This window comes from Myxocyprinus asiaticus, chromosome 27 (genome assembly GCF_019703515.2).
Source record: "Myxocyprinus asiaticus isolate MX2 ecotype Aquarium Trade chromosome 27, UBuf_Myxa_2, whole genome shotgun sequence".
NCBI lineage: Eukaryota > Metazoa > Chordata > Actinopteri > Cypriniformes > Catostomidae > Myxocyprinus > Myxocyprinus asiaticus.
In genome coordinates this window covers 36,041,580-36,168,004 of record NC_059370.1, presented here as the reverse complement: position 1 = coordinate 36,168,004, position 126,425 = coordinate 36,041,580, and the positions used below count along the sequence as shown (strand labels likewise).

Below are 126,425 nucleotides of genomic sequence, written 5' to 3'. Positions count from 1 at the left end.
GTCTTTGAAGTAACTAATCCATCCAATAAAAGTATTCCCAAACCCATACATTTCCAAAATCTTAAAAAGATAATCCCATTCTACCATATCAAACGCATTTTCGGCGTCAAGTGAGATGGTAATGACCAGAGTTTGATCATTCGCCACTGACCACATGATATTGATGAAACACCTAATATTATCAGAAGAGCTATGGCCCCGAATAAACCCCACCTGATCTATATGTATAAGAGATTTCCTAACTTTACTTAATCAGTTAGCCAAAATTTTTGACAATATATTAATGTCTAGCTCAGGGGTGTCAAACTCGGTTCCTGGAGGGCCACAGTCCAGCAGAGTTTAGCTCCAACCCTAATTAAACACACCTGAAGCAGCTAATCAAGATCTTCAGGAGTGCTTGAAGATTACAAGGAGGCATTTTGGAGCAGGGCTGGAACTAAACTCTGCAGGGCCGCGGCCCTCCAGAAACTTAGTTTGACACCCCTGCTCTAGCTGGATCAGGGAAATTGGATGGTAACTCTTACACTTGCTTGGATCTTTGTCCTTTTTAAGAATCAGACTGATCCGGGCTTGTGTCATGGTTGGAGAAAGCTTTCCATTCTTTAATGATTCTGGATAAATTCTAGCAAAAGTGGAGCCAGTTCTGTAGCATAAGATCTGTAAAATTCAGCAGCATAGCCATCTGGCCCCGGAGACTTGCCTGTAGGCAAGGCCTTAATTACCTCGCCAAGCTCCTCCAAGATTATCTCAGAATCAAGAGAATTTTTTTGCACAGCTGACAGTTTAGGAAGTTCTAATGGTTCTACAAAGTTTCTACTATCTTCTTCAATAGACAAAGATGTGGAACTATAAATATCAAGATAGAATTATTTAAAAGCATTATTAATATCAGTGGCCGAGGTAAATATTTCACTACCAGTAGATTTCACTGAGGAAATAGTAGAAAAAGACTCTCTCTGTTTTATATATCTAGCCAGAAGCTTCCCTGCTTTGTCCCACAACTCAAAGTATGACTGTCTTGCCCTGAATAGCCAAAACTCCACCTTCCGTGACAAAATAGTATTATATCTGCATTTCAATCAGGTCAATTCTCTGAGGCCGTTAGATGACATTCAGTGCTTCAGCTCTGCCTTGGCACTTTTAATATTCCCTTCCAATTCCACGAGTTCTTGTGCTTTGTATTTTTTGGTGAATGTGTCATACTGTATGATCCAGTCCCTAAGAACCGCCTTATGTGCCTCCCAAGCCACGCCCACAGAGGATACTGAGGACCAGTTGGTCTCCATATAGACATTGATTTCAGCCTTTAGCATTTGTTGGAATTCAGGATTTTGCAAAAGGGATACATTAAAGTGCCAACTATATGATTTCCTTATCTTCAAATGTGGCAATACCTCTAAACACACCATGGCGTGATCTAAAATCGTAAGACTAAAATGTTTCCAATTGAGCAATCAATGACAGATGAAATGAGGGACTTAGATATAAAAAAATATATATTTGTGGCAGGGGGGGCGTGGTCGAGCGTCCGTTGAGAGAGAGTGCGGTAAGGGTGCATACACCTGAGCCAAATTATGACTAACACCTGTCTCTAATTGTAGTGAGATTGGGGAGAGAGGCATAAAAGGACCATGTCAGCGCCAGATCAAGAGCCAGAGATCTAGAGTCCTGCTGGGTAGTTGATGTGTTAATGTGAAGCTAATGAGTTATTGTGAAGCTCTTGAGTTATTGTGAAGCTGTAAGCTCAGAAAGTTGACAATTAAAAAGCCTTACCTGAGACTGAAGAAACCCGGTTCCCTGTGTCCTCCTTCCCTCCCTGTGTGAAGTTTTGCTACACTGGTGCCGAAACCCAGGAACATGGAACCGAAGGAAGTACGCCCCATGGAGTCCTCGCCACTGGCTGAAGTCCTCAAGTCCCTCGCTGGCCTGCACCACTCCCACCAACAGGCCCTGCTTGAGCTCCGTCAGGACCAGGATCAGGACCAGCTTCTATGAGATCCTCAGGGCTCAAACAGAGGACCGGCAGGCGATCCTAAGCTTTTGCACCTGCCCTCATTCGTGAAGATGGACGTGGAAGATGACCCTGAAGACTTCCTCGACCTGTTCGAGCAGACCACCAAGATCTGGCATTGGTCGCGTGCTCAGTGGGCAGCCCGGCTTATCCCTTTGTTGTCCGGGGAGGCCCAGCTCACAGCTCAACAACTGCCAGCGGCTAGTCTCCTGTCTTACAATGGCCGGAGCCCAGAACAACACAGCCAGCTCTTCCGGTTGATGAAGTTGGAGAGGACAAGCCGCCTGTTTGCCTTCTCTCAACGTCTCTGTGACGCCTGCCAGAAATGGCTACTAGCGGTGGTCTGCGACGTGTAAGGAATAATCGACCAAGTGGTGCTGGAACAGCTGATCCGCCGGCTTCCAGAAGGGGTGGCGGAATGGGTCCAGTGCCATCGCCCAGTGTAGCTGGAGGAAGCGGTCCAGCTGGCGGAGGACCATGTGGCGGCGTGCTCAAGGGTGGAAGAGCCCTCTCTCTCTCTTCCCCCTCCCCCTGTACTTCCTCCCATCTCTTCCCACTCCCCCCTCCCCCTCACTCTGTCCTCTCTCCAGGCCCTGTTCCTGCACCCCGGGGGCATAGAAACTCGCTGCCGAAGCCGGTTCCTTGCTTGCGCCAGTTTATCACTTTCCCAGCAACTTCAGTGCCTTCCCGTTCTCCCCCTCAGGTGGATGCACCCGCCCCCTCAAGTGCGGGCGAAGCGCCTGGGCTGGCCTGCTGGCGTTGCGGGGATCTGGAACACTTCCAGGATCAGTATCTTGTGATGGAGCTGGGAACTGTAGTCCGGATCCCCGACGCTCCACAGGCTTCCCCCGATTGGGCTGGAAGGTACAGGATACCGGTAAGAGTCAAGGGGAGTACACACCAAGCCTTGGTGGACACGGGTTGTAATCAGACCACTAGCCTCCAATGCTTGGTTCAACCCGAGGCTTTGGGCACAACCAAAAGGGTGAGGGTGAAGTGTGTGCATGGGGATATTCAAAATTACCCGGGGAACAAAACAGAGTGGAGGCCGCGGTTTGTTCCCGCCTCACCCATCCGCTGATTTTGGGGACTAACTGGCCTGAATTTAGAAATGTATTAAAGAGAATATGCGTGGATGGGTCCTGCACAATAGCGACGAGATGTGAAATGTGCGATGCTCTGGCAGGGGAGGCGGAGCCGGGGCCGTCTTCATCAGCTCCACTTCAGGATGACGTGAGGGGGGACAGGCTGCGGCCCCTCCCATCCTCAGGGGATTTCCCGAAGGGGATTTCCCTTTGGAGCAGTCGCGAGACGAAACCCTCAAGCACGCCTTCGACCAAGTGAGAGTGTTCGATGGTCAACAACTCCAGCCGAATGTCGCACTTTCATATCCCTATTTCGCAATTATAAATGAGCTGTTGTATAGAGTGATGCAGGACGCTCAAACAAAGGAAGATACGACCCAGCTCTTAATACTGCGGAGCCGCCGGGAAATGGTGTTCCAGGCGGCTTATTATAATCCGATGGCGGGTCACTTAGGGGAAAGGAAAACACTGAACTGACTAATAGCCCCTTTTTATTGGTCTGGCACTGGCAGCAGTGTTCGCAGGTGGTGTGCCACGAATGTTAGTTGATGAATTCCCTGTCCACCCCAAAGGGCCATTGCGCCGCTTCCACTGATCGAGGTCCCCTTCGAGAGAATTGGCATGGACCTTGTCGGGCCATTAGAGAGGTCAGCACATGGACATCGCTTTGTATTAGTCCTAGTGGACTATGCAACGTAATATCCGGAAGCAGTGCCCCTGTGCAACATCTCAGCATGCAGTGTTGCGGAGGCACTCTTCAAAATAGTCTCCTGGGTTTGGATTCTGAAAGAAATCCTCACCGATCAGGGCACAACCTTTATGTCACGGACACTACACAAGCTTTATGAATTATTGGGCATTAAGTAAATTTGCACCAGTGTTTACCATCCAAAAACAGATGGCCTAGTGGAGCAATTTAATAAAACCCTTAAAAAACGTGATTCGTAAGTTTGTGCACGGGGATGCTAGAAATCGGGACAAATGGCTCAATCCCCTGTTATTCGCGGTATGAGAGGTCCCGCAAGCCTCCACTGGGTGTTCCCCATTCGAGCTGCTTTATGGGCGGCGCCCGTGTGGCGTGCTTGATGTCATACACGAAGCTTGGGAGCAGAGACCTTCAAACAGTAAGAATGAAATTCAATACATTCTTGATCTTAGAGCAAAACTCCACACCTTGGGGCAACTAACACAGGAGAATTTGCTCCAAGCTCAAGAACGACAGTGCCGACTGTATAACTGGGGAACTCGGCTGCGGGAATTTGCACCGGGAGATAAGGTATTCGTATTACTCCCCACATCGAGCTCCAAATTACTCGCCAAGTGGCAAGGACCCTTGCGGAGACCATCTCTCACCGTATCAACTCGCAGAGGTTGCCAAGTTGCAACAGGAGTTTGCAGACATGTTTTCCCCTCTACTGGGTCATCAACCTCATCCAGCACCACATCGATACCAAGCCAGATGTGGTAGTATGTAGCCGTCCCTACCAATTGCCTGAGCACAAAAAGAAAATTGTCCAGGAAGAATTGGATGCAATGCTTAATATGGGGGTAATAGAGGAATCCCACAGCGATTGGTCCAGCCCGGTTGTTGTAGTTCCTAAGAGCGACGGGTCTGTTCAGTTCTATGTGGATTATAGAAAAGTCAATGCGGTGTCTAAATTTGACGCGTACCCAATGCCTCGCGTTGATGAGTTGCTCGATCGGTTGGGCACTGCTCGATTTTATTCGACATTGGATTTGACAAAGGGTTATTGGCAGATCCCCTTGACACCAATTTCCCGTGAGAAAACAGCCTTCTCCACGCTGTTTGGATTACACCAATTTGTGACACTTCCATTTGGTTTGTTTGGGGCCCCGGCTACGTTTCAGCATATCATGGACCAAATCCTCAGACCGCATATGGCTTAGATGAGATCATAATTTACAGCAATGATTGGCAGTGGCATATGCAGCATCTGAGGGCAGTTCTGAGATTGCTGCGACGAGAGGGACTCACAGCAAACCCCAAGAAGTGCACGATTGGATGGGTGGAGGTATGGTATCTGGGGTTCCACTTGGGCCATGGGCAGGTGTGTCCCCAAATGCGACCTGCCCGAGGCTCAAGACCAAAAAGGGGGTGAGACAGTTCCTGGGGCTTGCTGGCTATTGTAGGAGATTTGTACCTAATTATTCGAACGTCACCAGCCCGCTGACTGATCTCACTAAAAAGGGAGCTCCAGACCCGGTCCAGTGGACGGAGCAGTGTCAACAGGCGTTTACGCAAGTGAAAGTCGCACTTTGTGGGGGGTCGCTTTTACATTCACCTGATTTCAATCTCCCTTTTGTCTTACAGACGGATGCTTTAGACGGGGGCTGGGGGCCGTACTCTCGCAGGTGGTGGAGGGAGAGGAGCGCCCGGTGCTGTACATTCTGAGGGAGACTAAGTACAGCACCGTTGAAAAGGAGTGACTTGCCATCAAATGGGCGGTCCTCACTCTCCGATACTACCTGCTGGGGTGGGCCTTCACTCTCTGCTCAGATCATGCCCCGCTCCAATGGCTCCACTGCATGAAGGATACCAACGCACGGATCACCCGGTGGTATCTGGCACTCCAGCCCTTTAAATTCAAGGTGGTCCACAGACCGGGAGCGCACATGGCTGTCGCCGACTTCCTGTCCAGAAATGGGGGATTGGGAGTGGTAGGCAGTCCGGATGTCTCCCCGGCCTGAGTCGGGCGGTGGGGATATGTGGCAGCAGGGGCGTGGTCAAGCATCCGTCGAGAGAGAGAGAGCGGTAAGGGTGCATACACCTAAGCCAAATTATGACTAACACCTGTCTCTAATTGTAGTGAGACTGGGGAGAGCGGCATAAAAGGACCATGATAGTACCAGATCGAGAGAGAGAGAGCCAGAGATCTAGAGTCCTGCTGGGTAGTTGATGTGTTAATGTGAAGCTAATGAGTTATTGTGAAGCTCTTGAGTTTTTGTGAAGCTGTAAGTTCAGAAAGTTGACAATTAAAAAGCCTTACCTGAGACTGAAGAAACTCGGTTCCCTGTGTCCTCCTTCCCTCCCTGTGTGAAGTTTTGCTACACTATTCTAGAGTAAATCTTATGGACTGATGAAAAAAATTTATAGTCCTGGCCAGATGTGTTCAAAAGTCTCCAAATATTTGTAAGACCAAGATTTGTACACATACTGTGATGGGTCAATGTTGCTCTAGGGGGCTTGCACACTTTTGCTTCACTATGATCAAGGACTGAGTCCATCAAAAGATTAAAGTCTCCTCCCAATATTATATCATGGGGGTGCCAGCGGCTTGCAACATCCCTTCATGATCTATAAAAAAGCCCTGATCATCAATGTTAGGTGCATAAATATTAGCCAAAATAAGACTTTTTCTCTGAATTTCAGCTAAAACAATAATGACTGTTTGAGACATTTGAATTGTAGATTTTTTCTTATCAGTGTAGTCACTCCCCTGCTCTTACTTAAGCCAGCACTATAAAAAAAATGCCCACCCCATATCTTTTCAAATTGTTCAGCTATCTGCGGAGAAAGATGTGTTTCTTGAAGAAACACTATATCATATTTTTTACACTTGAGAAAAGAAATAACCTTCCTTCTTTTTATGGGGTGCCCCAAACCATTTACATTCCACGTGGAGAGAGACAATCCACTCATATTAACATTTGACATTTTGACATATAAGAAAAAATAGATTGTGTGTCAAAAAAAGATTATAAAGACCATATTCCAACATTAGTGTGACAATCAAACCCTGGACTTCCCCCAGAACAAAACAAACCGAAAAAAGAAAAACGTGCGCATTAACCCCACGCACGAAAGCGCCAACTGGCGTCCATCCCTCCAAACTCAAACAGTACATGTACACCTATGAGAACCCCCGTGACAACTTTGCTATCGGATTGCTCAAGTCCGGTGTTTCTATAAAAATTTTGTGAGACAAAATTACACAGCAAAAGATAATCTATAAAACAAACTCCAGCCAATAGACGAAATAAGCACAAAGAGCGTGTAGCTTCATTCATAAAACTGTCCTTAAGGTGTGACACTCTAGAAAAGAAACTCCAACCGCTAGGTGGAACCAGCACAAAAAGAATGCACAGATTCCTCAAACAGTCAAACGAATGTTCATTGAGCCAGTCCACTCAGCTGCAACATGAGTACAAACAAATGACTTCATCAATCCAATGCCTTTGCAAGAAATACTCCACAAAAAAACCCCAGCCAATAGGAGAAATAAGCACAAAGAGTGTGTAGATTCATCCACAAAACTGTCCCGAAGGTGTGCAACTCTACAAAATAAACTCCAGCTGCTAGGTGGAACCAGCACAAAAAAAGTGCGTAGAACCTTCAAACAGTCAAGCGAATGTTCAGTGAGCCGAAGCACTTGGCTGCAACGTGAGTACAACGAGATGACTTGCTTACTCCATTGACTTTATGAAGGACATTGCTTGCCGTGGGCATGCGAATGCTTTATGGCCATACTCAGCATCTATTCTCAGTTTGGCCGGGACTATCAGTGCAAAAGTGACCTTCTGTTGGTGTAAAATTTTCTTGCATTCCTTGAATCAATCACGCCTCTCTCCTGTCGAATTCGCAAAGTCTGAGAACAAGAAAATGCTGTGGCTCTTCCAAGAAAGACTTCTTTTACTCCTCGCCTCGTGTAACACAAGATCTTTATCAGATGATCTCAGAAATTTGGCCAGAATTGATTGGGGCCTGTCTCCCTCTGCGGATCGAAGAGCAGGAACCCTGTGAGCTCACTTGATTTCCAACTTATGGCCTGCTATGTCGAGAAGATTCAGAAAGAGCCCAACCAGGAATTTCACCGTATCCTGTCCCTCTGCTCCCTCAGGGATTCCAACGATACGGACATTATTCCACCAGCTACGGTTCTCCATGTCCTACAACTTCTCCAGACACGCTCCAAATCCACCTTGGTCACTAACAGATTAGCAGATAATTACCTCTCCGATGACACCAGATAATCGATCCGTTTCTTGACATCCCCCACTCTTGTAACCACCTCAGTGAACTTCGCCTCCATGGCAGTGATCGATCAGCATATCACAGCAAGATCCTGCAAGTCAGCAACAACCTTCGTCAGCATTGCCGAAATGTTCAGCATCTCTCGCCGCATTTCCCGCACTTCCCTGACTAAATCGACTCCTAAGCTCGCAGCCTGCTCAGGGTGAGAACGTAGGAGTCTTTTAATGTCACCAGAGCCAGAGGATTTTGAATTCTTTGACATATTGTCCTCCTAGAACAGTTATGGAACAGAGTGTATTAAATCTCACCGGTTTATGTCATTAAAAGTGTTAAAACTAGCAAAGTGCGCAGAGCTCGCCGTTCACACGTCCGATCCTCACGTGGCGTCACGTGACTCTCCAGATTGGCTGTTTTTAACTTTAAGGTGAGCCTTCCAGCCCTACAGTGCCATATTGAGTGTTGGGATTTATTGTATTCATTTTATTACAAGCCGTCCATCTTATCACCTCATATTGTCTCGGCTGCCCATATTTTTAAGTGACTTCATGAGAAAAAAAAACAAAAAACAAAGTTGCTTATAATAAGTAGACATGGCAACACTTCGCTCTCTCTGTCTCAGTTTCATCTTCAAGAAACTTCATCCCTGAAAGAGCACAAGCTTGTCTGACACTATTTGACAAGCATTTGATCCTGTTTCTTCTCTATTTTATCACCTATATATATTTTCCACTCCATTTGCCTTTATATTCACAGCCGTGGGCCACCGTTATTCTCTATTACTTATCCTGGTATGTTGCAAACCCTGCTCTGGTTCTACTCTAGTTCTACTCAGTGTGTGTGTGTGTGTGTGTGTGTGTGTGTGTGTGTGTGTGTGTCACACTAAGGAGTTGATGACATAATCTGCTGCTCTATCTGGTGATGCAACATTGAACCAATGCTTTCAGTGGCCTGCCCTCTACAGAGACACGACACACACTGCACTAGATCAAAAGCTGAGGGTTTATACTGACAGCTTCAAAGAATTCACATTTAAAATAGGAAGAAAAGTGTATCCACAGAACCCAACTTTTACTAATACCATTTCTAGGTCATCCACATGCATACATTTTTAGATACATATGGTGCTTTTTTCGTGATGTGGTGGCAGTGGGGGTGGAATGTTTAATATGTATTCACGACTCTTGGTTTATTTGATGTTCTCTGATGTTTCTCCATGTTTCTGTGTACATAGTTCTTAGTTCTCAGCTCTACTGGGAAAAGATGTAACTAACTAATGAAAGACAGAGGAAGTGTTAAGGAAACCTTTTTGAAAACAACCTTTGGTTATGTTCGGAATTGCACACCATTATGCTATTATTACTATTTCTGCAGTGTATATACTGAATAATAAACAAAATAGTAATAGTAGTATGGTTGTATGCTATTCTGTACATAGCCATTATTTCCGCAATACCATTTGGTGATTACACCGTCATTTGTAATTATACTTGCATTATAAATTAGCAAAATGCAAATATGCATCAGTGTTGCCTAATCAGGATTTTTTTTTTTTTTTTTTTTTTGTCTTTATGTAATGTCAAAATCCTATAAAATCCCCCAAACCCAAACCGAATGTCATGCTTTAAAGACACCATAAAATCAAAATTTGCGTTTTTTTAACCTTTAGTCAATGTCTTTTTTAAGGCTATCTATATGCTAGTGTACTCTTAAAAGTTGAAGATATTATCTTTTAGCAAACATACACATTTCAAATGTACAGTCATTCTCTTCTGGGAAGACAAACAAAAAACATTGATGACTCATCTTGCACAGGGGGACATATCTAATTTTTTTGTCCAATAAAATGTTCTCTAGGATGAAAATGACCCTCCCCCTAATACCACCTGTCTCTGACTAGCAATAGCAAATCATGGTCCATGGAAATTTAAAAACAGAGGAGCCTTTCAACTTTCTGTTACAGGAAATGTCAACACAGGAAAGAAAACTCTTCATGTCAAGTGATTTCATGGAGTCTTTAACTGTAATACCTTGAATATGTTTCCCTCTGTCTCTCACAACAAAATATTGAGAAATAACTCGTGCCTGTTCTTTGCTTTTTAGATCCTTAATCCAAAACCAATATGCTAATAACTATGCAATCAACAATGATTTTAACTTTTGTTTATTAATGCTTGTTATCCTTTAAAGTCATTTTAAGTACTGTATAATTACGAAACCTTCTGGACACTTCACTAACCTGTCCAGTTGAATGCAGACTCATCCAGGAGTATAAATGCTGCATAAAGATCACCTGATGCCTCCTTTTCTCGACTTGGTTTATTCAGTCGTCCCTTTAATTTTTCCCCCGCAATGGAAACAGCTCATCCAGCATCATCAGGAGCTGCTCTTTGATCTCGAGCTGGTGTGTGCGCATGCGCAGCTCATTGCCTTCACTGCGCTGGCACCAGTAAGTTGGATGTGCGCTGTGTCTTCATCGTAAGATCCAAAACCTCAGAACTGTTGCGATGGAGAGTATCGGAAAACCGCCGCACATCCTCTTATTATGTCCGTTAATCGTGGCTGTGGCGTGCGCGCAAAGGTATGGTGGCATTTAGATTTTTTCTTACAAGAAAATGTGTGTGTGATTTTTAATGTAAGAAGATTCTAAGAACATCTTATGATATTTTTGCAGTATCAGAGACCCGAGCAATATGTCAGTGGTCAAAGACACCGTGGACAGACTCATGAAAGGATACGACATTCGGCTGAGGCCAGATTTTGGAGGTAATGCATGGGTAAAATTCACATAATTGTTGCATTTTGGCTGTCACGCGCACTAACATGCCCAATTACTCATGCAAACCTTGTTCATTTACCCCAGTCTCTAACCAGGCGTGCATGTCAGTGCATGAGAGAAATGAACGCATGTTTATTTGACATTTTATCCAAGCTGAGCATTTCCGAGAGAGGGAGTCTAACTTGGGGATCAATTCAATTTGCAGTGCTACTTTTGTTGCATCTTGACAGTAATTGAAACGTCATGATTTAAAACCATGCACACATTTGATGCATACGCAGACATGTGAATCAAGCTGTTATTGATACAAGGACACGTCTAAATGTTCGTTTGTCAGTCATGCAGTTGCATTTGTGTGCTCACCTCCAGTGGTTGTAACAAATCAACAATTTCATGCGCAATGCCACGTGAATGTGGGGTGTTGGTGATTTATATGTTAATAAAGCCTATAATAATAATAATAATAATAATAATAATAATAATAATAATAAAGAGGTGTAGTGTAATAGAGCACAGTTTAAAGGTAAAAGTGCATGTTGTGCACGCAGTCATTTTTAATCATATTTCGTTTTTCTCCATCAGGAGCTCCGGTGGCGGTGGGAATGAATATAGACATAGCCAGCATAGACATGGTCTCCGAAGTAAACATGGTATGTTGCATTTAACAGTTTTCCATTGATGTTATGTGTTCTGATCTATACGAAACATTATTTTAAAAAGCAATATCGTGCAAAATCGATGCACAAACGTGAGACGCACCAGATGATGCTTTTAACACATGATGATTTACATGATGTGAAACTGCAGAAGTTCACGGGCATGATGCGGTATCTGCTCTGCATTTCGCTGCTACATTTGAATTCAAAACACACGCGCACTGGCGCACTCGCACGCGCACCCGCACGCGCTCCGCATGTCTCACGCTGTGTTCTTGAGGCCAGTGGTTTTGATACGGCACAGAGCTACACACATCCATGCAAACACCTTTAATCTTAATGACTAGTGTTTTTTCGCAAATCTAGTTCAAGGTGATCGTTGCCCTTTCAAGGAGAAAGATGACAAATGCTATGTATCTTCGCACAATCAAGCATTTCTTTTTAAATTTGGAGGACATAGTGAGGTGTACACCTAAAGACTGTCTTTTAAACATTCTTGCGAGTGCATCTTTCTTTTATTTTTCTCCACCATTATATTGCGATTCAACGCAACATACTGTTGATAAGGGCAAGAGAAAAGTTTATCTTGAGCAACAGCAACCTCTTTTGGTGGCAGTGGGCAGTGCATCTGTAATAGCAGGGAAATACTGTATGTGTGGCTGTGAAATTAAAGATTTATTGGTCGTACTCATTGCAGCTTTATCATTTCAGTGGGGCTGATAGAGTTTGTTTTTCAATTCATTTCCCAGTTGCTCCTTTTAACTCGATGAAGGTGAAATGGTATGTGCCAAGGGGTCTACATTTTATTTGATCCGAATTGGATAAAAACATAAAGAAAAAAAAGCAAAGTGAGTTTACGCTTATATTTATAGCACAGTAAATGATGCATTCACACAAGTGGTCAAATAAATGACGAAAGAATCTTGATAATGTTGGAAATCTTGCTTTGATTTAGGCTCATTTGTGGGAGTACAGCATATGTGTGTTGTATCGGTTTTATCTGTCTACCCTTGATATGGTGGTTCAGGTAACAGGCGATTTTAAAATTGTTATGTTTAGGCTTGGAAATTATGTGATAATAGTGAATATTTTTCTTGTTATTCTCAGCTCTGCTAGAATTGGCGCTATAAAATGACTGTTAAAAATCCCTATGCTGTAATCAGAGGAGCATGTAGCTTTAAAGGGATTGTTCACCCAAAAATGAAAATTCTTTCATCATTTACTCACCTTCATGCCATCCCAAATATGTATGACTTACATTCTTCTGCAGAACACAAATGAAGATTTTAAGAATATTTCAGCTCTGTAGGTCCATACAATGCAAGTGAATGGTGGCCAGAACTTTGAAGCTCCAAAAAGCACATAAAGGCAGCACAAAAATAATTAATATGACTCCTTTAGTTAAATCCATGTCTTCAGAAGAGATATGATAGATGTGGGTGAGAAATAGATCAATATTTAAGTCCTTTTTTACTATAAATCTCCACCTTTGACCAGCCCCGACCAGTAGGTGGTGATAGGCACGAAGAATGTGAATCGCCAAAATACAAAAGAAGAAGAATGTAAAAGTGAAAGTGAAGATTTGTAGTAAAAAAAGGAGTTAAATATTGATCTGTCTCTCACCCACATATTATATTGCTTCTGAAGGTATTGATTTAACCACTGGAGTCATATAGATTACTTTTATGCTGCTTTTATGTGCTTTTTGGAGCTTCAAAGTTCAGGACACCATTCACTAGCATTGTATGGACATACAGTGCTGAGATATTCTTCAAAAACATTTTTTTGTGTTCTGCAGAAGAAAGAAAGTCATTCACATCTGGGATGGCATGAGGGTTAGTAAATGATGAGAGAATTTTCATTTTTGGGTGAACTATTCTTTTAACTGTTAGCAAAGTAATAGCAATGCCATGACCATGGGTTTGAGTCACAAGAAAAGTCACAAACTGATAAAATGTATACCTTCAGTGTACTGTACAATGCTTTAGATAAAAGCATCTGTCAAATGCATGCATGTAAAATGTAAATGTAATCACAAATGCCTAGAAAAGTCATGTATATTCATTGGTCAAAAGGTGTGGGAACCCTGCAAGGTGTTTTAAGGTGCACCTCTGGACATAGATGCTTCATACTGTGTAGTGATGTGCTTACAATTACAAATTACCTTTATAGCTCTGTCATGTTTGTTGCTTCTCACGGCTGAGCCCTGGAATCCCGAATCGTTAGAACGAAAAGATGAAAATCTTTGTTTTCTGCAGATCCAGCAAAATTGGATTTTCACTGAGCTGGCAGCTGACAGCATCCTAGACTATCTGAAGGGTTGACAAGGTTGATCCTTTAGATTTGTGATCATTAGTATCTGACATTTCCATTCAAAGCCAACACCCGATGCACCATGGCTCATTCACTCTTATGCCTGCCTCGTATCAGTTTACTATCTCATTAGTCTGGTGCGATGCCTCAGTCTTAGACAGATGTATGATCTCTCAATTAGGAGCTGTACAGATGCCCCAAGTGACTATGATAGGCGTAACTGCCTTCTCTAGCATTTTGTTTAAAATGACCTCCCCCCCCCACCCCCTTCTATCTCTCTCACTTTATCACTCCTGCCAACCATTTCGCACTGATGTAAACAAGAGTCACTATGGTGTAATTGTGGCCAAGGTAGCCCCGACCAAAGGTCATCTATGTTGTTTGGCAATGCAAATCTTTAAGCCAGTCTATGTAAGTTGCATCCTCATTGCTTGACATTCAGGCTATTTTTGGAGACAGGCCATAAGAAAAGGCAAACATAGTCTGTGCTTTCGGGCTGAGGCCATTTCTGATGACTCATTTGAGTTTGAGGAAACATAATACAAATGGAATAATCTGATATTATAATTGATCTGTTTTTCACACTTCTTGCCTTGCCTTCCTGTTTTGCAACAGACGAGGGCTAATATGTTCACACGTCAGTGTTTAGGATTGACAACCATTACTAAAAGGTGTGACACTTGAATTGTGCTGGTCATACAACAGCCCAAAGGAGCGGATTGAATGCTGGCTGGATGAATGAATAACGAACTGAATGCCCTTTTCTATTGCCCTTTTTTTGCCGTAGCCATCAATAATGCCTCTAACCATAAGGACAGTATCGAAAGAAAGTATTAAAAAAACATCAAAAAGTCATATCCCAACTGACGTGATAATTGTCCTGTCGAGCCCAGTCAAGTCGTGTCCAATTGAGTCGCAAACTCTTAATTAACCAACAGCAGCTTTGAATGCTGTGAAGAGACACCACTGTTATTTTGTGGTACCATTTTGAAAACCATGGTTTATACCAAAATAAACATGGATACTTCATTCATGGTTCCTGAAGTTTTATTTTAGTAAAACTATGGTTAATTTCCATAACGGTCTGTTTTTTGGGTAGTTTAAAAACAATGGTGTTACTATAGTAAAACTGATGTACTGTAACCATGCTTTTTGGAAGAATGATTATGATTTTTATTACCATATATATATATATATATATATATATATATATATATATATATATATATATATATATATATATATATTTTATTGTTAGGGAATGCAAAACTATTGCGAGTGAATGCAAACTTATTGTGAGGGAATGCAAAACTTATTACGAAGGAATGCAAAACCTTTGCGAGGAACGCAAAACGTATTGTGAGGGAACGTAAAACTATTGCGCGTGAATGCGAAACTTATTGTGCGGGAACACAAAACTTAATGTGAGGGAACACAAAACTTATGAGGGAGTGCAAAAATTATTGTGAATGAATGCAAAACTTATTGTGAGGGAATGCAAAATTTATTGTGACGGAATGCAAAATTTATTATGAGGGAACACAAAACTATTTTGAGTGAATGCAAAGCATATTATGAGAGAATGCAAAGTTTATTGCGAAGTAATGAGAAACGTATTGTGAGGAAACGCAAACTATTGCGAGTGAATGCAAAACTTGTGAGGAAACGCAAAACTTATTGTGAGGGAACGGAAAACTATTGCGAGGGAACTCGAAACTTGTGAGGAAACGCAAAACTTATCGTAAAGTAATGCAAAACTTATTGCGAGAGAATGCAAAACGTGTTATAAGAGAATGTAAAATTGTGAGGGAACGCAAACTATTGCAAGGGAACGCAAAACTTATTTATTTCAGAAAATAAATTCCCTCTTTGTCCTCTAAGGTGTTCCATATGTTTATTACTAAACTATGTGTGAACAGAACCGTATTGAGCATTCTAAAAAGGACTGACAACCATATTATGCTGCTGTGTGAATGTTGCTGTAGAGAGTCCCTTTCCTTCAGTTTGCATGGATAAATTATAGAGGAAATACCCACTGTTCGGAAGAAAAACCCTTTGTTTGTTGCTTGGTCAGAGGATGTGTTTAAGGGGATCCGCTGAAAACATAATAGTCACTTCAAAGGCAAAGATTCAAACAGACTTGTGCAAGCTCACGGGCTAAATAATTACCGGGGCGGAAACAATGTATCATTATCCTGACAAGCATTAATTGCTTACATGAATAAGAGGCAGGGCTGCGCAATGATAGAAATAAGAAATGGATGAAAAGACAAATTTAGACCAAATTAGATTGGTCGACTTAATTAGTACTAGTGTGCGTAATTGTTGATAATTTTTGAATAGTCTATTAGTTTCTTTTACTTAATTGGTAGCTGAAAAAAATAGTTATTTTGTGTTATTTGTACTTTTAGTTGCTATGACAACACCTCCCTTCTCAAAAAATGCAAGGTTAGTAGGCTCCTCTCTGTTTTGATAGATTGTTTTAAGTCAAGCTTGCTGATTCTTTTTTTTTTTTTTATCCTTTCAAAGTCAGCATTGCTCGACGTAGGTAAATGTACGATTTAGCTACAGCCATAAATAGAGTACCAACTGTGTGGTCACATGGTGTTCTCCAAAACAGGAGCAACTTGTATTATAATTTCATACACTGATGGGTTCTGCTCCACATTTCACTCTACAGAGAAGCTTATTAGAGTGATTGCCAGGATTTTTTTTTCTTCGTCTGTTTTTTCTCCACTATTTTTTGCAGTTAATTTACAGACTCCATTCAAACTTTGTTTTCTGGATAATTGCAGCCTTAGATGTGTCAATTTTGTATTCTTTTTTCTCTCTCCCCTTTTCTCCCCAATTTGGAATGCCCAATTCCCAATTTGCTCTAAGTCCTCGTGGTGGCGTAGTGACTCGCCTCAATCTGGGAGGCGGTTGCCTCTGCATCTGAGACCGTCAATCTGGGCACCTTATCACGTGGCTTGTTGAGCGCTTTACCGCGGAGACATAGCGTGTGTGGAGGCTTCACGCTATTCTCCGCGGCATCCACACACAACTCACCATGCGCCCCACCGAGAGTGAGAACCACATTATAGCGACCACGAGGAGGTTAATCCAATGTGACTCTACCCACCCTAGCAACCGGGCCAATTTGGTTGCTTAGGAGACCTGGCTGGAGTCACTCAGCACACCCTGGATTCGAACTCACGACTCCAGGGGTGGTAGTCAGCGTCAATTTTGTATTCTTTATACTTTTTAGGAAACTTTAGAGTAGAGTTTGAAAATTTCCCACTGACTCACATTGATAGACGGTTAGGTTAGATTTAGGGTTGGGGTTTGGGTTAATAAAATACACATTCCTGTTGACTGTATTGCATTACTTACAAACTAAAAATACAACTCACTTTTGGCACCACCCTGTGGACATTTCACCTCAACAACACTTCCAGGATCGGCCACTGGGGACAGTGGTTCGAATTTCGGCAAACATAGACCAATTTCAGTAGCAGAACTTTTGACTTCCTGATGCAGAATTCGCAGCGCGATCAGTCTGCAAAGACGGTGTCGCATTATGTGTTGATTTTCATGCCTAGTCGTCAGAAAACGATACTTTTTTGGGATAATAACTGCTGTTTAATTGAACGTTTTGCAAGCAACCAAATTCCTTCATAGCTGTGCTAATTTTATGTCTTTTATCACTCTGTAGTGTTTTTATGGTATGGTATGGTATGGTGGCTCAGTGGGTAGCATTGTTGCTTCATAGCAAGAAGGTCCTGGGTTCAAGTCTTGGCTAAATGGGTCCTTCTGTGTGGAGTTTGCATGTTCTTCCTGTGTTTGTGTGGGTTTCCTCCAGGTGTTCTGCTCCAAAAGGTATGCAGGTTAAGTTAATTGGAGACCTTAAAATTACCCATAGGTGTGATTGTATGTGTGTATTGCCCTGTGATGGACCGGCCACCTGTTCAGGGTGTTTCCCTGCTTTTGGCCTACCTGCAACCCTACATAGGACAAGCGGCTATAGAAGATGGATTGTTTCATGCAATATTTCATGTCAATTTCTATATTTGTTTGGTAGGTAGCTGTGTAATAAGCAGTTACAATTTTTTTGGAAATTAAACCTTAACATGGTGATCAGGCCTTGTATCACCCTAAAGGGGTTTATTATGTCTACTGAAAATATCTCACAAGAAATCCGATGTTTTCAGAAAGAAGTTTAATCATATAACAACATTAAACTAATTTTTCATGCTAATTTTTCAAAGGGGCGCTCGGTTGTAGATTAATTTGAAACACCTGGCGTTTGAAGTCTGTCTGACATTGCAATAAAATTTGCCACTTAATCATCTCTTCGACATCAGATGTTTATCTCCAAACATGTCATCAACACCATCATCACGACACTCACAGTTATATTCTTAGATTAAGTGAAGTTAATGTAACACATTTCACTTGTGTAATCTGTTAATATATTATCTTGTGATAGGGGTGTTAGACTGTTCTATCAAATGTGCTTAAGTAGCTGTAAAAAAAAAAACAAAAAAAACAAAAACAAAAAGGGAATAAAGGCTAATGGTGGCAGTGATGCCATTAGCACCCCCCAGGTATGACCACTGGACCATCTTAAGACCATCTCCCTCACAACCTCCAATATTTAGAGGCATGTACTTAACCAGTCATTCGGATGGTTTCCCTGTCATGACAAATTAATGAAGGCTTCCAAGTCCGCTGTGGCCGTGTTGGGGATTCTTTCATGTGGAGAGACAGTGAAGCTATGGCACTGGTGACACTAAGTGTCCTGTTGTCAAGATTTTCCATCACAAACTCTAGTGTTGGGGAGTAACTAACTGAAAGAAATAATTAAAAAAGAGACTGACAGCCTCAGTCACCATTCACTTTCATTGGAAGATAACATAAAAAAAAAAAAAACATTGGTACAAAGTCTTTGTCAAGTAGGATTGGGAAGTCCAGTTAATTTTAGAGGATCGTTTTTTTACGATGGTACATGTAAATAAACAATTCCAACCTGGTCTCATAGAATCACGTTGCTATACCTAAATGTTTGCGAAATGATTTTTACGGATCTCGTTGTTTGTATCGCGGCAGTTTACTGCTGAAATAAACACTAGAGGCGCAACAACAACAATTACTTTTATTCACTTTCACACACATCACGAGTAAAACAGTTTATGAACACAATTATCAGTAAAACATAAACACTTTTTGGCTTTGTTCCTTACACAATGCTATTTTGTGACATCAAACAGACTGATAGTTTTTTTTTTATTCCTCATCAATAAACCTCATCTGGTTAAATATAGATGTAAAAACTATATATACAAAACTATAGATATAAAAAAAAACTATACAAAACTCTTCATCTGGTGAAGATAAAAGCTATTCTTACATATATACATATATACTGTAGAGCATTGAAATGGAGCCAAGTCTCTTTTCATTTCAAAATAAGAGTCCCGGGTGTATTTCAGGCTTGTTTATGGTTAAAAGTTCTGTGTTATGCACCAAATCTGTATTATTGGGATTTTGGATGCACAATAAACTGCTTTTGGGATTTTATTCCTTTTTGAGCCTCAGTGTCTGTGCCCTTTATTGTACGTAAAGACTAAGACATTTTTTATAATTCTATAGGCAAAATCTTAAAAAAAACAAAACTACAACTCTCGGTCGATTAATTGGTTATCGTCCTTTTCCCCCACCTTAGTTATTGGTATCGTCAAAATCCTCGATTGATCGACCTATAGTTTTTATAACATAACCGACAACAATTATAAGCTTATTTGAGTTATAAGACTTAAGATACTTGGGGAGAAAGTGTCATAGAAGCACCACAAAATGACAAGGTTGTTTCAGCAATTGCGTTTTTCATAAAACATTTGCTTTTATGACATTACTGCATTGGTTTAGGTGTACAGTTTAGGCTGTGGAGGTAGGTTTTGTTCATTTAAAACTTAATAGTGCATTAACCGTAAAAACCAAATCTGTTTGGAAGAACATTTAACTTGCTTTTATTGCCACACATTGGACATTTCACCTTAGAACTGCCATTTTACAATTTAATTTAGCAAAACTGCTGCCACAGTCACATCATTTTATTGAGATCAGTCTGAACGATTCACTGATTCATTTATAAAAAATAGTTAATTGTTCATCACAGTTTTGGTGTGTTTTCAGTTTTAGTTAATTGCATCCATTCAAGTTCAGTGCTGTCACCCTAATTGAGATTCTTGTTGTTTTTGTCCCAGATAAATACTTTCATTGCACATTAAGGGGCCGTTTACACAACAAAGTTTTCAACTAAAAATGGAAAACTTTTTTATGCATTTTGGCTGTTCGTTTACACGACAATGATGTTTTGGGGTCTGAAAACGCAAACTTTTGACAACGAGTTTCAAAGTGCAAGTTTTTGAAAATGATGCCGTTATCGTCTCGGCGTAAACATCCAAAAAGCAAATTTGTGAAAACGATGACTTCATGCGCACACGTATTACGTGTTCAGTCTTTAGGCATGTGCGCGAGTACTTCAAAACAACACGCGAGACATTCAAAACTACAATGACGGACTACAGGACTGTGTTTGTGCTGCTCAAGATTTTGAGTTTATTGATGCTTCTCCAGCAAAGTAATTGTAGTAATAAAGCAAACTCATCGTCCGTCCAGACAAAATTGCACGATGCTTTCGCCATCTTCATTGTTTGAATTCACCGCTCTGTGGAAGAATGCTTATGTGCGCAGGCGTGTAGTGTTTCTTTACAAAGTGACATTGCCAACTACTGGCCTGGCATGCATAATACAGCGTTTTTAGTCATTTTCGTGGATTCGTGTGAACGGGGATCATTTTGACAACATTGTCGTCTGTACGCGAAACTTTTCAAAAACGCAAAGGAAAAACGTTTAGGTTTTTAGTACATTGTTGTCGTGTAAACGTACCCTAAATGTATTTTTAAAGACGTTGTCCCCTTAAACAGCTTCAGTGTAGTGAGCTACTTTTTGTTTTTAACTTGTGGAGTAGTTAGCTACATTTTTTTTTATAGGTTAGCTTGACTGTACTTTAACCATTTTATGAGTAGCTTGGCAAAATAGAGTTCAAAGTGGCTCCCCCAACACTGATAATCTCCTGACGCCCTCATTTATTTAACTGGCTGAAGTCAGGGGTTGGAAAAAGTAAATAATGACATTTTTTATTTTGGTTTTGAGGGTCAGATTTTAAGTGGGTTTTGTGCAGTGGAGACGGATGTCTGATGAATATGATGATTTGTGTGGATTTGGGCTGTGGCAGGCTTAATGGAGAGCTCCCAGCAGCCTTTGCGTCAATGTCAGCTCGCTGTGGGAGAAACCTGACAAACGATGGTGTGTCATTCTGTCACTATCTCAATATGATCTATCGATCTGGATATCCATCTTAAGAGCTGCGTACATCACTTTATCTTACATGAGGTATGCTGTAGATAATGTTATGGTAAATGTCAACTAATGCTAGCTAGGGATGTAACAGTTTCAAGGTTTCACAATATACCTTGGTTTTAAAACGGATGGTTATCTTACCGTTGAAATCTTCTCACTGACGGTATTGCATGAAGATAAAGACAGACTAAAATCCAAATCAGTTTAAGACAGAATCTGCGACATTTACACAGCATCATATAAACTTGGCTAGATCAAATAAATCTTTAAATTGCACCTTCCTCATGTTGCATTTGACTGTCACTCAGTTTTAAAGGTGACATGCAGGTGTCGAGAGCGCTGCGCATCACAAGCACATCAGAAGTCCAGCACGAGCGGAGCGCCGCATACAGACATGTCTGAGCCTGAACCTTTATTACCGCCTCCACAGAAGTTGAAGTCCGCTGTCTGGGATTACTTGGCTATGTAAAAGACCCACAAGGCACCATCAATGTTGATGGTTTCCCAGTCTGTAAAGTTTGCCGCAAAAAAGTATCGACTCAGGCGGGAAACACTTCAAACCTTAAGCACCATCTCCGTGAGCACCATCCCACGGAATTTGCGGAGATGAATGTAAGTGGAAATACAGTACACAGGATAATAAATTATAGCCCGTTTCATAAAAACACCAGATTCAGTGTAGTTTTACATGATTTGTAATGACTAGTTAGGCTAAAGTTATGTTTATGCTTTCTGTCACATTCACAAACGCAGCAAACGGATTTAAGACCTCGTTCAACTTTACGATGTGCCAACTGTTTGTTCATTTGCCTAAGTGCAGCGCAACAGTAGGCCGATGTGTTTGATAATACCAATAATATGTTTTATTTGTAAAACATAGTACTAAATAGTGTTTACACAATGCATGGCTTTTGGTGTTCAGGAAATTGACACTGACAGTATGCATGCAAGAAACTGACAGTGAAACTGTGGCAGAAATTGTCAGTATTGGACAGAATGCCAATAAATAAACTGCACATGAATAATACATTTTCAGTAGGTATTATAGAATTGAACTGTTAACCTGGGCAATAACCATTACAAATGATTACAATTCAACTTCATAAATCATAAAATAACAATAACAAAATATTTTTAGTTATAATCACCTGACTACTGTACATGTTGCCAAATGTTTTTTTATTAATGTTGACCTGTTTGTGATTTTTTTCTTTTAATTTTTTTACCTTGTCAGATTAAGAGAGTGTCCAAATCCAAAACAAAGTTCAAGAATTGGTTATTACTGAAATATTTATCTGTGTGTTTATCAGAAATAGCCTATTTCATAACCAAATATTGAACTGCTTTTAATGTTATCAATGCACCTAAATACCATGAAACTGTAATACCGTGGTCATTTTTGTGACGGTTATCATACCGTGAAAATGTCATACTGTTACACCCCTAGTGCAAGCCAAAGGAAGTAAGTCGGTCAGTTGCATTAAGAGTAAATCTACTGAAGGAGTGTAGACAGATCCTGTTTTAATGACTTTGGTACACTGAATACCAAGGGTGCTATTTCTTGTGTGGAAGACTTCTTTTTGTTGATGTTATTTCTCGTCACATAAAGAATTCATAGCTAATGCGCTCTTAATCAGTGCATTTATGCTGCACATTTAGAAACGTCCTTGATTAATTTAATTTGCACTGGCAATTTTAGCTCCGTTAACGATGATTAAACAGCACAACCTAACAGAGGCTTTTTGCTCTAGTAGAACATCTCTGCATCTACTCGCAAAATGCTTTAATTAAAGAAACAGTTCACCTAAAAATGAAAATACTTTTTAAAAAAAAAATTTATTATGTTTTTATTTATTCACCCTCATGGGTGGGTTAACTATTCTAGATTCTAGCAATCCATTATGGATTAGTGGATTCTAAAATCCACTATGTATCACTGTACAATTGGACTTCATAACTGTCTTCATGCATAATTCTATTAGTAGTTAAAAGTTGTGAAAAATCCACTCCATTGCATGTGAGCTCACAGAAAGCCGTGTGTTTACGTCTTGGTTTGAGATCTACTGATGTCAAAGAAGAGTAAACAGAGCCCAAAAAGGCATCTGCTACCATCTGTGACCATAGTAATTATGCTCACATTTGGCACTGAAGCCAGGAGGACAGTTCCAAGCCCAGGTGTTCCACATTCTGTACCATGGGATCAGCGTACCATTTGGAAAAATGTGTTTAACCTCATTTTTCCCAAAATGTTAATGTTTTTATTTTACTCTAGGTTTTTTCTTAATGAATAATAATCATAGTCGTGGTAAACATAGATGAAAATGAAAATAGTTGACATTGTCATTATTAATAGGTATAGTTGGGTCTATGTTATTATATTGTAAAATATATATTTTAAGCCTTTTTTGTACTCAATTTTTAGTGTAGATTTACATTGTTTGGTTGTGTTTAATAACATGCTTTTCAAAACAGTTCTGGAAATAAAATTTGACTTCTTTATCTGATTATATTCAGTGAATGGAACAAATAATTGACAGACTAATTGATGATCAAAATACAATGTAAAAATAAATTTCAGTGATGTCAAAATCTTCTTCATTTGGCATGATCTAAATTAATAGGTTTTATTATATTTAAGAGCCATAGAAGTGCCTCTTCACACATTTGAAAAAAATATTACAGGGTTCCCACTGTCATGAAAAACAGGGAAATGTCAGGAAATGTTTAAATAGTAAATTCCAGGCCTGTAAAGTCATGCAAATGACTTATTAAAAGTCATAGGGAACTCATGGAAATTTCAGTAGTGAATATATTTCTTTCTAGTCATGAGCTCTAAAATTGCTAGAAATTGCTTTTGTGAGTACAGTCTTTGTAGAATTATGTTTTGTTTTAAATCCTTACACGAATATCTGGAAAACTCATGGAAATTAATTGACCAAAATGTGTGTGAATCCTAATATTAGTTAATACGACTTAATCAACCTGGCTACATTGGGTTACACCAACAAAAGTAATTCTTAAATTACTTAAATTAGGCTAACAACAGCACAATTTGTCTTTTTACGGTGAAGTTGTTTTTAGCAGCACTAAATAATACTGTAAGACTTAATCATATGGTATATGCACTTCTGTTTCATTGTACTTGATTGCTCCATGTGGAACATGGGGTTGTAAAAGCTGAGAATGGAGGAGTAACATTAGTATCATCTAAACATGTTTAATGTGTAGCATGAATCTTCATTCTTTCTTCATTAAATCCATCCAGTTTGACTCAACAGCTTATTACGGAATGTTAACTCAAATTAACAAATTCTCTCAAATTCTCTGACAGCCCCTAGACTGTATCAAATTCAGCTTGGTATCATCAACTCTTAGTCAGAAGAGCCCACCTCCAAGTTTCTATAATGTTCTTGTTGATATGGCTCAGGTCCCTCCTTTATTGTAAGTCTGTGGGAGTTTTTCGACCATTTTATCAACCGCCTGGTGAAAATCACAATGTCTGATTGCTCAGAAAAGTTATAGCACACCTCTCCCCAACAAACCACATGATTTGAGGTATCACTCATGTCTAAGGTACTGAAGTCCGTACATACTGGAACTTTTTCCCATAATGTCTCAGTAAGCAGACATTGTGAGTGCGGTTTCATTAAGAGTCTGAGGAAGACATCAGCTACTCGTCCTAATGGGAACCTGCAGCATGACGCTTAGCATTGTCCTAAACTACCCTACATACTGTAACAAAGACTACACTGAAAAACTCTGATAAGCTGACTTTACTCAATTGATTGAGTAAACTTGTTCCCTCAATTGAATTGAGTGATAGCATCTCCAAAACTTGTGTAATTAAGTTAACTTTACTTGATGTTCATATCGAACGGACTTAACTATTTAAGGTAACTAGATACAAGTAGACTTAAAGGAATGGTTCACCCAAAAATGAAAATTTGCTGACAATTTTCTCACCCTCAGGCCATCCAAGATGTATCTGAGTTTCTTTCTTAATCAAAACAGAATTTAAGACTTTTAGGATTTCATTTCAGGTCTCCTCCTCTAAACAATGCAAGTGAATGTACTCCATTTTTTTGACGGTCCAAAATGCATATTTAGGGTGCATCAAAATAATCCACATGACTCCAGTCGACAAATAAAATTCTTCTGAACGCAAACGATTTATTATTTTGAGAAACAAAACAATACTTATATACTTTTTAACCACAAATGTTCACTTCTGTACATCTCTATGACACGCGCTCATGAGAGGGATGACGTAAGGTCATTGGTAAGATCACACGTCAGGTGGAGGAGGAGTCAGGAAGCGCGTCATTGTTTAGAGGAGGAGGCCTGAAATGAAATCCTAAAAATCTTAAATTCTGTTTTAATGAAGAAAGAAACTCAGATACATCTTGGATGGCCTGAGGGTGAGTAACTTATCAGCAAATTTTAATTTTTGGGTGAACTATTCCTTTCACTCATATTTGCTGTTTATTAAATGTTGTTTCTATTTAATCATTTTAGTTGAATTGACTCAAATTTCTCAATAATGTAGCTCAAATAAAGAAGATTACAACCGATTCTAGGTCAATAGTTAAATAAACGTAATTAATTCTCCACTGTAATGCATATATACCTGCACATGCACAAGGTGAACTTAAATAAAATGAACAGTTTCCAACTTGACCAAATGGGACACAGATCACACTAATGGTGTCATCACACGAAACAACTATTTGTAACAAAAATACATACAGTATATAATTTTACAAAACAGGTGAAACCTCTATAAATTCTTAATAACAAATATTTAAATGCCCCCTTAATTTCCCTTTGAACATAATTAAATAATTAAAGTGTAGGTATTCCCCATAGCCTCAATTTTGTACTCAATCATTTGATTTAACACTTTAAATCTTGTCTATAGATTTTTAAGATAAATAAGTTAAAGGAACATAGATATTTGTGTTATGATCCCCAAACTTGACATTTACATGTAATGTTTAATTCCAGCATTGACAACATTAGGGTTTACAGTGTAGCTGTGGAAGGGAAGTCTGAGAGTTTTGCTCATGCCAGTGGTACTTCTACATAATTATCAGGGGTTTATTTAGTCATATCTTTGCTATCAATAATTTGTCCTCTCTGTTCTGTAGAGGATTTAAAATGTTTACATTTTTTAATTTAAGTTTGGTTTATTGTCATTACAGCCCCATGTACAAGTATACAGTGGAACAAAATGTTGTTTGACCAGTGTAAATTACAATCTAACCACCCAGAATACCTTACCAATCACCTAGCAATGCCCTAGCATCCTAGCAACTGCATCACAATTCACTTACAACCACTCAGAACACCTTAGCAACCACATAGCAACACACTAAAAACCATTCACAATACCCTAGCATTACACTGGCACGCAAAACTCACATTTTCTTTAGAAACTATGAAAATCTAGTCAAATAATATGGTTGTAAAAACTGCTAGCATTGCAATAGTGCATTTATTGTTGTGTTGGGATAAATTTTTGACAAATGGGGCATGTATGTGTGTGTGTGCAGGTGTGTTTAGTGTTGAGTGTGTGTTTGGTCATGCTGAAGCGGCTGTTTGAGCATGCACATGCGGGACTGTGTGAGGCACAGCTGGTTCCTCTGGCGGCTTTTGAATCAGAGGGGGGTTCTGTGCTCTTATGCCTGAGAGTAACTTTATCAAGTGTGCTGGGATATTTTTGGCAGAAGACGATTACCGGTTTTCAGAGTTCCTTCGCAGGTCACTGCTGGAGAAGCACAGAGAGATAAATATGGGGCTGAAACTGCCTGCCACCACTCAGCCAACCCACTGTCCCCTCGTTCTCTGGACATGCTGATAACCACATCCAAACCACCCCTGAACTAACCCGAAGATAATATCATGTGCTTTAGACAGTGATACTGATTGGCCGTTTAAAATATGTTGTCATTCTGTCTAGTGTCAATACCAAAATCTACCAACTGCCTAGTTAATGCATAATGCACAATTTCTGTTTTCAAATGCATTGAATTTTATTTACTTAAAATATGTTTTCAATTTTATTAGTTTTAGTGAATTTCAAGTAGATATTGGGTATTTAGTACATTTAGAGAAAATATGGGTAAACGAATAGTTGTAAATAAAAAAATAAAATAATAATAGCCTACACTTTAGCCAGCGTATGTGTGTACATCTCAACTGCTATGATTATATTGTATTAGCCTCTACAGGGCTCAACAATAAATATGATCCGCTGGGCCAGTGGGAGAGTGTTTCAGGCCAGTTCAGGGAGCTCCCCCTTGCCCAGTTGAGCCAGTGCTACAACCTCTTACATTCATTGATCATGTATATTTCTACCATAGTCTGTTCTAATACTTGATACTGATTGGCTGGAATGCGTGCAGTTCAAACCGTTGAATGCACAAGTATTTCTGGTCAGTTTTAATCACTGTTTGATATTAATGCGCTGTTTGTAACCATAGCAACATAACATTACCGAGTAATATCATGGAATTCAGCGTGTTTTGCACGGAGGGTGAGAGATTGAAATCAGGACCTATTAAATATGTTTTTCGCTGTCCAGCAAGAACATTTAAACTGTAATGTGTTTAATGTTATGTTGCTGTGCTGAAGTGTGCCTATAGCCACTAGAGGCCCCCTTGCACTCACACATCTCTGACTCAATCACTGAAGGAGAAGCACTGTTTGTTTGCAGTGAAGCGCTACCAAGCAAGGACAAATTGCGATTTCATTAATTCAGTCAATTGTACAGCCTTGATGGATACCATACTAATGTCTCAGACATCCAAATCTGCAGGTTCCAGAGTGTTTTGAATGGTTTTCCCCTTATTATACAGTAAGTGCTACTTTTACTGTCACTGCCACGTTTGTAACGTCGAGTTTTCCATATTAATGTGAAAATTACAATAAAAATAAATTAAATAGTACATTTTATCTGGAGTGCTAACCCCTCTACATTCTGTGGATATTATTATTTCTGGATTGTGCATTTAAATTCACAGTGTGTGGTCGCACTACTTTTTCTCTCTATCTGATTTAGAACAGGCAGAGCTGTAGATCTAACAGCCCTTAGATAAAATGAACCGTTAATTTTTATTCTTCCAGTCAAAATTTGTGCTGCGAAAAAATATATTACAGCTCTAACTTATCAATTCTGGCAAGTGACCATGGTATAAGCGGGATAATCCATGGCTAGGTGTGCGTTAAACGATTTTTAATGCTCCGCTTCACGTCGGGTGGTTCTTCACCTCCACGTCGTGTATTTAAAATCGTTTAACGCACACCTAGCCGTGGATTATCCCTTACTTTTTTTGATGAGAAATTATGTGTATTTTGCCCAACCATTTTTCCAAAAATAAACACAATTTTCTGCCATACTTTTTCATTTAAGTGTTATCATATCGACTCGAGATAATATAGAATCGTAAACCTCATATCGTATATATCGAACCGAATCGTGAGAAAACCATATCATCCCACTATCTATATAATCTATCCATCCATCCATCCATCCGTCCATGAACAATACTTTTACAGTATCTTAATGTTAATTTCAACATATACAAATACATTTTTAAACTCAAACGTTGTTTTTGTTAATGTTTTTTTAACAACAATTGTGTTTTTTATTGACTAACATTAACAAAAATTAATAAATTCTGCAAAAAATATATTTTTCATTGTTTGTTCAAAATGTTTAAAAATTCTGAAACATATTATTCTGCTTATTTCCAAGTTTAAATTAAATTTGGAATCCCAGGTTTTCAGTGTGGTCTCAGAATTTTAAACGCCACTGTTTATCAGCATAATATTGGTCATCAGTCAGCCTGCTCTTTAATTATCGGCATCAGCCATTGAAAAATCCATATCAGTTGACCCCTACTACTTCTGTTTTTTATTCTGTAGGTAGAATATGTTTATTGTCAGAAGTCTTCATGATCCTACTAGCAGTGGTAGCTCAGCGGTTAAGGCTCTGGGTTACTGATCAGAAGGTTGGGGGTTCAAGCCCCAGCACCACCAAGATGCCACTGTTGGGCCCTTGAGCAAGGCCCTTGACCCTATCTGCTCCAGGGGCGCCGTATCATGGCTGACCCTGCACTCTGACCCCAGCCTAGCTGGGATATGTGAAAAAGAAGAATTTCACTGTATATGTGCAAATGTATAATGTGTGATAAATAAAGAAAATTATTAATAATTATTAAATTATTAATTATTATTCCTTTAATTTCTAGGACTACACCCTGACCATGTATTTCCAGCAAGCCTGGCGAGACAAACGTTTGTCTTACTCTGAGATCCCCCTCAATTTGACCTTGGATAACCGCGTGGCGGACCAGCTGTGGGTACCTGACACCTACTTCCTCAACGATAAGAAATCCTTCGTTCACGGAGTCACAGTCAAGAACCGCATGATACGGCTGCACCCAGACGGCACCGTGCTGTACGGATTAAGGTACGTCCTTTCAGGTTGTCATTGTCGTTATTGACCAAACGTTGACCTGTAATCACGATCGCAGCAGAGGCTGTTTAACTAGTCTCATAATTCTGTCCATTCACTGGTGCGAGCTATTAGCAAACCACCCACATAACACGTTAACAATGTGTTCTGATCCCTGTTTTTATTTTCCCTCGCTGTTGATGGATTATGCTGGTGTAAATTACTCAACATCGTTGTCTATGTTTAGAAAGGATGAAATTGTTGTTGCTAATTCCAAAACCACATATTGTGCATTCTGTTCCTCAGCCTGACAGCGATGTACTTATCAGAAGAGTACTTAAAAATTGCAAATCTGCATTGCAGCAGATAATTCAGTGCCATTAAGATACGCAAACCAATAAATATAATTTATAACGCTTCACTATGTAAGTAACCATTTACATAAGCAAACACGTATTTTTACATAACAGAAATGGACAAATTTGTGTAGAGAGACTAAATACACATGAGAAAATTTTGAAGGGAGTGTGAGAGAGTGCAGTGACCTGGCCTGCAGAACATTACTGCAGGGACTGCCTGCACGCTACTTTGTCAATGGAAATAGTCATATGTAAGACAGCATAGGCTGTGGGCAAGTATGTGTGCTTGTGTAAGAGTTCGAGCGTGTATTTAGGGCGTTGCAGTTGGTTTGACATAAAAGATTGCTGAAAATGGGACTGTTTGATGGTGGGGCAGAGAGATTTCTGGGTTTGTGAGTGCGTGTTTTGTCCGTGTTTCTCTGGTGCCCTGCTCCACTAAGCCTGCCAAGGCAAGTTCCTCAATTATCAGGGGGAAAAGAAAATAACAGCGCTCTTCTACAACTGACGACTGATCACTGGCAGGTTGATCTGATTATCTTATTCCTAAAAGACTTCAACCAATAACACAAACACCACCCAGGAGATGAAAGTATACAGATTTAAATACAACTCACAATAAAACACTGCTGAGTCAGGTTACTGCTTCCATGTTTTAATTGACAATTTTTGTTTTGATTTTTGTGACTCCAGTTTGAAGTATTATGCCCAAGATCCGCTCATTTAAACAAAAAGAGACAATCTGACTTAAATGCAACGTGACCGAGCACGGTTTGTTTTGATATTAGTTGCAGTTTAGAGAAAGAATTATCTGAAATAGATTGTCCCATAATAATAAGACAAAATGATTTAAATAATGGATCTCCGCAAATGGTTGTACCACAAAAAGAACCCAAAAAAAAAAAAAGAAAAATGGTGAAAAATGTGAAAACTTCGTGATTTTTCTATCCATGCAAAAGTGATAAGTACTAATTATTTCACAGACATAGCTTAGAACACAGAGCATAATATAATTTTTAGCATTTTCATTTACTTTGAGAGTATCTTTCAAACATTTTATAACAATAACCTGACAAATTCAGTGATTCTTCCTCAAAAGTGCTCATTGTTTCAGTTCCATACCTTGTAAAAACCTGTGTGATTAAAAGCTTCACTCCCAGAAGTTGCGTGAAACCAGCCAATCAGATTAGAGCTTGCCAAATCGAGAAAGTGGGTGCAATATGCGTCAGATGATCAATGAACGTGGACAGTCCATGTTTGTGCCATCTGAGGCTGAGACTAATGTTGAATAGACTCATATTGATTTAAGTGTAAACAAAGTCAGTTAGGGCCACTTCTGTCTAAATGCAGTGGACTCATTTACAGTAGGAGGTAATAGACTTAATCGAATCTAAATGACTTACACATGGTGACTGAGAGAAGAGGTGTTCCATTTACATCTCATTTACAGTGGATAAGTCATACAATTAAATTAAGAAATACTTGTTAACTCTCATTTACATAAAGGTTGACTATATTCTATGCAAGTGCAATGGCTGGTTGGCGTATTGTCAGAGGCTTTGTTGATGTCTAAGGATAGACAGAGCTGGTGTGAACGAGCTTCTATTTATAGCTTGCATTAATTTATTTAGTGTAATCACATGCTTGTGTGCCATCTTTCTGTGTAAAAATGGATGAATACAATGCAGCTGGAAAAATGTAAAAGATATGGAAGCCCAGGAGTGCCATTTATAAAAGAATGAAGGAATAAATTATCAATCTATTAATTTGAAAATAAAAATGTGAATAAATAAACCAATTTATAAATGGACAAATAAATAGACACATTTAAATGTGTTTATTTAATTCATGTTTTAAAATGTACTTATATTTAGCAATAAAACAGCACATTAATAAGTCATTTTTAAATGCACATTTTAAATTGCATTTTAATAGGCATTTGGCAATTACTTATCTCCATCCATTTGCCTGTTGCTTTTCTTCATCCATTTGCCAATTGCTTTTCTGTTTCCATTTATCAGTCCATACCACTGAAGCCCAGGTGTGCCAATTAAAAAGAATGAAGGAATAAATGATCAATCTATTAATTTGAAAATAAGAACTTGAATAAATAAGTCAATTTATAAATGGACAAATAAAAAGACACATTTAAATGTGTTTATTTAATTCATGTTTAAAAATGTCATTATATTTAACAATAAAATTGTGCATTAATAAATCATATTTATTTCATGTTTAAAATGTCATTAAATGTAGCAATAAATTAGTACATTAATGAGTCTTTTAAATGCACTTTTTAATGTATCCATTTGCCAATGGATTTTTTTTTTTTCGTTTTTCTTTTTCTTTTCCTTTTCTTTCTCCAATTGAGAATCGAGTTAAAAATCCCATTGGACTGTTGACTTGTGAGAGCAAGCAACGAACTTTCGACTCAGTTATAAGACACACCCCCTCTCCCACGTGCCACTCGAAGAGGATGTAAGACGGCCTGTCATTGGACGATGGTATAAGTAGTTTATGTGATATTATTGGATCTGCGAATCCCACGCATAAGAAATGGATGCAAAGTATATCAGAAGTTAATGGTGGCTCACTGAAAATAAAAATGTGAATAAATAAACCAATTTATAAATGGATAAATACATTTAAATGTGTTTATTTAATTAATGTTTTAAAATGTACTTATATTTAGCAATAAAACAGCACATTAATAAGTCATTTTAAAAAGCGTTTGGCAATTGCTTTTCTTCATCCATTTCACAGCTCAGTTGCTGTGAAATGCTGAACGCGACCCTACCTGAGTGTGCACTGTGATATGTGTGCAGGATGGGAGCTGGTAATCATGATGCTGTCAACAGAACCAGCCTCCCGACCTGAAACTGAAACATGCGACGGAGGTGAGCAAGGGCAACGACTCGAGTCGTTGGAGAAAGCCGATGGACTTTCCAGAAATTATACTGAAGAAAACGCACATCCCCTTTCAGTTATATCACATACATTTTAAAAACACTGTATGATCATCTTTAAATATTTTATTTTTATTAAAATAATTGCCTGTGTATGATCGAGAAAAGGCGGATTCTCGGAATGACAGCTAATGATACAGAGAAGGCAAGCGAGCACACTTTTGTGGAACAAATGACAGTTTAAACTAATGTTGTGTATTGCTTATGTGTATTACGAAAGTGTCTCTTTCAAATGAAAATTATATATATATATATATATATATATATATATATATATATATATATATATATATATATGTATATATACTGTATATTCTACACCAAGCTGCTGTGTATATCTGTTTATAATGTCGCAAATAAGGTTTGTGCTTAAACATTTGTTGTGCTCATCTTCATGAAGATGTTTATTGACTGACAGGAGCTATGCACACAGTAAACACACAATGTACACATTCTTTTATCACATTCCTCTTTTACAATTGTTGTCTGGGTCTTATGGATTTATCATTTTGAATTTGAATTTTGAATGAATTTACATTTTAATTGTACCTGAATCGATTATGTTATAGGCAAACTTTTATTGACACAGATAATGGCAATTAACATGTCAAAGATGTTTGAGGTAAAATGTCTAAGATTTAGGCCAGACATTTTCCAAGAGAAAAAAAAAAAGCAATAACTAACAAGTGTTTTACCCCTTCACTGCTAGAATTGTGTGAAATGAAACAGTCACAACTTTTACTGGAAGAAAAAAAAAGTCCTTCTGGTTGTGTAAACGAAAGATAACACTTTATTAAGCTTTATAAACAGAAACAGTTTAGCACAGTTTCATCGTGCCCCAGTGCTTATGATTGATGATCTCACAGTGCACAGAGGGTACAGTATATGGGCTTTGTTCACAAATATGGCAGAGAGAGCGGTCATACAGTAATGAAACAGGTGAATAGCTGTAAGATCATGCAGTGCAGAGAAGCAATTGCTTTATTAACCTCCGTGAAGTTGGCAACCCCATATAATTAAATCATTACCAAATCTATACCATTCGTTTGTGCTGCGTTTGTGCTGATTTGTGCAGCAAAAATGAACGTTTGTACTGGTTTGGTGTTTGAGATATTAGACATTATTTTTTTAGACTGTGTGACGTCACTTTCCACCCCTTGTGGTTCAAATCACTCAAAACCAGTACCATTCGTTTGTGCGAAGAAGAAACACCATAAAGAAAAAGAAACACCATAACTATTTCCCTTCAGCCACAGTTTTCAGCTCCGAATTTGCTTTTATTCATTTTACTTTAGCTAGAAGGTGGCACGACTAGCGTTGACGGTGTTTGTGCAATTGCATATGCCAATATGGTTGCTAATATTCAAAATATTTCTTTGAAATTTCAGTGCAATGTTTGAAAACATGTTAGGTGCCGTTCATATGCTGGAATGCGTTGTTGTTGCACTAAAAGTACACGCAGTACCACAAAAAAGCAAAACGTAGGTGTCTCGACTCGAGACATACTTTTAAGAGTTTAGGTTATTTTTTAAGTTGACATGGTGTCTAAAAACATGAACAAGCCATCAAAGACATCTATCTAGCGCACAATTACATTGAAATCAATTATAAAACAACGCAGACGGACACAAAAACCAAAAGTTTGATAACACTTGCCTATTCTTTATTTTTTGTTACTGCACATTTTAGAATTTAGAGTAGGCTATAAAGTCATCAAAACTAAGAAGTAACACAAAAGTATGGAAATTATGCAATGACCAAAGCAAATTAAATCAGAAACATCTTATATTTGAACTTCTTCAGTGTAGCCTTTTGTCTATTCCAGCTCAGCACACTCTGTTCATTTTCTCAATCAACTTCAGGTGCATCCTGGGATGCCTTTTAAACAGTTTTGAATGATTTCATATGCTGGACACTTGTTGGCTACTTTTCTTCTAAAAAAATACTATTAAATAAATAAATAAAACAAATAAATAAAAGGTTTGTATAGATATCTATAATTAGGCACAATTTATTTTTGAGTACAGAAATAATCCCAAGCATTTGACCATAAACCTTTAGATCAAAAGGTTCTAACCTAATGAGAAAAATTTAGTCAGTGTCCTTTTGGACTGGTTGTGTAGGCTACATTTATTTTCTATATATTATGTTCTTAATATTAATTTGATTGACTAACTTTAAAAAAAAATATTTGCTTTGTTTTATCTTGCTATGTTTTGCTATTACTGTAGATAAATCTAGAATAACTGAGTTTCAAGTTTTTTTTTTTTTTTTTTTTTAAGCTTAAAGTAACCATTTAAAGTGATTTTAAAAAGGGCAATTTAGAAATTTTACCAAACAATTTGGGCAAATTAGCTTCAGAAAAGGTGACTTTAGCTAAAAGGTGAGTAGTTTTCATCCCTGGTTTAAATATCAGACCAAATCTGACATTTCCTGACAGAGAAAGAGAGATATGTTAGAGTTTAATGGGGTGAAAGATGAAATCTTTGCCAAAAAAATGAATGCTTCAACGATACCAAACACGGCACAAACCAGAAGCTCGCACAAATGATGGAGACAGGTGAGAGTGATTGACATGTGGTTTAGCTTGCATGATTTAATGGCTCCAAAAAGCTATCTTGTTTAATACAAAGAAAGGAATACGTTATGATGTTTCTTTTGACAGCACAAATCGAGCACAAACGAACGACACCGGTTCGGAGTGATTTGGAGTGACGTCACTGCTCATGAAAAGTTTCTTGCTATATCTAAGGATAGGAAATAGTTACAGTGTTTCTTTTAATGGCAAAAATCAACACAAACCGAGCACAAACGAACTGCATTGGTTTGGAGCGATTTGGATCTCAAAGTGACGTCACACAACCAAAAAAAAAAAAAGTCTAATATCTCAAGCACCGAACCAGCACAAACGTTCATTTTTGAATGGTATAGATTTGGTAAAGATTTAATTATATGGAGTGCCAACTTCACAGAGGTGCTTTAGTACAGGATCTGGTGGTATTCTTCATCGGCTCGGTATCTCAAGTGGTGAAGTAGGGTGAGTCAAATGGCGGTTGCTGCACGTGTTTCAGTTCGGGGCGCGGGTCGGTAGGCTGGTTCTGTTGATTACCAGCTCCCATCCTGGACACATATCACTGTGCACGCTCAGGTAGGGCTGCGTTCAGCATTTCACAGCAACAGTAAATGAGCCACCATTAACTTCTGATATGCTTCGCATCTGTTTCTTATGCGCAGATTCGTAGATCCAATAATATCACGTAAACTGCTCGTACCATCATCCAATGACAGGCCGTCTTACATCCTCTTCGAGTGGCACGTAGGAGAGGGGGTGTGTCTTATAACTGAATCGAAAGTTCATTGGTTGCTCTCACGAGTCAACAGTCCAATGGGATATTTTAACTCAATTCTCAATTGGAGAAATAAAAAGAAAAGCAAAATGAAAAAGAAAAGCCATTGGCAAATGGATGAGGAAAAGCAACTGGCAAATGAATTAAGAAAAGCAATTGCCAAATACCTTTTTAAAATGCAATTTAAAAGGTGCTTTTAAAGTGCATTAAAAAGTGCATTTAAAAGACTCATTAATGTACTCATTTATTGCTACATTTAATGACATTTTAAACATGAAATAAATATGATTTATTAATGCACAATTTTATTGTTAAATATACTGACATTTTTAAACATGAATTAAATAAACCCATTTAAATGTGTCTTTTTATTTGTCCATTTATAAATTGACTTATTTATTCAAGTTTTTATTTTCAAATTAATAGATTGATAATTTATTCCTTCATTCTATTTTAATTGGCACTCCTGGGCTTCAGCTGGTATGGATTGACAAATGGTAAAAGAAAAGGAAAGGTCAAACAATAAAGATAAGCTATTGGCAAATGGATGAAGAAAAGCAATTGCCAAACGCTTTTTAAAATGACTTATTAATGTGCTGTTTTATTGCTAAATATAAGTACATTTTAAAACATGAATTAAATAAACACATTTAAATGTGTCTATTTATTTGTCCATTTATAAATTGGTTTATTCACATTTTTATTTTCAAATTAATAGATTGATAATTTATTTCTTCATTCTTTTATAAATGGCACACCTGGGCTTCCATAAAAAGACAGGCATCGGTGGAAGGAAAATTGCTAAATTGCCTGCAAAAATCAATACAATGTTTTTTTACTCATTTAAGTCTGAGTTTGTCAATACTGGCTTAGTAGGATAACCATCAAGGTTAAGAATGGGATTGGAACCAATTTTGTGTTTTTGGTGTAGCCACCAATTATATATGACTTTGTTGTAGAGTAACAACAAAATAAAATAAAATAAAATACAAATTCTATTTTTGTCTCTTACATGCAAATAAATTAAACAAATTCTCTGAAGCTAATGTGAAGCATTTCCTGGAAAAAAACGTATGCAATTTAAAGCTACACATCTGCGTCCCTCACCAGTGTCCATAATTATGTTTCAAAGCACATACTCTTCGGGTTAAAGCTATCACTGGCCTGTCTCTGCTCTCTCTTAAAGTTAGTTTGACTCCTTGATACCTACCTCTGCCTTATATTTATTTGTCTATGTGGTGTGCTGCACACTAGAGCTGCACGATTATGACAAAAATGATAATTGTCAGTTATTGCCCTTGATATTGTAAACACGATTATTAATGTTGATTAAAAGTTTAAATTACTGTGATGTCACAAAATAGCCAAAGGCATTGTTCTTCAGAGTAGCAGATTTCAATGGTGGATATGAGCTGCACTTCAGTTTCTTTTAAGCCTCTTTTAAGCATTAAATATTGTAATAATGTTTGTTAATGTTAGGCCTAATAAAAGCTATTTTAAAGGGATATCTGTGGTATAGAAGAAATATATGTAGGTTCTTTCTGAACTATTGACAAAACCAGTTTTTCTTGATTCAGTATGCCAGTGCGACGTGTAACAGGTTGATAAATACACATCCCCACACATTTAACACACCTCTAAAGCCTGACAAAGGTGGTATAAAAATCAAAAACTACCATCAGACATGCAATATGTGTCTTCTAAAATTATTGGTCCATGTACAGTAAATAATACAACATATTTAATATACAAACATATTAACTGCCGATTTAAATTGACCCAAGTTACTTACTGCATTCAGTAGGCACTATGGTGGCGAGATGGGTGCCCATTTATAAAGGTAAATCAGTAGCAAAACTCGAGAGCTTGCATATTTGGATTTGAGAACTTGTACAATAAATATGTGTACTTGTAAGTTTGCACTCACAGCACTGATGTGAAAACTTGTAAAATAACAATTTGAAGTTGAATGTTGCAATCTGCACTCACAGACAATAATTCAAAGCTTGTGTTTTGAATTCACAATTGCAGACAAGTAGTCACAAATGTGTAAAATTACATAAATACAACTACCGACATAAACTTGTATTACACATTAACGTTTGTAATATAATTCATCTTTGCAGTACAACCACAAATCAGAACTTACAACCTCTCAAATCTGGCACTGCAAATTGAAATCTTCACGCTTTGACTTTTGCAGCTACTTTTGTGAAAAACCTGTAGCAAAACTCACTTGTGCACTTGTGAATACTGATGAGAGAGAGCAAGACCAGTGTTCGGAGGGGGAGGGGTCATTGAAGAAATTTTATTGGTTGATGCCTAGCCAATGAATGCCATCGGTGTGGATTGTAAAAACTGGGGATGTGCGCATGCATGTGAATAATTTCACTTGCCTTTTCAGCAGATTTGTTCAATGTGAATTGTCAAGGAGCAAAGAAAAGACGTTTTGCACATTATAAAACAATGCTGGTATCATTATCAACCTGCTTTATTTAATCGATGTCACAGGGTAACATGGTTGCCCATGTTAATGTGGGACATTGGTTTGAATGGGAACTGGCAATTACACTTGTCCGAACAGTAAATCGCAAGTGGAACTATTTTATTTGCAAAATCAAAGCATCATAGGCTGAAATGTGTCAGTAAAATACTTTCAATTGCCTTAATTTCTTTATAATGAATAATGACTTGATTAACCTGAAAATCAATAAAGTGACAGATGTAATAGAGCTGGATGCTGGTCCAGTGGTTAGGCTTACTGGCAGCTCATTCAGCAAGCTGGGTTCAAATCCAGGTCAGACAGGATGCATTTGTAGCTTCACTGCAGATTTTGATGTCTTTTTAAAAGATATAATGAAAACAATTTTGTAAAACACACATACACAGACACAATTTATACAATTGTTTTAAATAAATCAATCAAAATTGTAACTGAATCTGACAGCCAGCTATTACAGTATAATCTATTGAATTTGCTTAGAATGCTTGAATTACTGATAAAAAAAATAAAAAAATTAACTACATTTTCCATACATAGTTAAGAGGCTTCTTAAATTGTCAGACCAATTTAAGATTGAAAATTGTAAGAATTTATTCTCATTTATTCTCACCAATTGGTTAATTTGGCATTTGTACATGCTCTCCACACCCACCCACCCACACACACACACACACACACACACACAAAGTGCTATTCTGAAAGATCATCTTTTGGCTGTGTCATGGGTTGTTATAAACATACGACATTGTCATGTAACCTTTGAAAAGTAAAGGTTGATGTTATAACAATGTAAATAAAAATACAAATGTTCACAGGAGATTTGAACCCAGGTCAATATACATGGTTAACAGACACACTACCACTAGACCAACAAAAAGTGATCAATCAATTTATCAAAGTATTATTTTTCATAAATAAATAAATGTAATTTAAGTATATAGGCCAATTAGACATTTCAGGAGACATTTCAGCCTATGATGCTTATTTTTACATTTTGCAAATAAAATAGTTCCACTTGCGATTTACTGCTCTGACAAGTGTAATCGCCAGTTCCCATTCAAACCAATGTCCCACGTTGACATAGGTAACCATGTTACCCTGTGAAACCGTTAAAATCACTCTTAAACTGTGTCAAATTCATTAGAACAGACATCAATGAAACAAAGTGGATTAATAATGTTACCAACATGTTTTTTATAATGTACAAAACGTCTTTTCTTTGCTCCTTGGCAATTCATATTGAACGAATTCACATGCACGCGCACATCCCCAGTTTTTACAATCCACACCGATGGCATTCATTGGCTAGGCATCAACCAATAAAACGACTTCATTGACCCCTCCCTCGCCGAACACTGGTCTTGCTCTCTCTCATCAGTATTCACAAGTGCACAAGTGAGTTTTGCTACAGGTTTTTTGCAAAAGTAGTTGCAAAAGTCAAGGCGTTGCAAGTTGCAGTGCCAGATTTGAGAGGTTATAAGTGCCGATTTGTGGTTGTACTGCGAAAATTAAAGTACAAAAGTTAATGTGTAGTTGTATTTATGTGAATGCCATTTTACACATTTGTGACTACTTGTCTGCAATTGTGAATTCAGAACACAAGCTTTGAATTATTGTCTGTGAGTGCAGATTCCAACATTTAACTTCAAATTTTTATTTTACAAGTTTTCACATCAGGGCTGTAAGTGTAAGTTTCAACTTACGAGTACAAATTTCAAAGTTCTCAAATCCTAATATGCAAGCTCTCGAGTTTTGCTACTGATTTACCTTCATACCCATTCATCCCTTTAATGGTGATCTTATTCACGTAAGATCATCGTTAGATCATAGCTGGTCATTTGCAATTTTGTGATAAGAGTTTTTGTGATTTGTGAACATTTTAAATCTAGTTAAGTTAAGTAAATCTACTAATAGCAGCTGCGGGACAAATGGGTCTTATTAGAGCAGACGTGATAACAATGACAGTGATTTGTGAAATATGCCATTCATGCCATATTCTTTATGTTGGCTACACCTCCAAAACAAGCTTAGAACAGTTAAATTAATTTATTGCTGTTTTATACAAATCAAATTCACATTGGCCTGCTTATTAACATGACAAAAACTAAACTTTTATTGAATTTTTAATAAATTGTACACAGAAATTGAGCAACGTGACAGACTTACAATGACTGCTGTCATTCTCTGCAGGCAGTGTTGGGCAAGCTACTCAAAAAATGTAGCTAGCTAAGCTACCAACTTCTCAACAGAAAAATCAGTTAAGCTAAAAGCTACACTTCAGAAAAAGTAGTAAGTTACACTACAAGCTACACGCCAAAAGTAGCTTGCTACATTTATTTATTTTTTTCAACCGCAGTTGCACAGAGCATACTGTCATAGACAAAGCACTTAAAAGACTTATTCACATGATGTTTATCAAAGCCATGGTACAGTATATTACAGTTTAGTGCAATACAGCATACAAGTCTACAGCACGTGCAATACGTATGTGCACATAAAACAAACAAACTTGTAAATTCATATTTAAACATGCTACCTATGCAAACTCATGTGTTCAACATGTAGAATCACTATTTTTACAATAAATTTTTCATATTTATACTACTACCTCTACAAACACGTGTTCGATATGAAAAATCAAAAATTTTACATTTTATTTTTCATATTTATACTACCTCTTCAAACACATGTGTTCAACATGTAAAATCACTATTTTTACATTTTATTTTTTATATTTATACTACTACCTTTACAAACCCATACCCATTTAAATGTAATTTCATTAGCACATTTCTGTATAAAAACTCTGCGTACATACAGTAAACTATTAATCTTATCCTGTAGTTCTGTGTCTAGCTGTTGTATTTCTGTATGTACTGGAAGCTTTTGATAAGAGGCCAAATTTCTAGTGTGTGTGTGTGTGTGTGTGTGAGCATATCTGGGCAATAATGTGATTTCTGATGGTATCAGATGGTAATACCATGGCACTTTGATATACAACTATTTATGCACTATTCTGTAATTGCATGGTGCTTCAAAGTACTTCAAAGAATACCATAAACACTGACCCTTAACACTTACTTAGTTAGTTTAATAATTTTAAACCATGACTTGCACTATACAAAAGTAATATTGGCATTACATTCATGATGTTAGCCAGAGCGGAACTGGCCCCCACAGTGATTCTGGTTTCTCCCAAGGTTATTTTTCTCCATTAACCAACATCTTATGGAGTTTTGTATTCCTTGCCACAGTCACCTTCGGCATGCTCACTGGGGTTATAAATACAATTATTATTTAATTACTTATTTTTAAACACAATTCACAATCGTATTTTATCAAACTACACAATGATGACTCTAAGACATTATAGATATTACAGTTTTATCTTCTGTTAATGCCTGATCTTCTGTAAAGATGCTTTGGAACGATGTGTGTTGTGAAAGGCGCTATACAAATAAAAATGACTTGACATGTTACTACCATGGTAATTTGATATATGATTTCCATATTCATATACTAATGTATTAACATGGTGCTCACAGGTAATGGTACATGTCCAAAAATCTTAGTAATGTCATGGTACTTTTTTAAGTGTTTCATGTAGCCTAATAAGTGTTTTGATACACTTATATTTGGACAGTTTCTTCACCTGCAGAAGTTGTTCACAAGCTGCACACGTATTGAACTTAATAAAGACTTTCTTCATCACTGGCAAATGATAGGATGTATTTGCAGGTTTGGTTTCCATTGATTGATTGTAGATCCAGTGCAATCAGCGTTATCTTTATTTGCCGTGTTATAAAATATTCCGTGAGCTTGTTGACAAGTGAGAGCGCATGCCAAATGATTCAGCAGCGCAGAGTCATTCAGATTGAATCGCGAACCGATTCAGACTGCTTTCCTATCACATGTGACCAATTCATTGTAAAGAACTGATTCAAATGAGTAATTCATCTTTAGTTCTGATTCAAAACTGCCATTAATAAACACCGGGTACAAGGCATGATGTAGCGGTGTAGCTTTTGTCAGTGCTACCTTGTCAAAAATATAGCTTTGCTACTGAAATGCTACTTGATTTAAAACTAGCGTCTTGCTACTAAGAAATGTAGTTAAGCTAATAGCTTTGCTATTTGTTGCGAAGCTACTGCCCATTATTGACTGCAGGTATTGTCAGGGGCGGGCTTAGCACTAGGCAAAGGTAGGCATCTAAAAATACAAATAATATGCTTTGATATTATCATAAATTCTAAATAACATGTGCTGAAATTTTAAATATCACTGTTACAACACAGATTTGATTGATATTGCTGTTATTTTCAGCACCATCAATGCAATCAACCCCCTTTCCCCTCAGATCAGGTTGTAGTGGAATATTCCAAGGTTTTTATGCATCTACACAAGTTCGAAAACAGGTGAAGTTTAGCCAAACCGCTCTGACAATTTTGTGTGATTTCACCGTATACTCTGTTGCAAGTTACTAGTTAAGCTACTTTGTTGCTAGTTCAGTTTGGTTTGAATTTGTGGAGAGAAATTTTTTTTATGGAATCGAGACTTCCTAAGGGAACACTGTCTTTCCAAATGGATCAGATTGCTGCACAGCCTGCACCGCCACCCGCCGCTGCTTCCACGAGCACAGCACTCACTATAGTCACCAATAAACTGTGTTGATGATGTTTATCAACACAGTCTTGGAAAGATTTCAAACAAACTTCTTTCACGTTGTCAATATGGGGTATTGTTTGTAGAATTTTGAGGAAAATAATGAATTTAATCCATTTTGGAATAAGGCTGTAACATAACAAAATGTGGAAAAAGTGAAGCGCTGTGAATACTTTCCGGATGCACTGTAGGTGTGGTTGAGAAACAGAACAATATTTAAGTCCTTTTTACTCTAAATCTCCACTTTAACTTTCACTTTCAGATGTAAATAGTGGAGATTTAGAATAAAAAAGTACTTACATTTTGATCTGTTTCTCACCCACACCTATTATATCGCTTCTGAAGATATGGATTCAACCACTGGAGACTTATGGATTACTTGTATGTTTCCTTTATGTGATTTTTTTTTTTTTTTTTTGGAGTTACAAAGGTCTGATCACCATTCACTTACATTGTATGGACCTACAGAGCTGAGATAATCTTCTAAAAATCTTTGTTTGTGTTCTGCTGAAAAAAGAAATTCATACACATCTGGGATGGCATGAGGGTAAATGATGAGAAAATGTTCATTTTTGGGTGCACTATCCCTAGAACTTCAACTATCACACTTTAAATAGCAATAATAATATAAAAAAATAATAGACAACAGGACTCATGAACATTTAGTTTTATGATTTTAATTGACAGCAGCTTTGCCTATTAGATTAGCATTGATCAGCATGTTTCAAAGGCCATTTTCCTATAGTGACATTTTGCTCAGGTGGTTGACATAATATTCAGTTTTATCTTAATAAAGGGTCAAAAGGGACTTGTTCATTTGCATACACTTTGTAAACATTGCAAACATTGTATTATAGCACAACTAGTGTCATTTGGTTTCCCATGCACTCCCATAAATCTGTCAATACTGGTCCAATGCCCAGGCAAACCATAGTGCCACAGAGTCCCAGTGTTTAAGCTTTTCGAGAAATCAACCTAATATAACCTTACATATAATTGACTCTACACACAATGTCACAATGCGAAAGGTTCTTGTTTTCATGTATATTTTAATATGACAAACTAAGTTTCATTTTGATTAAAGGGAAGTAATTTATTGTATTTTTGGCCTGTTCACATGCAGTACCTCCCCTTTAAAATTACTTACTTGCAGTTCAGTGTCTGAAATCCAAAACTTGATCCAGCACTGAGATAAAGACTTTGAGACAATGTGCTACCATGGGACCTCTTTTCACCCCTTATAATGTAATTTAGTCAGAACCCCTGCGTGGCGTGTGCAACACGAGTCTCTGTAAACAAGGTCATTTAAAATAAAGGTACATACTGTGCCTTGGGGTCTGCTCTCAACCCAACCCTTTACCCAAACCTGTCCAATGCTTGTGGAAACCACAGCATTGCAGCCAGACACTGATAGATGGATAAATAGAAGTCTAGTGTGTTTTACTGAAATTCAGAGCAGTGTAGAGGAGAAGGCCACTGTGTTGGTGAGGTCAGTGCAGGGATGTAGCAGTCTAACAGTGCTGAGAGTAAACAGCTCTGACTTTTATTCCTCAACTCCTTTTCAAGCTTATACAAGCTGCCAAAGGCGTTAAGCAGCACTAAACCAGTGAGGGTCAGTTCTAGCTTCCTTCTGCGGTTAATAGGTGGAAAGTGAAAGAGAAGGAGAAAGAGAGAGAGGGCAAGGATGAGAGAAACTAAGAGAGAATTAGGGGCCGTTCACATCGAATGTGTATTTGCATCCATCTGCACTGTTTTTCCATAGTTTTTCTATGTAAACATGTGCTAGACGAACGTCTTTGACCGTTGCGCCATGTCTCACTTTTTTTTCAGAGCCTTGTGCTGGAGCACCACGTTTTTTTAGATGCTGTGTCAGGTTAAAAAGGTCAACTTTTAACGTGTCTCGAGGCACCAGTGTTCTGTTGTGTTGGTTGGGCTGCGTTTTGCTTTTTTTAACACGTTCAGTCTGAATGGCCCCTTGGTCATGTTAAAGGAATAGTTTACCCAGAAATGTAAATTCTGTTAACATTTACTCACCCTCATGTTGTTCCAAACGGCTTTGATTTTCGTATTACTTTGGAGATGTTAGGCAGGATTTTTATGCCGCTCTTATCCATACAATGGAAGTGAATGATGGGCAAGGTCTGTAAAGCTGTCATATTGACAAAAGAACAAAAGTTCACTAGTAGATACCAGGGGTTTTCAAACTTACAGACCCCTAGTTGGCCGCAAGGGGGTGCTAGGAGGTCCCCGAAAAATAGTGCAAAAAATGTCTTAAATCATGAGGTTAATCGTTGTAACAATTCAAGGATGGAAAAGGAGGAAGCTGGGACCAGCTTGACAAACATGTAGACATTTAATAAACACTTTTCAGTGGATAACAAAACAAAAACACGCATGAACTGCTTTTCAGCCAGCTACGTATGAACATAAAGACGCACACACACACACACACACACACACACACACACACACACACACACACACACACACACACACACACACACACAGACAGGCTTCATGCATCTCTCTCTCCCATCTGCCGCTGTCTCCTCTCCTTAAATACTCCCACCGCCGCCGGTGTGGCACACAGGTGGAACTCATTCACCACTTATCTTCCCGGCCTTGCTCTGCCCAGACGCCACTTGGCCCCGCCCTGCTCACCACAATTGCGATTATTTTTTTCTGTTGACAGACAAATTTACATATAGTTTTTATAAGTGTTTATTTTGCCCTCTTTGCAATGAACATACTTTCAAGAATATAATTGACTTGTGTTGTGATTGTATTCGTACAGTGTAAAGCACTGTACAAATACATTTGAAATGAAAATGTTTTGCTAAAGGTTAATATATCTAATGTTATACTAATATTGTTTAGTAAAAAGATATGCAGTCAACTTAATACAGAGTAAATATTCTTTAGATAATATTTACAAATTTCTTTTGTCTTTAGTGCAATAATATAAAAGTCAATTATTCCATTTTGCAAACATGTTGTCTTTATAATATCATGCTTACTATTTTTGTCACGTAGTATTATACATTATAATAAATAGCTGAGGGTCTTCGCAAGGGGACGATCATATTTGGGACTCCTTGGCATTGAAAAGTTTGAAAACCATTGGCCTATATGACTTGAGCACTGTGTTCCAAGTCTTGTGTGAGGAAGTAGTTATTCATTGAAAATCTTCTGTTTGCCATAGCTCTCAAATCTCATTTATGCAGTTTGAATACACACATATAAAAATTTGGCGCATCGCAATCACTGACACACAAGTGTCAATGACATGACATTATTGACATCAAACTTGTGATACATCGTATTTAAATAAATGTGCAAACATGAATGAGATTTGAGAGCTGCGGCAGAGGAAAAGATTGTCTTAAAATGATAAATGCTATCATATGGTTTCAGAATCCTTGGAATATAGCACATGCGCCATACGTGCTACTTTTATGGTGCTTTTGGAGATTGACAGCCCCTGGTCAACTTTCACTTGCATGTGTCACACAAGAAAATCATATAGGTTTGGAACAACAATTTTTGGGTGAACTGTTCCTTTAAATGAAATTGAGAGAGACAGGATAAGAGGAAATTATCACCATGACAGCTTTCCAACAACATGCTTTCAGAGACACCAAACCTCATTGACAATGGAGGCCAATCGCTCCCTAATCTATCCATCTCTTAGACACTGACATGTACAGAGACTTTTGCTGATGATGTAGCGACCTATAAATAGCCCGTTATTTTTACCTATGCTATCTTGGCCTAATTTCCTGATTTCCCAGAGCTCCTAGGACTTCCAGCGCTTCCTGTGGAATTGTGATTATGGAACGGTGCCATAAGAATCTCTGCAGGATCAATGTTTTTAGCATGCTGATTTATGACTATAAAAGGGTGAAAAGAAACAAAGATTGCGCTCACACTCTTTATTCTGACTCACCGTTAGTCTAATTTGTGGGCCCAGTAACTGCCTATTTAGTGGGAAAGCCAGCTAAAAATGTCTTGGCAGAAAAGTAGAGAACTTGCACTCCTATCCATTGGTAGTTTAAGTTTGAGTGACAGGTTTTCAAATTGAGTTGTGAGCTAAATTATTAAAGATAAGCAGTTCTCCAGATGAAGTTTAAACTACTCACATGAAGTTCAGGGACATCTATTATATTTTAGATTCCAAAACTAATTTTTAATTTTCTTTGGAAATGGCACTGGTGCTGAACTTCAGTCTCTAAGTCAGTCACAAAAGAGAGATTGTTTTCCTTCTGTTAATAAGGTCTACAGTTGTCTACACAAGATGATGTCATTCTGAAGTGAACATCATCTAAACTGGCTCCCACACTGCCAAAAATCATTATTTCCTGCTATAAAATATCAGAACATCCTTCAAGCAAGAAAAACAATTGAGAAGCAACAAAAATAAGAAAAAAATATTTGTCAGTGGGATTTGAAAAATAAACTTGTTTTCCCTTTGAATCAGGTTTTTTTCTTGCCCTACTGGTAAATTGTTATCCTGTTATAAGCATAAAAGTTCTCTGTCAAGAACACAAAATATCTTACGTCGTTTTGCTTCTCAAGTAAATTTATCTTGATATTTTTACTGGAAAACAAGAAATAAACACTCAGTAGGAACATAATTTTTTGCAGTGCATTGAAAAAAATCACATCTTTTGATAACAAACAATTCCTAATCAAAATTTAGAAGGAACATGATAATCTATACACTGCGGCAACAACAACAAAAATAAGTAATAATAATAAAAAATTATGCTTTTGCCCTTTTTTCCAACAAAAATATCTTACCATCAAGATACATTTACTAGAAAAGCAAAATGATATAAGATGGACTTAATTAAAAGAGAAAACAAATGTACTTTTCTTACCCCATTGACAGTTAGTTTTTATTTCTTGTTTTAAGCATAAACCTTTTTAAAAATGTTGTAAAATTTCTTTGAAAACAATACTTAAAAGCTTCTCAAGTAAAAGTGTCTTGTTTTATATGTCTTATATATTATTTCTACAGGAAAAAATAAAATAAAAATGTACTTTATAGTTAGAAAAAGATTTTTGGCATTTTCATTTTATATTTATATTATTTAAATAACCATATTATATATAGATATCTATCCATCTATCCATCTATCCATCTATCCATCTATCTATCTATGTATCTATCTACAGTGCTGTGAAAAAGTGTTTGCCCCCATCCTGATTTCTTCTGTTTTTGTGAATATCTCCTACTAAATTTTTTCAAAAATTCTAACAAAATCTAACATAAAACAAAGGCAGTCTGAGTAAACAAAAAATACAGTTTTAAATGATAATGTTATTTATTGAAGCAAAAAAGTTATCCAATACCAACTGGGCCTGTGTGAAAAAGTATATAGTTACTAATTCCCCAAATCTATAAAACTGCATTCATAATGGGGTTCAGTTGGACTAGACACACCTTAGGAAAAAGGTGATTGAAATACATCAGCCTGTATAGGGTTATAAAGCTATTTCAATGGCTCTGGGACTCCAAAGAACCACGAGAAAACTTACTTGGCAGAGTAGTGAACCTTCCCAGAAGTGGCCGACCTTCCAAAATTCCTACAAGAGCACAGCGATGACTCATCCAGGAAGTCACAAAAAAAGCCAAGGACAGCATCCAAGGAACTGCAGGCCTCTCTTGCATCAATATAGGTTACTGTTCATGACTCCACTATCAGAAAGACACTGGACAAAACTGCCATCCATGGAAGAGTGGAGAGGCAAAAACAACTTCTAACCAAGAAGAACGTAAAGGCTTGTCTGAATTTTGCCAAAAAAACATCTTGATGAACATTAAGGCTTGTCTGAATTTTGCCAAAACACACCTTGATTATCCTCAAAGCTTTTGGGAGAATGTTCTGTGGACTGATGAGTCGAAAGTGGAACTGTTTGGAAGACAGGGGTCCCGTTACATCTGGCATAAATCAAACACAGAATTCCACAAAAACAACATCATACATACGGTCAAGCATGGTGGTGGTAGTGTGATGGTGTGGGGATGCTTTGCCTTTTCAGGGCCAGGACGACTTGCAATAATTGAAGGAAACATGAATTCTGCTCTCTACCAGAAAATCCTAAAGGAGAACGTCCAGTCATCAGTCCGTGAGTTGAAGCTCAAGCGCAACTGGATTGTGCAGCAAGACAATGATCCAAAGCATAGGAGTAAATCCACCTCTGAATGGCTCAAAAGAACCAAAATTAAAGATTTGGAGTGGCCTAGTCAAAGTCCTGACTTGAACCCGATTGAGATGCTGTGGCAGGACATTAAACGGGCAGTTCATGCTTGACATCCCTCCAATGTGGCTGAACTAAAGCAGTTCTGCAAAGCAGAGTGGGCCAAAATTCCACCACAGCGATGTGAAAGACTGATCTCCAGTTATCAGAAGAGTTTGATTGCAGTTGTTGCTGCTAAAGATGGCACAACCAGCTATTAAGTTTAAGGGGGCAGTTAGTTTTTCACATAGGTGATATAGGTGTTGCTTCAATCAAAAAATAAATATTTGAAAACTGTGTTTTGTGTTTACTCAGGTTGCCTTTGTTTTATATTATATCTCGTTTGAAGATCAAAAATAATTTAGTATGAAAAATACACAAAAAAATCTATCTAAACTGTCTGTCTGTCTGTCTCTCTGTCTAGCTATCAATCTATCTATTAATCTAGCACCCACACTCTCTGCTTACACAGCCATGCACTTCAAATCCGGGCAGTATGTGGTTTGAAGTTGCCCTGCTGGAAAATGCAGGGATGTCCCTGCAAAAGACGGTGCTGGATGGCAGTATCTGTTGCTCCAAAATTTGTATATATCTGTCTGCATTAATGGTGCCCTCACAGATGTGCAAGTTACCCATGCCCATACAGACACTGGCTTTTGGACCTGATGCTAATAACAGCTTGGATGGCCCTTTTCCTCTTTGGTCCGGATAACACGACGACTTTGTTTTTCAAAATGAGGACTCTTCAGACCAAAAAACACAGTTCCATTGTTCTACTTTCCATCTAAGTTGAGACTGAGCCCAGAGAAGTTGGCAGCGCTTCTGGACAGTGATGATGTAGGGCTTCTGCTTTAAACAGTAAAGTCTTAACTTGCATCTATGGATGCATCGGTGAGTGGTGTTGACTAACAAAGGTTTACTAAAGTTATCCCAAGCCCATGTTCATGATATCCATAATAGATGAATGATGATTTTTAAGACAGTGATGTCTGAGGGATCAGAAATTACACGCATTCAGAAATGGTTTTCATCTGGCCCTTTACGCACAGAGATTTGAAAAGATTACTTGAATCTATCTATCTATCTATCTATCTAATCTGTCTGTCACTCTGTCACTCTATCTCTCTATCTATCTTTCTACACCTCATCTCTACAGTATATCTTTATATAACAGGGAAGTTCCATAGATTGTTCTTTTTTACCCATCCTTTTCCATGTGTGGGCAGATTCTGCTGTAGATCTGAGACTGGTATGATTATAAGGGGAGAGAGATGGAGGCAGCAGTTGGAGGAGGAGGAGGAGGAGGAGGGGTGTTCTAGCTCTGCTTCGTCCCTGTTGTCCTTGAGAAGCCTCAGTAATCCCCACAGTCCCTTGTCTTTGCTTTGCATTCAGGATCACCACCACGGCTGCCTGTATGATGGACCTGAGGCGATATCCGCTGGACGAGCAGAACTGCACGTTGGAGATCGAGAGCTGTAAGTCTCGCACCACCTAATGTCCCTCTTGACCCGGCCCACATCCTTTCACACTACCAGATCTATGCATCTATTTTTTTCTGAGCCTGTCAATTTAACTTGTTTATTTAGTGCAAATAATTTAGAAAAAAATAATTCAAAAAAAAAAAAATATATATATATATATATATATATTTATCGTGTAACCTGACCTGTGCGTAAATTCAGTAATAAGGAATTTTCCTATCATTAAGCAATACTACAAGCAATGTAACTACACAAACCACACTTTATAAGAACAGGCAGAACAGAATACGTTATGTTCACACAGGACACATTCTCTGACAACTGGTCAGAGCACAACAGAATGGAACAAACTTGTAACTTGATACATCATTGTAAAAAGCCAACACATACCGTTTTACGGATATGTACAAAGACCAACAAATAAAAAAACTACTGCAGATGGAATACAAGAATGCTTCCTATGTTCACCGCAAAATGGATTGCCTACCAATGTTAGGCCAATGTTAGGCTAAAGTTTAATAACAAATGGTAATAAAACAAACAATATATAGACTTCTAATGCCACTTTTTATCTATGCATTGCTTAACTCATCTACCACAATTATGTAATGTCTTTGAATTAAATACATTTAATGTAATTAATTAATGACCTTATCATGCAATTAGTTCTATTAAAATGTTTAATTGACTGACTGCCCTTATTATGTTGGAATCATGCTGCTACATCGTTGAAGGGCTTTCATACATACTTTCATACATATGTTTAAATCACTGGAATTCATCAAGTCTCTGTGCTGTTGTGAGTAGGTATTGCTTCTCGACAGCTGTATCCAACTGTATCAGGCAGCGGGTCACTCTCTGAACTCCCATTGGTGGTTCGCACATCACATTGCTGCTCATTTGCATAAACTTGAGCTTTGCTCAACTTTGTTGCATCGCCAACGGTCACTGTCACTCATGATGCCGGTAATCGGCAACTCTTGTTGAAAATTAATCACTTCTGGTTGCCTTTGTGTGAACGCCCCTTTACAACAAACAGTGTATCACCCACACCAGTCTGATGTCAGAGCATTAACCACAGAGGATCTGGTTTTTCAGCCTTTTACTGACAGCAGTGGTAAATTATGCATTTACAGCCATAACAAAAGCTAATCATCACCCTCTTTATCAAGATGAATGGTTCTTTCTATTTTGTCATTATTGCCTATAATTGTGTGTACTGCAGTTTCTCTTGTAATAAAAAATGAACACCATAGGAGAAGAATGAGAGGTCTTCTCAGTGTTTTATCATGTCCCTAGAGTCATGGATTACAGTGCTGTGATGTGATGCTCAGGCACAGACTGCCTCCGTTTGATCATTAAGTTGCCAGAAGCATTAAGCAGCACAAAAACAGTGAGGGTCAGGCCTGGCTTCCTTTCATTCTAATACATAGTGCAGTGCTCTTTTTCCTCACCCTCGCTATTGCTCAATCTATTAATTGCTGTCTGTTTTTCCTCATTCCTTCTCTTCTTTTTCATTTTATCTCCTCTACTCTTATTACTTATTGATCACTCTTTTTTCTGGATCATTCCAAGAATAGAGTACACATTGCTTTGTTGAGCTGGGTATCACCAGCCACCTCACAAAAAACGATACGTATTGCGATACACATGTCACGATACTATATATCGTGGTACATCACAATACACTTGTCACGATTTGATATATCACGATACATCACAATATGATTCGACTCTGATTCTAACCCTAAATTTGGGTATATTCAGTTATAATGTCCATTTTGTTTACAAACAGAATGAAAGAAATTCTCTTTCAGCTAATGCTGTTATTAATGTAACAAGGAACGCTCTAACTTTTTCAATTACAAAAATATTAATTTGACAAATTGTATAATTCGTTTTTCATCATTTAATCACATTTTAGCTTTTTAAAAGTATAAAAATTCCATTCATTCTATCAATAAATATGATGTCTTGAAATTGCATATCCAACCCCGATTCTGAAAAAGTTGGGACAGTATGAAAAATGCTAATAAAAACAAAAATTAGTGATTTGTAAATTATATTCACCCTATATTGAAAGCACTACAACTACACATTATATGATGTTTTACCCTGTGAATTTCCTAGTTTTTTTTTTAGTTTTTTTTTTTTTAAATGTACAGTAATTTCAAATCAGATGATTGCAACACGCTCCAAAAAAGATGGAACAGTCGAGTGTTTACCACTGTGAAACATCACCATTTCTTCTAATAACACTTATTAAGCATTTGGGCACTGAACACACAAGTTTGTTAAGTTTAGGAAGTGGAATTTTCCCGCATTCATCCATATGTAGGTCTTTAGTTGCACAATTCTACGGGGTCCTCGTTGCCGTATGGTGTGCTTCGTAATGCGCCACACATTCTCAATTGGAGACAGGTCAGGACTGCAGGCAGGCCAATCTAGCACCCACACTCTCTGCTTACACAGCCATTCACTTGAAATCCGGGCAGTATGTGGTTTGAAGTTGTCCTGCTGGAAAATGCAGGGACATCCCTGGAAAAGACGGTGCTGGATTGCAGTAAATGTTGCTCCAAAATTGGTACATATCTGTCTGCATTAATGGTGTTCTCACAGATGTGCGAGTTACCCATGCCATGGGCACTGACACACCCCTGGCCCATACAGACACTAGCTTTTGGATCTGATGCTGATAACAGCTTGGATGGCCCTTTTCCTCTTTGGCCCTGATAACACGACGGCTTTGTTTTTCAAAAACTTTTTGAAATGTGGACTCTTCAGACCAAAAAACACAGTTCCACTGTTCTACTTTCCATCTAAGTTGAGACCGAGCTCAGAGAAGTTGGCAGCGCTTCTGGACAGTGTTGATGTAGGGCTTCTGCTTTACATAGTAAAGTCTTAACTTGCATCTGTGGATGCAGCGGCGAGTGGTGTTGACTAACAATTGTTTACTAAAGTTATCCCAAGGCCATGTTCATGATATCCATTACAGATGTATGCTGTTTTTTAAGACAGTGATGTCTGAGGGATCAGAGATCACGTGCATTCAGAAATGTTTTTTGTCTTGCCCTTTACGCACAGAGATTTGACCAGATTCCTTGAATCTTTTAACTATATTGTGCACGGTAGAGGGTGAAATGCCCAAAATCCTTCCAATTTTGTCTTTAGGGAACATTGTTCTCAGAGTGCTGGATTATTTGCTGAAGCATCTGTTGGCAAACTGACAAGTCTTGAACAATCCTTGCTCTTGAAGGACTAGGCTGTTTTTGGAGACTCCTTATACAGTATACAGTATTATGACATAATTGCCTCACCTGTTTAACATCTCCTGTTTCACATCGCCTTGTTATTTCAACTCATCAAATTGTTATTAGTCTTAAATTACCCGTCTCATCTTTTTTAGAGCGTGTTAAAATCATCTGATTTGAAATTACTGTACATTTTCAAAACAACAATGAAATTCACAAGATATAACATCATATAATGTTTAGTTATAGTGCTTTCAATATAGCAAAGGGTAAATATAATTTACAAATCAATCCTTTTTATTTTTATTAGCATTTTTCATACTGTCCCAACTTTTTCGGAATTGGGGTTGTATTATATTGCATATAATATTATATAATATAAAGTTTGGTTATGTTAAAGACCCACGTTAAAGACTCGATGTTGATGATTACCCAGTCTGTAAAGTTTGTTGCAAACAAGTATCAGCTCAGGCGGGAAAAACTTCAAACCTTAAGCACCATCTTCGTGAGTCCACGGAAATCTAGCATGAAAAGTATCTAGTTTTTAACACATCAAATGCACATAATTATTTAACAATATATATATATATATATATATATATATATACTCAAAAATGTATCTATTTGTATTTTATATATACATTTATATTTATTACTTATGTAAAATTTATTTTTATTTTTATTTTTAAACTTAATTGTTAATTTACAAAATCACACAAATCATGGTTTTAAACTATATTCAGATATTTTCCAAAGTTTGGTAACAGGGTTGCAAAAATTGCAAACTTGATTGAAAACAGCTCATAAAATATTTTTATTTAATATTTATCTGAGGTTGACAATCAACATTTTTTTGAGGGTTTAACACATCTTTTAAATAATCATTTCTTAAATAAGAAAGGAAAAGTTTCAGTTTTTATACCCTATTTGTGGAAAGTGCCTCTGTCTCTGTACCCTTCCATGTATGTTCATCTTGTATGCACAGTTGAGCCTTTTCCCCGTATATTTAATGTGAGTATCTGCACTCATCAAAAAGCAGAGGGCTGGGAATGAAACGTCCTGGAACAGAAATGCTTTGTGTCAGCGTGTGCTATTTCATGCGGGCTAATGAGACGCAAGCTTAAGCCTACTTTCCCCTGATGAACTTCATTCTTGATACATTTTTAATGGACGCGATTCAGAAGCAGATTTTAAAGCATAGCAGAGCAGAAACTTCAGTCAGTCATATCTGATGTGGAATCCAGCAAACTTTTTTCTCTCGTTTCTTTCAAGGCCCTTAGGGAATAAGTAGGGCACACTAGCCGGAACCCCTCTGAGCAGAGTAGAGTGATGTGATCTGTTGACAGTAATCAGAAAGTCAATTGACAAAATCAGACGTGGTAGCACAGAGATAATAGATTTAATGGAAAGTGAAACACCAGTCCTACCCAGGCCACTAGCAGTTTTCTCTTGTGTCCTGAGCTCTCTCTTCACTTGTGCATTTTCTTGTTCTCTCTCTCTCTCTCTCCATTACATCTATTCTCCATTTAAAAGTGTTTTCAGACAGTGGGGTGAACACGATACAACCTTATGCAGTTATGGTCTACAAATGCTCCCACACTAAGAAAGCAGATCTTATGATTGTTACATGGCGGAGGCTCTTTTGCAGTTGTCATATTTACTTCAGGTCGATCTCTGCTCCATTAAACCAAATGAATAAGCTGCATATTGTTATCTTTGTCACTAAGAATTCTAATTTGAATTCATTTGAATTCTAATTTGGAGTTTTGTGGCTTTTTAGTCCATGTCTTTTAGCTTTGATGTCATCTGTATTATAGTGTATTCCTAACAGTTGCAAAATTAACTTTAGCAGATAAATACATGTAAAACAAAAATATTTTGCTTTTGGGAAAACGGATTAAAATAAAAATTGATGACTCATCTTGCACTCACTTTGTCCAATCAAATAGTCTCTACAATGAGAATGTCCCTTCCTCCTAATATCAATAACAAATCACTTTCTTGGGTGGAAAAACTAAAACTAAAAGCTATTGGTTGTTTTTTTAAAGGGATGAACCTCTACTTCCTGTTTCAAGAGGAAATGCGCCAACACTGGAAAGAAAACTACACTCATCATGTGATTTTATAGGTTCTTTAAAGCTAAAGTGTTCAGTTTCTCTGCCATTAACTTTACCTGTTTTCAAACAGATTTCCTGAACATTCCCCCCATCTTCCGTTGGTCAGACAAAAAGAAAGTCTTGCCCCAGACTCACACCATTGGATGATCAGTTGTCGCTGTGTTGGGCGGGTCAGGACAAACAAAAAAACAAATAAAGCAATGTTTTGATAGCGCCAAAGAGTCTTAATAGAGTTCTTAATAAGAAATTGTTTACATGGGGAAATAAATCTACAAACGGCTTATGTAGTTACTAGTTGTCTCCACATTTTAAAGGGATAGTTCACCCAAAAATGTAAATTCTGTCATCGTTTAATCACCCTAAAAAAAATGGTCCATACAATGAAAGTCAGTGGGGTCCAATGTTGTTTTGGACCCTATTGACTTTAATTGTATGGACAAAAACAGTTGAAACATTCTTCAAAATATCTTCTTTTGTGTTCCGCAAAAGAAAGAAAGTCATACAGGTTTGAAACAACATGAGGGTGAGTAAATGTTTACAGAATTTTCAGTTTTGGGTGAACTGTTCCTTTAAGCTGGGTATAGGAGAAAATATTTTAACATAGAAAAAATGGCAAACTTAAGCATTAATTAATAAGGGCTAACGCTTTGTTGGCCTTTTAAGTCTGTACCTGGATGCTAAGTCATGCAAAGATAACTCCTTTGAATATGCTGAAATCAGAAGCTCATCTTCAATTATTCAATACACTAAATAGGTCACTGGTTCTCATTATAAGTTGCACGCAGACAAACTGGTACATATGGATAGGGAAACTTAGTGAGGATGGAGAATAAGCAAACACACTTCACAGATTCCTTCCCGGATGTGTATTTGTGTCTGTTTCATAACCAAGTGCCCCCCTACATAACTTAATGATTACTTGTTTTGAAATCTAAATGTCGTCATCAATATTCATAAAGCTTGGCTGCAGAAAGATGCAGTAATGCAAAATTCAGCCAGGCTTTATGTAGAGCACATTTGATGCTACTGTTGTTCTTCTGTTGTTGAGATGTACTCAGATGTATGAAGCTGTTCTGTCAGTTTGCTGTAACACACGTGTTCTGGATTTTCCACAGATGGCTACACTACAGATGATATTGAGTTCTACTGGCGAGGGGGAGATGGAGCCGTTACGGGAGTGGAGAGGATAGAATTGCCCCAGTTCTCCATCGTGGACTACAAACTCATCTCCAAGAACGTGGTCTTTTCTACAGGTTGAGTTTGTCCTCCTATGTGTGTGTTGTACGTTTGGGAGCATTAGGTAGATCTGTTTAAAAGTCATGTTTGATTTAGGGGTGGGAGGTATGGCCAAAATTTTGTCTCAAAGTATGAGTCATTTTATATTGCGGTAATGGTACGTATCACGACATATGTATTTTTTCTGGAAATTACATTTATTTTTTTATATTAATAACTACATTATGTACTGTACGTAGAAATGCATATTTTTGGATAATCCAGTGAATTAAATACTTAAGAAATTAATGGTTCTTTTTCTATTTGGAACTTGATGGATACAAAGCAAACCAAAAGATAAGATAAGATTAATGATAAGTCTGATAACAGGGCAAAAGCAGCTTCACATTATGTAACACTTTTAAAGAGTTTAAAACACAAGACTCAAAACTGTAAAAATATTACTATTGAATTAATAGTTTCAACTTGAAATTCTTACTAGATGAGCCACATTTAAAATATCTGATATACACTGCCTGGCCAAAAAAAAAAGTCACCGTTTGGATTTAAGGCAGTGTTCTTCAATTGGTCAGGTCTAGGCTCAGCAACGTTATACGGCAATAAAATGAAGTCAGCTGACTACCTGAATGTACTGAATGACCAGGTTATCCCATCAATGGATTTTTCTTCCCTGACGGCACAGGCGTATTCCAGGATGACAATGCCAAGATTCATCGGGCTCAAATTTTGAAAGGGTGGTTCAGGGAGCATGAGGAATCATTTTCACACATGAATTGGCCACCACAGAGTCTGGACCTTAACCCCATTGAAAGCCTTTGGGATGTGCTGGAGAAGACTTTACGGAGAGGTTCGACTCTCCCGTCATCAATACAAGATTTCGGCCAAATATTAATGCAACTCTGGATGGAAATAAATGTTGTGACATTGCATAAGGTTGTCGAATCAATGACATGACGAATGCGTGCCGTAATCAAAGCTAAAAGAGGTCCAACTAAATATTAGAGTATGCAACTTTTTTTTTGGTCAGGCAGTGTACATACATCTGTGACTGCACATCAATCTATATTAATACTGCAGTTTGCGACATTGCTCAGCAACCGTAAACAAATTGTAAACAACTTGTTGTGCATATCAAGTTCTTCATGGTCTTGAGGCACACTGCGTTCTTTATTTTCACATTACTCTATGATTTTTCCCTCTCACATGTAAATTACATTATGAAGTCCTGTCTACTAATGGTACATTCATGTAACATTCACGTCTTCATTAACTCGCAATTACAAGTTGTAAACTCTGTATTCTATGAAAGCTCCGACTTGACCATCTCGACATTTGTTTTGTTTGTTTTTTGTTTTTTTGAGTGGTGCCAGAGAAATAAATTATTTACGTGGTCCAAGGACGTGAACAGCTTCTAGTAAAACCTCCAATTTGTCAACTCGTAATTACAATAATTCCGACATGACATGAACGCACAATAATGGCAGTGCAAATATATCTACCATGGTATTAATTATGCAGAAAAGGCCTCATAAAGCAATAAGTCCTATTTAGTAAAAAAAAGTTTGTCTGGCAACTTAAAAAAGTGCATATGGTAACATCAAAATGTAAATAAAAAATATTATTTAACATGACTAAACCAATCTGACATACATTAGGTTATACCAACAAAACAAATCTTTTAAGGATTAGATCAATTAAAAACATATCTTTCAGGTAACAGTTGCACATGACCTCTTTTACAGAGTATGTACCGTCATACCACCCAGCCCTAGTTTGATCCCTGCAGTTTATCTGCAATATCTTCACTAGATGAAATGCTGTGGTGCTGATGTTATTACAGACAATGTTACACTGTCCTTTCGCCAAACCTTCAAGCGATGTGTGATAAGTAGCTACATGAGTAAGTGCAGATAATTTGTGTTTTTCTCCAGCCTTATTATCATCACTGGTCAGCCTTTCAGGAACAGATAAAGTCATGCGGTCTGGAGGGCTGACTATACCCACACTGCACCATCACATACTGCATACTTATTATTCCTACCTGTTCAGCCAGAAAATATATATATATTTGTGTTTTTACTATAGTGCATGACCCAAAAATATATTTTGTTTTGTTTTTTTGGACCAGGTTCCTATCCACGTCTGTCCCTCAGTTTTAAACTGAAGAGGAACATTGGTTACTTCATCCTGCAGACCTACATGCCCTCCATCCTGATCACCATCCTATCCTGGGTATCTTTTTGGATCAACTATGATGCTTCTGCTGCCCGTGTGGCTTTAGGTGGGATATCTGATCAAGGGATGTTTGTCAACAGTCAAGCACTGCATACTGTACCTTCTATATCTGAGTTTAGTTTATAGAGATGGCTATGTTTGCTGGGTTTATGGTTACCACTCAATAATATGTGCTTATGGATCAGCTACTGTATTATGGTTCTTCTGATTTCCGGTACTGATCTGTGTTTGCCTCTCATTTCAGTTGAGTAATATATCAGTGGCTGTGATTTTACCCATATCCTTGTTGGTCCTGGAACAACATTCTTTTAACCAATCACATTAAGGGTAGGATTAAAACGTATGCAGTGTTGTGTTCCATTCAAATTTGTATGTGGGAATATTTCTACCTGATATCTCCAATTTTTGACTATAAAGGTGTTTCATTGCTTGGCACTCGGAAGATGATGAATAAAGAAACAAAATGGCAATCTTACCTTCAGCATTGCAGGTGTTCGATTGTCAACAAAGAAGTTTTCTGCCAACCAAATTGTGGATTGAGGATATATGGTGCTATGCAAAGCTAGCATCTGTTTTGCAGGTATACGATTGGCAACAGAGAGGATAATTTACCATGTTCTATAAACCCGTCTCTGCTTAACAGGTTTAACTGTCACGTAATGTGGGAACTTTGACTCATTGATGCAGAGTTCAGATTTCACCACAAGTTTCCAAGCTGGAAATCCGACTTCAAGTGGCAGTACTTTTCCTAGAGGAAAGTTGGAAGTTGGAAATTCGACTTTCCAAATGGAATGCCGCATTTAAGAATGCACACCATTCTTATCAACCAATCATTTACCTCTGATTTTAGGGGTAGTTAATGGTTAGGGTTGGGGTTAGGGGTAAGGGTTAGGATTCTGTATTTTTTTTTACAGGAATATTGTTACAAGAACAACAAAAAATACAGAAACAAGTCTTACTTGGCAAAATCATGGACTGTATACATCCAATCAGTACTTGCCTAATGTGTTCCAAAAGAATGACAGGATGCTCAAATTTCTTTCTGTTTTAGAAACAGGAAGCTCTTATTGCAAATGCAATTGTATGATGTTTCATCCACCTCACAGTACTGTCAGCATCCCCCTTCCTTCTGCTCAGAACTCTATTAGGAGTGCTGTGAAGGCTCTGCTGACCGGCGCTGATGTATTACTGCTGATTAAGCTGACAAACTTTCTTCCGGACGCTCTTTACGGAGGGTGTTTTATGTTCAGGGCCATGTTCCTGCCATTATGACAAAAGGCTTCTTCTGACACTGATACTGGGGGGGAAGGAGAGAATAGATCTCTGATGATAGGGAGGCCAGACCTTTTGTGTTTGGGTGAGCTTGTCAGAATTAATCTGTCTGCTGTTAGAGGCATGTGACACTGAAACACATGTTTCAACCTTGTCGTATTGCTAAAACTGAAATACAGCGGCACTATTAGAAGGTATAGAGCTGACATCTTTCTCTCGGTATCTCTCTCTCTCAAGCTCTATGGCTTCAACGTTAATTGCTTGAGCTTTTTTCACTGAGAATGTTTGCTATACCTTTATAAAATGTGTGAATTTGACCAAAGAGAAATTGTGCATGTAAATGACTTGCAAATCAAACATTTAGAGGGAAGATGGAAAAAATCAAGCAGGTGAATTGTTCTGTACCTAATAATGGATGGTTAGAAATGAGGCTAGAGAACAAAAATCCATCAAATAAAGACATCTCTAGCTCTATCTTGATACTTCTTTGGAATGTTTTAGCTTGCAGCATAACCTTTCTGTTTGCATTGGTATTAGTGGGTGAATCTACACAAAACCTGTGAAACACATGTCGAAATCATTTTTCACCCCAAAATCAAATGAAATAAATAATATTTTTGGACCATTAAGACTTTTTTTTTGTTGTGTTGAGACATTGTTTTCATGACAGTTATACACATGTCCCCTTAAATGTCAGTACTGTAATGTGAAACAAATCTAATTCTCATTACTATGATGTGAAAAAGTAATGATATAGGCTATTAATTAAATTGTAAAATATTTATACATCAAGGTAGTATTTGTTGTACTGCCAAAAAGTACAAAAAAAGGCACGTACATCCAAGTTAAGGGATATTAGTGTGCAGAATACAAGAAGCAATAATCCAAAGCAGAAAAAAAGGAAACGCACACCTGCAAAGCAACCATGAGCAGGATTTTTCATAGATAAGTAGTGACATTTGAGCATCCTGCTCCTCATCAGACTAAAAACACATTCACAAATCTGAAATAGTATAGATGACATGATATCACATAATAAGTCACCTGATCAAACTACACCAACATACATTGTGCTGAACAAATATAAGATCCATAAGAAACATAATATGTAACACATCTATATACATCATCTATACCAAATCACATACATTCATCATATAAAGGGTGTGTAATAACATTTTCACAAATCCTGTTTCAATGTACAATGCAAATCATAACATCAAATATATTTACATCTTTTTGTAAAGATAGTATATTTGAACACAAATTAAAAGTGAAGACTTTAAAAAAATTTTTTTAAACTTTTTAATTTAACTGTTTAATTTAACATTTCATTTGCATAAATCCCCTAAACAATTACCATGTCTGATTTATATACAAACATATCTTTGAAGGAATGGCCTTATGTTAAACTCTTCAATTAAACTTTTAGAACTCATAGTGTTCAGTGTGAAAATCCAGAACAATTCTCTTGCATGGAATACCATCAACTTACCACTGACCTATTTAAAAAAAAATACTAAATTACAAATTATTATTTTTTAAATCTTCATTCAAGAATCTTTTCATTGTATTAAAAAAAAAAAAAAAAATGTCCATGTCTTATTTATACAAACATACAGTATCTATAAATGAATGGTCTTATATTGAACTCTTAATTTAAACCTTTAGGACTCATAGTGTTCAACTTGAAAATCCAAGAACAAATCCTGCTCATGAGAGCTTTGCAGGTGTGCGTTTCTATTTTTTAATACTTTTTCATACTTTAGTATTTGTTGTACTGCCTTCAATGCTGATTTAAATAAAAACAGTATTATTTTTACTGTATTACAGTACTGAGAATCTAATGAGAGTCATTATTGAGAATAATTGGAATTACTAACAAACCAAGTACCGTGTTTGCATGCATTACAATAATATGAATAGGAGCATGTGCTTAACTGTCATGAAAATAGTGACAGCAAAAAATCTTATTGGTCCTAAAAGTGAAATATAAATTATACTGATTTTTTCTTTTAAAGAAAAGAAGGAAGTGAGAAATAATTGGGATGAAATATGACAATTTTCTTGACTGCTGAGCGTAGAATTCGCGCAGGGTACACATAGTCTACCTTTAATTTAGAGTGCTGAACTGTATTTTAATGAAATTGTTATGGTTGCATGGACCACTTCTGTAAAATAACAAAGTAGAGGGCAACCCATTTCGATTTCCAAAAATGAAATAAGACATAACTGGGTTGACATATGACATGGGCATGTTTTCGTGAGATTCACCTTAGTGTAATCTGTTATAAGTTTATAGTAAGTTTTTATGATGTTTTTGAAAGGCTTTTTATGGATGCCACATGAATAACCTCCGTAATTGCTTAGCTAAAGCAGACATGTTGGTCTATGGATTGGATAATTATGTATAAGGGATTTTTGTTATAAAACTTTGGAATTGAATTGAGCTTCACAGTAATGTGCTTAATTCTCCTTGAACACTTTCCAGGTATCACCACTGTGCTGACTATGACCACCATTAACACACACTTGAGAGAGACCCTTCCCAAGATCCCCTATGTGAAAGCCATAGACATGTACCTGATGGGCTGCTTTGTCTTTGTTTTCCTCGCCCTGCTGGAGTACGCCTTCGTCAATTATATCTTCTTCGGCAGAGGCCCTCAGCGGCAGAAGAAGGCGGCGGAAAAAGCCGCCATGGCGAACAATGAGAAACTCAGACCAGATCCCAACAAGGTACTGCCGAGCTGACTGCACACACACACACACCGTGCATCATTAGGGTTTGCTGACCAAAGGCCTCTGGTCAGTAGGTGGTCAGTTCTTTGAGGTAATATGTTGTGACTTCTATCAGTGTCCTTTCAGGGTCAGTGGTCTTTGGGCATTGTTAAACCACTGGATATGTAGCTGTATGTTTTTTTCCCACTAGCATAAGCTTGTTCGCCAACCACAACCTAATGGGCTTTTACTCATAGAAACATGTTTTGTTTTTTGTTTTTGTGATGAAATATCCAAGAGATCGTTGCAGACTTTTGTTCACTGTAAACAACAGACTTGCACGCTCTTTCCGGGCGGGCTGTGTCCGAGCTCATGGCTGGCAGGGCCGCTGGGGCTTTCCTTCTAATCTTATTGAAAGAGTTCTCTCTTTCTCTATGTTAGTGCTGCAACCCTCTGTAACCGTGCTGATTTTGTATGCTTGCAGTGGTTGGTGGGAAGTGTAGTTCAGAGAGATGATGCTCTCTATGCCAGAATGAAACAGAGGGAAATTGACGGGTATGACTCGATGTGGGATCCGATCTTTACGGAGGATGCAGCATTAGGACTAGGCGATCAAAGACTTAAGGTACTGAGTATTTGACCTGAAGTCAAAAAATGCAATGGCTCTGCATCGATAACCAATCAGAAATAAATACACCCAAGCTATTTCTTTTCTATTATTATTTGTTTGGATGAGTTTCTGTTCTTCCTTTTAGAATAATGATGCCATCATCATTTTCCACCATTACGTTGTCCTGCCTTCTTTTGAGTTACCGTTTGCACCTGAGCCTTTTTCCCAGATGACCATTTCCTGTTTGACTGCTGAGCGTAGACATTGCACAGCGTACAACCAGGCTAACTTTGGTAATTTGACATAAAATACATTTTATAATGTAATTTGGGTTTTATGGTACGCTTTTGTAACATTTTGTATATCGAAGGGTAGCAGCAATTCAGTTTTATAATGGCTGATGCTGATTATGGTATCTAAAAAGCAGATATTTGAACACTGACCCCAAGAAGGGTTTGGACACCTATGTAACTCTTAAAAAATGTATAAATGTCATTGCATTAGATGAAAAATCAAATCAAGATGCATATATTAAAAGACAGATAGCACAAGTTTCACAAAAAGTCAATTGTGAGGTTTGAAATGATAAAACCATAGATATACTGCACATAGTGTTGAAACACATTCTGGTTGCCATACATTAGTTGAATATGTCCAATATGTGATGAACTACACTTATGGTTACTCTGCTAGTGTGAACTGACTTTAAACATCCACTAAAATTACTTTATGTTTAAAGCAATTACAAAAATAACCCAGAAAAGTGAAGTTAGTTCTGAGAATAGCTCTTGAATTTGTTGGTAGATGCCAAAAGTAATGTAATGACATTCAGACAATTTATGCTTAAAGGGTTAGTTCACCCAAAAATGAAAATTCTCTCATTATTTACTTACTTTTAAGCCATCCCAGATGTGTATAACTTTCCTTCTTCATCAGAACCGAAGTGAAGATTTTTATAAGCAGATTTCAGCTCTGTTTGTCCATACAATGCATGTACAGTGCATCTGGAAAGTATTCACAGCGCTTCACTTTTTCCACATTTTGTTATGTTACAGCCTTATTCCAAAATGGATTAAATTCATTATTTTCCTCAAAATTCTACAAACAATACCCCATAATGACAACGTGAAAGAAGTTTGTTTGAAATCTTTGCAAATTTATTAAAAATAAAAAACGAAAAAAATCACATGTACATAAGTATTCACAGCCTTTGCCATGACACTCAAAATTGAGCTCAGGTGCATCCTGTTTCCACTGATCATCCTTGAGATGTTTCTACAACTTGATTGGAGTCCACCTGTGGTAAATTCAGTTGATTGGACATGATTTGGAAAGGCACACACCTGTCTATATAAGGTCCCACAGTTAACAGTGCATGTCAGAGCACAAACCAAGCCATGAAGTCCAAGGAATTGTCTGTAGACATCCGAGACAGGATTGTATCGAGGCACAGATCTGGGGAAGGGTACAGAAATTGTTTTGCAGCATTGAAGGTCCCAATGAGCACAGTGGCCTCCATCATCCGTAAATGGAAGAAGTTTGGAACCACCAGGACTCTTCCTAGAGCTGGCCGCCTGGCCAAACTGAGCGATCGGGGGAGAAGGGCCTTAGTCAGGGAGGTGACCAAGAACCCGATGGTCACTCTGACAGAGCTCCAGCATTTCTCTGTGGAGAGAGGAGAACCTTCCAGAAGAACAACCATCTCTGCAGCACTCAACCAATCAGGTCTGTATGGTAGAGTGGCCAGACGGAAGCCACTCCTCAGTAAAAGGCACATGACAGCCCGCCTGGAGTTTGCCAAAAGGCACCTGAAGGACTCTCAGACCATGAGAAACAAAGATTGAACTCTTTGGCCTGAATGGCAAGCGTCATGTCTGGAGGAAATCAGGCACCGCTCATCATATTTTTCAGCGGCAGGAACTGGGAGACTAGTCAGGATCGAGGGAAAGATGAATGCAGCAATGTACAGAGACATCCTTGATGAAAACCTTCTCCAGAGCGCTCTGGGGCGAAGGTTCATCTTCCAACAGGACAACGACCCTAAGCACACAGCCAAGATAACAAAGGAGTGGCTCCGGGACAACTCCGTGAATGTCCTTGAGTGGCCCAGCCAGTGCCCAGACTTGAACCCGATTGAACATCTCTGGAGAGATCTGAAAATGGCTGTGCACCGACGCTCCCCATCCAACCTGATGGAGCTTGAGAGGTCCTGCAAAGAAGAATGGGAGAAACTGCCCAAAAATAGGTGTGCCAAGCTTGTAGCATCATACTCGAAAAGACTTGAGGCTGTAATTGTTGCCAAAGGTGCTGCAACAAAGTACTGACAAAGGCTGTGAATACTTATGTACATGTGATTTTATTTATTTATTTATTTATTTTTATACATTTGCAAAGATTTCAAACAAACTTCTTTCACATTGTCATTATGGGATATTGTTTGTAGAATTTTGAGGAAAATAATGAATTTAATCCAATTTGGAATAAGGCTGTAACATAAAATGTGGAAAAAGTGAAGCGCTGTGAATACTTTCCGGATGCACTGTAAATGAGTGCCATCAGTGTGCTGGCTGTTTGATGGTCCAAAAGGCATATTTAGGCAGCATACAAGTAATCCACATGACTCCAGTCGATCAATTAATGTCTTCTGTAACAAACCAATAAGTTGTTGTAAGAAACAAATTGATAATTAAAACGTTTTTAATTTTAAATCGTTGCTTCCGCCCAGCACTGTATTTCTGTTTGAAATGAACTAACTCTCGTGTGACATTCGTGCCTCTGTTGTAAACAAAGCACGTGCTTCCGACTTCTAGCGTGAACGCGCCATTGTGCTTACGTCACTGATGTGTCGACTGCTGGCAGGAAGTGATTGTATGGACAAACAGAGCTGAAATCAGTTTATAAAAATCTTCACCTCGGTTCTGCTGAAGAAGGAAAGTCATAATTGAATTAGTGATTACTGAATGACTCAAGGGGGAACTAACACTTCTGTTAATCTGCCGAATGGAGCGGGGTTGATACAATAATCTAAAAGTTTAATCAGGGTAGCCGATTGTGCAAATCCCTAGCCAAGGGCAACGTTTGTTGCTTTGCTAGCATTAGCAGTTAGCATTAACAATAGCAATTTTTTAGCAATTTCAATGTCTCAAAAGACAGTTTTTGTTGATTAGTCTGCAGATAAACTTAAGGTTAACTTAAAATTAACACTGGTCAAATAATTTCAAATATTTAGCAGGGCATTTTTTGTAGGGTTATCATAAAATATAAAAATTAAAAAATTAAAAAAAAGCTTTCCTTCCTGTCCCGGCCTTTCCTTACCTCCACCTCTGCAAACTGATTCCTCACTGTTGATCTAGACTTTTGCCTTCATGTTTTTGCCTTTTTTATTTGCATTTATTTGGCTGATTATTTATATTTAGATAGAATTTTAATCATGACATGGTTAAAATTCGGAAATAACTATGGATTTGCCTGAAAATCTTTGCTCCACAGCTTACTATGAGTGCAGTGTAACTATCACAGATGATTCATTTAATCTTTTGTATTTTTGCCAACTATGGTTGTGCTGCATTCATTATAGTTTTAATGGAATAGTCCACTTCTTTTCAACATCTAGTTCACTAGTTCATGATATCCATCATTGTACCCATATATGGAAAAACAGCATTAGTCTGTGATCTGTAATTAAAAAAGACAGTAAATCTGGAAGAAAAATTACATCAGCAAATGTAGTAAATCTGGCTTCTAGTTGCATCGTTAAGAGTCTTAATCCCATGTATGAATATTTTTGCAGATATATGCTTTTGAAGTTTACAGTCTTTCTCTTCCTGGAAAATACGCTAAACATATTGACGACTCATCTTGCACTCACTCTGTTTGTCTAATCAGATGCTCTTTAGAATAAAAACATTGCCTCCCCATAATACTTCTGACTAGCAGCAGCATGTAGCAAATCACGTTCATGGCTGTGGCTATTTACAAAAAGGGTTCTTGCTTGTTAAACTGCGCTCGTTAAGCGATTTTATGGAGTCTTTAAAATGTGTTCACCCTTCATACTTCCTCATCTTCACAGATCTCAGAAAAATGCTGGTTTTGCGAATATAATGTTGGTTTAAATTGAAATTTCAAATTATAAAGGCTCCTTAGCATGACTTAAATTTGATTATGTGTTGCCACACAATTATGAGACATAATTAGACCTGATCCTATGATGTGCTTTCTTTCCACAGATGACCCCCGATGATATCCGACTGACCACAGTGGAGATAAAGAATGAAATGGGACCTTCCGATCTGTCCAGGGGGCTGGGTGACCCGCGCAGCACCATGCTAGCCTACGACAGCTCCACCCTTCAGTACCGCCGGGCGGCGATGGCGCGGCAAAACTACGGGCACGGCGCCCTGGAGCGCCATGCCACCCAGAAGAAAAGCAGGCTCAGGAGACGGGCTTCCCAGCTTAAGGTGAACATCCCAGACCTGTCCGATGTCAACTCCATCGACAAGTGGTCGAGAATGATCTTCCCCACCGTGTTTTCCTTTTTCAACGTAGTTTACTGGCTTTACTACGTCCATTAAACCAATCGGAAGAGAGGGATGGACTCGAAAAGAAACGACAAAGAAAATGAAAAAAGAAAATAAAACAGTACACCCTTTTTTGCTGATTTATTTCAAATATATAGAAGAAAGACTAAGGCAAGACTGTCAAGGGAGAAAAAAGTCAGGATGGACTTTTTTTTTGTTCTAAGAACATAAGCATTGAGGAATACATCAACATCAGAGGAACTGGAGAAAAAAGGCTTGTTCCAGCGATTCAATATATCACTTGTCATATGTAGATTACTCTGTGGATCAAATATTTATGCTTGTATTTGCATATATTTTAAGGATTTGATTTATTTCTGCTTAGTATGTTTACTTCGTAGCCAACTGCATCCAAGAAAGCTTTACAAGTTATTTTAAAAGGAGTCAAAAGAGTCGGTCATGAAAGTCTATTTTCCTATATTTAAGCTGTATATCAGATATCTTTTAAAAGCATGCTTTGGTTTGTTTTATTTATCTCTTGCAGAGAGCTGGAGCACAATGCATTTTAATTTGTCAATTTACTAGTTCTTCTGTTCTTTAAAATGAGTTTGCACTGCAATGCAAAGGCACTGTCAGGAAGCCATACAGGGTATTTTCACAACAGGTCCTTTTAATACTGTTTTTTTTATTTATTTTATTTTTTTTATGTTGGGCCAGAAAAGAAACTCAGCCCTGTTAACACAGAGGTTTTATCTGATACAGGGAATTAAATGGAAATATTTACAGACTGGGCCAGGACAAAGGACATATGACATGGCGAATGGCAAGGACAGATGGACATGGACCATTACCCTGGTGGTTGGACAAACTGTCTTCTCTGGCTGTGTCAAAAGTACTTAGGCCGTGTAACTGCTAAACAGTCCACATCTCTACACTGTATAAACATTGTGTGGTGAGCAGCTATGCGGGAAAATGGCTGTTTAACATCTCTCAAGTGTTTTTTTCACATGTAGGTGTATTGAACCTCAACAACGAAAGACGCAATATATCTGTAATACATTAACACTATCGATAGATATAAGTTGAAAACTAGTAGCTGATATTACATCATGGTAAAAAAAGAAACATTTCTGAGTCAATAGTTACAATATCAGATGTTCTTGTTATGGTTCATTATTTAAACGTATTTTTTGGTGTATTTCTTAATGTTGAAGACTTTGGTTGAAAAAAATCTTGCTTCTGAAAAATTGGGCAAATGATCAGAATGTTTTTAAAAGGCCTCAAAGTGCACCAGTTAAAGCAAGAAACAAATCATTTACTATGAAATTTATGGTATCGCTTAAGTTCACTAACAATATGTGATGGGATCTGGATCATACAATCAAGGCATCCGTCAGGCAATTTTGTATAAAACCCTGTAAATTATAATGATATTTCATAATGACTTGTAAATATATATATTGTGTAATGACTGTCAACAATAATGAAAATGTATCTAAATTAAATTATTAAAGCTTAACGAAGCTTACATCTCTTATAAGATTATCTTACATAATTTTCTTTAAAGTTTTGTGTTTTTGAACTGTCTGCCTCAGTCAGAAAGGCTTGACTGGTTATAGTTTAACTTACTGGTTTTGTTCAGAATGGAAAACTACTTTACTACTTACTTACAGAAAGCACTGTCTTCTGTTTTTTTAAATAGTAAGTGAAACAGCAGACACATTGTTCACATGACCTCATCACATTGCTTGTGAGTGGCATAATCATGTTGGAAATATATGGTTTTTGCTCATTTTTAGTTCATTTGTTTTTTGTAAAAGTGCCTTAATTTTTGGCAGTCCGATCAAATGTCAAGTCAAAAAAGAGCATAGTATTGCAGGATACATTATTCCATGCAGCGTGCTCTGTTAAATAGCAAATTTTGGAGAGGTCATCTAGGTATTCTATGCCTACAGAAAATCCACAAACTGACACATAAAAAATAGCATATATAGCATATAATATAAATGCTGTATGCTGCACAAATAGATAAAGTAGTATCTTAGTCAAGTCATTTTTATTTGTATAACGCTTTTCACAACACACATCGTTTCAAAGCAGCTTTACAGAAAATCAAGCTTTAACAGAAAATGAAACTTATATCTATAAAGTCTTAGAGTCATCATTGTGTAGTTTGATTAAATATGATTGTAAATTGTGTATAAAAATAAATAATTAAATAGTTAAATAATAATTGTATTTAGAACCTCAGTGAGCAAGCTGAAGGCGACTTTGGCAAGGAACACAAAACTCCATAAGATGTTAGTTAATGGAGAAAAATAACATTGAGAGAAACCAGGCTCACTGTGGGGGCCAGTTCCACCTCTGGCTAAACAGCATGAATATAATGCCAATATTAGTTATTTGTGTGCAGTGCAAGTCATGGTTTAAAATTTGTAAACTAAGTAAGTGTTAACGTCCAGTGTTTGAACAAAGATTTTGTATAAACTGTAAGATTAATGACTAATGTTTTTGCAGTCCACCCTGGATTAACTGCAGAAGTTCACATAGATGCATTGTCCTTTGTTAGTTGGCTGATGAAGGCTTTTGTTGGCAATTAATTGATAGTCCATATATTCCATTTTAAGAGTGTAGTCCATCAATAAACAAAGGTGATGCAGGCAGAGATCAATGAGGTGCATGGCAGTTGAACCGGAAGGTCATTTCGGTGAGGTCCATCCTAAATCCAAGGTTCAGGCAGTGGCATATGAAGTATCTGATTTCAGTTCTTAGAGTTGGCATCATTTCATCCTCTGAAGTACATTGTAAAAGACTGAAGTGATGTCTGGCTAGCACCGGCTGTAATCTGTTGTCATCACTCAGCGACACGTAGCAGTGGAGTCCAACATCAAGCAGGAAAGGAGCTGGATGTGGCCGGCTTGAGAAAGAGAAACAAACAAAATTATATTAGTGTAGATGCCATTCAATTTATTGCAGAGTTATAGATTAAGAGAAATGTTTCTGATAAATGTTTCTGGTTCTGGCAGACCTAACTAAAGCAGCCTAATTGTGAGTTGATGTATAAATTAGGTGTAAGCCTGGCTAAATATTAGATGAGTCTTTAGTCTAGACTTAAACTGAGTGAGTGTGTCTGCATCCCGAACAGTGTTAGGGAGACTATTGCATAGTTTTGGAGCTAAATAGGAAAAGGATCTACCTCCTTTTGTGCATTTTGATATTCTAGGAACTATTAACAGGCCAGAAATTTGTGATCGTAATGAACGTGATGGAATATAGCATGTCAGAAGGTCACTTAAGAAATGTGGAGCTAGACTATTCAAAGCATTGTATGTAGTTAACAGAATTTTAACAGGTAGCCAAAGTAACGACAATAAAATTGGGCTAATATGATCATATTTCATGGTTCTAGTCAGCACTTTGGCAGCTGCATTTTGAATCAGTTGAAGTTTATTTATTGAACTTGAAGTACATCCTCCCAGTAATGCATTACAATAATCTAGTCTTGAGGTCATGAATGCATGAATTAGTTTTTCGGCATCAGCATCAGAGAGCATGTGTCATAACTTAGCAATATTTCTGAGGTGGAAGAATGTTGTTCTATAAATATTGGAAATTTGATTTTCAAAGGACACATTGGTATCAAATAAAACACCTAAGTTCTTCGCTGTAGAAGACGACATAACAGTACATCCATCGAGAGTCAAATAATATTTTAGCGGCTAATTTTTTAGAGGTTTTTGGTCCAATAATTAGTACCTCTGTTTTGTTGGAATTGAGTATAAGGAAATTTCTGGCCATCCATTCTTTAATTTCATTGATACACTCTGCTAATTTGGAGAACTGTGGAATTTCATCAGGTTTAGAATAAATATAATGTTGGGTATCATCGGCATAACAGTGGAAACTTGTTCCACGATTCCTGATAATATCTCCTAGGGGAAACATATATAAGGAGAAAAGCAGAGGCCCTAAAACTGATCCCTGTGGCACTCCATACTTAACTTTTGTTTGATTTAACAATTCCACGTTTACACATACAAAGTGGTAGCGGTCTGATAAATAGGACCTGAACCATGCTAATGCAAGTCCATTAATGCCAACATAATTCTCCAGCTTATTCAAGAGAATGTCATGATCTATGGTGTCGAAGGCAGCACTAAGATCTAAAAGCACTAGAAAAGAAATGCAGCCGCGATCAGATGATAAGAGCAAGTCATTTGTAACTCTGATAAGGGCAGTCTCTGTACTGTGGTGGGGCCTAAATCCTGACTGAAATTGTTCATATATACTATTTCTCTGTAAAAAATTAACATAGTTGGGAGGACACTACCTTTTCTAGTAGTTTTTTAACATAAATGGGAGATTTGAAATCGGTCTATAATTAGCCAATTCGCCAGGATCAATAAGTGGTTTGATAACTGCGATTTTAAAGTTCCTTGGGACATGTCCTAAGGATAGCTGGGAGTTCATAATATTAAGAAGAGGTTCTGAGTTTACAGGGAATAACTCTTTTAATAGCTTAGTTGGTATTGGATCTAACATACATGTTGTGGCTTTTGATTTTGTGATACGTTTTGCTAGCTCGTCATGACATATGACAGCAAAGGATTGAAGTTGCTTGTGAGGAAAATTATGAGACACTGTTTTCTGAGGTTCTGTGACAGTTGATTGCTTAATTCCAATTTTATTTCTGAATATTACAATTTTATCAGTAAAGAATTCATGAAGTCATTATTATTATTATTATTGTGCTGCAACAGAATATCTGGTTCAGTCGAGGCTTTATTCCTAACCAATTTAGCCACAGTACTGAATAAACACCTAGGATTGTTGTGGTTATTTTCTATGAGTTTGCTGAAATATGCTGACCTGGCAGCTTTTAGTGCCTGTCTGTAGCTACAGACACTATCATTCCATGCACGGCAAAATACCTCTAATTTTGTATTCTTCCACCTGTGCTCCATTTGCTGAGCTGCTCTCTTGAGAGCATGAGTGTGATCATTGTACCATGGTGCGGGACTTTTTCTTAAATTTTCTTTAAACAAAGGGGGGCGACACTATCAAGAGTGTTAGAGAAGACTGTATTTATAGTTATTACATCAAGTTCTTCTAGACTTTTTGGCTTACTGAGTATGTGAGACAATTCTGGTTGATTATTAGTGAAGCTATCTTTAGTGGTCAAAAGAATAGTTCTACCTGAACGATAGCATGGTGTAGATTAAGTGACATTAGCTGATTGCAGCAAACAAAAGAGACGAAGTAATGATCTGAGATGTCATCACTCTGTGGTAGAATTTCTATAGTATCATATGACTCCATATGACAGAATTAAATCAAGCATATGATTATGGTGATGAGTTGGTACTGTCAGATTTTTCTGACTCCAGGAGAGTTGAGAATATCGATAAATGCTAATCCCAATGTGTCATTTTCATTATCTATGTGAATGTTGAAGTCACCAACAATTAAAGCTCCATCTACAGTAACAGTACAGTATCTTAGTGTGCAATCCTGAACATAGCCACTCATTAGATTTAGCAGAAGAACAATATTGAATTTGTACTCACTCATGTTCTGTATTTAGGCCAGTTGGGACGTGTTGCTCACAGTTTAATATCTCTTGTTTTGAATTTGGATTCTGCCAACACTGCGTAAAACTAATATTTCTTTATGGTTCCCTGGAAAATGATGAGCAGTTTAATACCTTTAGAAGATTTTCAATAGTTTTTCAGTGTGCGCTGACATGTTATGATTAAATTACCATGAATAAATGCAAGCTCAGACGAGAGGTGGAGGAGATTAAGATGGTGTTGTTCTCGCCAGGTGAGTGAGAGACTTGAATGCTGTGGATGCTTTGTGAGGTGCCACAGAATGCATAATGGACGAAAAGGCAACACTTCCGCTCCTTTGAAGGACGGTTTGCCACAAGGGACATTAAAGCAGAAAGGCATGAATGTTCCAGTGCACTCTGGACTCTGTGTAAAAGAAGGTGCCCTGTAGGCCAAAGTAGCAGTAAAATGAAAGATGAGCGGAAATAGAGATCAGTTTTTCACATCAACAGCCCTTTTAGTGACTCACACACAAGCATGTATGGTCCGATTCACATGCACTTGACCACAGTTAAGACCTGTTTGCCATCACTATGGACTGATTATGGTTACAGTGGTTTACAGAGTGGAATTTTGATAGATTTTTTGTTCACCCTAAAATGAACATTCTGTTATTATCATTTTCTCACCCTCATGTCAAGTCGTTCCTCACTCGTATGACTTTCTTTCTATTGTGGAGAACAAAATGAGATGTTTTGAAGAATCTCCAAGTTTCTGTTTCTCATAAAACAAAAGCAGACAGTGACCAACGGGCTGTCAAATTCCAAAAAGGACAACAAAAACCCTACAAAATTAGTCTATGCCACTTTTGTACTTTATTCCAAGTCTTCTGAAGCCATGTGATAGATTTTTGAGAACAGAGAAATTTAAGTCGTCATTCACTGAATATCCTCCTGTACACCCTTGTTGAATTAAGTAATCTTTAATAAGAACAACAACAAAAAAAATATTTTTAAAATTGATTTTTTGAATTTTAAGATTAAACAATTCCAAAAAGATTACACAATTCCATTTGATGGAGATTTTTTATTATATTATAATGTGTGTAAATCTTAAAAATAGGCTCAAGTATTTTTGTCAGTGTATGCAAGTTCAAATGAGATTTCCGAGCTAAATACAGTGAAGCACAAATTTGGAGTTTAGATGTTAAAATGTTATTATGTAGACTTCTTTCTTGAGGGTCTTAAGAAAATTATTTTTAAAGAAAAATGATCTGAGGCGACAATGACTTTTCTAGTTTATTTTTTAACTCTAAACTCCTCCCTTTATTAGTGGCCCTGAAGCTAACTATGTTGAAGAACTCCACCTGCAAGAAGCCACACAGCTATATTCAATGTCAAAGCTAGTTGCCATGGTGATTTCTCTGCCAGGAAGTGAAAGAACAAGTTGCATGTTCTCGTCTGGAGTTGGCAGTTAGTATGACGGGAGCTGCTGTAATTAAATAGTAAAAGTCTGCATACTGGCCAGTGAGTTGCAAGACTGTCAGGTCTAGGGCTTGCACCATTACAGACTGTAATAAAATTAACTGAGTCTTCTCAACACACTGAAGCATGGAGATACCTGTACTCCCTATAGTGTGTTGAAGAAACCAGACTCTTGTGAGCAACTCCTCTACACTAAAATAAAATTAATAAAAAAAAAAAAAACAATATATATATATATATATATATATATATATATATATATATATATATATATATATATATATATATATATATATATAAATATATATATACACACCTTGTTGATGAGAGAGGTCAACAGAGAATGGCCAGACTAGTTCGAACTGACAAAGTCTAGGGTGACTCAGATAACCGCTCTGTACAATTGTGGTGAGAAGAATAGCATCTCAGAATGGCATGAGGGGACCTACAAAATATTAGGCAGGTGGTTTTAATGTTGTGGCTGATCGGTGTAATATATATATATATATATATACAGTGTTGGGAGGGTTACTTTTCAAATGTATTCCACTACAGATTACAGAATACATGCTGTAAAATTTAACTTGTAACGTATTCCGTTAGATTACTCAAGGTCAGTAACGTATTCTAAATACTTTGGATTACTTTTAGATCTATAAAAACTCTGCCAGTACATTAAGACAAAATACACACGTTAAAAATACATTCTCTGAAAAACCTAAATATCTTATGCAGTGTTGTTTCTAAAACAAGATAAATCAAACTGATCTTGTTTTAAGGATTTTAGATATTTTTACAGGAAAACAATAAAAAAAATATCATCAAGAATATGATTTTTGCCCTAATATCAAAGGTCTTACTAGAAAAAAGAAATTATGATCCAAAGTGAATTTTCTTGATAAAAAATATGATCGTGCCTGGTAAAATGTGCAAGTACAATGGCTAGAAATAGCATTTTAGCTTAGTGTAAAGCTGACAATTTAAACAAGGTTTATTTTTTATTTCTTCTGCTCCAAACTTACTTCAAACGTACTTCTCTGTCTGCTCGTATGAATGTAACGCATCATAAGAAAGTGTTTCACCGCTGTTCAAATGCACTTTGGATCGCATCATTTATATGTATAAATGTTTTCCATCTGAAAGGACTAAATATTAAATGAAACAAATGACAATAAAATGCAAAGTAATCTCTTCAGTAATCAAAATACTTTTTGAATGTAACTGTATTCTAATTACCAATGATTTAAATTGTAACTGTAGTGGAATACAGTTACTTATATTTTGTATTTTAAAAACGTAATCCCGTTACATTCCGTTACTCCCCAACCCTGTATATATATGTGTGTGTGTGTGTGTGTGTGTGTGTGTGTATGTGTGCGATTTATTTATTTCAATTTCATAACAAAATTTTATAAAATGTAATTCAGTAATCTCTAACAAAATAAAACAAAACAAACCCTAAATATTTTACATTTTATAAATGTCATTAATTTTGTAAAAAATTACACAATTCAATTTGATGGAATTTTGTTATTAAATTGAAATGCATAAATCTTAAAAATAGGCTAAAATATTTTTTGAGCGTAATTCCCTGTTGTCATCCACCCAAAATAATCACAAATTATATCTCTTTAATATCTCAACTTTTCCTCTAATGTGATTAAAAAGAGATTAAATTAAGACTTTTGCTTAAGTCTTCATTATTCTCCTGAGAAAAAATAAATACATTTTCTTAACAATAAAAGCTGCACTCAGAAGATACTATTTTTTTTTTAATTACGCATTTTGACTTCATAACAAATTTCCATCAAATTGAATTGAATAATTTTCAACAAAATTAAATAAAAAAAACTATTTTTATTCATTTTATTTAAGATTACACAATTTAATTATATTGATATAATTACTAATTTAATACTATCCTATCCACATTAACTGTATAGCTCTGTCTTGTCTGTATGTCAATAATTGTCTTATAAGGAATTTTAGAAGAAACATCTTTGAAAACATTAATACGCAACAGCAAAGTGACAAAATGTTTTTAAACAGGATTCTGTTAAAGCAAGGCCTCATTCCCTTTTGTTTCTCTTTATCTTTCTCTATTTTTCTCAAGTGGTGAGATGTAAGAGGTTTAAAAAAAAAGGAAAAAAAAAAGAGAACAGCAGAATAACCAGATGCTTTCCGCTCTTCAATACTTCTGTGCCACTGGAGGAATTACGGATTCACAGATCTTTGTCCTATTTGTCAGAAAGAGAAGGGATGGAGAGAAGGAGAAGAAACAGTGAAAGAGGGAAGGATGGAGGAGGGGTGATGCTCTATATAACAGCTGTGCCACCGTGCCACATGAAACAAGAGGTCCAGCCATCCTGGGACGAGGCAGCCATTCACTCCACTACTAAAACCTCTGCTTTCATCAAAATTACACAACACATGGTGCGCTGCAGGGCCATGTCAGCTAGTGACATCTGCAGAATGGGCTCTGTTTGTGTGTGTGTGTGTGTGTGTGTGTGTGTGTGTGTGTGTGTGTGTGTATGTTTGTGCTGCTATATACTGGGGCAAAAAGCACTGAGACATATATGATATATGAGCTCATTACTTTTAATCACAGTATTATATTAGATATATGATTTTTTTTCTCATTAAAATGCTATGGCTTTAGTTGCAATGATTATTTTTGCTGAAAGTGCTGTATGTTAAACATCTGTGTTTGTGTAGGCATGCTTCCTCATTGAGAAAGGTGATATTTTGTTACACATAGATCTGAAGCTTACAATATAAAAAGTGCACTTTCAATAGTCCTCAATAGTAATCAGTATTTGATTGAATGTGTCCATAGACCTTCCTAAGTTTATTTTTCATTGAAATTTATATAAATAAATGAGGAAAAGTGTTGCCTATGTCTTTGATTCTGTAACTCTTGCCAGTTTTCAAAGTTTTTCATCATGTTTTTTCCCATCAGATTTTTCCAGCCCTTTTCCTTACTCTGGAAGTCTACAGTTCTTGAAGGGAGGGCAGGGGCAACCAGTAATCCGCTCAGCAGTCCAAACTGTCCTTTGTAGTCTTCTGATGTCCGATTTCATAACTGAACCATACCAGATGGTTATTGAAGTGCAGAGGACAGACTCAGTGACTGCTGAGTAGAACTGTACCAGCAGCGCCTGTGGCAGGTTGAACTTCCTCAATTGGCGAAGGAAGTACAACCTCTGCTGGGCCTTTTTCACAATGTGGGTCTCTCAGTTCAGGTCCTGTGAGATGGTAGAGCCCAGGAACCTGAATGACTCCAGTGTTGCTACATTGCTGTTCAGAATTGTGAGCAGGGTCAATGTTGGGTTGTTCCTCCTAAAGTCCACTATCATCTACACTGTTTTGAGCATTTCCAGCTCCAGGTTGTTTTGACTGCACCAGACAGCCAGCTGTTCAACCTCCCTTCTGTATGCAGACTCATGGTCATCCTGGATGAGGCCGATGACAGTAGTGTCATCTGCAAACTTCAGGAGCTTGACAGAGGGATCCTTGGTGGTGCAGTCATTTGTGTACAGGGAGAAGATTAGTGGGTAGAGCACACAACCCTGGGGGGCACCAGTGCTGATTGTACAGGTGCTGGAAGTGAATTTCCCCAGTCTCACTGACTGTTGCCTATCTGTCAGAAAGCTGGTGATCCACTGACAGATAGAGGTGGGAACAGAGAGTTGGTTTAATTTAATCTGGAAAATAGCTGGGATGATGGTGTTGAAAGCTGAACTGAAGTCCACTAAAAGGATCCTTGCATATGTCCCTGGTCTGTCCAGATGTTGCAGGATATGATGCAATCCCATGTTGACTTATTCATCCACAGACCTGTTTGCTCGATAAGCAAATTGAAGGGGATCCAGAAAGGGTCCAGTGATGTCCTTCAGGTGGGCCAACACCAGTCTCTCAAATGACGTCATGACCACAGACGTTAGAGCGACGTGTCTGTAGTCATTAAGTCCTGTGATTTTGGGTTTCTTTGGGACAGGGGTGATGGTGGAGCCTTTGAAGCAGCAGGGAACTTCATACCGCTCCAGTGATCTATTGAAGATCTGTGTGAAGATGGGGGCCAGTTGGTCAGCACAGGATTTTAGACAAGTGGGGGAAACACCTTCTGGACCCTGTGTTTTCCTTGTCTTTTGTTTCTGGAATACCCGGCACACATCCTCTTCACAGATCTTAAGTGCAGGTTGAGTAGCAGGAGGGGGAGGAGGATGGTTGCAGGAGGTGTTGGTGTTTGTGTGAAGTGAAGGTCAAAGCGGGTGTGGGGTGTGAGACTGGGCTTTTCAAATCTAAAGTAAAACACATTCAGGTTGTCAGCCAGTTGTCAATTCCCTACAGTGTTGGGGGATTGTGTCTTGTAGTTAATAATGTCTTTCAGGCCTCTCCACACTGATGCAGGGTCATTAGCTGAAAACTTGTTTTTCTGCTTCTCAGAGTAGCTTCTTTTAGCCACTCTAATCTCTTTTGTCAGTGTGTTTCTGGCCTGATTGTACAAGATGTTATCCCCACTTCTGTAAGCATCCTCTATGGCCTGATGAAGCTGCCTGAGTTTTGCTGTAAACCATGGTTTGTCTTTGTTGAACATTAAATGAGTGTTAGAAGGAATGCACATATCCTCACAGAAACTGATATATGATGTCATAGTATCTGTGAGCTCATCCAGATTGGTGTCTGCAGCTTCAAAAACACTCCAATCAGTGCAGTCAAAGCAGGCTTGTAGTTCCAGCTCTGCTTCATTGGTCCATCTTTTTACAGTCTTTACTACAGGTTAAGCTGATTTAAGTTTCTGCCTGTAGGTCGGAAGAAGATAAACCAGACAGTGATCAGAGAGTCACAAAGCTGCTCTAGGGACAGAGCGATATGCATCCTTTAAGGTTGTGTAGCAGTGATCCAGTATATTTCTGTCTCTGGTGGGGCATGTAATTGTTCCGAACTGTTCTGTGTTTTCCCCTGTCTTCAAGAAACTCTTATGTTGAAATCATCTTCTTCACTACATTTCCCAAGATTCCCGTCATATTCAGTTATTCCTTGTCTAGTCTTGTCCATAGTAGCATTGAAGTTAAGTAGTTCCTTTGTTCTTCAAGCCTTGTGTTATTTGTATTTGTATATTTGTCTTCTTCATCAAATACTGCATTTCCCAGACGCTGCCAGCGCTCCTGACCACAGCGACTCCGCCTTCTGAGTCTTCCACGACTCCTCCCACTCCTTCTCCAGTGGCTCCTCCTCCAGCGGCCCCTTCTGCTCTCCCAGAGACTCCTCCTCCAGCGGTTCCATCTGCTCTCCCAAAGGATCCACCTCTGGCTCCTCCTCCTGAATCTCAAATTCCTGATCCTCCAGCGGTACCGCCCGCTCCACCTCCAGATCCTCCTCCTGGAACTCAAATCCCTGATCCTCCAGCAGTTCCACCTGCTCCACCTCTGGATCCTCCTCCTGGAACTCAAACCCCTGCTCCTCCTGCGGCTCTGCCCGCTCCACCTCCAGCTCCTCCCTGGCCTCCTGATCGTCCACAGGCTCATCCCTGGCCTCCAGATCATCTGCAGGCTCCTGCCTGGCATCCTGATTGTCCACCAACTCCTCGATGGTCTCTTGACCATCTGTCAGACATCCCATGGTGCCCCGGCCATCCACCTGATATCCCTTCCTCAGTACCATCTTCTTCATTTGGGTGTTGGGAGCCGGCCCTTTTGGGAGGGGGTGTTCTGTTACGAACTGTTCTGTGTTTTCCCCAGTCTTCAAGAAACTCTTATGTTGAAATCACCTTCTGCACTACATTTCCCAAGATGCCCAGTCATCATCCTCACCTGTGCTCCATCATTGTGTTCAGCTGTTTTGCATTTACCTTCATTTGTGCCCCTATTTAGACCATCATATTCAGTTCTTCCTTGTCTAGTCTTGTCCATAGTAGCATTGAAGCTAAGTAGTTCCTTTGTTCTTCAAACCTTGTGTTATTTGTATTTGTATATTTGTCTTCTTCATTAAATATTGCATTTGGGTTCACTAACTTCTCTCTCTCCTGGCTCATTGTTAAAAGAAATGTGCTGTCTGTATTTTGGCTGTTCACGGGTGAGGTTGGCTCTGTAAAAATCGCAGAGAATAATAATAAGTGAGTCCGTGTATTGTTGTTCTGTGTCTGTGATCTGATCAGCCAGCTGTTGCAGTGTTGCGCTCACACACACTTGTGGAGGAATATAAACACTCACCCACCCCTTTGCTCAGAGTACTTTCATTTTAAAAAGAACTTTATTAACCGTTCTTTTATTTTGTTCTATCCAGTAGCCATTTGGACAAGAGGCTGCAGAACTTCCAAACCAGAACAAATAAAATACAGTTTTTGCTCAGAATGAACCAAAATGAAAAACGTTTTGTTTTTAGTCCCTGGTTTTCAGTGCAAAATGCTTTGTGCATTGCACAGTTTTGCATAGGTTTTTTAAAAACCTGGATTTATAAAGTTTTTGGTGACTACACATTGATTAAGTTAAATCTCTCACTCCCTCTCTGCACTCATTCTTTCCTCTTTACCTCCCTCTCTCTCCCCCCCAACGCTCTGTGAGCGTCTATGTCGTCGTGCAGGCTCTCTTGAATTTGTGTTTTACTTCATCTGTGTTTCAAAACCCCATGGGAATTTTTGACCTAGAAATAAAATTTGTGTGGGAGATTTTTTCCAATCTTTTGAAGAGCTGCACAATGTCTTGCATCCAACGCATTGTGTGCATTTTGACAAGATCCTCATCATTGTGTTGCATCAGAAGAGTAGACGGAGAGGCATCGTTTAGATCTATTTTAGAATGACTCAATAGCTGGTGGGAAAAAATGAGTAATTCACCACACTTGAGAAGTACAGAAAGAGAGAGAGAGAAGGGGTTAGAGAGAGAGAGAGATTTATCAACCGTCACAGGTACACTCTGAGATATATTTTTATTCCAAAAGAGATTCCAAATCCATCACTTATTGCCATGGTTACTTGGTCTCTTTCATTTTATTTTGAGCTAAGCCGCTGCTCCATTTTGTGATTCCCGGAGTGCTTCCATACGGGGGAGCCCAGGTGGCCCTACAGCATAGCCTGCACAGGAACTGGCTTGGGTCAGAACATATCCAGGGCTCGACTACTGCTGTCCTGACGTGCCTGTCATGCCCCCAGGGGATGTTACTAAAACAACCACTATGCCACTTGCATCACCAAGTGGAATTGCAAAAATATTGACAACAGATAATGGCAACATTTCCACTTTTTCAGCAGCCTTGGTTAGAAATAGAATAGAAATTTCATAAAGCACATCATAAAAGAGTTCTAAGCCATTAACCAAACCAACATGTGAATGTCAAGATTACAAGCTGACTAGAAGCAAAACAAAATTTGAAAACCAGACAAGAAGATGGACAAAGACTGCATACTTAAAATCTTTAAAGGGATAATTCACCCCGATAAATGAAAAAGTTCTCATCATTTACTTACCCTCATGCCATCCCAAACTCTTATGACTTTCTCTCTTCTGTGGAACCCAAACTAATATATTTTAAAGAATGTATGAGGTGTTTTTGTCCATACAGTGTAACTTTAAGTTATTTTAGCTCAGTACATGATCTCCAGTGAAAAAATATACAGACATCATGTCCGCTGGGGTTATGGACAATGATCTATGACTTTTAGGTCCTTTAAAAGGGCTGTTTTCTCTTTGTAGCCCTTTTTTATGTTTTCTTTCATACCCACGAATAAGAAATTGATTTTTAAATAGTTTCCAGCATTCAGACATTCCCTCATTCCACTGGCTCCACAAGCAGATCGGCTGTCTGAAAGTAACATTACTACCCTAATCTAATACTTCACACGCTTTTACACTGTACAGTGTTGCAAATGCGTGTAACATACAGTTCATGTTCCCCTCCCATTCTCAATCTGAATGAAGTGTGATGCTTTACTCCAATGGTTATGATTGATTAGTTTCTATTCAGCCCCAAAGGGAGAAAGAGTTTTAATGTTCACACACATAGTCGAAATCCCTTTCATTAAAAGAGCTCAAGGCAGAACAAGTGAGCTTATTCCATGTTGACTGTTTAACTTACACCAAGTGAGAATTTTCTCTGCTCTAGAATATTTGAGAAAATAGGTAGTTAGTTCTTAAGTTCACACGTTCATCCAATAAACTAGATTATTACATTTTCTGATGAAAATATGAGTAGTGTTTTCCCACATAGAAGTCGCCTACATGGTGCGTGGGCTGCTGCCATGCGGTTGCGAGGGGGTTCTGTGTGGTTGCTAAGGTGTTGCTAACTGGCCCAAGTCAAAAGAATGCACCCCCAGGTCTCTATTATATTCTGATTAACAGACATGGCTTGGGTCTGATCACTTAGAAAGACAATAGGACAACCCTCCTTAAAAATCTGCATGATTTGAGGTATTATTTATGTGCACAAACAGGATAAGTTAAGCTCTAAAGTTTAACAAGACAAACATATGGGGGCCTGGGTAGCTCAGCAAGTAAAGACGCTGACTACCACACCTGGAGTCGCAAGTTCACATCCAGGGCTTGCTGAGTGACTCCAGTCAGGCTTCCTAAGCAACCAAATTGGTTGCTAGGCTGGGTAGAGTCACAATGGATTAACCTCCTCGTGGTTGCTATAATGTGGTTCTTGCTCTCGGTGGGGCACATGGTGAGTTGTGTGTGGATGCCGCGGAGAATAGCGTGAAGCCTCCACACGTGCTAGGTCTCCACAGTAACATGCTCTACAAGCCAAGTGATAAGATGTGTGGATTGACTGTCTCAGACACAGAGGCAACTGAGATTTGTCCTCCACCACCCAGATTGAGGCAAGTCACTACGCCACCACGAGGACCTAGAGTGCATTGGGAATTGGGCATGCCAAATTGGGGAGAAAAGGGGAGAAAATCCCCCCCCCCCCCAAGAAAAAAAAACAAAAAACAATCCAAACATATTTGATCAAAATGGTTTTGATCAAAATCCTAACCAGAAGTAAGGGCAATAGGAATAGTGATGCTTACCTTAACAAGACCATAGAAAAATGGTAGACAGTATTGGCTTGCTGTCTATAATCAAAGGGCCCTGTATGGAGAGGAATGGGACAGTTGATGTGGAGATCCAGCTTGTCTGAAGGAGTGCAACAGGTAGTTATTTATAGATCTCCGATTGAAAATGCTACTCCCTATCTTTCATTACAAACTATATCTGTTGAAAACAATGGCATATTTCAGCAAATAAAAGTGCATGTGATTATTTTAGAGATATTATTGTCAGGTTGGCCAATGCATTGGCGTGTATGACCAGTTGACAGATTTCAGACATCTGACGTGGCATGCAAGTCTACGACACTAAGTTCATGGTATTTGTAACAAAAACGTGAGTAGAATGAACAGTATATGCCTCACTTGCGGTGGTGAGTCACACCGACCTTGCATAAACTTTAGCAGAGTGCATGTACCTTTCCCACATATGTTTTTTGTCATGCTTCACACAGGGCAAACATGACATAATATGTTGTATGCAATGTCACTCAACTCTTTCATCTAACGCCTGCATCGTGAACTGAAAGGAATGTTGGTCTATCCTCTGCCATTTAACTGAGAGGAATGCTGCTTTTTAGTGGATTAAAATAAAAAGACTTTAAAAACCTCACAAATGCTTTTGAATTCACCTTCTTCATTGACACTCCTTCATAGTTAACAAATGCCATGAATATCAAATATTGCATTTTTTTTTTTTTTTTTCACTTATGATTACAGACTTTAGTATCTTGGCAAATCTGAGCACAGTTTGAGACATTGTTGAGATCTCCTTTTTTTGGGGGGGGGGGTATGGTCTGAGAAGCCAGAGACTGAGCATAAATCTCCATTTAATCTCATTATTGTCTGAGAAACGACTGATTGCGATTTATACAGAATTCCTGTAGCTCAGTTGATATTGCATTGCAATGCTAGCAACACTAAGGTCATGGGTTTGATGCCCAGGAAACAAACATACTGATAAAATGAATGCACAATAATTTTTTAGATATTGTATAAATTTAAATGTAGTTTATCCTTTATATTAAATGTCACATTTGTTATTTGTCTTTGCTATAAGTAAACATTCTGTAACCCATACAGATAAGAGAGTGCAAGTGATTGGATGAAAACTTCCTGCAAGAGATGTGAACCGGTGATTATAATTGATTATTATGAATTGTTTTCCTAAATTACCTGCTGTGTCTGTTCATATTTTATGTAAACAAATACTTCAGGTGCAGTCACTTTAAAGAGAGTGTAATTCTAAAGATGCCATGTGTAGATGAGTCAAAATTCACTGCTGTCATATGCTGCAAAATGGTAAGAGGTGTTGCTTCGCGTTCAAAGATAAAGTATTCACGAGCAGGTGTTTGTCTCACACATCATATTGTTTTTCACACGCACACATTTGACTGACAGTTAAAAGCCAGAAATAGACATTTTGCTAATCACAGACTGCAAATAGTCATGTCCTTCTGGAGGAGTGCTCCTCGCGAGATTTATCTCACACCATTCACACTGAAACAGACATCAGGCACTTCATTTAGAGAATTGCTTGCTTGGCAGAAAGCAACCTTATTCTTGTCTGATTTTGTCTGATTAACTTGAAATGAATTATCTTCAATATGTGGTATCTTCAAAATGTTTTTGGTTGGCATTAAGTGGCAAAATTAGGTTTTCTATGGCAGTTATTTGGTTGACATTGGGGAATAAATGTCAACCAAATAAACTGTCAATTAACCACAGACATACTGTAACTTGAATCTCATGAAACCTTTCAAGAACATGTCATATTTCAACACGAAAAAATATATAAAACATAACATTTTGCTTAAAGAAAATGAAACCTATTTTTTGGGATGTGCATGAATAATCGATTAATCGAGTACTCACTAAATTTTAAATATTTGACTAATAAAAATATTACTTGAATATTGCAATTTGATGTTTCTTTGTACCTTTGCCTGCCGTGGGCAACAATAAAAGTGCTTTTCTCACCTAAATCTTGTCGTTCTCTTGTTCTAAATTTCCAGTAATCGATTATGACTATAAATTATTTGAAATGCCCATTCCTATTTTTTTTAGCCCATCCCTTTTTTTTTTTCTCCCCAATTTGGAATGCTCAAATCCCAATGCGCTCCAAGTCCTCATGGTGGCGTAGTGACTCACCTCAATCTGGGTGGCGGAGGACGAATCTCAGTTGCTTCCGCGTCTGAGACCATCAGTCCGCGAATCTTATCACGTGGCTTGTTGAGTGCGTTACCGCGGAGACGTAGCGTGTGGAGGCTTCACGCTATTCTCCACGGCATCCGCACACAACTCACCACACGCCCTCGCTCTCAGAGTGAGAACGACACATTATAACGACCAAGAGGAGGTTACCCCATGTAACTCTACCCTTCCATAGCAACCAGGCCAGTTTGGTTGCATAGGAGACTGGGCTGGATTCACACAGCACGCCCTGGATTCGAACTTGTGACTCGAGGTGTGGTAGTCAGCGTCAATAATTACTGAGCTACTCAGGCCCCTTTTTAGCCCATCCCTAAGATTTATTCCATTAAAAAAAAAAAAAAATCATGCCAATTAAGTACATTTTACATACAAATCTCATTCTCATTACTGTAATACAAAAAAAAAAAAAAAACAACATCAAAAAATATATATCATTTAAATGGAAAAGTATTTATAGCCTAAAGTATGGAAGTATTTGCTGTATTGCCTTTAACATACAGTATGCTGATTTAAATTTAAAAAAAAAAAACATTGCATTACAGTATTTTATTTTTTACTGTATTACAGTCAAGGGTAGCCAGGATATTACTTTTGGGTGGGCCTCAATAAAAATTGATGGGCCAAGTTTTCACAAAAATCTTTTTTTTACAAAAGTTTCCTTAACTACAGAGGAGCGGCACATTCAAAAAACTATTTTATAAATATATATTTGAAGTCAAAGAATAAGCTTTAATATTCTGGGTCCTACCCCTGCCCACCCTTGGCTATGCCACTGATTACAGTAATGAGAACACAAAAAATAATATTTTAGCCTAGTTTAGGATTTATGCATTTCAATTTCATAAGTAATCTTTCATAATGGAATAATCTTTAACTAAATTAAATGAATAAAACATGCATTTATTCAAGTTTTATTAATTTATAGTTTAATTTAATTAAAGATTACTCAATTCAATTTGATGGAATTTTGTTATGAAATTTAAATGCATAAATATTAAAAATAGGCTAAAGTATTATAATCATTTTAGTGGAACTTATGCAACTTGACAGCTATTTTAAGAGAATATCTGAGCTCCACCCAAAATTTATGTTTAAAATGACTCCTCTGTTGTACGTCAGCCTTTGTGTGTCAATAATGCTATCAGTAAAAAATCAACCCAACCCAGTCGTGCATGTAAAACAGCACTGCATGTAAACTCCAGCTAAAGGAATCTTTTTCCATGCGTTCTTTGTAAACAGCTGTCACAACAAATCCCGACGGTACAAAGTCATCTAGTTTTATTGTACAGTCATGTTGCTACATCCTTTCCAGACACAAAATGTCAATTGTTTGAGATTTCACATTGTTAAAACCCTGTAGATCTGGATGTCAGGCAAAATTATCTAGTTATAAATGATAGTGACAGAGTTTGAACAATACAAAGAATATTCAGTTTTCAAATTCAAGAATATTCTGCATTATTTCTAGGTCACTAATCAAAAGCAAATTTGTAGTTTTGAGCACGATAAGTCAGTTGAGATTTCCATGCTTCCACTGACCCACACAAGAGGTACTTTGAAGAATCTCAGATCTTTCTAGGAGAACGTGGAACATCCAGATTTGCACAAATTTGTGGAGTCCATGTCAGCTTGAGTGCATGCTGTCATTAAAGAAAATAGGGGACATACTGTAAGAAATTCTATACAATTCTGAAATTCATGTTAATTTTCAATGCAACATTTCTCTCAAATTGTTATGCTGATAATATAATTTGTAATTAAAAATAATGTATTAAATAAAATAAAAAATGCTAAATTGAAGCATTTTCCATTAGTGATTTCTTGTGGACCCCATATACTCAGAGCAATTTAGTCAGATTAAAATGTGTCCTGGATTTCGTCTCATCTTACCACATAATGATTCATTTTTCATCCATGTGCATGTTTACATGTATTCTTGACCATAATTAATACGTCCAAGTGTGTCTGTGCATTTATATGTAGACATAGAACAGCCACAATGCATCAGATAGGTCTATATGAGATATTACTTCTCGCCTTCTCCCAGGAAATAGATGAGCTTTGTGGAGAGGGGATGGAAGGATGTTCAGGTGGGTGATTTTGTGCGAGTGCTCTCTAACGAGATCATCCTGCTGGCATTTTGCTCCTGCACACGTCCGATTCTAATGGAGTGTGCCACATGGAAACGGCCAATCTGGATGGAGAGATCAACCTCAAGCAGAGGAAGGTGGTGCCAGGCTTTTCCACTCTGGTAAGGACACTGCCATTCTGTGCTGAGGACAAAAAATATTATACCTGTGGTGAAAATATTACAGCTTTGCCCTAAGGAGAAGAAAAAACAAATCACAAAAAATATCTGTTTAACAATCACAAACAAGATGTCTTTAGAACACTTTAAATCTTGTATAGACTTTTTTATGGACTGGGATTTCACTGGGATGTATATCATTAACTATTTTGGACTTCAATCAGAGATATAAGTTCTAAAAACAGTGGCGTTATTCCATATATTTTTGTACTTTAGTTTCTGACAGGTTCTTAAGTTGCATTTTACAGTACTTACTCAGATCAAGCAGTTAATTTCAGTTCTACATTTTGGTGATTGATGTTTGTGCTAGAGCAGATTTCCTATAATACTGAATGTCATTGAAAACAGTAATGCCAGAGTGTGTTTGTGTAATAGATGTCTAACAACTCCCACTTTCATACCTTTCATACAATTCTGAGTGACACCTTTAACACTGTTTTCTTTCTCTCTTCGAACATGTACAGGTCAGATTTGTTGATAATGTTTGTTTTTCCTATATTTTCATGGCTGATCACTTTGTGTAGTTTTACTGTTAAATGGCAGTTCTTATTCAGCAACCCTTGCAAGTAGTTACAAATCACTCCATAATTTTAACAATGAGGATATAAATCAGGGTAAAAGAAGTGACGAAAACACATTTATGCACTGTCATGTTGTTTATGTGTTTTAGGGTGAACCATTTCAACCTCAAACGTTTGACAGTACTGTAGTGTGTGAAAACCCCAACAACAACCTATTCAAAGGTTATGTGTGAGTATCCTGAACACTCAATTTCATGCACGATCAACTACATCAACTATACTATACTATACCAATATTATACTGCAGCAACAGTAAGAGTAATATGGTATGCTCTTCCAAATACAGTATATCCAAAGTCTTCCCACACATCCAGAGCATGCAATAACATAAAAAAATAATTATTATTATTTAGCCTCATTTTTGTCCTGTTGAAGCCATTAACTGGGTTATAACAATATTGAGAGATGCTTCTGATGTTCCCAAGTATTATAAAGCTCCTCCATTCAAAGATAAGCCCCACATTCACGTGGCACACGCAGAGGTAATTAGTCTGGGTGACTAAGGAAGATGCTGTGTTTGATGTCACAGGGAGAGGCCTGATAAGAAGAGAACGGGATTTGGCATTGATAGTATTTTGCTGCGTGGGTGCACTGTGAGAAATACTGATGATGCAGCTAGAATAGTGGTTTATGCAGGTACATAGTCAATCTTCATTTAACAGTGTTCATATTACTGTGTTTACATATAGGAAAGGAGTAAGGGTTAGGGTGAAGAAAAAAATATATGCATTCATATTTAATTTTTTAATGGAGGTTATTGGCAAGCCCCACTATCACTGTTACTATCACAAGTATTAAACTTCATGCAAAACAAATCATGCAGCTTGTTGAGGAGTGGTGTGCTATTACTTTTCCATGCAATTCGATTGTTCATGATTTGACCATGTTATGGTAATAATATTATGATAATATTAATGTAATACAAATAATATTAATTAATAAATAGGAATTATTAATACAAATAAATAAAATTATATATATATATATATAAATAATATAAATTAATAACTATAGTAAATTAAAAAATAGATAATTATACATTATTTTAATAAAGGTATTATTATTATTATTATTATTATTATTATTATTATTATTATTGTATGGTATAATATTAAAATATTATTATTTATTTTAATATTGTTAAATGTCCCACATAAAATAGTAGTAGGTTACCATCGTACTTTTTAATGCTTTTTTGTTTGTTAGTGATCTGTAATATGGACACTTAAATATAAATTGTTGTTTATGTTTTTATATATTTGCCATTCACTGTTGTTCTTTATTAGTTTTCACATATTTTATTTCATTTTTTGTTTTTATAATTCACAACATTCAGCAAGTGCTAGTGTAAATTTTCATAAATCACTCTTATTTGTAATCATGAAGCATTTAATATAATAGATATAATGTATTTTGTCTGGTTCTAAATATTTAACACCCCATTTACATTGTCAGCAATGCAACAAACTAGAATACTCCCCCATTATAATCAATGAAGCTGTCTACAATGTAAGCGAGCAACAGAGTATTTGATTATAATGGAGGCATTTTATTTTGTTGCATAATGTCACTCTATGGCAGTGTACTTGTGTCACTAAGATGACGGTTCAGACTCTCTGGAGCCCATTGTTTTTATCTTGATAAATTATACACATGACACTGCTTGTAAAAGGCCATTGCTGTTTTACAGATGTTGTAGTTTTTAGATTGTAACTTATTTATTGCAGGACACAAGACCAAATCCATGTTAAACAACAATGGCCCCAGGTATAAACGAAGCAAGATCGAGTGGAAAATGAACACGGATGTACTCTTATGTGTGGTTCTTCTATTTTTCATGTGTCTCATCGGTGCCCTGGGTACAGTACAGGGAACATCCCTCTCAACCACACGAATTCAAAACACACTACACAGTTAGCACACAGTGAGCTTAAAGTATATTACCACTGATTCTTGAGTACTGAATAAACTTTTGTCCCATGTCTGAAGAATCAGTGTTACTGTACACCGAAATACAAGTTTCAAAATGACACTTTAACTCGGCACTCAAACACAATGAAGCTTCAGTCTATATCTCTCAGTCTGAGTTCCTTTAGTATGCAGGCTGATCTTACAGCAGTCTACAGAGATAAAGAATAAAGTGCTGCTATGACCTCACACAATTCTCTTGTTCCCTTTTCGTTCTGTAAGGCGTAAGCCAAAGAAGGACACTAGAGATACCCAGAATATAATTTATACTCCAGTCTCTTATGAAGGCTATGATTAATCTCTCTTTCTCTCTCTCTCTAGTTCAAGCTCAATTAAGCTTTTTAGGGATATCTGTATTAAAATACAGTACTGCCAAAAGCAATGTCATTTATGAATTGAACTGCAGAAATAATAAAATATGAATCTCTATATTTCTCAGGTCATGCTATCTGGTTGGAAACTTTTACCACCATGCCCCCCTACATCGTCCTTTTCAGTAATGGAAATTACACTCCTTCAGTACTAGCAGGATTTTACATGTTTTTCACCATGTTCATCTTACTGCAGGTACACATTTAGCAACATTTGCAAATTTTACAAAAACCGGATTCAATACAAGATCAATTCTATTGACAGCATCTGATTATTCAAAAATAGTCTAAATGATTTCAAAATAATCCCTCAATCTGTGATAATAAATTAAAATGGTATGTACACCAATGCACAATGGAAGTCTATGGAGCAAGGCATTCCAGATCATTTATTATTATTATTTTATTTCAAAATGTGTGTTCTGTTCACTGTAAAGTTGTGGAAATTGTCCTTTTAGCAGAAATTTCTAGTAACCTTGCACAAATCATGTGAAAGGTACAGGGTTTATATGCTTTACATGGCTATTACAGGAGCTGAAACATTTACATTTATGCATTTGGCAGACATTTTTATCCAAAGTGACTTACAGTGCCCTCATTACAGGGACAATCCCCCTGGAGCAACCTGGAGTTAAGTGCCTTGCTCAAGAACACAATGGTGGTGGCAGCTGTGGGGATCAAACCAACAACCTTCTACTTACCAGTCCAGTGCTTTAGTCCACTACACCACCACCACTCCATACATGGTACATAACTGCACAGACAGAGTTAAAGTCTTGTGACTGTACTTTAAAATAGTGTGTACTTTAATATTCACCCGGTCCAATGCCTCACCACATAGACTTCCATTCCAATTGCATTATTTTAAACACAATTTTTGTACTGTGCTGTACATAATTGAGGGGCTCGAGCATGGAACTATCTGACTAAAGCAAGAAAAAGAAAGACAATTTTTAATAATAATTGGTATAGGCATTATATAGTGTAAAAATGGAGATGGGGAGGTGGAGGGATGCCAGAAGAATCGTCACCATTGTGAAGGAAGCAGCTGCTTATACAGTATATCCTTGGAATATGAATGGCAGGCCTAGATAAAAAGCTCCTCCCGAACTACATCTGGAACTTCTTTTTGAGGAACGAGTCCAAATTGTTTTCTGTGGTAATAAACAAAATGCCACTGAATCCAGAACATTGCATTATATGTATCCATTCCAACATGCCATTCTATGTTTATAAGAGTAATGACTGAGATCGCTCAGTTTAACTTATGTTTTAACACTCGAATTTCTCTCCAGGTAATGATTCCTGTGTCATTGTATGTGTCCATTGAGCTGGTGAAGATGGGGCAGATCTTCTTCATCACTCAGGATTTTGACCTTTATGATGACGAGCTGGACAGCCGAGTACAGTGTCACGTTCTGAACATCACAGAGGACCTGGGACAAATCCAATGCTTCTCCTCAGATAAGACAGGGACTCTCACAGAAAACAAGATGGTCTTCCATTGCTGCACCATCATGGGGACTGAATACTGTCACTGTGAGAATGGTGCATTTCAAGTGTGCGTCGCTGTGTTCTGCTAGACTCTTTTTCTTTTCTAATCACCTCACCTTCTCTTCTTGAAAGTTTTTATATTAAGGATCTTCTATATATTACTATATTGTCTGTTTTATATTTTATTTCATAATTAGTGGTGCTTGCTAAGGCAATTTATTGCTCATACTTTGGGTTAGGGATTTGAACAAACCTCTAACCCTCGTTATTAAACTTTAAACTTCTGTGGAACACAAAGAATATGTTAGGCAGGATGACAGCCTCAGTCACCATTCACTTTCATGGAAAAAGATGCAATTAATGAGAATGATGACTGAGGCTGACATGTCCTTTTGTGTTCCACATTACACAGAAATTCAAACAAGTTTGTGACAACATGAAGGGTGCGCAAATTAAAGATCCATCTGGTACAATACTGATTATTTTTAATTTTATGTGTCCGATAACTGATATGCATAGCCAGTTTTGAATTCTTGTATTATTTTCTGATTTTAGGAACAATATCAATTAATCATTTATTACTAACCTCTGGTGAACTGCTTTACAAAACTACCGGTAATACTGTGCACAAAGTATTATTGTGTCCACAGAGAATTCATTTAGCTTTTTTAAGTTGCAATACACAATTGTGCAAAGCCCCTCACTTAATTAATATTTATTATTTAAAGTTGTTTGTGTGTAACTTTATCTGAAAACCACATATCAAAGAACCGATAACCGATTAAGTGGAAAAGTGTAACTATCAGATAAAAATATCGGTCAAACCGATTATCGGTCTGTCTCTAGTTGAAATGGTGAATAAAATTAAATTTATGAATGACGTATCCCTTTAAGGATTAAATAAAGAAAGCTTGTATTTCTGGCATTCTTTAGCTGCGCACTTGCCGGTTCTCAGTGGGGCAAATGAGGAGGAGATCACCATCTACCAGCAAAGAAAGCTTCTTCCACTTTTCCCTTTGGATGAATTACAGGACAGCTACACAGGAGACAAAAATCTCACCAACACTCAAGTCACAGCTGCCACTCGTCGCATATCGAAAGTCACAGCGGGTGTTCAAAGAGACATGGCCTTCAGCAGTCCTCTGGTGAGTTCACAGACAAGAAATTGTTGTTTTCTATGTTTCGGGGTGAAGATTTGGTGTTTTAGATTTATTTTGAAAGAGATGTCTCTTCAGTGGCGGTTTTGCCGTACTTGGTGCCTTAGGCGAGATCCGACGTGGCACCCCTCTTAATATCAACAACAACAACATGAGAAACAGATCAATATTTAAGTCCTTTTTATACTCTAAATCTCCACTTTCACATCTGAAAGTCACATTTGATGCCTTTTTAGTTTCACTTTCACGTCTGAAAGTGTAAGTGGTGATTTAGTGTAAAAAGGGACTTAAATATTGATCTATTTCTCACCCACATCTATCATGTCGCTTCTGAAGACATAGATTTAACCACTGGAGTCTTATGGATTACTTTAAAGCTGCCTTTATGTGCTTTTTGGAGCTTCAAAGTTCTGGCCAACATTCACTTGCATTTTATGGACCTACGTTCAGGTACCCTGTTGTGCCACCCCAGAGAGCGTTGCCACCCTAGACGGCTGCCTATATCGCCTGTGCCAGGATCCGCCACTGTGTTTCTTTTAAGCTTTCTTCAAAATTGTAGTATATCTTTACACAACAGCATTTCGGTAGACAGGCCCTCTTTGCTTTTCAATCCGAATCAATATACACACTTCCCCTTTAAAGTCAAAATCATACAGCCATTCGTAACCATTTTTACTTCCATAATGTGATGTATTTCTGAGTGAAACAGTGTTCAAGGTGTTACTTGATTTTTTTCCATCAGGAATTCATTTGATTGTAAATAGCCTAATCAAAATGGGATTGACTGGTAGACTGCTGATGTCTCATCCCTGTACCATACGTGACCCATCTTACATGCATTTTCCTGCATGCTCACGGTCTGCCCTGCAGATGGACGAGCAGTTTGGTGTCAGTTATGAGCACAGCAATGTTGGCTCTGATTTGTGCAGTTTCGATCTGTTGACATATGGGCCTGCTGGGGTGCATTAAACATGGGCTACTGATAGTGTACAGATTGTCTTACTTCCTGTGGCCTCTTTGTATGACGTTGCACCTTTTGTTGTCATACGATCATGTAAATTTCCAACTATGGAAACATGCCACATGGTCTTGTGAATTATATAATCAGGTATACGGTTTTCTGTTGTACACGCCACCTTGCCTAACTGTTTGTAATTGTATTTCTTCAATCAGGAAACAGTAGTGGTTCCAGACAGGAAGCTAATGCTGGAAGTGGACCGTCAGATGGTGAGCATCCAAACTGGGCCTTACCTGGACTTCTTTCTGGCCCTGGCCATCTGCAACACAGTGGTGGTTTCCACAGTAACAGCCCAGAGACAGAGGGTGAGCACACACCAGGGTTATTATAGCTTTGAATTTTTAATTTGTTTTTATTTCTATATTATTTTCAATTTGTCTTTTCAGTTTAGGCCACTTCCACACGTTTTCGGTTGAAAACTTATTTTTTCCATTTACCAACGTCGTTTTCCAAAGTATGCGGTTATGGAGAGTGTTTTTAAAAGTCTCAGTTTTTGGTGGAGGAAAGTGCTGTTCCAGTGTGAATGAGAAATCATGTGTTTTCAACCAAAGTGTAGTTTTAGTTAAAGGGATATTTCACCCAATAATAAAAATTCTCTCAACATTTTACTCACCCTCAGGCCATCCCAGATGTGTATGACTTTCTTTTTCTGCTAAACAGGGTCCAAAACTTTGAATCTCCAAAAACACATAAAGGCAGCATTAAAGTAATCTATATGACTCCAGTGGTTAAATCCATGTCTTCAGAAGTGATAGGATAGGTGTGGGTGAGAAACAGATCAATATTTAAGTCCTTTTTTACTAAAAATCTCCAATTTCAAACAGCCCTCCTAAGCGCTCTTCTCTCTTCTTCTTTTTCTTCTTTTTTGTTGGTGGCTCGCATTCTAAAATAGAGCATTACCTCCATCTACTGTGGGTTACGGATCAGAGACTCTTTTCCTTCTCACCCCAGACCTTTTAGGACTCGTGCTTCCGATGGTGCTGCGTGTTCAGCTCCTCCATTTTCAGCCCCAAGTCCCTCACTGCCCAGACAGAGGAGGAAAGAAGGAAAAAAAAGCTATATTCTTTCAATTAACCGAGTTCTATTCAGAAATTGTATTAATAGACTATCCCCTCTTACTGGATTTAAAAGCTTCTTTAAGCGCTCTTCTCTCCTAAGAGTTCTTCTTCTTTATTTTTGGCAATTTGCATTCTTAGTGCAAATCGCCACCTACTGGGCAGGAAGTAGAATTTATAGTAAAAAATTACTTAAATATTTATCTGTTTCTCACCCACAGCTATCATATCGCTTCTGAAGACATGGATTTAACCACTGAAGTCTTATGGATTACTTTTACGCTGCCTTTATGTGCTTTTTTGAGCTTCAAATGTTTTGGACTTCACATCTGGGATGGCAAGAAGGTGAAGTTTCTATGACTGTTAATTTTAGTTAGTGTTTCCTAGTTTCAGTTTAATTTAGTTTTCAGAACTTTATTTCTGTTCTTCAAAAATTTATATGTCAGCTGCTATAATTTAAATGCATAATTTCAATATTGATAAAAGAGTAAATGGGAAAAAAAATGGGAAAAGAAAATGGTAAAAAATGGCAAATGGGAGCATTTAGTTTTCATTTTAGTTTTTGTTCATGATAATAACGCTACATACAACGGCACTGACCTTGCTAGAGCCAAGAGGGTTGTTCGCCACTCTGACTCACAGCACAAAAACTGCCCTCATGTCAAAATAAAAACAATAATAGCCCACCATGTCAATTATTCCTCTTGCACAAAGAGTACCTGTGGCTGTAGCTTCTTTGCCCTGAGACATTTTATTACTGCCCCTGAATGACTAATTCTTCTTTGGCTAGTGGTTTGCAGCCCAGTGGAATGTTTTATAATTACTACATTATAATTCTTAAGCAAACGGCAATGGCTCACTTGGTCCAGGCAATTAAAATGTTCATCAGTCAGATGAGCAGTCTCCCCAATATGTCTGTAATGAGTTGATTCTGTGAGGGAAGTTTAGTCTAGCTGAGTTCCTTCTCTGCTGGTCAGCGCTAATTTCCCAAATTGCACTTGAGCACCCTGAGCGAAGCACTTTGTCCAGGGTAGAAATTATATTTGTCCTCAGACCTGTAGCACTGAGATGTTCAGAGACACTGGGTCAACATTAATTAAGTTGATTACCAATGGAGCATGATTGTATCACCCTGGGTCCATCAGAACTTGAGAGGCAGTCACAATGTATGCAGATTCACAGTAAATGAAGAAAAAGATTACCGGTACAGGAATTTTAGACCAACATGCACAGAACACTGGCCCATTTCCTATTGCAATAATTGCAGTTTCAGTTTTTTCATAATTAATGAAGGTCACTAACAGAACACACAGTAATCCTGGAGAAAATCTGATATCCATATAGCTCACTTAACTAAAACCTTCTGATGACTTAATTACAACATGTACTATGATATTTACAATAAGTGGACCATTTGGCACATTACTCAATTAACCAATAAAAACCAATAAAAAAACTATTCTTTAGCACATGCGTTTTTAAGAATCTGGCTATGTTCGGAAAGCATACTACAGTACCATACTGCTCATACTATTTGTGCAGTATACTGCAGAAATAGGACAAGCAATAACCTATAGCATGTATATTGTGCGCAGTATGTACATTTTTATATAACCTACTATATTTAACTACAATATTTGACCTACTTGTATTTGTACAACAGAATACTCTGCGCTGGGTTCTGTATCTCAGAATGCAAACGTTTAACTTAACCTTTCAGTGTGACAAATGAACTAGAAGTAATACTAGACGCTATTTTTAACATCTCTTTCTTGACTCATAAATTAATTGGATTGCCAAAAGTTGACATTTTTAGACATACTTCATTTTAAAATACTGTTTTTATTTCCAAGAAGATAACTGGACTCCACTCGCTAAATTAGCATGCAACGTGGAGAGATCATGTGACAACAATGTAGCATACTACCATTGCATACTGCATACACTGTTTCACATAACATTAGGCAATACAGTATACAGTACAGTCCATACTCTGCATTATACAATAAACCGTATGCTAGTATTCAATTCCAAACATAGCCTCTGTCAAGTAATTAAATGTCTGTGTACTTCCAGGTCAAAGGAAGACGTAACTCCTCATACTCCGGAGGATCATTTGGCAGCTTGTTTAGAAACAGTTCTCTGTAGACATTTTCACCTCCATGAAGTTCTACAAGAGAAAGGGGGAGACCCTTGCAGATCCCTTTACTGTATCCCTTTACCATAGATGAAGACGACCCTGACATCCTGCACAACTCTAGTGTCTCTGATTCTACAGATGACTATGAGTTCATCTCCGCCACACAGAAGAAGGTCATTTCAAGTTAATGCAAAGAAAAACGCAATGTTTCTGGGTCAGAGGAGGTGTGTTATGAAGCCGACAGCCCAGATGAGTTTGCTCTCATACATGCAGCTAAAGCCTATGGGTTCACCATGGTGGAACACACACCACATTATGTAACCGTGAGGCTCCAAAATTATACGTTGATGAAGTTTGAGGTGTTGGACGTCCTGGCCTTTGACTCAACACGAAGGAGGATGTCAATAATAGTTCGACACCCACACACCAATAAAATCATTGTGTATACTAAAGGGGCTGATTCAGCTATAATGGAAAGACTGGGGAATTTTTTTTTTTTTCAGGTGAGCATGAAAGATTTTTGCATTTAGCAGGCATATTTTTCCAAACCATATATGCAATGCATTTAAGCTATTCATCTTACCAGTTTGTGTGTTCCCTTAGAATTGAACCCATGACCTTGTTGTTGCTAACCATGCTCCACAAGTCGAGCAACAATTAGGCAAAACCTTTTGTTTTCCACAGATATGACACAAGTGGATAGTTTAGGGAAGCAAATTGCAGTAAAAACTCAAAAAGACATTGACATGTATGCCAGGGATGGATTACGAAAGCTGTGCTTTGCTAAAAAGTTAAAAAGTTATCTGGTTTTAATGTGTTACTTTTCGTTACTTTGTCCAACTAATTCCATTTCAAAGATGTCTAGCAGTCTTACTTGTGACAAGATCTGTCTTACTCTCTCAAGGTTATCAGTGAACGGAAGTACAAGGCCTGGTCGGCGATCATACAGGAAGCGGTGTCAGCCATTGACGAGAAAGAGGAGCGTCTTATGGACACTGCAACAAACAACTTTACTCTGCTGGGTAAAATCTGTATTCCTTTTAAGGTGCACTCAGTATTTTTTGTGTGTATGCTGCGCTAACCAATATGACAGTCATTTCGGTCTTATATTGACACCAAGCAGCGTGGATGCAGTCTCTTGTAAAAGCAATCATTTTTGGTTACTGTCATTGTAGAAGTACCCAATTCACAGTCACCCAATTTATTCTGTAAGCGAAAATGACCAGTAATAAGGTGGTTAGTGAGATAAAGCAAGTAGTATTCGACTGGTCATGTGATCAACATGGCAGCTCCCATGAGGCAGCTTTAATTAGGCTATTGATATGACTACAGTCTTCATCTCATATGAGAGTGTACATGATTTTAAACATTTATTTTTCAAGTACAATTCATATATTTTGGGGTAAAACTTTTTTAATGAGCAATAAATTACTAAATGCACATTTAATATTGTTTTTGTTGTTGTTGTTGATTTTCATATTTTTTTTATCCAAACCAAAGTTTCTTACTGAAACTGTTTAAAATGTTAAAATTCTCGTATATTTCTGCAAGCACACAAGTTGTGATTTGCATATTTTCTTAAATCAAAATGCTTTGTTGTTCCAGGAATATAATTCCTATCAATCTGATCCTAATCCTAATTTGTAACCCTAATCTTAAAGGGATAGTTCACCCAAAAATGAAAATTCTCTCATCATTTCCTCACCCTCATGACATCCCAGATGTGTATAACTTTCTTTCTTCTGCAGAACACAAACAAAGATTTTTAGAAGAATATTTAAGCTCTGTAGGTCCATACAATGCAAGTGAATGGTGGGCAGAATTTTGAAGCTCCAAAAAGCACATAAAGGCATCATAAAAGTAATCCATTCGACTACAGTGTTTTAATCCATGTCTTCTTAAGCGATCCAGATGATTTTGGGTGAGAACAGAACAAATTATAACTCATTTTTCACTACACATCTTGCCATTGCAATCTCTAGGCATGATCATGTTTTCAAGCTCGATTACCCTTCCTAGTGCTTGATGCATGTGCAGAGTGCTTGATGGCACTAGAAAGTGTAATCAAGCTTGAAAGCATGATCGCCTAGGAGATTGATGATGTCAAGATTTGTAGTGAAAAAGAAGTTATATTTTAGTCTGTTCTCACCCACAACCGATTGGATCGCTTCAGAAGACATGGACTAAGCCACTTGAGTCATATGAACTTTTATACTTTTATGCTGCCTTTGTGCTTTTTTGACCTTCAAAGTTTTGGTCACCATTCTCTTGCATTGTTTAGACCTACAGAGCTGAGATATTCTTCTAAAAATCTTTGTCTGTGTTCTGCAGAAGAAAGAAAGTCATACACATCCGGATGGCATAAGGGTGAGTAAATGATGAGAGAGTTTTTCTTTTTGGGTGAACTATTCCTTTAAACTTAAATGATATGTGGCATTAGGGGCAACTGGGATTGAGGACCAGCCTCAGGAGAACATTCCAGAAACCATCCAGGCTCTGAGACAGGTGTGGGTCCTGACTGGGGACAAACCTGAGACAGCCATCAACATCGCTTACTCCTGCAAGCTGCTGGACCATGAAGACCTGGTGTTCACCTTCACCACAGTGAAGAAGGTGCCAAACCCTTTTTTCTGTCCATCTGATACCATGCCAGTCAGTGTCAGCTCTCCTCAACCAATGCTTTCATCATTGCATGCACCCTTCCAATCATTTGACTTTAAAGCTGATTTGTGCAATTATTTTTTTTTTCAATGTTAAAGGGGTTGTTCACCCAAAAATGAAAATTCTCTCATTATTTACTCACCCTCATGATATCCCAGGTGTGTATGACTTTCTTTCTTCACCAGAACACATTTGAAGAAAAATAGAAAAATATCTTAGCTCCGTAGGTCCTAAAAATGCAAGTGAATGGAGATTTCTCTTTCGAAGCTCCAAAAAATCACAGACAGACAGCATAACGTCATCTATATGACACCATCAGTCTTCTAAAGTGGCACGATCACTTTTGGTGCAAAAAAGATAAATGTTTAGGTACTTTTTTAACTCTAAATCATGATGCCATTCTGCAGCAGTATGTGCCTGTGACATAATCGCATTGGCATTTGAAATGCGAGAACTGAGCTGTGCTGTTTACTTGTGAGGAGGAGGAACGCTGTGCAGTAGCTTGGTTGGTTTTGGTTTAAATCTGTATTTATCTGTTTTTTTTTACTCACAATGGTGCATTTGTGTGCTTGTTGTATCCTGGATGTCTCAACCGAGTTGAGAACATGATTTTACGTCTGTATCATGGCAACGCGAATACGTCACACAAGAGACCGCTTGGACTCCATCCTCTCGTGAAGCCTAACGGAAGCGATGGTTTATAGTTAAAAAGTACTTAAAGGGATTGTATCGCTTTAGAAGACATTCATTTAACCGCTGGAGTCGTATCGATGACGTTTATGCTGACTGTCTGTGATTTTTGGAGCTTCAAAAGAGAAATCTCCATTCACTTGTATTTTAAGGACCTACTGAGCTAAGATATTTTTCTATTTTTCTTCAAATGTGTTCTGGTGAAGAAAGAAAGTCATACACACCTGAGATATCATGAGGGTGAGTAATGAGATAATTGACATTTTCATTGAACTATTCCTTTAAAATACATTCTACTAACCTAGTTTCATATTTACATTTGGCAGATGTTTTTATCCAAAGCAACTTACAGTGCACTTATTACAGGGACAATCCCCCCAGGACAATCCTTGCTCAAGGACACAATGGTGGAGGCTTTGGGGATCAAACCAGCAACCTTCTGTTTACTAGTTATGTGCTTTAGCCCACTACACTGCCATCACTCTGATATGCATAGGCAGCTGCTGTACAGTAGAAGTAAGCCTTTCTTAGGTTTATTTCCCAAAGATTATAAACAGTGTGACTCTGAGGCATTGCTGTATTTGTTTGAGCTCTACCAATGCCATGTGAATTATGAATAGGCAGGCATCACTCACATTTTATGTAACAATGTAGTTATATTTGCCCAGAAGATATTACACCATGCAGCTCTAACCTGACCAGATTTCTCAAAAAGAACATGCTGAGTACTCCACTATTTTCCCATGTGGCTTACAGTACATGTTGTTTAGGGTTTATTATGATGTATGGGACCCCCACAAAAGGAAAAGTGTTAATTGGTTTATCTGGGACAAAAGACTTCAGTGTTACACATTATCATCCCCTCAAGACTATAGTTCTACATTTCCTGTTCAAACACATAAATACGCTTGCAACATTTGTCAGATATGCTGCTTTTTATTTTATGTCTCTCCCAGTCTGAATTTAGTAGAGGTGAATAAAAAGTACATTCACTATTCTGAATGGCTCATATTGCTACACTGTAATCCCATTTTCACAGTTCGGAGGAGGGCAGGAAAACATTTTAGTTTCATTCCAACATTAAATCCATTCCAGAAGTCTTCCGCATATTGTTTTATCCACATTTTATGAAATAGCACTTCTTCAATTATGCATCTGAAACCTCACACTTTTGTTGTTGCAGCAGTTTTTCATAAGATGCATGTTTGTCATCATCTTTCATGTCTTAATGTATTCCCTAAATAAGTTTGGAAAGAAAACCTGCATCATAACTATTTACGCAACATAGTGAAATGGGCAACAACTGAAATTTAATTGATACAACACAGATTTATTCACAAACCATACATGTTAAGACATATACTGTCATCTTTAGTGAATATAAAGGAGCTAGATTTTTAACTTACTGGCAGACATGGTGTGACTTTTGTAAACGTGACTAATTGAAAACACAAAATTCAATTGGCAGGATGTATTTGATGCTTTTTAACAAGATCTCTTGTATTTTGCAATCTGTCTGTAAAATGAGATTGGATGACACACTTTTAGAGGTGCGATGGAGCACCCTATCAGCCGGAGTTATAACCCAATTCAGGGGTCATAACTCAGCATTTACCTGCCTGTTGATGAAGCCCAGCATTGGGCTGGTGATAGATGGGCCGACCTTGAGCATGGCAATGTCAGACGACCTGGTGGACCAGTTTGTGGAACTCTGCAAACACTGTTGTGCAGTGCTTTGATGTCGAGTCACTCCTCTGCAAAAGAACAGTGTGGTTAAACTGATACGGAAGAAACTCAGGGTAATGACTCACACCATAGGTAATGAAAGCTCTAACTTTGGGGTGGAGGGGTTTATGAAATCATTTACATTTCAGAAAGATTATTTTCCAAACTCTTCAGCTGGTTTTTGAAGTGTAAACTTGAGCATCCCAGTTGAAAAAAAAGCTTTAACCAAGCTAAGATGGTCTTATCTGATTTAAGATGGTCTTAGCTGGTTTAAGCTGGTGTAGCTGGTCTCCCAGCCCCAAAGCCCCTCTGAAATCAGCAAACAGACCAGCCTGAAGAGGTTGGGAGACCAGATAAGACCAGCAAACCAGCATATTCAGGTGTTAGTTCTGTTTTTAATGCAGTATATTATGGTTTCAATTCAGGTGATGGGGCCAATGATGTGAACATGATTCAAGCTGCAGACATTGGAATTGCCATATCTGGACAAGAGGGGATGCAGGTTTGTATTTTTGTCTTCGGAATCCACACTAATGGGTATAACACTAAAATATTATCTATCAACCTTTATAAGCCCTTCATTTGTATAAGAGAATGATGTTAATGACTGGATCAGGAGAGTTAACCATTGTGTTTATGTTCTGTTGGCCATCATGGCGAGTGACTTTGCAATCACACAGTCACTGGTGCTACTCAAGATTGGCTAACATGGTCATCTATTTCTTCTATAAGAATGTGGTAATTATCACCTTGGCATCTAATTTTGTTACATTTAAATGACCATTTTTAGAGAAGTAATTATTGGTTATAGAGCACAACAGTGCCTGCCCACTTTTTCAGCTGTCTGGGTTCCGGAAGTATTTTTCCCATTCATTTTGTTGCATAGGCTTTTCATAAAATCAATTACAAACTTTGTTTTTGAGACAAATATGTATTTGAAAATCGGACAAATAGGCGAAGTTACAAGACTGTGTCTTTCACAAGGGCATGAATTACAATCCCATGAAGCATTGTGAATGTTTAATTGAATAAACAAAAATTATGGGAATATAAAATAATAAATTTTAGGTTCAAGTCGTTTTTATTTGTATAGTGCTTTTCACAACACACATTGTTTCAAAGCAGCTTTACAGAAAATCATGCATTAACAGAAAATGAAACTGTAATATCTTTATAAAGTCTTAGAGTCATCATTGTGTATTGTAAATTGTGTATAAAAATAAGTAATTAAATAGTTAAATAATAATTTTATTTAGAAACCCTGTGAGCAAGCCGAAGGTGACTGTGGCAAGGAACACAAAACTTCTTAAGATGTTGGTTAATGGAGAAAAATAACCTTGGGAGAAACCAGGCTCACTGTTGAGACAGGGAAACAAATAGAATAATATTAGCGTAGTTGCCATTCAATTAATTGCTGAGTTATAGATTAAGAGAAATGTTTCTGAGAAATATTTCTGGATCCGGCAGACCTAACTAAAGCAGCCTATTTGTGAGTTGATGGATGAATTATGTGTATGCCTAGATGAGTCTTTATACTGTACTAGGCTTAAACTGAGTGAGTGTGTCTGTTTCCCAAACCGTGTTAGGGAGACTATTCCATAGTTTTGGAGCCAAATTGGAAAAGAATCTACCTCCTTTTGTGGATTTTGATATTCTAGGAACTATTTATATGCCAGAATTTTGTGATCAGAATATAGCGTGGTAGAAGGTTACTTAAGTACTGTGGAGCTAGACCATTCAAAGCTTTGTACATAGTTAACAGAATTTTAAAAATTAATATGAATTTAACAGGTAGCCAATGTAAAGACAATAAAATTGGGCTAATCATAAAATTGGGTGGTTCTAGTCAGCACTCTGGCAGCTGCATTTTGAACCAATTGAAATTTATTTATTGAACTTGAAGTACATCCTCCCAGTAATGCATTACAATAATCTAGTCCTGAGTTCATGAACGCATGAATTAGATTTTCGGCATCAGCAACAGAGAGCACGTGTCTTAACTTTATATTTATAAATATTTCTGAGGTGGAAGAATGCTGTTATACAAACATTGGAAATTTGATTTTCAAAGGACAGATTGGTATCAAATATAACACCTATATTTTTCACTGTAGAAGATGATGTAACAGTACATACATCGAGAGTCAAATTATATTTTAGTGGCTAATTTTTAGATGCTTTTGGTTCAATAATTAGTACCTCTGTTTTGTCAGAGTTGAGTAGAATGAAATTTCTGGCCATCCAATCTTTAATTTCATTGATACACTCTGCTAATTTGGAGAATTCTGACATTTTGTCGGGTTAAGACAAAATATAAAGTTGGGTATCACTGGCATAACAGTGGAAACTTATTCCACAATTCATGATAATATCTCCTAGGGGAAGCGTATATAAGGAGAAAAGCAGAGGCCCTAAAACTGATCCCTGTGGCACTAAGATCTAAAAGCACTAGAAGAGAAATGCAGCCGCGATCAGATGATAAGAGCTCATTTGTAACTCTGATAAGTGCAGTCTCTGTATTATGATGGGGCCTAAATCCTGACTGAAATTGTTCATATATACCATTTCTCTGTAGAAATGAACATAGTTGGGAGGACACTACCTTTTCTAGTATTTTTGACATAAATAGGGGATTTGAAATTGGTTTATAATTAGCCAATCTGCCAGGATCAAGCTGTGGCTTCTTAATAACGGTTTGATAACTATTATATAGCTATTTTAAAGTTTCTTGGGACATGTCCTAAAGATAGCGAGGAGTTAATAATATTAAGAAGAGGTCTGAGATTACAGGGAATAACTCTTTTAAGAGCTTAGTTGGTATTGGATCTAACATACATGTTGTGGCTTTTGATTTTTTGATAAGTTTTGTTAGCTCTTCATGATCTATGACAGCGAAGGATTGAAGTTGCTCGTAAAGAAAACTGAGACACTGTTTTCTGAGGTGCTGTGACAGTTGATTGCATAATTCCATTTTATTTTTGATGATTTCTATTTTATCAGTAAAGAAATTCATTAAGTCATTACTATTGTGCTGCAACAGAATATCTGGTTCAGTCGAGGCTTTATTCCTAACCAGTTTAGCCACAGTACTGAATAAACACCTAGGATTGGTGTGGTTATTTTCTATGAGTTTGCTAAAATATGCTGACCTTGCAGCTTTTAATGCCTGTCTGTAGTTGCAGACACTATCCTTCCATGCACCTCAAAATACCTCTAATTTTGTCTTCTTTAACTTGCGCTCCATTTCCCGAGCTGCTCTCTTGAGAGCATGAGTGTGATCATTGTACCATGTTTTTTTTCTTTAATTTTCTTTCATCAAAGGGGGGGGCGACACTATCAAGATTGCTAGAGAAGACTGTATTTATATTTTCTGTTACATCAAGTTCTTCTAGACTTTTTGGCTTACTGAGTATGTGAGACAATTCTGGAAGATTATTAGTGAAGCTATCTTTAGTGGTCTAAAGAATAGTTCTACCTGAATGATAGCGTGGTGTAGATTGTGTGACATTAGCTGATCGCAGCAAACAAGAGACGAGGTAATGATCCGAGATGTCATCGCTCTGCGGCAGAGTTTCTATAGTATAGTAACTCCAAGGTTGTTGATTATAAGTATAGGAACAATATGTTTTACATTCATTGCAAAATATTCCATTATGTACAAATAGATAAGTAGTTTAGGGGTGAAGGGAGACCATCTTGATTGCATCATTCACAATGCTCCCGGGTTTGTTTTCTCTGCTTGACCATGGGTAATGCAGTTGTTTGCCAGAAATTACGCTATAAAACATGATTTTTATACAATGAAGGTGAAATAATGCAGACTGATGGCTTCAGCAGAAGCATATACCATCGATGAACAGCCTCGGAGCTCATGGTCTTTAAAGGTTTAAAAGTTATCGTAGAAAATCAATTTGTCTGTGGAAAAAAATTGTTGTTGTTTTTTTTACTTCCGGAACCAGACTGTTGCGTTCTATTGCTACGGTAAGCACTTTTACTATTGCTCATACTTGGGGCTAGGAATATCAACAACAAACTTAGGCAAATAACACATCCTGCACTGTTTGTACTATGGACATAAATACCTCAATTCATGTGGCTTGTTGAGGAGAGTTGTGCTATTACTTTTCGAAGCAACTGAAGCAATAAAAAAATCTGTGTGAAAAAATCCCATAAATTTACATTGAAGGAGGGACTCAAGCCATATCTAGGGACCTGAATATCATAGAGACTTGTGGTTGAGCTCTTTTGACTTGATCCAGCAAGGAACCACTTAGAAAACACCCAGAACACCATAGCAACCAAAAAGCAACACACTAACAACCACTCTGAACACCTTAGCAACCACAACCCTGCAATTTTGTCAGACAAGCACTGCTCTGATTTTCTTAAAAATGTAAACTCTTGCTCTTGGCTGTATTGTGCACTTAGAAATGTATCAACTTGTGGCCACCGTGGCCACCGTGTCCAGAAAACATTGCAAATAGTCATTCTGTTATTTCCTCAAATAAATATACTTTAAATTACATTCAGTTATTTTCAGCCCCATTGTTAAGTATTTAACCTCCTTAAATAAATAGCATGTATCAGCATCCAGTAACAGACCTGTTTTGTCACTCATGTGTATGTGAACCTCCTGTTCTGGTATTAGCTCTTCTGTGGGTTCTCCGCCACAGCCATGATCGACTACTGGCTCATGATATTCTTCAACCTCTTCTTCACCTCTGCTCCTCCCATCATGTTTGGCATTGTGGACAAAGAGGTGTCAGACTCCACTTTACTGAGCCTGCCTGCACTATATAAGAGAGGACAGCACTCTGAGGTGAAAACCCTTGCTGTCCCTTAAATACAATATACAGTAACATGCTTTCACTACAGTAATGCAATTTGTAGTAAGTATGTTGTAATTTAGTGAAAATGTTGTACATACATATTAAATTATAAAATAAATGTAAAGTTTCTAAATGTGTCTAGCTGCTATTTTCATAACAAATACCATTGTGTGTTTTATAGAAACCATGGTTACATTGATCTAACTATTGTAATGAGGAGCCATTCATGGAAACCATAGAAACGTGTGGTTTCTATGGTACAATTACCACAGTTAAACTATGCTTACTATACAAGAACCATGGTACATTTTCTAACTGATGTAAAATCATTTAAGTTGGTGCATTTATTTTGTTTGTTTACAGGGATACAGATGATCAATGTTTTAGATCGCTATTCTTGACGCTTTTTATCAGAGCCTAGTGTGCTTTTTTATCCCTTATTGGGTAAGAACATCTGCTTGCTTCTCTTTTGTGTTGTTTGGAATAATGCATTATCTGATCACTTCTTTTACATTCTCAAGACATACAGTGGTTCAGACATCAGGACATACTCATTCGGAACTCCAATGAACACAGTGTCTCTGTTCACCATCATCCTTGCATTTGCCCATTGAGATCAAGAGCTGGGTGAGATTCCAGTCCACTTACACACTGCAGAAACAATAATTTCATTATATGACCCCTTTAATAACCGTGTTGTCTTGTGAAAATTAGTCTTTTTCAGTAGTAATGGCAGGATTGTTTGACTTACAGACGGTGGTGCATTGGGTGATCATGATATGCAGTGTGGTGGTGTACTTCATTATGACTCTGTATCAGCTGCAACCCGCTGTCTGACCCCTACTGGATCATGCACAAACAAAAGGCCGATCCCATGTTTGACCTCATCTGCATTTTAACAACTGAGGGGTATTCCAGAAAGCAGGTTAAGTGGTAAATTTACTCAGAATAAGCAGATAACCTCAGCTTTCTGTTCCAAAAACTGAGGGAACTTTCAGGGTATGTTAGTAGCCATAGCAACTTACTCTCTGAACATAACCTGCTCCGGAGTAGGTTATGTTCCAGAGTTAGTTTATTTCAGGTAGATGTTAGTATGTTTCAGAGGCTGTCAGCACGTGCGTGCCCTTTTAATAGCAGCACAGTGGGCAAGAAAGTTCAGATTACGCACATTATTATACTTTTAAAGCAATATTACGGTAACTGCAATCTTTACCTCACAAATCTTTTTTACTCTGGCATTTCCAGTCTCACACCGCAGATTTGCATTCAAAAGTGAACAAACTGTGTACATTGTGCTTTAACTTTTAATGGGAAGGTTTTAATACTGTAATTTTTTTAACGCAGAACACATTGGAAAGTCCCCCACACTCTTCACTGTGAAGACAGGGCTTTATGTATTTATAAATATTTTTTTTCTATAAATTTCATAGAATTAAATTATTATAGCACCCATATTCTATTTACAGTTCCTTCAGTCAATTAATATTAATGTTATTTATAAAATGACATTCCATAGTATCAATATGCAGGTAATGTCTGCCAATTAAAAGCTTAAGCAATTAATCACTCATTATTCTTCTTCACTAACTAGATAAAGTGATAATTTCACAGACCACAGATATAGAGGTTAGAGATTTTATTTCTTATCAATTTAATTCATGTAGGCTACTGTACATATATATGCACACATGTACTCTTTATTATCTGAAAATATAAATGAGACATGCTGTCATTTAGAGTCACCCACAGTGCCCTCATTTAGCTGGTGGTCAGGTGATTCAATGAAAAGATGTATCTTTCTGATGCTCAGCCTCCTCTACTCCATCAGAAACTGTACATGGTCCATCTCTAAATTACATTTTTGTTCTGCCTTTCAATAGGGACCTTTTACAGCTTCCTATTAACAAGGAAGAGATGAGTTACTTTTCCCTAATGCTGAGATCATGGACATCTATAATGTATAGTCAGACACATGATCTTCAATTAAAACAACATAATTTAATTCCATACCAAGTTGGTGGAGGCAGATGGACCCTACTGTACATGACAACACAACATGACAAGTTTTAATGCCACATCAAATGAGAAAAGAACACAATGGACATGTAACTCCTATCATTGTCCACCTCTGTTACAGCAGATCTTCATCTTATAATGCACATGAATAATCATGTATGGCCTAATAAAAAAACATTACATTAAATCTATGGAATATTATGACAACTGTGGGAGATCCTACAATTAAAAGAGGGTTTATTAATACAATGAGACCATCAGCAACTGAGGGAAATTAAAGGTGATATGATTCTAAGTTTTTAGAAACCCCAACTGGGTACATCAAATGGTATTAAAAATAAAGGAAATACATTCAGTTCACATGACATATAGTAAAATAAAATCAGCATGCACATATCATGGTAAATACCATTAAAATTAATCTTATAAAATATATAGTAAACCTATAGCCTATTATCATAATATTAATAGAATATGAATGTTAATACTTAAAATGAAGTTCAGTGCAAACAAATAACGGAACGGTCGACCTATTATACATTAATGTAATGATTCAGTATAATTTCTGTCAAGCAAACTCTCAGTCCTAAACCAGTGTAGCTCCTATCGCTATTAGGAGTAAAGATGAAATAATGCTCGTTTGCAGTCATTAAAACTTCATGTTTTGCTTCTCTGAAATATGGCGCGCCTTTCTTCTTAGCGTCTGTTTCCATGGTGACTCCTGGGTTCATGATCTGCTGAGAATGCCTTTCTGAGTTCACCGAGAACGCGCACAAACTTTGAGTTTCAAACGCATGGTTGAGTGAACTAACCCCGCGCAGGTGTTCTGGAATCCACATACTGCGAGTAATTAAGTTTTGGGTTAATCAACCGAGAGTTCAGGGTTTATGTCACGGTAAGTTAACCTTGCTTTCTGGAATACCCCTCTGTTGTTGCTTTGCTGCCAAGGTATTTTAAGTTACATTTGTGTTGTATTTAGTCTAGTGGTATAGATTCTGTTCATTGAAAATTGCAAACACTGTCCGAAATTTTCTTTATCTTTTCTTTTATAAAGTAATATTCCGGGTTCAGTTCAAGTTAAAGCTGAAGTATGTAATTTCTGCGTCACTAGCACCACCAAATGGAATTGCAAAAATAAACTTTATTCAAAACAGTTTTCTGAATGCGCCCCCTTGTCTGCCATTGGTCAAGGAAAGAGATAGTCCCACCCCCAAATCACGCCATTGGTCGAGCCAATGTAATTGTGTTTGGATAGACGGGTCGCTTAAAACGAACAGACAGTGATTACAGTTTTCGAGAAAATTAACCTATGAAATGGCTTACTTATAGTTGTCTCTGTATATTAAGCAGGGTTAGGAGAAAGTATTTTAACACGGGAAAAGTTACATACCTCAGCTTTAAGTTCAATCTTCATCATCCGTGGTATAAAATTGATTACCACAAAAATATTTTCAACTCGTCCGCTGAAAGGCACATACAGTGGAAGTGAATGGGGCTAGTCCATAAATGCTAAAATACACATTGTTTTAAAAGTATTAGCCACAAGACGTAAACATTTTACGTGTTAGCGTGATTTTAGTGTGATAAAATCACTTATTAACCTTAATGAGTGAAGTTATAACCAAAATTACAACTCTGTTTCCATGACGACGCAACACTAAACCCTGTAAGCGAATTTATAAGACTAAAATCAAGTAGAACAAAAATGTTATCACACCAAAATCATGTTAGCACGTATAATGTTTACCTCCTGTGGCTATACTTTTAAAACAGTGTGTATTTTAATGTTTATGGACAGTCCCCATTCACTTCCATTGTAACAAAAAAACCTAAACTTGCCGTTCGCAATTTTCACATGCAAATGAGCTTTGATGTTGATGTTGGCTGGGTCGAGGAGGCCGATTGCACCACCTTTAGTGATCCGCTGGCGCCCCCCTTTACATGGCGCCCCTATGCATTGCATACTTTGCATATATGGTTTTTGTGCCTCTGTTCTGAACAACTATGATTGTTACATATAAAACCCAGTCAACATCAAATGCAGAAGTATCTGTAAATAATTCACAAGATATGATAACAAAAACGTTTTGCAAGATTACAATTCACAAAATTAGCCAGTCCTTATGTTAGATTGTATAGCTCTCGACTGTCTACTATCTCAACAAATTTTAAAGTTTGATTTGATTTTTGGAGTGATTGGAGGTGTTTTCAGAGGTGATGTTTTTTTGTCAAAAATCACTTCAGGTCACGATGGTGTCTGCAGAGGTACTCAACCCATGCTAAACCCACAACAAGAAAGAATATTATAAAATATATGGGTAACACTTTACAATAAGGTTCCATTTGTTAACATTAGTTAGCAACATTAGTTAACATAAACTAACAATGAACAATACTTTTACAGCATATATTAATCTTGGTTAATTTTAATTTCAACATATACTAATACATTTAAAAAAAATCAAAGGTTGTGTTTGTTAAGATTAGTTAATGCACTATGAACTAACATGAACTAACAATGAACAATTGTATTTTTATTAACTAACATCAACAAAGATTTATAAATGCTGTAAAAAAATACTGTATATTGTTTATTGTTATTTAATTATAACTAATGCATTAACTAATGTTAACAAATGGAACTTGTAAAGTGTTACCAATACATGAAATGGCTGATACAGGCATAAAAAAACAACTTTAGCCCCCACATTTTAAATACCTGGGGCATTTTTTATTTTTTCACTTTTGGTGGAATTCAAAATGCAAGAAGCCAAAATCTCACAACAAAATCCCCTCTGCATTGCCAATCAGAAATGATTTGCTTTCTTTCAAACAGGCCCTTTATTTTCTCTCTTTTCCAGGTACATCCTGCATGCCCTGCGGGGAACGTTGGCACCCTCCCCTCACCTCCGCGCACGGCAGCTCCTCCCCTCTCCCCTCCTTTCGGGAGCAGCAGATCAGAGAGTGGCATGGTCTCGAGACACGTGCATCTCTCCTTCTCTCAGATCCTAAAAACACAGCCCGTCCCCGTGCCCCAGTGCATAAACTACACACCACAGTACTCAGTACTGTGGCATTGGATGTACAGAGAACGACAACGCCTTAAAGCTTGAATTTTCAAATACAGAATTCTTGCCAATGGGCAAAACTGAAACCCATATGTATGTTTTGCACACATCAATGCACCTCAGAAGGAAGGGTTGGGGCAGCATCATACGGCAGGGTTTGCAGTACTCGTCCCCTTGTGTTGATGTAGCCCTGCCAATGAATAATCTGAACGCCTTGAAGCTGTGCATTTAAATTTTGAATGTGCTCTGCTCTAACAAACCATCTGCATAAACACGTTGCCTGCTGAGGCTCCTACACAGCTTAAACCTAGGTTTACAGTCATTGATTTGTACATCTGAATAATTTTTCTACAGCACCTGAATGTAATCTGTTCTCTGACTACAGCTGAGCCTTTTTTTCCTTTCTGTAAAATCTACATCCTGTTGTCATGTGGACCACATTTGTATGCAGTTGTGCTTTGAGCTGCTCATATAATAATTGAGGTTTGCAGATGTTACATAATACTTGGTTCAGAGCTTGGTGTGCATGGTGACAGAAATGCAAGCGCTCTGTGAGACTAAGGAGGTTGGATCTTCTTGTTATTATAATATTAATTCCTAACAGATTTATTGGCTTATCATATTATAACATATAATGTGCCTTTGCTTGTATGTGTGCATATAATAGCCTATACAAGGCAGATCATCTCCCCTGCGCCTTTATTTGAATATTTAATTGCTCTGCTGACGTCTGTCTGACGCTCTTCACTCATGACGGGGTCGGTGATGACCTCACACAGACAGATCATAGCGGCGCGAGCTTGTCTCTTTTCCGCATCCTTCTCGTATGTGTGTAACACACCGCAGCCAAGGCTCAGTATATAAAAAGAGTCGAGCGCTGATTCTATTTGCAGAACACGGTGCGTTTTACGTAATGATGTCAGACTGTTTCTGACGGATTGAGGCTGCTATCTAGTGTTGGTCTGATAAACTGCAAACACAGCCAGCCATTTGTAGGCAAAGAAATGAATGATACAAGATGGTTGCAGTCTGAATGTCAAAAGAACAGATCCTTTATTCAATCCTTATGACAGTGTTTTTCAGATACAGTCACTTGTATAATGATTTCTTTAAGCCATTTAGAGTCTCTAAATTATATTTTTAAGGGGAGTTACTACTGGTAAATAGGCTAAAATGCTTCCTTTCTTGTATAAAATTAAATGTAGGCATAGTAGTGTACATAAAAATAAGACTTTCTGTACTGTGACCTATTTAAAACCCATTTAAACTTTAGAAATATGCAAATTAGGCACCCTCTTGAAAAATATGCACATATTTACATATTAACCTATATCAAAATACAGTAGATCCCACAGTCACAACTTTTAATTGTTTTAATGTGAAATACACTTAGAAGTTAATTGTCAGATGGTTGTTTATTTATAAAAATATTTAATAAAAATTTTCTGTATGAAAGTGAACATGTTTTTGTCCATTCCCTCTATATGTCATAAAATGTTATGTCTTTTTCATACAATGACCCATAAAATGCCCTCAAACAATTACTAGTATTACTTCAAATTAGGGGGTTGTATATTTTATGAAACATGCAACGTTTACAATATGAACAAAATGTCATTTAAAAAAAATGATGCTTACCATGATGTAAAAGGCAAAGGTGATATATTGTAAATTCACATAAATAACATTCCGCAGGCAGTTATTATGGATCTTTTTTTTTTTTTTTTTTGACAGTTTTGTACAAAGTCAGGGAAGCAACCACAACAGGTATTCAGATTAGTGTAGAACAATATGGGTTTTTCAAAGAGCAATTCTAAAAATGGTACTCTCCCCCACATCCATATTGAATATTTGGTTACATCCTTGTACAAAGTTACAATATATCCTCAAAAATTGTTAAATGCATCCAAAATCATCACTTAAAAGTATGCCTGTAATAGTCAACCAAATCTGATTAAAACAATGAGATCAGCAAAAATAATATAAAGAAAAACACAAATTACCACAAAAAGTGAGAGACTTGGATTACAGAAAAAAATAAAAATAAACAAAACACACATTTTGAGACAACTTTTGTTATGAGTTGACACCTAATATTTGACAGCCCTTGTACATACTACCAAAATTGCAGATTATGACAAATTATCATCAGTTTGTTATTTCTAAGACCCTTGATGCATCTACACAAAATATTAGCATCCCAATGGTACTATTATTTTTGCAATGATCACAGTAGCATGATTAACAGGAGAGTGGAAATGCATCTGTATAATTTAAATGTATAAAAATGAACTGCAGATCCTTGTTTTGGGGCCCGAAAATTTTGTATCCAATTGTTCAGTGACAAGGACAACAAAATTGCTTGAGCTGATGAAAGGCCTTCTTAAAATAAGAATTTCATTATTTATTTATTTTAAAAAAAAAAAAGTAAAAAAAAAAAAAAAATACAAATACAAAATACAAATGAAATATGTAAATAAGTAGCAAAGTTTTTTTATTTATTTATTTATTTTTTTGCAAAGCTGTTCACTTGGTAGAGAGGAACACAATAATTATTTTAATGAGGTGAAACAGACATAATAAGCCAACTGTTTTATACTATTTTTGGTATATTATTATTACTTGCTGGCATTTGTCACTGATAAATATTTTTAAATATTTATAGAATGTATTTTTACATATTTTTTTATATATATATATATATATATATATATAAAACCTTTCTGCTATGGTCTATGGAAGGTGCCTTCCTTTTCAGGTATTCACTTGTAGCTTATAACATTATGGTCAGGCCATAGCAGAAAGGTTTAGTCAGAAAATACAGTATAAGCAACTTAAAGGAATATTCCGGGTTCAATACAAGTTAAGCTAAATAGACAGCATTTGTGGCATAATGTTGATTACCACAATAATGAATTTCGACTTGTCCCTCTTTTTCTTTGAAAAAAAACACAAAAAAAATACAAAATAAAATAGTGTAGTTAAAGTGAGGCACGTACAAATGGAAGTGAATGGGGGGACATTTTTGGAGGGTTTAAAAGCAGAAATGTGAAGCTTATAATTTTATAAAAGCTCAAATGAATTCTTGTTAAAACTTTTGTATTATTTGAGGTGTAAAGTGGTTTAAATGGTCTTTTTTACAGTCATGTTTAGGGTTTGTTGACATTAAATCGTCATCAACGAAGTTGTAAAATTGGCTATTATAACTTTACACAGAAAAGGTTAGTAAGTGATTTCATCACACTAAAATCATGTTAACACGCATATTGTTTATGTCTTGTGGCTATACTTTTGAAAATGTGAGTATTTTAACATAAAACAAATTGGTCCCCATTCACTTTCATTGTAAGTGCCTCAATGTAACCCAGATTTTTTTTTTTTTTTTTTAAAGGAGGGGCAAGTCAAATACATTTTTGTGGTAATCAACATTATGCCACAAATGCTGTCGATTGAGCTTAACTTCTATTGAACCCAGAATATTTTCTTTAACAAGTCCATAGTGCGATTGTTACATGTATTCGCCAGTGAATTTCACAAAAAGAATTGGTTTTCGTGTGTTGTGCGCAATTGTGTGGAACTGTAAACACCTCTCATTAAAATCCCATCTCTGAGATCCAATCGCAAATCATGTTTTACACACCACCAGACAGCATGTCTGCACCAAATGATTTTCCAGATGTGCAGTCAGATGTTTTGCTTCCTATGATATATTTAAATTACCCAATTCTGTCTAATGGCTGCCATGCTTGCCAAATGCAGACAGCTTGTAGACTAGATTGGATATCTAAATATTTTGACGACAAGTGCATCTACTGTGCATCTGTTGTAAATGCAATCATGAAGCACAAAAAACGTGACAAAACGTGCACACTGTCTGCATTTTAACATTAGGTATATGCAGGGCAGATTTGCAACTCTACCATGTGGGCATCATATCAGGGAACCAAATCCGGCCCAGATGTTTAGAGACCTCACTGTGGATCTGCTCAATGTTATATGTGTTGTCTGGAATGAGCACTTCCTCCATGATGGACAACTGACTCAGGCGGCCGCCACACATCTTCACAAACTCCATGAAACCGCTGCAGGTCACCTCACACTCGCCGAGACCAATGGCTGTGAGGCTCTTGCATCGATCTGCAATACGGATCAACTCTTCGTCTAGTGGCTCTAGCCCATTCGCGCACACCACCAGCTCCATGAGATGTGGGCAGTTTAGTCCGATACGCCCCAGCATGTCTTTACTGACAGCTCGACTGAAGTACAAGTGTGTGACGGGCGTCTCCTCGCGAAAGAAGTGCTCGAACTCCTCCTCATACAGGAAAAAGTACATGACGATGTTGACCTGGGGCGAGTGGCGGATAAGGGCATCCCAGCTGCTCTTTCTGATGGTGTGGAACTGGCTCTGGCCCGGGTTCTCACTCACCACGTCGATGCGCAGGTGTTCTAGGTGTACGTGTTTCTCTGAGGAGAGGGCAAGCAGTAGTTTGTCACTCAGCAGGTGGTAGTTAAGGGCCAGTTCCCGCAGGCCGTGACACTGATCAGCCACACAGAGGATGCCTGGATGGGCAGGAAATAACATGGTAAGACTGTGCTCATGAATGAGGGTAAGTGATTACAGTAAACGGTGTGTTCTCTGTGTATGTAAATTCATAATATTGACAAATCATGAACATAAGTTCATGCAAATGCAAAAAAACAGGAAAATATGTGGATTTTGGAGATTATAGGGTGAAACATATTTGGATTAAAATTCACAGCAAATTCAAAACAGAAAGAAAGAAATTATATTTTAGGGCCAGATATTGTTTGAGATTTTTTGCATGACAATTTAGCACAATCTCTTACCCAATTCTCATTACCATTGTGCAAAAATAATAATAATAATAATAATAACAACAAAACATATTTTTTACAATAATATATAACAAAACATTTTTTGAAGTGAAATTATTATTAAATTATGATATATTATTTAAATAATATTAATACATCACATTAGTAACTGTAATACAGTAAACAATATTACAGTATAAAGAATCACCATTAAGAATAATGCAAATGACAAAATAAAAATCTTGTTGGGTATAATCTGATTAAAAATTAATTAGCTAAAATATCGATACATCGATTATTGATCAGCATGTTATTTTCGATTAGTTTTTTTTAGGGCATCGATATATTAACAGTAATATGTTCACTTTTTAATAAATTCATTACATTTTAAATTTTTATATTGAGATTACAGTTACAACAGTGACATTCAGTTATTTACTTTTAAGTACATTGCTTGGGTTATACATATTAAAAAATATATATTTATTTATGTAAAACATATGTTAATATGTCTGTTTGATAGCTGAAGGGTGAGTGCCCACTAGCTAGTCCTTGTAAGCGAGAAACGAGTGTATGGCTTGCTTGCTACAATTAAAAAGGAGGAAATATAGACATTATTTAATTAATTGAACAGATTTTTTTTTCCTGTGGAAAGTGTTTTTAAAAGTAACTTAAAAAAAGTAATTAGTAATTTGATTGCTTTTTTAATAAATTAATCAGTAAAATAATTGTATTACTATTTTAGAGAAGTAATTAGCAATTTAGTGGATTAATTTCTCTGAGTAACTTTGAGTGACTAATTTGGTGGGAAAATGTGCTTAAATGTCATGAAAACTATTTTACAATGCAAAAAATCCTAATGGCCCTACAGAAAACTTATTTTTCTTAATGCAAAACAGAACTTTTTTTCTTTTTGATTGTGGGGTGAAAGATAACCTGGACATGTTTGTGTGATATATTACTGTATATTAGTCTAAAGTTAAACTGAGTTCATTTTCTCTCTACAGCTGAAGCTATTAGATCTTATATGATTACGTACTGACCTGCAGGAGACACATGTGGACAGTTACTCATCTTCAACAGCTTGAGCGTGTCACTGTTGTTGGCCACTAGTACCTTCAGGGAAGGGTCATCAACCGGTGTGTCATCAATTTTAACAGAGGACAGCGACTTGGAATTTACAAACACCACACTCATAGCCGACACGAAGTGTGACTAAGAACAGACCAGACAAGAAATGCAAAGTCAGTGCCGTGGGCTTCTCATACCCTTTAAATTAAACATTATTTCATGAAGGTCATGCTGCTGTGGTGACAAGCCCATACTGCAAGGAATGCTATTTGTATTGCTGGCTTCTAGTTAATTTTCAAACATGTCTGGAACTTTTATGAATTAACCAATATTTACATGCACTATTTATTCATCCCCACTCAGCATCCCCTAGTATCTGTGTCCTTAAATTAATAGTATGCCCTAAAATTGAAAAATTCTCTCTTCATTTACTCATGCTCATGCTATTTCAGATGTATGACTTCTTTTTTTTGCAGGACACACAAAAGATTTTTAGAAGAATATTTCAACTCTGCAGGTCCATACAATGCAGCTCCAAAAAGCACATAAAAGCATCATAAAAGTAATCCATATGACTCCAGTGGTTTAATCCGTGTCTGCTACAGTGATATAAAAGGTGTGGGTGAGAAACAGATAAATATTTAAGTCCTTTTTCACTGTACATATTGCTATTGACTCTAGGCATGATCATTATTTCAAGCTTGAATACACTTCCTAGTGCATGACGCATGTGCAGATGGTGCTATGAAGCGCTAGATGGCGCTAGGAAGTAATCATGCTTAAAATCATGATCGCCAAGGAGACTGCTAATGTCAAGATTTATAGTGATAAAGGAGCTATATTTTGGTCTGTTCTCATCCAAAATGTATTGGACTGCTTTAGAAGACATGGATTAAACCACTAGAGCCATATGGATTACTTTTATGCTGCCTTTATGTGGGTTTTAGGGCTTCAACGTTTTGGTCACCATTCACTTGCATTGTATGGACCTACAGAGCTGAGACATTCTTCTAAAAATCTTCATTTGTGTCCTGCAGAAGAAAGAAAGTCATACACATCAGGGATGGCATGAGCGTGAGTAAATGATGAGAGAATTTTCATTTTCGGGTGAACAATTCTTTTAAAAGGTGCTACTCTACATAAATTAAGCTTTACTTAGCATTGTAAGTACCACGATTTTCAATAATATTTCAAGTAATCACAATTCAAATTTCCCAACCAGGGGCTGTACTACAGAAACATCCTATCTTAAGTCTTACTGTAAGTTAAGATCTGAGAAGTTAACTGAAATTGCCATGGTTACTACACAGATAAGATAGGATTCTATAGGATGTTTCTGTAATATGGCTCTGATAGGTGTTCAGATGGTTGATGTCTGAACAGCTGAAGCAACGTGTTTCCATTGTACCTGGGACACGTCCATGAAGCTTGGTCGTGCTGTGGAAATCAAACCCAGTGTTTTAATGGTGCAGTTCACCAGCTGTGAGAGAATGTTGCAGGCAGCTTCAGCAGATTCTGTGCAGCTGTCAACCTGGATGATGTAGGAGACATAAGACATCTTTTTATTATTTGTTCCTTTTGTTATTATGGTATAAACTACATGGCCAAAAGTATGTACACCTGAACACCACACCCATATGTGCTTGTAGGACAATATATTTCAAAACCATGAGCATTACTCCCTTCCACTCTTCTGGGAAGGCTTTCCAATATATGTTGGAACATGGCTGTAGGGATCTGCACAATAGCATCAGTGAGGTCAGGCATTGATGTTGGGTGATGTGGCCTGGCTTGCAGTCTGCATTTCAGTTAATCCCAAATGTGTTCAGGTCTGGGCTTTGAGCAGGCCAGTCAAGTACTTTCACATCAGACTCAGTAAACCATGTCAATATGGACCTCACATTGTGCACTTTGTCATGCCATGAACAAAAAGGAGATTGCATAGGGCTTTGCTCATTGTCATGAACATAAAAGGACCCAATCTATTCAATGTACACACTGTACACAGATCATGATATTAAAATGGTATATCACTTTTTATAACCTTGCCCTACCTTGAAGCTCACGTACTGCAGGTGCTGAGCATGTCTTTTGATGATTTGCTGGATGAGATCTGGGTGCGTAGACCTCAGGTAAGATGTAGCTGGCTGGTTCAGCTCAAATTCAAATCTCCTCCACAGGTCTGGGATGTGAAAGACATCGTTCCATCGGCAACACACAGACGAGGCTCGAGCCCGGTCTACCAGAGACAGGTACTGGAATATATGCAAGACGACATGGTGCGGCAGGTTGGCCCATGTTTCTTCAGTGGGCTTCTGTGATGTGGAGGAACTTGCTTTGATGTCAGTTGGATTAGCACTCTTCAGTCTCTTGTTTCTGCCCTCTGAGGGGATGAAGCTCTGACAATTTGACCGTTCCCGTTTCATCCTGTTAAAATAAAAAAAACTCCATGGATCACTATATGCTCGTATGGCTTTACAGTACAGTATATCTATCTATCTATCTATCTATCTATCTATCTATCTATCTATCTATCTATCTATAATCTAATTTAAATCTGAAAATAAAGTTTGAGGATTTTGAAAAATGTAAAACAAAGAAAAGTTGACAAATGAGGAATAAATATTTAAGATTTTGACATATTTCTTGGTCACTAATAAGATGTAAATAATATACATATACTGTACATTTAAATACATATATATATATATATATATATATATATATATATATATATATATATATATATATATATATATATATATATTTAAATGTACAGTATATGTATGTATATTATTTACATTTTATTAATTACTTGTTGAGTCCAGTCCTTGCCAGTCTTGAGAGTATGCTGTCAGTAAAGCCAAAGGGGGACTTAACAAATAGGCCTACTAATAAATTCATGTAAATTCTTCAATTAAACTATTCACTCAAATTGTTTTGCTGATAACATAATATGTAATAATGCATCGATTCAAACTGAAATGAAAGCAAAATAAAAGCATTTTCGCTAGTAGCCTCAGACTTTTCTATATGCTGTATATGCATAAACTATATGTATGTATGTATGTATGCATTCTAAAAGCACATTCAAACCAATAAATAAAAACATTAGACTATGACACAATTTGCTGGTCAAACTGCTTTTAACGCAATGTGTTCTCAATTTATACATATATATGCAGGGTTGAGGAGTAACAGAATACATGTAATGGGATTACTATTGGGAACTGTATTCCATTACAGTTACAATTTAAATCATTGGTAATTAGAATAGTTACATTCAAAAAGTATTTTGATTACTGAAGAGATTACTTTGCATTTTATTGTCATTTGTTTCATTTTATATTTAGTCCTTTCAGATGGAAAACATTTATACATATAAATGATGCGATCCAAAGTGCATTTGAACAACGGTGAAACACTTTCTTATGATGCGTTACATTCATACGAGCAGACAGAGAAGTAAGTTTGAAGTAAGTTTGGAGCAGAAGAAATAGAAATAAACCTTGTGTAAATTGGCAGCTTTATGCTAAGCTAAAATGCTATTTCTAGCCATTTAACATGCACGTTACCAAGCATGATCATATTTTTTTATCAAGAAAATTCACATTGGATCATTATTTTTTATTTTTTTTTCTTGTAAGACCTTTGATATTAGGGCAAAAATCTTTTTCTTGATGATAACTTTTTATTATTTTCCTGTAAAAATATCTAAAAATCCTTAAAACAAGATCAGTTTGATTGATCTTGTTTTAGAAACAACACTGCATAAGATATTTAGGTTTTTCAGAGAATGTATTTTTAACATGTGTATTTTGTCTTACTGTACTGGCAGAGTTTTTATAGTCAAAACAAGTGAAAAAATCTAAAAGTAATCCAAAGTATTTAGAATACGTTACTGACCTTGAGTAATCTAACGAAATACATTACAAATTACATTTTACAGCATGTATTCTGTAATCTGTAGTGGAATACATTTCAAAAGTAACCCTCCCAACACTGTATATATATATATATATATATATATATATATATATATATATATATATATATATATATATATATATATATATGTCTGACTCTATAGGCTATTAAAATATACAGTCAACAAATCAACTGCAACAAAACTGATATTTTCAAGACAATCTGCAAGACGAGAGAGGACATCATATCTCTATAGTCGACTACAAATATTCTCCTTACTTGTTCCAGCCTCCTTCGTCAAACTAGAAAGGCATACCTTCCCAAAAACAATATGATTTGCTTTGCTGCGAAGTTTTACCAAATGCAAAACTGAAGCATTGACTATGTGTCTCCTGATTGCTTGTAAATAGGTGCTCAGCAGCGTCCCATAATGAAGTGACAAAAGCTCCGATACGCAGCACGGGGGGTACTGCCAATAGTATCCACGTGAGCACGGGAAAACATGGATTTCAATCGCGTGCATAATATGCCCTCCACACACGCACGCACGCACGCACACACACACACACACACACACACACACACACACACACACACACACACACACACACACAGCTCTGCAAAAGTAGGTCAGTGTGTCAAACAGAAACGTCACCCTGCGTTAAGCCTCTCACGAGCTCAGTGTACTGAGAGTCTGGCGCTGTTGACAAGGCGTCCAGCCTCTCATGTTTGTGTGTGCTGCATATCTGTTCTCGTATAACTCGTTCTTTTGTGTTTTCATGATTTGTTTATTTCAAATGGCAGAAACTATTCTGTTGGTAGTAACTGTGTTTCTAATATGAAAGCAAACCCCTCAGCACAGTGTTCATTCTGAATATCAAAGATAGGTTTCTAGTCTTGTTAGTGTTAAAATATATTTAAAAAAGTCAAATAAAAAATATAAAACAGTGTAGGCTCACAGGTTTCATTAGACCATCTCTGAGGAGATTGTATTAGGTTATTATAGAGCAGAACTGTTTAATGTTGAAAGGGGCGTTCACTATCATAGTGTGACTAAAACAAACTAAACATCAAGGGAACAGAGAACAAGCAACACTTCTAAGCACTGCAGGAATTCAATTGTTCCATTAACATAGCACTACAGTACAGTACAATCATTTTAGCCGTTATATTCTATACAAAACACACTGCACACACAAAACACTGTGTACTAATCCGCCACACAATACTCACAAAGAGTTTTTGAATACAAAACTGAAATTGCATATCAGGAAGGGTGTTGCATTGCCAAGTACGTAAGTGATATCATCTATAGTACATTTCATTAGGTATGAATAAAGTACCAAAAGAAAAGATTATGGTTTCTATGCCATATGACATGTAAATATTGTCTATGTAAATTTAAAACCGTCCAGTAGATGGTGCTGTGTTACTCTCAGGGCATATTCCCAAGCAAATATCACAAGCTGATATTATGTCGATGTTAAAGTGTCTTTAAGCATCAAAAAGCACCTATGGAAATGATACAAATGATTGCTGTTGTTGTTGTCCATGTACTTGTGTGTTAATAGTATGAATGTTCTTGTATCTCTGTTTATGTTTTACTATAGTGCTTGTTGTTTATGTCTATTAAATGAATGTTTATTCTTATTTCTATTTCACACATTCACCCAGTAATGTCTGAACAACTGTAGTTTGTATAAGCATATAACTCTGATATGAACAGGCACAGAGATACAGAAGGTTTAACAAATCTGACACATTAGATGTTATAGTTACAGAAATCTGTTACCCCTCTTTATAATATACCATGTGACACTTATATTCATTAAAGTGTCTCAGACAGGTGATGTGTGAGCTCCTCTCCATTCTATTCTATAAAGCTTATTGCTCTGAAAAGAACACATATAGGGATACACTAGGGTCATCTAATCTGACAACTCAATTAACAGTTTCTGAAATGTGTTACCCATCTTTGTTTCATACCAAGTGAATCTTATGTTCAATAAAGTGGCTCAGGTGATG

The 126,425-nt window shown here is 37.3% G+C and overlaps 2 protein-coding genes and 1 pseudogene across 4 annotated transcripts; 2 read left to right on the top strand and 1 right to left on the bottom strand.

Annotated features, from left to right (window-relative positions):
- Positions 1-10,468: 10,468 nt before the first annotated feature.
- LOC127418207 (gamma-aminobutyric acid receptor subunit beta-2-like) lies at positions 10,469-70,729 on the top strand. 3 transcript variants are annotated; one of them, XM_051658659.1, is made up of 11 exons: positions 10,469-10,667; positions 10,761-10,852; positions 11,448-11,515; positions 29,491-29,711; positions 51,166-51,248; positions 57,738-57,875; positions 59,987-60,139; positions 63,857-64,101; positions 64,568-64,708; positions 64,839-64,986; positions 68,920-69,077. In XM_051658659.1, exons 1-11 carry the CDS (start codon positions 10,594-10,596, stop codon positions 68,931-68,933), a joined length of 1,377 nt encoding a protein of 458 aa, XP_051514619.1. In that variant the 5' UTR covers positions 10,469-10,593; the 3' UTR covers positions 68,934-69,077. The 3 variants fall into 3 exon arrangements, with proteins under 3 accessions (XP_051514619.1, XP_051514618.1, XP_051514617.1); XM_051658657.1 differs by lacking the exon at positions 64,839-64,986 and having other exon boundaries at positions 10,477-10,667; positions 68,920-70,729; XM_051658658.1 differs by lacking the exons at positions 64,568-64,708; positions 64,839-64,986 and having other exon boundaries at positions 10,476-10,667; positions 68,920-70,729.
- An 18,810-nt stretch (positions 70,730-89,539) lies between these two features.
- LOC127417832 (phospholipid-transporting ATPase VB-like) lies at positions 89,540-110,096 on the top strand (annotated as a pseudogene).
- Positions 110,097-117,136: 7,040 nt separating this feature from the next.
- LOC127417914 (F-box/LRR-repeat protein 3-like) lies at positions 117,137-124,912 on the bottom strand. The gene is made up of 5 exons (XM_051658178.1): positions 124,680-124,912; positions 122,528-122,900; positions 121,882-122,004; positions 120,446-120,617; positions 117,137-119,126 (listed from the first exon to the last, which is right to left on the bottom strand). Exons 2-5 carry the CDS (start codon positions 122,897-122,899, stop codon positions 118,483-118,485), a joined length of 1,311 nt encoding a protein of 436 aa, XP_051514138.1. The 5' UTR covers position 122,900; positions 124,680-124,912; the 3' UTR covers positions 117,137-118,482.
- Positions 124,913-126,425: the final 1,513 nt, after the last annotated feature.

Excerpts from the sequence above, each read along its gene's own strand:
- LOC127418207 (XM_051658657.1), top strand. The coding sequence starts at position 10,594 with ATGGAGAGTATCGGAAAACCGCCGCACATCCTCTTATTATGTCCGTTA. Across the intron at positions 10,668-10,760 it reads GCTGTGGCGTGCGCGCAAAG|TATCAGAGACCCGAGCAATA; the intron begins GTATGGTGGCAT and ends ATATTTTTGCAG. Across the intron at positions 60,140-63,856 it reads TGCTGCCCGTGTGGCTTTAG|GTATCACCACTGTGCTGACT; the intron begins GTGGGATATCTG and ends AACACTTTCCAG.
- LOC127417914 (XM_051658178.1), bottom strand. The coding sequence starts at position 122,899 with ATGAAACGGGAACGGTCAAATTGTCAGAGCTTCATCCCCTCAGAGGGC. Across the intron at positions 120,618-121,881 it reads GCTTCATGGACGTGTCCCAG|TCACACTTCGTGTCGGCTAT; the intron begins GTACAATGGAAA and ends GTCTGTTCTTAG. Across the intron at positions 119,127-120,445 it reads TCCACATGTGTCTCCTGCAG|GCATCCTCTGTGTGGCTGAT; the intron begins GTCAGTACGTAA and ends CTGCCCATCCAG.